Source organism: Diceros bicornis, chromosome 18, assembly GCF_020826845.1.
Source record: "Diceros bicornis minor isolate mBicDic1 chromosome 18, mDicBic1.mat.cur, whole genome shotgun sequence".
Taxonomy (NCBI): Eukaryota; Metazoa; Chordata; class Mammalia; order Perissodactyla; family Rhinocerotidae; genus Diceros; species Diceros bicornis.
Genome location: NC_080757.1, coordinates 1,980,663 through 2,123,399, shown reverse-complemented (window position 1 = coordinate 2,123,399; position 142,737 = coordinate 1,980,663). Strand labels below are relative to the sequence as shown.

The 142,737-nt window shown below is 50.1% G+C and overlaps 2 protein-coding genes across 8 annotated transcripts; one reads left to right on the top strand and one right to left on the bottom strand.

Annotated features, from left to right (window-relative positions):
• The first annotated feature begins 31,286 nt into the window (after nt 1–31,286).
• B9D1 (B9 domain containing 1) lies at nt 31,287–45,155 on the top strand. 4 transcript variants are annotated; one of them, XM_058559578.1, is made up of 7 exons: nt 31,295–31,456; nt 33,059–33,127; nt 34,894–35,005; nt 38,931–39,027; nt 40,225–40,287; nt 44,486–44,553; nt 44,787–45,155. In XM_058559578.1, exons 1-7 carry the CDS (start codon nt 31,394–31,396, stop codon nt 45,011–45,013), a joined length of 699 nt encoding a protein of 232 aa, XP_058415561.1. In that variant the 5' UTR covers nt 31,295–31,393; the 3' UTR covers nt 45,014–45,155. The 4 variants fall into 4 exon arrangements, with proteins under 4 accessions (XP_058415560.1, XP_058415563.1, XP_058415561.1 ...); XM_058559579.1 differs by having other exon boundaries at nt 31,298–31,456; nt 44,871–45,155; XM_058559577.1 differs by lacking the exons at nt 44,486–44,553; nt 44,787–45,155 and adding an exon at nt 43,791–44,408 and having other exon boundaries at nt 31,287–31,456.
• Nucleotides 45,156–50,639: 5,484 nt separating this feature from the next.
• On the bottom strand, nt 50,640–136,169 carry EPN2 (epsin 2). Of its 4 annotated transcripts, XM_058559576.1 has the most exons (10): nt 134,123–134,210; nt 97,225–97,988; nt 95,090–95,260; nt 76,092–76,204; nt 74,493–74,585; nt 73,314–73,488; nt 59,091–59,264; nt 58,404–58,490; nt 56,106–56,321; nt 50,640–53,515 (listed from the first exon to the last, which is right to left on the bottom strand). In XM_058559576.1, the coding sequence occupies exons 2-10, from the start codon at nt 97,817–97,819 to the stop codon at nt 53,217–53,219; spliced, it is 1,923 nt and encodes a 640-aa protein (XP_058415559.1). In that variant the 5' UTR covers nt 97,820–97,988; nt 134,123–134,210; the 3' UTR covers nt 50,640–53,216. The 4 variants fall into 4 exon arrangements, with proteins under 4 accessions (XP_058415559.1, XP_058415557.1, XP_058415556.1 ...); XM_058559574.1 differs by lacking the exons at nt 95,090–95,260; nt 134,123–134,210 and adding an exon at nt 135,674–136,169; XM_058559573.1 differs by lacking the exon at nt 95,090–95,260 and having other exon boundaries at nt 134,123–134,206.
• Between the last annotated feature and the right edge of the window lie 6,568 nt (nt 136,170–142,737).

Here is a 142,737-nt window from a genome sequence, read left to right as displayed (position 1 = left end):
CCGTGCAATGACGAAGCACTCTGTAAAGCACACACAGTCCCCAACCCCGTGCTACCTCCCCCCAGGTATTAGTCTGGCTCCAAGAGACCCAAAGCATAGCTAAAGCTGTTAATGTGCATATAAGATGAGATTTTGTTCCTCTTTTTGTTTTGTTCTATGTCTTGAGAACTTGGCTTTGTGACCTCTTTGCTCATGAGGGGTCTCAGTCCATCAGGGACCTTTGTTGTCTCAATCTTTGTTGTTTGTTGGTGCACTACCGCCTGTGCAGCGAAGGCCTTTGCTTTCTTAGGCTGTTTTTCGGGAGTGAACTTTCTGGAGCTTGTGAGGGCTACTCCTTTTGCACTCTCTTTTGGGGATGCCTTATGTCCATAGTTAAGCCATAAATGCTTGTAGATAATGGGATATTAAAAACTGACGAGGCAGATATCCCCCAGAAACTCCATCTTGGGGACAACTTGAGTGGCTTCTCTGTGCCTTTATGATGTAGTTGGACAGGTAGATCAACCTATAATGTCTTTTCAGTTACAACCCAATTTCTGAGAAATTAAGAGCAATTGTCCTTAAAAAATCCTTGTAAGACTGGAAAAGCAGCTCTAGAGGCAGTTCAGAGTCCACCCAGTTCCTTTATCTCAAAAAGGCTTATTGCCTCACCTCTCTGGGAAGTGTTATCAAGCTCATCACAATTTCTTTTTTTTTTTAATTATATCCATTTATTTATTTTTCATTTATTTATTTATTTTGTGGGGAAGATCAGCCCTGAGCTAACATCCACCAATCCTTCTCGCTTTTTTTTTTTTTTTTTGCTGAGGAAGACTGGCCCTGGGCTAACATCTGTGCCCATCTTCCTCCACTTTATATGGGACGCCACCACAGCATGACCTGACAAGCAGTGCGTCAGTGCGCACCTGGGATCTGAACCCGGGCCGCCAGCAGCAGAGCGCACACACTTAACTGCTACGACACGGGGCCAGCCCTCACCACCAATTTCTAAGACTGAAGAAAGAAAGAAAAAAAAGTAAAAAGGCCAAAAATGGCCACAGGAGCATGCCTGGCCAAAAATCTAGAATCTCGAGTGTCTTCTCCACAAATATTAGTAAAAAGGCTTAAAACAAAAATTTGGATTCGTAGTTGGGGAGCCTGGTACCTGATTCATGGCAGTAATAACTGCGCAGTCTCTGTGTATGTGTCTATATGTGTATTGCCTATGTGTGATATTTTACCTCTGGATGGTATGATCAAAATTAAGAGCTCTAGTCAATTAACTTGAAGTAAGCGCTTACAAAAATTATTTCTAAATGCAGTTAACCCAAGTGTCTTTCAAGTGAACATGATATAAATTAATCTTTGGTAAATTAAAGCTGGTTTAAGTTTGTTGGTTTGATTGACAATTGTTGGAAACAAATGATTTAGATAGATAAAAATGAGAGTTTGGGGGTACAATAATTATGTTTTGTGGTCTGTATACTTGGGAAAAACAGCTTCCAAAATTCCTTTTAGTAGCTTAAAACTTGAGAGTTTTTGATAAAAGTTCATTGAGTGTCTGGGTCATTTTCAAATAAGATAAAATACTGAAACATTATTGCTAAACATATCTAAGTTTATTTACTTTTGGCTTATTACAGAAAACTAAAAGGTGTTTTGGGTCTATTAGTAAATATGTCTTGTGTTTTATTAAAAGATTGTACTATAAAGTAACATGTTTCCAGAAATTATGAAAAGTGTTTGCCAATAATTTGCAAAGCAATCAATTTGCCAAGCCACAGAATGCTGATGTAAAAGAAAGTTTATAACTGCTTACTTAGTTTTTACTTAGAAGTAAAAGTCTATAAGGGTTAAAACAAAATTCTAATATATGTGATTAAAGTTACTAAAAATTAATAAGGAAAACAGCTCTATATACAAAGAAAGTAAGATGTGTATAGTAAAGAAGATGCAAAGAATGGAAATATTTTTTTTGGTTGGTTAAGAAAGATAAATTTTTCCCAAAGTACTAGAACGGAAGAAAGGAAGGCATGGGACAAATTCTGAATGTAAAAAGAAAGTTATAGAACATTTGTGGAAGAGGAATTCTGGAAAAACTTTTATGCATGGCCAAGTTGGCTGAGATTAAAGTAAATCCAATTAAGTAAATGAGTTTTTTTTTTAATAATTTTATTTATTTATTTATTCCCCCAAAGCCCCAGTAGATAGTTGTATGTCATAGCTGCACCTCCTTCTAGTTGCTGCATGTGGGACACGAGAAGCGGTGCTTCGGTGCGCGCCCGGGACCAAACTCAGGCCGCCAGCAGCGGAGCGCGCGCACTTAACCGCTAAGCCACGGGGCCAGCCCAAGTAAATGAGTTTTAATATCAGAAGTAAGCTGATACAAAATTAAAATTTGGTCGTCTTCTCTTAAAAGGATAATTTTCTTGAACTTGATAAAGAGGCTATAACAGGTTTTTCTTTACCTTTGAGTAAGTCTACCTAAAAGACAGAAAAACTGTTAAAATAATTTCCTGTGTTCAAAGGACTGAGGTCTCTCTATTAAGGTTTCTTTTTTGCTTTTTTTTTTTTTTTTGACTATTTTAACTCTCTGTTTGCCCTTAACTGTTTAAATGGATAACTGAGCATTGTTTTGCAGCGAACATTATTTCCTATTTGATCAAGTGTTTTAAAACCTTTTCATATTTTTTTGACAAGCTCTCCAAAATACATATCTTAAATAAAGTCTTTCTTTGGACTTTTTTTCTTTGAGAATTTTCAAAGGGCCCCTGGAACTTCTCAAAGAAATTTGCTCTCTTTCTATAAGGAGGAAGGTACTAAACTTATTAGGCTTATTCGGTATGTTAAATTACGTGGGAAGCATTGTCAAATAACTGATGATAAACCTTCTTAGGTGATATTGTGCGGGTGAATGTTATTGATATGGGTGCTTTGAAATTGTATAACACTACAGAAATTCTGATCTGTCCTGGTTATCAGTCTGGTTCTGGTTATTATTTTAAAGTATTGTATGTCAAAAAATTAACCAAATTTCTTTGTCACTTGCCATTTTGGGGTCTTGTTGTTTACAGACAGTTATTGTTTGATGCTTTTGCAAAATATGTTTCATCTTCAGAAAAATTCATGGAAAGGACTTTGGCACTTACTCTAGAATACAGGTTTCTGATAAACTTTCAGATTATAAAACTGAACTGGGGGTGCCAGCCCGGTGGCGCAAGTGGTTAGGTGCGCGCGCTCCGCTGCGGCGGCCCGGGGTTCGCTGGTTCGGATGCCGGGCGAGCACCGACGCCGACGCACTGCTTGTTAAGCCATGCTGTGGCGGCGTCCCACATAAAGTAGAGGAAGATGGGCATGGATCTTAGCCCAGGGCCACTCTTCCTCAGCAAAAAAAGAGGAGGATTGGCATTGGATGTTAGCTCAAGGCTGGTCCTCCTCACCAAAAAAAAAAAAAAAAAAAAAAAGCTGAACTGAGTAAGAAATAACAGAACTCTGACAGAGAAACTGCGGACTTCATGAAACTGCTAACAAGATTAAGATCAAGAATCAATTACTCTGGACTAAATGAACTGATGGGCATGATTATAATTTTTTTATGGCTTTTGTTTGAAATATTGCTTATTTTTTTTAATGTTTTGTTTTCCCAGGTTTAAGGAAAACTTTTTCTCTTTTCTCCTGAGATAGCTATGACTTATGGCAATTTGGTAAATTATACCTTGGTAAGCAGAATGGAAACATTTATCTTTTCTCCCTACCTGATCCCTCCAGGATTTGGAAACTCTTAGTAAGCGAGTATTGTTTTCATGGCAATAAAGATATTTGCATAAGTTCAATAAGAATCTGTTCTCCTTATAACAGGACACAATTGGAAACATTGGTTATATTACTAAAGCTTTGATGGAATGTGACAAGACAGCTTCTGAGAGACAAAGATTGGACTTTACGGAATAAAGCCACATGGAAGTATTGGCCTGGTACCTTATGTTCAGTGTTCCAAGCAGCATCTACTGGATAAGTAAGGAATGTCACTTATCTGGCAGGTGCAAGGAACCTCGAAATATTTTTGGGGACCTCGAGAAGAGAGAAATTCACCCAAATCTGTAGGTATTGCAGGCAAAGGCTGATGACAAAGTCCTTGGCTTGGCTTTCCTGGCCTCAAGAGGCCTTTAAAGTTCAATCTGAGATTCCTTATCAAGAGTTCCAGCAAAGCAGATTTAAAAGAGCCTATATGATCAATGGCTGTTCTTGCTGTACTTATGTAAATAATTGTGCCGTTTATTTTATTTTGCAAACCAGTTAGTTTTAATTTGGCTATCTTTGATAAAATGAGCGTGATTTTAGAGAGAAAAATATATGTTTCAATAGAAACTATAGTACACATTCATAGATATTAAGTTCTAGTTCTGATAATTGTCTGTGAGGTTTCTGTTTTATATCTGTTAACTGGACTGGATCCTGAATTCTTCTAGTCTCTTGAAATATTTGGCTACAGATCTCCAAACTAATGTTTTCAATTTTTTTTCCATCATTTTCATTTGGAATCACTGAAAACTGAACCTGCCCTTTTTCCTGAAGCCTTACAAACTGAAGCTGGTGGACGTGAAATAAACTTAAGAGAGATTCATGTCTGTTACTGTGTAAGCCACTCAGGAAGGTACCTGAATACCTGAAGACATCTTCAGAGACATTTCAAACTGCAAAAGATGCTTTGACTCTGACATCTAGAAATCTTTTTGACTGGCTGCCCCCTGGACTCAGAAACTGGTTTATAATTTGCTCCCACCATTAACTTTGTTTTTCTTTTTGTCTTATTAATTACCTGGTGTCTTGACATGAGTGCAGCCATGTTTGGCCGCTCCATTGACCTACAGCCACCAGCACAAAAAGAAATATAAAAGCTGCTTTCTGCGTGGTGGGAACTGGCCCTTCTCTCACGGAGGGAGTTGCAGGTTGTAACATTTCAAGGCTCTTGGAGCGTCGTAGCACGGGATGGACTGGCCATCTATGCCGGGCTGGGACGATAACCAAAGAGAACAATGCACGTACACAACTACTGGGCTGGGACGTTAGCCAGGGGGCTCAGTGCACGTACGCCACTGATAACCATTTTGTGCATGGGAACACTAAATGCTTGCTCTGCAAACTCTGTAATTGCTTACTCTGAAAATTACTGATGGTATAAAAACTGCTGGAAACTGAGACCCAGAGAGAGTTCCACCTGTGGAAGGGACACCTTGCCCAGGACGTGTGATCCTTGCCCAGCCGCGTCGATTGACAGAGCTCTCCCGGCAGTGGGGCGTGGATGTTGTGAGTAACTGATCTGATGTGAAGTAATTGATTTGATATGAAGTAATTGATTTGATGTGTTCTCTTTTCGGTCAACCTGGTGTTTCTCTTTCTGGTTGATTTGTGTCATTTTCTCTTCAGCCGATGTGGGTGTTTTCCCTTTCCAGTTGGGCTGATGTTTTTTCCCTTCTAATACTTGACCTATCTAGATCTGTTTGCAGACTGTCACCTTTACTATCCTCTATATAATAAAATATACCTTCAGTCCATTTGTTTGGAGTGGAAAGTGTCTTTTACATCTCTGATCGAATCCCCGAACCTCTCATAACATAATTGGCGCTGTGAGCAGGATTCGATTAAGGAGATGCCTTTCCTATTCAAACGAAAGGTAACTGAAGCCAAGGTGGAAGAAATTCCAGGATGGGAGGACCCTCCCTCTTGCACTCTGGCTGGGGAGTGGACTCACAGGTCAAGATTATGTGAAACTTGGGATGTTCGTCTGCGAGATATGAACCATTGGATGTGACCAAAGCTTTGCAGACAATAAGAAAAAAGAGATAATGTTTCTTTTCTGGCACGGCAAAGTTAATGTTTATTGACTGCTTATCGTCGGGCTATGGAAGATAGGGATAAAATACAAGGGAAAATGTACTCTTAAAAAAAGAAGTTTCAAATTTACAGTCCCGGCTGATGTCACCCAAAATAGAAACTCTTTCCTTGCCGTGAGCCTGGCATTCTAGTTTTATTTGGCTCCTCTTAAGTGACAAATAGTGAGCCTAAATATGTATCCAATAATAATTTGGCGAGCCAGCCGGGAGGCTCTTTGTCGGTGGCTCGGTGGGTCTGGGCCGGGTGGGATGTCCTGGGAAACAGTCCAGCAGCTGCCTAGGTGATTTGCCCTAGGGACTGCTCCCAGTGCTTTCCATCTGACCTGGCACCGCTGACCCTGCGCACATTTTTCTTATGACAGGGAAACAGCCTCTAGAATTATTTGTTTGTTTGCCTATTTGTTTGTTTTTGCTTACACCAACAACTCCCTTCCCCTCCATCTGGAGTCCTGTCTCTTTAAGAGGCAGGGCTATCCCTACTGGAGTGGGAATAATTGTAGGACTTTTACCCGGAATCTGTTAGATGCATCTATCTGTTCTGTTTGGGATCCCATTTAACTGTCTATTCTATATGTTTGTAATTTTGAAGGGGGGAAGTTCCATCTGTCCCCAAGGAGAGCCCTCTGGGCCACCTCTTGGCTAAATGGGCTACATTCAGCTAGGAGCCCATATCCAAGAAGATAGGTTTTTTATTATAACACCACATTGCCACAATATTCCATAGACTCCAGAGAGGAAAAGTGGCCAAAATGGGGCAATTTCAATTTACCAAAACTGATGTATTTGCTTATGCAATTGGAAAAAGCCAGCTAAAAAGTTAAACCACTAGTGGGAAGCCTATTTTAATCTTTTGAGGTTTTTAAACAAAATCAGGAATACTGTATTGCCTCTTTAAGAAAAAATAATTAAGCAATTAAACATGCCAGCAGCCTAAGCTGAATCTGCTGCTCCCCTCCCCTCTCTTGCTGAGCTTCCCCACTTCAACTCCCCCGGAATTCCTGATCTAAAATTAAACAAGTGAAAATAAGTAAACTTTTGAAGTAATTTGAAATTGGGATGGCTATTCTGGAGAATCTGTTTCAGATGAGTTCACCTTAAGGGTCACCCTTAAAAGAGAGGATTCAAAACCTCTCACGATGAAATGCAATCTTTAATTAATACACAGAGTCTTCTAAAAGACAAAGTTATTTCAAAAACAGCTTCCAAAATCTTTTTGGTAACTTGAAGCTTTAGAGTTTTGCTAAATTAAGTTGATAAAAATTTATTGAGTCTCTGGGTCGTTTCCACATAAGATAAAACATTAAAAATTGGTTACTAAGCATAAATTTGTCTGCCTATGGTCTCTTATCTCAAAAAAAAAAAACTGAAAGATGCTTACGTTTAATGATAAACATGTTATGTGCATGTTGAGAAATTTTCTATGAGAAAGTACACATTTCTGGAAAGTCTGTATACAAAAAAAGCAAAAGGTATGTTGTCCATAAAGAAGGTATAAAGAATAGAGATATTTATGTTTGTTTTGTTAAGAAAAATAAATTTGTCCTAAAGTACTAAGAAAAAAAAAGGCGTAGGACAAATTCTAAATGTAAAAAATAAGTGACAGAAGGTTTGTAAAAGTAAAGCCCTGAGGAGTTTTGCACATGATCAAGTTGGCTAAAGTAAGCTGATAAAAAATTAAAATTTGGCTTTCTCTCTTATAAAGGTAATTTTCTTAAACTTTTAGTCTGCTCTTTATATAGAGATTAAAAGGTGTTCTTTTGAGTAAGTTTATGTAAAAGACAAAACACCTATGTTTTGTTAAAATAATTTCCTATGTTCAAAAGGACTGAAGTCTCTCCCTTAAGGTTTTTGTTTTTGTTTTTTGACTGTTTTAACTCTCTGTTTGCCTTTAACTGTTTCTGTTGTCAACTTGATTAAATAAATAACTAGGCATTGTTTCCTATTTGACCAAGTGTTTTAAAATCTTTTGATATTTTTGATAAACTTCTGCCAAAATTAAAGTTTTTTTAACTTAAAAAAGAAATTACAAAAAGACATATGATTAGGATGCCAAAATACAATTGTTACTGTATTTCATGTTGATGCTCACAGTTCTTTAATTTCTACAGAACAGAAATATAACTCTTATGCTGATCAGCTGGTGCGAAGTCATGCAACACACAACCCAGGCTTAGCACAATAGGTCCACAAAAAGAGTGGACACTTGGGAGAACAAACGTCATACAGGTGGGCACAACAAAGGGGAATCCTTGTCACTCACGATAATATTGCCACTGCAGTACAACAATGTCAGTTATGCCAACAGTTAAATAAACGGGGAGTTCCACACCCCTACCAAGGTCATATTATTAGACCATTGCCAAATTCTTGTGGATATACTTATGCCTGCACTGCTGTTGATACATATTCTGGTTATTTATTGGCTATACCAGCTAAAGTGGCCACTCAACAGAGTGCCATAAAATTATTGGATATAATTAAGTTATATTATAAAACACCAAGGCAAATTCAGAGTAACAACGGTTCCCACTTTACAGGTAAGTTGATTCAAACTTATACCAAGGAAAATTATATAGAATGCATTTATCATATACCTTATTACCCCCAAGCTGCAGGCATCATAGAACAAATGAATGGATTGCTTAAACAACAATTGAGGAAACTTGGTCATGGCTCATTAAAGGGGGGGCACAACCATCTAAGTACTGCTCTAAATATGTTAAATAACAGGCCACTAGGCCCTAATGAGACTCCTCTGTCAAGGTTGTTACCAGCAAAGATTACAGAAGTGGCAACCGCCACCCATGAGTTTATGACCTTAACCTATTGGCCCCTGACTCAGTCTGCTAAACCGCCTTTTCGTGCCACGGCCGAAGCGGCTGGATTGGATTTATCTACTGTTCATTCTATTCAATTGCCCCCTAGGAAGCAGTCTATAGTCCCTACTGGGATAGGGGTACAATTTCCCAAAAATACCTTTGGTTTGTTAAAAGGACGCTCTGGACTGGCAGCAAAAGGTATTGATGTACTGGGAGGAGTTATTGATCCAGATTACCAGGGAGAAATAAAATTTATATTATATAATGGTAGTGACACAGTACTAACTGTAGAGTCTGGGGAACGAGTGGGACAATTATTGGTGCTTCCCCTCTCGACTCCAAATGTGTCACAAGGACAACCTCCAAGTGAATTAACTAAAAGAGGAATACAAGGATTTGGATCTACAGATGGATGGAAACCTGGAGCAAAAGTGTGGGTGACACATCCACCCAATGCGGCTCCCCGTGCCGCAGAAGTAGTGGCCCAAGGGCCCACTGCAACACTCATAGTAATGTATCCAGGAAATGAACAATTATATCATGTTCCTAAAAATTCTGTTTCTTTGCGTGAATAGATATTCCTGCTGTGTTTACTATGCTGTGCTGCATTTCCATGTCTGCTGCAAACCTACGCACCAACTAATGCCTCTGTAGGACAACCTTTGACCCTCTACAGTTAGACCAACTGCTCTACACCAGTGGGACCTATAACCTGGACTATGAATGGCCAAGAAATTTGGTCTCAGAAACAACAAGCAACTTCGCAATATAAGATAATTTCTCTATTACCCTGCCTTCTGCTACCCTCTGTGATGGGGGCTGATCTGGACTTCTGCAAGCTAATTTGTTATGCCTAAGTGTTACCTTATCTAATGTTATCTTTGATGCTGTGCATGATTTGCAAGATCAAGTTAATAACATTTCATATTCTAAGGGGTTATTTGATTGGTTACCTTGGGGTTTGGGTCCTTTATTGCGAGATAGTTTTATAATTATTGTAGTCATTGGATTTTGGATTATTGGATGTGCCTTATGTACTTGTGTACGAAGTTCATTGTCTGTGCGTATGGTGTCTTATGGTTAATGGAGACGGCCACGGCCGAATATGTCTTGACATGAGTGCAGCCATGTTTGGCCGCTCCATTGACCTACAGCCACCAGCACAAAAAGAAATATAAAAGCTGCTTTCTGCGTGGTGGGAACTGGCCCTTCTCTCACGGAGGGAGTTGCAGGTTGTAACATTTCAAGGCTCTTGGAGCGTCGTAGCACGGGATGGACTGGCCATCTATGCCGGGCTGGGACGATAACCAAAGAGAACAATGCACGTACACAACTACTGGGCTGGGACGTTAGCCAGGGGGCTCAGTGCACGTACGCCACTGATAACCATTTTGTGCATGGGAACACTAAATGCTTGCTCTGCAAACTCTGTAATTGCTTACTCTGAAAATTACTGATGGTATAAAAACTGCTGGAAACTGAGACCCAGAGAGAGTTCCACCTGTGGAAGGGACACCTTGCCCAGGACGTGTGATCCTTGCCCAGCCGCGTCGATTGACAGAGCTCTCCCGGCAGTGGGGCGTGGATGTTGTGAGTAACTGATCTGATGTGAAGTAATTGATTTGATATGAAGTAATTGATTTGATGTGTTCTCTTTTCGGTCAACCTGGTGTTTCTCTTTCTGGTTGATTTGTGTCATTTTCTCTTCAGCCGATGTGGGTGTTTTCCCTTTCCAGTCGGGCTGATGTTTTTTCCCTTCTAATACTTGACCTATCTAGATCTGTTTGCAGACTGTCACCTTTACTATCCTCTATATAATAAAATATACCTTCAGTCCATTTGTTTGGAGTGGAAAGTGTCTTTTACATCTCTGATCGAATCCCCGAACCTCTCATAACACCTGGTTATTTGCTTCCATAATGTAGGCCTAACTTTGGGAACCCACCTGCATCACCATCTTACTAAGAGACTGGTTCAATAAGATGGAACAACAGGACATCCTTCAAGATTGAGGGGCTAAACAGCAAAGGGGGGGAATTGATACCGGCTCAAGACAAGGTTGACATAAGGGAAGCCATGTTGTAGAAAAGAAACCCTATTGTAACTTCGAATGACCTCTGACAAACTAACCCAGCTGGATATGCACCCTCCAGGAGATCTAACTGCTCTGTAGATTTTATGACCCCTGCTTGTGCATGTACCTCCCAGCTGCAATAAGATGATAACTTTGTTCTTTTGAGATCCTTAGGAATGTGATGATCCCTGAACAGAGAGTCTATGCTGATAGCCATCATCAGTGAAAACTGAAAGATCTGGTGTGGCACTCCTGGTCTGTAACACCAGAAGGTCAACATTCCTAGCCCCCTCCCCTATAACCCAATGGCCTATATAACTGCTGTAAGATTTCATGCCCCCTTAAGATGGTTCTTTTGGACATGAGTCAGCCATCTTCCCTCTTGCTAGCAAGCTGTAATAACAAAGTCCTTTTTCTCCTACCACCTTGCCTTTTGACTGTTGGCATGTATTGTGGCGAGCAGAAGGCCCCACGTTGGGTGGTAACGATGGAGGACAGGTTTGCAGCAGGGAGCTCAAGGTGGGGCTGTGAGGAAGAAGGGTTTGGAGTCCGGACTCCAAAGATGGCTGCTTCCACCAAGTGAGCAGAGAAGGGCCATCGAGCTGGGGAAACAGGGAGGCGAAGGTAATGAGGCCGAGAAGCAGGAACGCGGGCTCTGCGGGGTCTCCTTTGCCAGATAATGACCGCTAGATGGAACGCGATAGTTAGTCTGAGTGCCAGATGGAGGGTTTATCCCTTACGTGGCAAACTAGTGGCCGAAGAGTGGAACTGATACCGAACCTCTTAATCTCAAATTCGTGTGCCGGATGCCCAGCAAGCCAAACACTGAGACATCGGTGCTTGGAGATGAGAAAAGTTTATTCGAATTGGCCAAAACAGGTAGGCGGGGGCCTGAGTTCGCTCAAATCCACCTCCCCTAGAGCAGAAAACGGGTTTTATAGAGCTAAGGGGCTTGACAGGAGGGGCTTCAGGGAAACAAAGGGGTCACTCCAGATAAGCCTCTGGGCAGTCTCACTTCTGGGCTTCAGCAGCTGCTGAGGGCCAGCCATCAGTCTGGTGGTCGGCCATCCGGTGATCACAACCTCTCCAAAGGCATTCTCTTTCTCCTGCAGAACGGGCTCCCAAATCCTCCAGACCCCTGAGTCACCCCTCAAGTTAAACAGGAAAAACAGTAAATTGGTTTAATATCTACAGTACGCCTCAGATACCCGGCTTCAGAACCAGACCAGAAATGAATTTTGGTAAGCCTACACACTTTTTAAAATTTTGTTTATATTCCCCACTGTTGTGATTCTGTTTTTTACTTTTTACTAAAACGTACATACAGAAAGTTCTTCATAAGTGTGTAGCCCAATCAGTCTTCACAAACATAACACACCAGTGTATTGAATTCAGATTAAAAATTTACCAGCCCCACAGAAGCCCTTCTCTTTTCTAGTGGTGACAGTTTCTTTTTGTTGACTCTTTTCAATACCTTTTTTTTTTTGCACTGAATTTTAAGAAGTTTGTTGGAATTCATACATTAAGATAGAGAAGTAGATAGTACTGCATTTTTTAAAACTCAACATAAAGAAAAATATATCAGTCCCAGGATAAATCGATGTCTAGTATTTAGACAAATAAAGATCATATGGGCCTCCTGAGTTAAGGCTGAACTATAAATTTGTTTCAGGTTTTCCTGACAGCTTAGCAAAAGGCCGAATTATCTGTTACATTATTTGCATCAAACATTAATAAAGAAATCATATTCATGTGGACTATGTGGACATTTTCTGTCACTAAGGTCTGAAAATATTTCTTTGATGACCTTTCTTTAGGTGATACTGCAGACAATCTTCCCTATCTCTGAAGTACGTCCAGTGTAAGGCCTGTGGTGTCCCTCAGTATAAGTAGGGGGCATACAAAAGCAGGACACATAAACACAGCTTTTCAGGGGACCGAGTGGACAGCCGTGTGATGGTCTAATCCAGGAATAAAACGTGAAGCATCAGAAGAGACTCATAGACTATGTGTCCTTTAAGTACTTCTCTATAAATGTTTCAGTGAGGCTGGGTGTATAAGTTACAGACTATTCAACAATCTCTGGCAAAAACGCCCTGATTCTCACTTACTTTTCAATCCACTGTGAGCTGCGTTGCCTCTCCCCTCACTAGGCCCTGACTCTGTCCTGGAAAAATTATTGATTTTCTAACTATAGTGAAATCCAATGGACATTCTTCAGTCCTTGCCCTACTGAGGTCTGCTGCATAAGACACACTGACCACTTCTTTTTAAAAAAAAAAGTTTCACTTGGTTCAAAACTCAATATAAAAAGGTTCGAGTGAAAAATCTTAGTCCTACCCCCAGGTGCCTGCTTTTCTTTCTTCCTTTTTTATTGAAGTAACATTGGTTTATAATACATAAACTTCAGGTGTACATCATTATATTTTGGTTTCTGTATAGACTACATCATCTTCACCACCAAAAGTCTAGTTGCCATCCATCACCGTACGCACGTGCCCCTTTACCCCTTTTGCCCTCCCACCCCCGTTCCCCTCTGGTAACCACCAATCTGTTCTCCACATCTATGTGTTTGTTTACCTTCCACATGTAAGTGAGATTGTGACATTTGTCTTTCTCTATCTGACTTATTTCACGTAGCATAATACCTTCAAGGTCCATCCATATTGTTGCAAATGGCAAGATTTCATCTTTTGTATGGCTGAGTAGGATTCCGTTGTATATATACACCACATCTTTCTCCATTCATCCGTTGATGGGCACTTAGGTTGTTTCCAAGACTTGGCTATTGTGAATAACGCTGCAGCGAACACTGTAGTTTCTTACTGGAAGTAAGAAACAAGCAATACAAATTCAGCACAAGCAAATACAAATACACATTTTTATCCACCTCCCCTTTAATATACACAAGGCGGCATATTTCATGCACTTCTGAAGATCATTAAGTATCAATAACCAGAGAGGTCCCTTATTCATTTTTTATAACAGCTTTTTTGAGTTATAATTCACATACTATCAAATTGTTATAGTGTACAATTCAGTGTTTTTTAGTATGTTCACAGAGTTGTGCAACCATCACGACTACCTAATTTTAGAACATTTTCATCACCCCAAAAAGAAACCCGTTAGCAGTCACTCCTCCTATCCCCCAGCCCCCAGAACCGCTAATCTACCTTCTGTCTCTGGACACTCCATAGAAATGGAATCTTGTGCTGTGTGACCTTTTGTGTCTGACTTCCTTCACTCAGCATAACGATTTCAAGGTTCATCTTTGCAGCACGTGTCAGGACTTCATTCCTTTTTTAAGCCCAAATATATTACATTGTTTGGATATACCAAATTTTGTTTATGCGTTCATCAGTTGATGGACATTTGGGTTATTTCCACTTTTTGGCAATTATGAATAATGATGCTGTGAACACTCACGTACAAGTTTCCATGTGGACATGTTTTCATTTCTCTTGGGTATAAACCTAGGAGTGGGATTGCTGGGTCATATGGTAAACTTTTATGTTTAACTTTTTTGTGTGTGTGTGTGAGGAAGATCAGCTCTGAGCTAACATCCATGCCAATCCTCCTCGTTTTTGCTGAGGAAGACTGGCCCTGGGCTAACATCTGTGCCATCTTCCTCCACTTTATATGGGACCCGTGACAGCATGGCTTGACAAGCGGTGCGTCGATCCACACCCAGGATCCGAACCTGCAAACCCCAGGCCGCCAAAGCAGAGCGCGTGCACTTAACTGCTGCGCCACCGGGCCGGCCCCTCTGTTTAACATTTTGAGGAACCGCCTGTTTTCCTCAGTGGCTGCACCATTTTACAATCTGAACAGCAATAGTTGAGGGTTCTAATTTCTCCACGTCATCACCAACACTTATTTCCTTTTTTGTTGTGAATTACAGCCATCCTAGTGAGTGTGAGGTGGTGTGTCGTTGTGGCTCTGATTTGCGTTCCTTGATAACTAATGGTGCGGAGCCTCTCTTCATGAGCTGTTGGCCATCTGTCTTCTTTGGAGAAAGGTCTCTTCAAGTCCTTTGCCCATTTTTAATTATGTCATTTGCCTCTTATCATGGAGTTGTAAGAGCTCTTTATATATTCTGGATATAAATCCCTTATCTGATACAAGATTTACAGTATTTATTCTGGGGCCGGCTGAGTGGCATACTGGTTAACTTCATGTGCTCTGCTGCGGCCGCCCGGGGTTCACTGGTTCGGATCCTGGATGTGGACCTACTCACTGCTCATCAAGCCATGCTGAGGCGGCGTCCCACGTAGAAGAGCTACAACTCTACAACTATGATACACAACTATGTACTGGGGCTTTGGGGAGAAAAAAAAAAAAGAGGAAGATTGGCAACAGATGTTAGCACAGGGCCAATCTCCCTCAAAAAAAAAAAGAAGGAAAAACAATTTGTACAAACAGCAAATAAAGGCCAACAGCAGCTTCATTTAAAAAAAAAAAAACAAAAAACATTTATTCCCATTCTGTGGATTGTCTTTTCACTTTCTTGATGGTATCATTTGAAGCCCAGAAGTTCTTAAAATTTAAAAGTTTTAAAAGTTTTTAGTTGTGATGAATTCCAATTTATCTATGCTGTCTTTTGTCACTTGTGCTTTTGATGTCATATCTAAGAAACCACCTCATTCTTTTTTACAGCTGTGTGGTATCCCATTACAGATGTCATCTATTTAACCAGCACCCTCCGGGTGGATAGTTAGATTAGTTCATGTTTTTTGCTATTGCAAACAATGCTGTAATGAATTATCTTGAACACACCATCTTGCACCCTGCAATTATATCTGCAGGATAAATCCCCAGAAGTGGGAGTGCCAAGTTAAAGAAGATGGCACTTGTAATTTTAACAGTTAATATCACATTTCTGTCCTTAGAGATTGTACCTGTTTAGACTCCCACCAGCTGTGCAGGGGAATGACTCACACAGTGCTTTTTAAAAGCTTGGAGTTATTTGCCTATGTTAAAAATGGGGAGATATCTCATTAAAAAATCCTGATTTCTGGGGGTTGGTTTGTTTGTTTTCAGAAAATCGGAAGATCTGTCAACATCAGACCTGCATTTCCACATAGCAATAATGGACTGTAACTGAGCAATAGCCCCGCCATTGGAAGGCCAGGAGCTCTCCAGTTCACCACAGTCCCCACCACTCCCTAATGCCTCCTCAGCACAGTCTGAGTGTCAGATGCCATTTATCATTGTACTTGTACCCACTGTTTTCTACATATTATTGAAAGCAGGAAAACAAAAGAGGCTGAGAGGACATGTGTCTCAGAAAACGAAGACTACCACATGTATTATTTACAAATATTCAAGTCTCCTGGCTCGTGTCTCCTGCCTGGCCGCTGTGGGCATTTGAGTTTACAATTCCTGGTTTAGGCTACTGGGAGCCTCTGAATATTTTTGAGTAGGAAAATGCCCTTCAGAATTGCCTTCCTGTAAGATATTTCTGGCAAACAGCACGGAAGGTGTCCAGAGGGAGAGAGACTGGAGGCAAGGAGGAGACTATTGTGACAGTCTGGGTGACAGCCCTGATGGGGGTCTGGACTAGGGGGTGGCAGCAAGAACACAGAGCATGGGTCCTTGAAGGAAGTATGTGGAGGGGGTGAGTGCAGGTGTCAGAGTTTCTGGGTAGACAGCGGAGATGGCATCTAGATGGGGACCCCAGAAGAGGAACAGGCTGGGGTGGGTAAGGAGCTCTGTGGTGGGTGTTTAGTCACGTCCTATCGCATGGTGACCCCATCGCTGATCCACCCAGAGGCCCTCCTGAGCTGCAGGACATTAACCCTCATCGTTTGGAAGCGTCAGGGTGCTCCCAGTGTCAGACTCCTTCAGACAACCTCGGGGGCCCCCATTGTGGCAGTGGGGCCCCCCCTTTGTCAATAGTCTCAGCAGAGGTTCAGGGTGGCCTCACTGGGCAGCCTCAGCAGAGGAGGGAGGGTGTTGATTGGCCAGACCTCAGTCACCTGTCCGCCTCCGGACGGAGGAGAGGACTGCAGCGTCAGCCAAACTCCTCAGACCGTGAGCGGCTGAGGGCCATTTTCCCAAAGGAAACCTGGGCTTTAACAAAGGTGGGGTGGATGCTGGGCCCGTAGAAGTAGCAGTCCTACCTGTCCACACCCCTCTGCCGCCAGAGGAGGTGTAGTTAAGGTCTGAGGAACACAGGGGGGTCTCCATCCTGGAGAGCCACTATCCTGATGTTCCTGCCTCCCCCCAGTCCCAGACCTCCTTAGTTTTAAGAAGACACACTTTGGGACAAGAAACAGCCTGCGTTTGAATCCTGCTCTGCCACACCGTGGCCAAGGCATTCTTTATTGTCTGTGCTGTGTGCGGGGTCATAACCGTGAGCACGCAGTCCCGGCCCACCCCTCACAGGGGAGACAGTCCTCACCCAGGCAGCTGCTGTCCCTGTGACAGGGGCCAAGGTGGGTATGCTTAGGCACAGGGGAGCTAGGAGAGGCCCCTCGCTCAGCTGGGGGAGTCAGGGACGGACATCGAACCAGCATGTGCCAGCCAGGCTAAGGGGCCAGGAGAATGGAGGAGGGAAGGGGCCAGAGAGGTAGGCAGAGGCCCGACCATGCAGGACCCCAAGGCATGGAGGGAGCTGGGACTGGACAGCCCTGCCCTCAGTGTCCTCGTCTGTAAAGTGGAGACGTTCAGACCGCCCCGGCTGGGTTTTTGTGTGGACTCGAGAAATGATAACCGGGAAAGCACCTGCACAGGCCTGGCCCCTCAGAGGAGCTGGACCAGCAGTCACTGCTCGGGGGACTCCCCCAGACCCGAGGCGTCTGAGTAGCATCTTGGTGTGTAACCATTTCCACCTTCCTCTTCTCCTTCCAGAGGGTATCGCTGTCACGGTTTACAGCTGAGACGATGGGCTCAGCGGGGAGGGAGAGTGAGGGACTGAGGCCAGAGTGTGGGGGATGGGCTGCCTCTGCCCCCAGGACTCCCTGTACCCAGTCCTGTTCTTCACACACAGACACACTCTCTGACTAACACCAGCGGCCATGAGCAATCCGGTTCAGTCACTCGGTGAGCGGCTGGGGCATCCCGGGGAAAAGCCCGCGTGGCCAGACCACAGCTCACACCCACATCTGCAGAGGCCAACGGAAGCTGCTCCCCGGCCCACTCTCTCGAGGGCAGGCTGTTGTCAGTCTGCAGGGCCCCTTCCCCTTTCTCCCTCCCCACTTTGCTCAGCCAGGCCTCCTGATCCTGCTCCTGGTGCCACCTACGGGACAGGGTGGCCTGTGGACATCACAGACGGAGTGTCCCCTCCTGAGAAGGGGGCCAGTTTAACTGATGAACCTGCAACAGGGGCACTTCAGGCACCGGTGGGACAGGTTGGAGAGGGGAGTTTGGGAACAAGAACTCCCTCCATGAGCCCTTAGAACTCACCGCATAGGGAAGGACTGAGTTGTAATCCCCTCAGCTGGTGACCTTAGGCAAACCTCAGCCTTCTCTGAACCTCAGTCTCCTCTTCTGTGAAAGGAGGATAGTGATTGATTCCCCTGTCGTGCAGGAAGGAGTCTGTCTCCCCAAGACTGGAAATGGGGAGTTGGTCTAAATTCTAACTGGGTCCGAGCCTGATTTGAACATGGATCCTTCTGGTAACCACACAAATGGCAGGGGCTGGGGGTCAGCAGGACTCTGAGCAGTCTGGAGGGAGAGGCCCATGGCTGGAGAGGGGGCAGGGTAAGCTAAACAGCCCATTCTCCCAGCCCTCAACCTGGAATGATCAGTTAAGATTGCATCAGGCTGCAAGTAACAAAAACCCACCAACCAGGATTTAAACATATGAAGGTTTATTTTTCTTTCATCATAAGAAATCCAAAGGACCTTGGTTTAGCTGCCCAATAATGCTTGTCAGGGACTAAGGCTCTATCTTACCAATTTGCCATCATCCTCATGACATTTTGCCCCTCTTAACTCATGGCTGCAAGATGGCTGCTGTACTCCAGCCATCACGATCATACTCCAAACAGGATAAAGGAGGGAGAAGGACGTGGTACTACGTCTCTCCCCTATCATCACAAGAGCAAACACCTTCCTGGTAGCCCCCAGCAGACATGCACTTACATCTCCTTAGAACTGTCACAAGGCCACCTCCCATGGCAAGGGAGGCTCGGATGGGCACGTTGCTGCCCGCCAAGCCAGGGTTTGTTAGGAAGAGGTGGGGAACAGATATTGAGTAGGCAGCTCACAGGTAAAAGGGACAAAACCAGATCTACTGGTCAAGAGGGCAGGTGGGAGGAGCCCAAGATAGCCTCTTCTAGGGGACCCTGAAGGCTGGCAGCCTGGGCAGGGGCTGGATTCTCCACTCAGGGCCCACGGTCTCCCCAGTGCAACCATCCTCCTCATCTGTCCCAGCCCCGGGGGCTCTCGTGCTCTTTCCAAAAGGTGGCGGGCACCGAGGCCTCGCTGGGCCCAGAGCCCAGTGTCTCCAGATGACAAACAGGAGGGTCCAGTGGGGGGAGGTGGGAGGTGCTGGCCCGTAGCTCCTGCCCCGCCTCAGTCTCCACCCAGCACTGCCAGGCCCAACAGGCCACATGTCACACCACGACACACGTGCACGCCGGCGGTCACCCCAGTGTTCACGTGTGCACACTCAGAAACAGGACGTGCTCACACCCACTCAGGGACACAAGATACAGGGACACTGCTCCGCACACACAGACAACACTCCTACGTACACATTTACGTTCGCACACACTGAGATTTGCACAAGCATGCGCAGAGGTTTGCATAGGCGCACACACAGGGGCATCTGCAAGGACACGGGAACAACACACACACAGGGACACGAACTATTGGGACACACACTCCGGGAACACACATGGGGACTTGCACACACGTGCAAACACACACACACACACACACCTTCCTGCCTCCAGTGCTCCTCCTTGGCCTGTTTCTACATCAGCACACAGAGCAGCCAGGACAAGCTGCCTCTGTCCCCCCAGAGCACGAGGGAAATAGAAGACCAATATCTGCCTGACAGTGGCTGACACGCAGACACCAGGGCGGGCGATGCCTCACCCAGAGAGGCACAGGCCTGCCGGGTGCCCAGACGCGGGGGACCGGGAGGGGGCAAAGGGGGCTGCTGCCTGGGGCCCAGCAACCAGGCAGTGCGGCTTGATGCAGGCACATCTGCCCCCAGGGCACAGGACAGGCAGGGGTGGTGGTGGTGGTGGTGGTGTTGGGCTTGGGGGGGGGCAAGCCACGGCATTTGCATGGCAGCACCCCTGCGGGAAGGCCAGGGCTGACAGTGAGGAGTGCGGTTTTGGTGGGGGGAGAGCAGGGAGCCTGCAGGGGACTCGCTGTCCCTGGCTTCCAGAGCCTGGGTGGGTGGCTGAGCTCATGGCCAGATGCCTCCAGCCTGGGGCCATCTGTGGTTTCTCAGCACCTCCTCCTCGCTCCTGCTTGCACTCCTTGGCACAGCCAGGCAGACCATGGACTGGGCTGGGGTGCGGAGAGCGGTCACATCTGTCACGGTGCCCAGAGTTCCACTGTTGGCGCTGCAGTCCCCTGTGGTCCTGAGAGACCCTGGGAGCTGGTAGACACTGAAGCTGCCACCGCCCGTCCCAGAATGTGCTGGAGCCCCGGGTGTGGGATGGAGGGTCGAATCTGCTCTGTCCTCGGAAAGACCCCAGGCCTTCTAGAGAGACTGACATGAGTGAATGTCCTCAGGGAGGTCAGCCTCATAGCTGCACGCCTCCCCTGGTCCCCCTCCTCCACTCTGCTGCCCTTCTCTGGAATGTCGGCCAGGACCCTGTCCTCTCCTCACTCTGCCCCTCCCTGAGCTCAGCACTGACCACTTTCAACCCTGCTCCACCCCAGCCCTCTCCCCTGAGCTCCAGATCCAGCACCCAGTGCCCCTCAGTCATCTCCCCAAGGACACCCACAAGTCCTCCAATTCCCGTGACCAATACCGCGCTCATCAACTCCCCACCCCCGGGCCCCCGTCTCAGCAAACGGCACCTCCGTCCAGGCCGGGCGCCCAGGCCAGCCAGGTGCCCGGGAGTCACCCGTGACCCCTCCCTCGCGCTCTCCCTCCCCTCTGATGGACCACTCCAATCCACACCTCCAGAGCTTCAGCCACTCACCCAACGAGGCTGAGTGCCTACTACGCGCCGGGCACTGTTCCAGGTGCTGGAGATTTGGCAGTGAGCGAAACAGACGCAAATCCCTGCCCTAGAGGAGCTCAGAGTATGGTTGGGAGAGAGTAACAGAATAAATCGACTCAATTACACAGTGACTTAGAAGGTGATAAGCACCACGGAAGTGGGAAGTGCTGATGGCGAGATGGTTATAATGTTCAATAGAACGGTCAGGGATAGTCAGACAGAGGTAGTGACACTGGAGCAAGGATTCGAGGGAGGCGAGGGAATGAGCCCTGCGGAGATGAGAGGGAAAAGCATTCAGGGCAGAGCGAACAGCAGGTGCAAAGGCCCTGAGGCATGAGTGTGCCTGGCATGTGTGAGGAAGCTATAGCTGGAGCAGAGTGACCAGGGGAGACAGGGTAGGAGAAGCACCATTTTTACTGCTGACTGCCTGGTCCCAGCCACTGTCCTGTCTCACCAGCACCATTGCAGTCACCTCCCGCTGTCCTCTTGGCATCCTCTGGCTCCTGTAACCTCTTCCCTGCATAGCAGCCAGAGTGAGCTTTCGAAAAACAGATCAGATCGTGTCTCTGCGATAACTTCCCCATCCCATGGAACAAAGTCTATTACCCAGGCTGCAACGCCCGCTGGTGAAGAACGGGAGGGAGATGGAGGAGGTGGCAGTCGGTGAAGGGACCAGCTTCTCTGAGGCCTGAGGCCAAGTCCGGGGTGTGGCAGCAACTCCAACTTGTCTGGTTTCCCGTGGGAGCATCGCTCTCACCCGTCTGTGACCTGCCCCCTACCCAGTTTCCTCTCAGACCTGCTGGAAAAGGCCAGAGGAAATGGCTGAGGGGTGTATGCAGGTCCAGGGGCGGCTGGGGTGTCGGCTGGGAGGGAATGGTAAGGTCCTGCTCGGAACACCCCAGGAGGAGGGAGGGGCCATGGGGGAGGCTCCCTCCCAGGAACTGGGCGGGCCACCCCTGGGTGGCGAGCCTTCTGGGGGCAGGTGTGGACCCCCACCTTCTCTCGCCTGGCACCTACGGGTAGAGGTGCCATGTAAAATACAGCATGCCCAGTTAAATTTGAATTTCAGATGAACAGCGAATCATTCTTTAGTTATGGAGGTCCCAAATATTGCATGCACCCTGTATTTTCATTTGCTAAATCTGGCAGCCCTGTCTGGATGGCCACACCCACCTCCCCACTGGCCTCCCAGCTTTCCCCCCTGGCTCCCACGGTCTCTTCCCCACATGGTGGCCAGAGAGATTCTGTTAAAACCCAAGTCACTTCACCTAAACCCTCAGCTCAAAACCTTCAGCCACTCTGAGGCTCTCAGTTATCGGGGCCTGGTGACTTCTCTAGACCCATCTCGTACCCCCAGTGGTGGGCTGGTAAAGTGGCTCTCTGAAAAAAATGTATATATAAAAAATAGAAAGCCCTGATGTTAGCATTTGCCGATTTCCATGGTGTAAATACTACCTTTATGGCTGATTTCAAGCTGCCGACATGACATCACTGAAGGCAGAGTTGCACACAGTTGTCTCTTGTGAGTCAGTGAGAGTAAGCTCCAGTCCACTTCTCTGTTCCTCAAGCATTCTCTACCTCAGGGCCTTTGCACTTACTGTGCTCTTTGTCTGGATGTGCTCACCCCCAGATCCTTGCATGACTCACCACTTTGCTTCTTTTGGGACTTTGCTCAGTCTCCTCCTCAGAGAGGCCTTCCTTGTGCACCCATCTGCATAAACCTCGCCCCATCACTCTTCAGCCATTGACACTGCTTTCTTTTCTTTTTTTCTGTGTGTGTGTGAGGGGATCAGCCCTGAGCTAACATCTGCCAATCCTCCTCTTTTTTTTTTTTTTTGCCGAGGAAGACTGGCCCTGAGCTAACATCCGTGCCCATCTTCCTCCACTTTATATGGGACGCCGCCACAGCATGGCTCGATAAGCAGTGCGTCGATGCGTGCCCAGGATCCGAACCGGCGAACCCCGGGCCGCTGCAGCAGAGCGCGTGCACTTAACCACTTGTGCCACCAGGCCGGCCCCTGCTTTATTTTTTCTTCATAGCGCTTATCATTGTCTCGAATTATCCTGAACATCTGTTCACTCGTTTGTCTCCCCCACCAGAAAGTCAACTCCACGAGGGCAGAGGCTGTGTCTGTCTTTTCTTCAACTTTATGCCGAGCCTGGGTGCCTGACACACTGTGGGTGCTCAGTCAGTACCTGTTGAGAGAGTGGTGACTCCAGGCTCAGCAAGAGGGGCTCTCGTGACCCTGATGGTCATTTTTTATGCTCGATTGGAGCAATTCAGGTCACCTGCGCGAGCCCCATCCAAGCGTTCCTCCCTTCCACTCCCACCCGCACCAGGGCCACACCTCCCGCAGCAGCCGGCCACACACAGACACAGGTTCTAGGCCAGCTGCACTCCCACTTTGCTGTGCAACCTTGGTGAGGCCCTCTCCATCTCTGAGCCTTGTGGCTTTGTCCCCTGTGAGGGGGGCAAACTTCCCCTCCTGGGCTCTTGTGGGGACCACATAGCTGAATAGATGGGAAAGCACTTTGCAATCTACAGCCCCTAAAATGTAGCACCAGGAACTCCATCCACCCCACCACTTCTCAGAGGGGAAAAAAATTTGAGGCTATTAGAAAGACACATCCTAGAACTCTCAAAAGTACTTACAATCAGCTACATATGATGTAAAAACATAACTCACCGTTCTGTTTATTCCGCAACAGCATTTTTCAAAAATCACAAATTTTCATCAAGTAGAAAAGAAAACTGAGGAAGTCACTTTGTCGATGCAATCTCCACTTAGGAGATTCTTCTTGACCACTGAGTGGAGATATTCATATGGCTTTACCTTACCTGGGACACTTTTTTTTTTTTTTTTAAATCATCCTTCTGTTGTCTTTTCCCAGCCTTGGTGACTTCAGTCCATTAAAAATGATGTCACTCTAAATTCTCCTAGTTCTCGGAACTCGCTCTTCTCAGGAAACCTCTCCCACTAGCGCCTGGCCTGCCTTCTCCCTTCCCTCCACCACCTGGCTCTCTCCTGGACTGTAATTCCTGAGAGAGCCTGGGAAGGAGTGCTGTCTCAGACGAGGGAACCATCTGTCCAGGACCATGGAGAGCGGCCGGCACGGGCCACCCCTTCCCACAAGCTGGACAGGCCGCGCCTATGCCGCAGCAGGACCCGAAGATAAGGGATCACGTACCAACAGCCACAAATAGGCTTTCTTTGACCTACATAGTGTCATCTAAGAATTCACCCAACACAGCAAAATCAGGAGATCTCAAGGAAACGTGGAGAATCCCCAGCTGTTTTCTAAGGAGCAGAAGCGCAGGCGCCTGGACACACTGCCTACAACCAGGGCTGCTCTCCTGCTGGCGCGTGGCGGGCGGGCCCACCAGCAGGCATCCATGCCGGTTGGTGGGGCACACGTTTTGATCAATGCGGCATCTGATCAGATTGGTTGGTGCCCGTTGGTAACTCATTCACCATTGGTAACTCATGGTGAACATGAGTTATTCAATATTTTAAATACCACCCCATCCTCGACAGCTGCCTGGGGCTGACCACGCCCCATTATCCCCTTGATTACTTCCATGCCGGAACCGTTGTGTTTTCTTAAAGCAGACAAGGACTTCCGGTAGCCACGTCTGTCAACAGAGGAAGAAAACAAAAGCTGGGTGTGGAGACGTGCTCATTAAGGGCAACGGAAGCAAGCGCGGTTCTTCACGGAAGGGAAGAACTGGCTAACTCAGCACTCATTCTAATTGCCTTTTCCCTGCTGTCCTATCCTGTGGAGCCTGGAAAGAAAAATGCTCACGTTGCCCAACTCCCTTGCAGCCAGAAGTGGCCCCATGACTCAGGTCTGGCTAACGGGCTGTGTCTGCAAGCCCCCATCCAACGGGTGGTTGTCTGGAATGTCCTGTCCCACACAGAGTCTTGCTGGGAACCCCTTTGGCTCCTCCCCCCTTCTGCCTACAACATGGCGCTACACTTGGCGCTGAATCAGCCATCTTGTGGTCATGAGGACAAAAGCCACACGCTAAGCACGTGGAGCAGGAGGACAGAAGGAACCTGGGTCACTGTTGGCGTAGCCGAGCTGCCCTACCAGTTCTGGACTGTCTGGATGTTTGAGACAAATGACCCCTATGTATTTAAGGCCTGATGGAGTTTTCTGTTACATGCAGCCTAACTGCTGTGCCATACGCCCAAAGAGCGACCTGGCATGCTTCACTCACCTGCCTGGCTTTGGCTGACGCTGAGGTTGTATCCACTGGATTAAAGATGAACGGCTTTTAAAGACCTACAACGTTTTCCCGAAGTTGGCCCACAATTCAACGTGTCTGTCTACGAGCAAGCTGGACTCCAAACGCATCACCACCTTCACTGTGGAGACTGTTGCTACCATCTACCGAGCGCTGGAGGTAGGGGATTTACGATCCCCATTTTCCTGGAACCTGAGACTGAGATAAGGGAAGCGCTCAGCCCAGGTCAGTCACAGGCCAGTGAGCAGCTGAGTCTGCGGCTGACCCACTTCCCTACAGCTCCCTCTGCTGGTCAGCTCCTGGAAGAAGCTGCTCCCTGCACTTCCCCTTGCACTTTGGGGGTGAAGAGGGCGTGCCCCGCCGTTGAGGCAGATTTGGAGAGGCCGGGGATTTACCCCTCCCTTCAAATGACTTCACAGGAGAATGAGAGAGTGCAGGCAACGCCCTCTTCTTCCTAATGTAGATGCTGAGGCCCAGAATAGGGCAATGACGTGCCCAGGGTGACACTGTAAGTTGGAGATGGGCCAGAGACAGAAACGAGGGCCCTGCACCCTACCTTGGGCTGTGCCTCAGACCCAGGCATGGTTATCTTGCTGTCCTGCTGGAGGCTGGGGCCCTGAGTCTTCTCGCTTCCCTGACTCTAGCCCCTCCCTCTGCTGGAAACCAAGGCTCAGCCCTGGCCCACAGGTCCAGAGCCCCTCAAAGCGTCCCCCAAAGGCCTCCCGTCGCTTGTTCACTCACTCACGCAGTCATCTGATGAGCATTTAGAGAGTAGCTCCAGTGCGCCCGCCCTCCATGGCACTCAGGGGGCTCTGACGTGGTCCGGAGACGGAGTCAGACCACAGCCTCTTCACGGTAGGGCCGTGACTGACGTGCTGAGGGGCCCAGAGAAAGCCCTAGACCAACATGGGGGTCAGAAAAAAGGCAGCCTGGAGGAGGGGACGTTTATCTGGATCTTGAAGTTCAAGAGGAAGCTTTCAGGCAGAAAAGATGGAAGGGATATTCCAGGTGTGAAGGAACAGCCTGTGCAAACACAGCGTGATGTACTGAACGCCACCGCAGCGTACACGTGGAAAGGGCTGGTTTTCAGTCATGTGAATTCCACCTCAATAAAAAATGAATACAGGGCCGGCCCCAAAGGCGTAGCGGTTAAGGCCGGCGCACTCCACTTCGGCGGCCCAGGTTCACAGGTCTGGATCCTGGGCGCAGACCTACACCACTCATCAGCCATGCTGTGGCACCGACCTACATACAGAATAGAGGAAGACTGGCACAGATATTAGCTCAGGGTGAATCTTCCTCAAGCAAAAAAAAAAAAATAGAAAAGAAAGAGGAAGATTGGCAACAGATGTTAGCTCAGAGGGACCCTTCCTCCCCCAAAAAATAATAAATACATCCACACAATTTCTCAGAAGGTGGTGTATGTGCACCCAGTACTGTGAGGTCAGGAGGCAGGGGGAGGCGGGCCAGCTGCAAGAGGGGCCAGGGGGACCTGAGAGGCCCCAAAGGGCCTTGGCTTTGTGTCACTTGTGGAATTCAACCGTGGGCCTGTCTGTGCCCCATTTCACAGAGAATCGACAGGCATTCTCGGCATGGCCCCTCCACTGAAGAGCTGAGAGGCTGAGCCAGGAAGAAAGACCTAGAAGGGCTGCAAGAGGAACCATCTGGAGACTTGGAGTCACAAAGATCCTGGTTCCAACGCACTGTGATCTTGGCAAGTCCCTTCCTCACTTCTCTGAGCCTTGACGCCCCACCTGCAGGAGGGGCTGTAGCACTGCTCCTGTGGGGGTGCCTGAGGGGCCTCAGTGGGGGTCTACCAAGCCTTGGGGGGTAAAGAGGGGGAGGATGGGGGGAGGCTATTGATTTCAGCCAGGAGGGGCCGAGGCCTGCAAGACGCCTGTCGCCTGCCATCCACCCTGGTACAGGCCTGCCTTAGGAGCTTCCTCTTCCCCAGGCCAGTTCCCCTTTGCCTAGTGACGTGGGCCTCATGGGGGTGGTAGGGAGAGCACTGGAGAGGTTAAATTTCCTGGGCTGACAGGGAGGAGGCCAGACTCAGTGGGGACGAGACCCGGGGCCCCTCTACAAATGCTGCTGCTGCTGCTGCTGCCGCTGCTATTTGGTGAGGAGCTGTGGGTAAGGGGTAGGGCGCCTGCGGAGCAGAGGGGAAGGCAGGGAGCTGCTGCAGAGGTGGCTGCCCATCCTTTGAGGGCTGAGTCCATGTCTCTTAAAGCTGGTAACCCAGCCTTGGGTTCAAGGAACAGGAACCTGGGTGCAAGACAGAGCAGGTGACAGGCAGCAGGGTTGTCCAGTCTGCAGGGAGGAGCTCCATGTGGATGGGGACTGACCTTTGAAGATCCAGACTGGAGAACCAGGTTTACGGGGCAGGGCAGCTAAAGCAGGCCCAGCTGCCTTGGTAATGAGTGAGCTCCCTGTCTTGACAGAAAAGCAAGCAGAGCTGGACACCCACCTATAATGAGCTTCTGGGCAGGAAGGGGAGGAAATCTTCCCAAGGCACAGATTATAGGGGGACGAGAAGAGGAGATCAAAGAAGACTTCACAAAGGTGGGCTTTGAAGGCTGAATAGGAGTTCTCTAGTTGGAGAAGGTAGGGCATGATATGCTAGGTAAAGAGAATAGCGTGTGCAAACCTGGACGCATAAAAAAGCATGAGAATTCCAAGAACTACCTTTAATAATAAGAGTAGCTGCAAACGTATTGAGCTTCAGTGTGATCTAAGTATTTGACGTATATTATCACATCTAATCCTCACAACAACCTCCTCGGTGTGACGAGGAAAAGGGGACCTGAGAGGTTCAGGAGCTCTCTCCAGGCCGCACAGGAGTCCACCGCAGATGGTCTGATTTCAAGCGGGAGGGGCAAGCAGTGGGAGCTGGGGCTGCAGGTTAGTAGGGCCTGGATGGAAAGATGGGGGGACAGATGGGAAAGAGATGAAGGGCAGGATTCCAGGCCCAGAGCTGGGCTGTGAGGCCTCATTCTCCCGCGGTGCAGGGCCCAGGCCAGCCGAGGCCTATAGCAGGAAGGGCCCAGCCACGTGGCCTTGGCAGGCAAGCATCTTCCTGGACACCAGGTACCGCTGCGAGGGGGCCCTCATCTCCCCAGAGTGGGTGCTCACAGGCACCAACTGCTTTGGCAGGTAGGTGCAGGGGCCAGGGAGGGTGGTGGAGAGGTGCTCTGGGACAGAGGCCCCCAGACTCACTAGCTCCTGCTCTCCACAGCTGGCCCCTGTCCCTCTTCACTGTGACCCTGGGCCCAAATCGACTGGCACTGGAGGCTTGTGAGAGCACATCCAGCGTGGAGGAGCTGCTCCTGTCCCCAGGAGGGCCCGAGGGCTCTGGGTCTGGTGGCATGGCCCTGGCCCGGCTGAAAAGCCCACCATCGCTCAGCAGTGCTGTGCAGCCTATCTCTCTGGCCACCTGCCCCCAGCCTTCCCCCTGGTGGCAGCTCTGCTGGGCCCAGGGGTTTGAGCCTGATTTTGGTGAGGATGGGAGTAGATGCCTGGGATGGTTGAGGGCGGCAGGGGATGCTGGACTGGGTAAGGCGGACATGACAGCCAGGGTGGAGCTGGGACCCTGCAGATGCAGTCATCTTTGGGGTCCCTGAGCCCCAGAGAACAACTGAGCTCTGGTCAGCTGCCCAGTGGGCACCATGGGCAGGGGAGAGGGTGGGCACTGACATCTTGCTATGCCTAAGTCAGCTTCCAGCCCCACCTGGCCCGGACGGCTGGCACTGGGCACTCTCCCCGCCCCCTCCCTGGCCCACAGTGTATCCCAGATCTCAGCAGGCTTGAAGTCTCCCTGAGAGGACCGGGCGAGTCCACCAGAGGATGGAGCTGTACTAAGAGGGAGGTGGGGATGAGGAGTGTCAGGGAGGACTGGAGGCCCAGGAGGGTATTCTCGGAGGGGCGGGCGGTGGGGAGACTTAGGGCAGGTAAGGAAGCCTTGCAGTATGTTAACAACGAGCAGCACAGGACGGCTGCAAACCCGCAGGATGTTGGTCTTGGCTGAAGGTGTGCCCCCCTCCTCCCCTCCGCACGTGCAGATCCCTACATCCCACCGCGAGAGCTGCACAGTGTCCCGCTGAAACCGCTGGACATCGGGTCCTGCAAAGATGCCTTTCGCCTCCAACCTGACTGTCTTGACCTGAAGCTCAGCCTGCCCAAGGGCTCACAGTGCACCAGGCTCCCCTACAGCCATCCTGAACTGGTGGTGAGGATTCCAGCCCTGCCCTGAGCAGGCTTCGAGATGCACGCTCCCCCACAGTGCCTCCTCATGCCACTAAACCTGGTAGAGCCAGGCCTGGTCACCCTCCCATCCTCCTGGGGTCTCCCATTCCACATCACACAGAGAACTGGCTCGGCCGCACCCCTGCTGGCCACCCCAGAGTTTCCAGTCCCTTGGGTAGACTCTCCCTTTAGGTCCTGTTCGAATGTGGGGCAGTCCTTGACATAGCCAGGTTTTAAACTACCGAGAGCCCCCTGGTTATTTGACAATCGCGAGCATTTTGTTGAAAACTGACTTTTGTGTAATTCTGAGCCTCAAAAGCCACAAGGAGGAAAGAGTTGGGAGAGAGTGGTAGAATTTGTAGGAGAAAGCATTTTAATTGGAAAGAGAGGGTGTGAGGGGTGGAGAAGGGGGTATGACCGCGTCCCCGGGGAGGCAGACAACCCCTGCCTGAGCTCCGTGTGCTGCATTTGGGCTCCCACCCATCCAGCCTGCCCAGCCTCAGCCTCTCCTGTCAAAGGCATGAACCCTGGCTGCCCAGTCCCCTCCCGTCATCAGGTATCTTTGCTCACCTGGGGGGTGGTGTTCAGTGGGTCCAGGCTGGCTGTTACCCTTCCTTCTCTCTCCTGCACAGGTGTCTGATGGGACCCCCCTGGTCTGCCCCCGAAGTAGCCTCTGGCTGCTGCAGGGCGTGATGACCTGGAGTCCCTGTGTGGGGACCCGCCTCCCTGAAGTCTACATGCCTGTGTATCCCTTCATTCCCTGGATCAGAGATAAGGTCTCTAAGGCCACCTTCTACGCCTTGGCTAAGAAGTGCCCTTTGATCTTGCCCAAGACCAAGAAGAGGAGGCAGTGAGGGTCCTTAGCCTGTGGAGTCCTGGGTCTGAATCCTGGCTCAGTTACTCACCTGCTGCTATGACTGTGTCCCAGTCACCTCCCCTCTCTGAATCCGCTTCCTCCTTTGTGTAACGGAAATGTATTCAATCATTCATTCATTCGACAAGCCGTTACCAGTGCTTACCATGCACCAGGCAACCAGGCACAAGATCAACCTGGCCACTGTGCTCATGGAGTCTAGTGGGGGAGGCGAGCAGGAGCCCAGATACGGCAATAAAAAACGTGTAAATACGAACTGCGGCGCGTGCTAAGAGGAACCAGAGCGATGTGTTAACAGAAGCTGTGACCTACTGGGGCAGCCAAGGAGTCACTGTCATCTGAAGTGTCCTGACAGAGCCGTGGGCTCCGGCTCACTCTTCCCCCGACGGCTGGGTGACTGGGAGGCCCCTCCGTGGGCCTCGGTTTCCCCGCTTCACATTGAGGAGCGGTGGCTTGAATTTAAGGGTTCTTGTAGTCCCTCCCAAGTTTGTTTATTAAACTTTTTCGGGGTCGAGGGTCTCAAAAGCCACAAGGCAGCATCCCCTTAACCTGAGGCAGGGAACTGCTCGTCCCCAGACTTCCCAGAACCCCGGCGGCCAGACCCTCATCTGCGCTCCCGGCCCTCACGCTGTAATCCTGACACGCGGGGACCGCCCGCCCGCCCCGCCGCGCCCTCCCGGTGGCGCCACAGCGACACCTCGTGGCTGACGGCTGTCTGCACCACTTGGCCTCCGGCGGGCCTGAGTCAGGGGCGCGCCTTCGCGCTTCCGGGCGGAGCAGGGCCGGGTGCGGGACCTCACACACTCTTGCGGACCTAACCGGACAGGACGGGGGGCTGGGTTCTACACAATGGGTCCACACTCCAGGCCCGGGCCTCGCGTGGACCGGTCCCAGCGCCCCGGAGAAGGGTGGGGCCGCGGAGCCCCGCCCCTCACAAGCCCCGCCCCTCTCCAAGGCTGCCGCTGACTGCGCCTGCGCACCTCTACCCGCACGCACGCGCCTTCGCAAAGGTCCAGCTTCTAAGAAACGTGTCCCGCGCGCCACGCCGTCTGTTTCCAGGGCAGCCCGGCGCCTCTTAGCAACCGCGCGCGCTGCCTGGGTCTCCTCCCGGCGCCCCCAGCTTGCCATGGCGGCCGCGGGTCCTAGCGTCTTCCTGCTCATGGTCAACGGGCAGGTGGAGAGCGCCCAGGTGAGCGCCTGGACCCCGCCGGGGCCCGCCCCCCAGCCTCCCCGGGGGCCCGTCCCGCACCTCCCGGGCTGCTGTGGGGGTCCCGCAGAGACGCGTGATTCCTCCGAGCCTCTCTCCCTCGGTTAGGCGGGGGAGGGGACCAGCATTTGAGGGGCTTGGCGCGGGGGGGCTGGGAATCCTTATTCCCGATGTGCGGCTATGGAACAGACCTCGAGAGGCTGAGCTAGTACCGGGGTCACGCTCAGTTAAGGCTGTGGCCCCTGGCTCGAATCGTGTCCACTTTGTTGAGTCACGGCCAGGAGCCTAACGCGGGTGCAGCTGGAGGAGCCGAGGCTTGGCGGGCACTGAGGGTCTGGTCCTCAGTGATTGAGTCCCGGGCGCAGGGAGTGCTCCGCACTCTGAACCCTCAGACCCTTGAACTTGGGTTAGAATGATTCGGTCAATCCGATCCAACGATGGTGGTGGCCTGGAATGATCCAGGGAGGGTGTGTCTGTCAGACGGAAGGGGACGCTACTCTCCATCCTTCTACACTTTATAAAAACCATTCTCTATGTAAAACATATAAAATATATGGCATATAAAATATATGCCAAACTCCGTGCTCAGCAGTGCTCATTCAGTCCTCACAACAACCCTGTGAAGTAGGTATTACTGGCATCCCCAATTTACAAATGGGAAAAAGCTGGGATTTGAAACCTAGTCTGTCTGACGTCCAAGCTTTGCCAGACTGCCCTTCCAGGCTGTTGGAGATGGTGTTTTATTATTATTATTATTTTATTATATTATTGTGAGAATTAACCGAGATGGTTTAGGTAACGTTCTGCTGGGGCCTGGTGTCTCCTGCCTTCCGGTTCTGTCAAGGATGCTGCCCCATGCTCCCACTCCATCCACCTCTGCTTTGGCCTAGTGTGGGAGACAGAGACCGCCTCCCCCTCTTCCTCTCTCCTGTTAGGGACCCTCAGCTGTGCTGAGTCATGGTCTCAGCTCTCAGCACCCACCCCCCCACCCCCGCTCTAGGCCCCTCCCTCTCTAGGTTTTCAGCTCCAGCCGTGTGTATGCTCTGGGTCCTGTTGGCACCCTGGTTCTCAGACTTTTCACTCAGCGCCATTCCCTTAGACCTGCTCTGTGCCCACCCCTGTGCCAGGCACTGGGGACACTGAAAGGTATCGTACCTGTTCCTTGTTCACAGTCTAATGGGGTGGACACAAATAAACACAGGCAATCAATACTTTGATGGAGGGAAGCACCAGGGGCTGAAGAAGCCGGGAGGTGGCCCTTAAGACAGCCTGGAAGTTAGGATAGGCTCCCTGAAGGGTAAGTTTTGAAGGATGAGCAAGAGTTTACCAGATAGAGGCATGGGAAGGGCATGTCAGACAGAAGGCAGAGCCTGAGCAAAGGCCCAGGGGCAGTAGCAGCCCCGGCCTTTCCCTCGGACTCCCAGATCTTGGACCCAGCCCCTCCATGTCCACATCCCCAGCTGCCTCCTAGACCGCACCCCAGGGGCCCCTGTTCAGAATTCCTATCACCTCCACCTCCCTAGCCACCGTGCTGGCCTCAGCATGAGTCCCCGTAAACAGAACCCATGTGTGCTTGTTTTCCAGTTTCCTGAGTACGATGATCTCTACTGCAAGTACTGTTTTGTGTACGGCCAGGACTGGGCCCCCACGGCGGTAAGCTGGCCTCTTGGGCCTTCCTTACTCACAGCCATCATGACTGTTGGGGTTTCTGAAGGTGTCCATCACACCCCTTCCCTCCCGGTGCGGAACCAATTGCGAGTAGGCAGTTTGGAGGGATGCGAACGTGAGTTTATTGCTAGTGGAGCTGGAGCGGAGAACGCAGCCGCTGTTGGGCTCCCTGACCCGTCCCCCAAGGCCGTGCTCACTCACATACCCTATCCTGGGAGCTTGCACATGGCAGCAGAGAGGAGCGTGTGGGCAGCACAGGCAGGCAGGCCCCAGAGAGCCAGCCTGGACGTGGCTGAGCTGGAGACACTCTGGGCCGGTCCCTTCGTTGTTTGGCCTCTCCTCAGCCCATGGGGAGGACTCTGGAGCTCTCCTTCCAAGACTTCCCAAAGAACAGTCTGTCCTCCCAGGAGAGGGACTCTGATGACAGCCTTGGCCTGCACCACCCTTTACTGTTTGCAGAGCACTTGTTTAATCCTCACAGCAGTTGAGGAAGTGGAGGCTGAGCTTCCTTCACCTTTCTGAGCCTGTTTCCTCGTCTGGGTGCTGGGGATACAGAGTAGACTGTGGGGAATAACGGCCAAGGCAGGGAGACCATCGACGGTTACAGTAGAGAGGCGAGAGACAATGGCAGCGTGGGCAGGCAGCAGTCGGGGAGGTGAGAGGGGGTGAATTTCAGGTCTGTTTTGAAGATGGAACCAAGAGGTTTCCCTGTTGGACAGATGTGGGGTGTGAGAGAGAGGAGGTAAGAATGACGCCAAGCGTTTTAGCCTGAGCACTGGGAAGCCGAGTTGCCGTTCAATGAGAAGACTGTAGATGGAGCAGATGTGGGAGAACTCTGCAGAGCTGAGCCCGGCGTGTGTTAAGTTGGAGGTTCCCTCCAGAGACCCAAGTGGAGGTGCAGGGTCAGCAGTGGAGGTAGGGCAGTGCTGACCTGGAGTCAGGCCAAAGACACACGCTTGGGAACCATCCACATAGCCCACACTGAGAGCCCTGTGACGCTGAGATCCCACGTGCAGGCGGAGGAGGGCCCGGAGGCTGAGCTCGGGCGCAGCAGACCAAGGAGGAAGCGGCAGGAGTGATGGAGCGGGGACCCGAAGACGGGAGGTGTCCCGGAACCCGAGCGGAGGAAGTGTGTCAGGAAGTGAGCGGATGCTGCTGGTGGGCCACCTCAGATGAGGACAGAAGTGACCTAAAGGTGGCGATGCTGAGGTCACTGGTGTTGCTTGACAAAAACACTTCAGTAGAGTGGGGGCCTGCAGTCAGATGGAGTGGGTTCATGGAAGAAAAGCAGAGAAGGAATTGGAGCCAGCGAGTATTGACAGCTCTTCTGAGGAGGTTTGCTGTAAACGGGAGCCAAGACTGAGTCGATGCGGGGAGGAAGGAGAGTCATGAGTCTTGCCCTGTGACAGAGAAGATTACATACACGCGCACTCCGATGGGAGTGCTCTGGGAAAGCTGCTGATGGAGGAGAGAGGAGCCACATGCTGGAGCCGTTTCCTTGGCTCAGGCGGGAGGGGACGAGGTCTTGTGCACGAGTGGAGGGTGGCTCCTGAGGTTGTCAGGCTCTAATGGACCACAACGTTGAAAGACCTAGGAGCTGCTCCATTATCTCTTAGTTCCCTGTGTTTGGAAGTTAGTGTGTTGGCAGAAGAAAGTGAAGAAGATACCCCTCCCGACTCTCGCCCAGGTTAAGGGGAGGGGCGTGGCAGCCTGGAACTTGGACACCAGCTGTCACTGTCGTTGTCTCACAGGGTCTGGAAGAGGGCATCTCACAGATCACGTCCAAGAGCCAAGATGTGCGGCAAGCACTGGTGTGGAACTTCCCCATCGACGTCACCTTTAAAAGCACCAACCCCTATGGCTGTGAGTGCGCAGGGGCCCTGCAGGGACGGGGAGGTGCCCCCAGGACAGTCTCGGCCTCATCCTGCCCACCACTGTCCGCACTCAGATGTTCACTGCCCATCCCCTGGGCCCTTGCACCAGCCGTGTACTGCGCTCTCTCGCCACCTGGCTGTTCCGCCACTGCCTCCTCCCCGCCCTACCCCACCCCAGTTCATCCACACGCTGTGCACGTGAGCTTTTGGAAGTTCACCATGAATCAATAGTGAGGCCCCAGCCTGAGGCCTGCGACAGCTCCGTGCCTGTGAAGGGCAGAGCCCGGTGTCCGGGGCTGCAGCAGTCTGGCCTGGAGAGCTGAGCCTGATGTCTCTCAACTTTCCGTCACATGTTGTGCTCCAGCCAAACCCGAGCCACCTGTTGCTCCTTTGCAAGTCCCTCAAGTCCCCCTTTCTGGGCTGTGGTTCATGCTTTTCTCTCTGGCTGGGATACTCTTCCCACCTCCTACCTCTGCCCTCCTTCCCAAAGGCTCCCTTGCTTGCAGTCTTGACTTTCTACCTTGTCTGGTAGTTGTTCACTCACTTGATAAACGCCTACTGTGTGCAAAGCCTGGGGTTAGCTCCAGGGGGGCTGTGAATACTCTCCCTGTGTGGGCTTGTCCAAGCTTCCTAAACTTTTCTGATGGAAGATTTCTCTCCATTTCTTTTCCCGTATTAGGAAACTGAGACTCAAAAAAAGTGACATCTAGCTTTACATCTAGTAGCTCAGCATGGATTTGATTTTAGGACCGTCTGATTTCACAGTCTGGGCCTTTCTGCTGCACCAGGCGTACCAGGTGCAGAGGGTCTAGGACAGGGGCTGCCTGGCGGGCCTCCTGGGCAGGGACTGCCATCCTATTGTCATCATCCGTGAGTAAGAAACTTCCATAGGCTTCCTGGAATGGGCCACTAGATAACGGACCAACCTCCTCCTGCTGAGGACAGCTAGGAGAGGCAAATAAAATATTAAAAAGTAAAACCAAAAAACAACTACTTGAAGGTATCAGAGAGCTAGCAAAGCAGTAGAGGTTTACCAGGTCAGGATCCAGGAGAAGAACAGAAGTGAAGAGATGTGGCCCTACTCCCATCCCCCAGGAGTGTCTGCTGCTTCCAGCAGAGCCGACTGAGAGGCTGATCAAGACTTCTGACAGCCTCTCTGGGCTGGGGGCACAAGAGTCAGGAAAATCCCAGCAACTTGGGCCAAGACCTCAGAGAGCTGTGCTCTGAGAGGGAGGGAGAAAGGGAAGGAGACCAGCCCCTGACCATTCCAGACCTTGAAGGTGGTTGCAGAACTCCCAGACAAAATATTTGCAAACTGGATCTAGCAGGATACAAAAAGGATAATACATCGTGAGCAAGTAGGGTTTCTTCCAGAAATATAAAACTTGTGTAACGTCTAAAATCCCCTGTGTGATTCACCACATTAAAAAGAAGAAAAGTCGTGGTCATTCCCATAAATGAAGAAAATGTGATAAAATTCAACATCCATTCATGATAAAAACTTAGCAGACTAGGAATAGAAGGAACCTTCCTTAACCTGATAAAGTCTATCTATAAAAAACTTAGAACAAACATCATTTTTTTTAGTGAAATCTTGAAAGATTTCTCTCAAATCAGGAAGCTTGTTACCACAACCCACATTGTACAAATAAAAGAATTAGACTACACAGAAACCAAAATATAGTGATGTACACCTGAAATTTATGTAATGTTATAAATCAATGTTACCTCAATAAAAAAAAGAATTAGAAAGGAAGAACAAAACTTTCATCCACAGATGACCTAATTGTGTATGTATAATTTCCAAAATAACCTACAGATAAATTATTAGAGTTAATAAATTGGCATGAATGCCAGATATAAGATGACTATACAAAAATCAGTTGCTTTCTGGGAGCCAGCCCCATGGCCTAGTGGTTAAGTTTGGCACGCTCTGCTTTAGTGGCCTGGGTTCAGTGCCCAGGGGGGGCCTACACCACTTGTCAGCCATGCTGTGCCAGCGACCCACATACCAAATACAGGAAGATTGGCAACAGGTGTTAGCTCAGGGCTAATCTTCATCAAGCAAAAAAAAAAATCAATTGCTTTTTGTGTTAAAAATATTTATGTGTTCTGTTCTATATAAAAAGCAAATAGAAAATATTTTAAAAATAAATTATTTATAATAATATGAAAATATAACTTGTTCCACCAGATATGAAGCTTTAATTATAAAGCACGATAACTAAGACAGTGTAGTTTTGGCACAAGGATAGACAAACATCCATAGAGGCCCCCAGACAGGCCTAAGGCCCGTGTAGATGGTGGATTCATAGCCACGGAACACTGCCGAGTAGGAGGGGAGAGAGTCTTTGATAAGCAGTGCTGGGACAATTGGACATGCACGGGAAAAAAATGAAACCCAGTTCCTGCTTCATGTCATGCATACACAAAAGTCCATCCCAAATGGCTCTATAAATGTAAATGGGAAAAGCAAAATAGTAAAGCTTCAGGAAGATAGTATGGGAGACTAGAGCTGGGATATCAGGGTAAAGGAAGAGTTTTTAAAAGGACTCCTTACAGAAGAAGATCCATAGATTTGACTATTAAAATTAAGGGCTTCTGGGCTGGCCTGGTGGCGTAGTGGTTAAGTTGGCGTGCTCCGCTGCGGTAGCCCAGGGTTCACAGGTTCAGATCCCAGGCGTGGACCTGTGCACCGCTTATCAAGCCATGCTGTGGCGGCGTCCCATATAAAGTGGAGGAAAATGGGCACGGATGTTAGCCCAGGGCCAGTCAGCAAAAAGGAGGATTGGCATCGGATGTTAGCTCAAGGCTAACCTTCCTCACAAAAAAAAAAAAAAGAAAAAAAGCAGCTGGATACAAAAATATTTGTATACTGTGTGATTCCATTTACGTAAAGTTCAGAACAGTGGTAGGACCAAAGTACTGTGTTTGGGATGCGTTCTTTGGTGGTGAAACCCTAAAGAAAATAAGTGGCTTTGTAAAATTCAGAATAGTGATTATCTGGGAGCCAGCCCATGGCCTAGTGGTTAAGTTCGGCGTGCTCCACTTCCGTGGCCTGGGTTCAGTTCCCGGGCGCAGACCCACACCCCTTGTCAGCAGCCATGCTGTGGTGGCACCCACATACAAAATAGAGGAAGATGCGAATCTTTCCCAGGAAAAAAAAAAAGAAAGGGTAGTGGTTACCTTTGAGGGGTAGTGATGGACAGGACACTTATGCACTGTTTCGAGTGTCTTAGAGATGAGGAGACTGAGGGGCAGAGAGGTGAGGTTATTGCCTAGGCCAGTGCTAGTAGCCACAGGATCAGAGCCTGATAGGCTGCCTCCTGGGCCTCACTGCCTCACCTGTCACCTGGGGCGATGATTTGTCGCCTGCGTCCAGAGGACGAATGTGCTGACAGAGGTGAAAGGACCTATACGCCTCGATGTCAGCAGGGAACAGGTGGAAGTGTTAATATTTTAAAGGAGGATGCATGGAAGCCCTTTGCTTTCTGACCTCTCCCATGGACACCCCAAACCAGCCCCTCTCTGGCCCGGGAGCCCTTGTGGTCTGCATCAGAAGGAAAGCTCCCAAGAGTGGGCCCTTTGCTCAGTGCACAGCTGGGTCCTCGTGCCTTGAACAGGGCCTCCGGAGGCACTTCCTGTGTCTGTCGAAAGACAGAATTGGGCAGCATCTGAGCTCGGTGACTCGGGCATCTGGACTGAGCCAGGGGCCTGGCCAGCAGGTTCCAGTTTCCCCAGCCTCCCCGCCTGCCTCTTGGCAGAAACCCTTGGTGCAGAGGGGTGCCATGTCCGCTCCTGCCCTTCATCAAGCCCACACCCCTAGGGCTTTGAGCACCATCCTCCCTGTTCTCTGCCCTGTACCTTCCCCTGAGTATCGCCACGTGCTGACCCCCTGCCTTGTCCTCCCCAAGGGCCGCAGATCGTGCTCAGCGTGTACGGGCCGGACGTGTTCGGGAACGATGTGGTCCGAGGCTACGGGGCGGTGCACGTGCCTTTCTCCCCCGGCCGGTAGGTCCTCACTCTGACCTGGGCCCTGGGCCTCAGCCCGTCCCTCGCTGGGCCATGCTGGCCTAGGGGCCTGGGCACCTTCAGCAGGGCTTTTCCTGAGACAGCCTTCAGCTCTAGACTAGGAACGTGCTGGGGTCCCCAGGGGCCTGGGCAGCTCGGCTTGGAGGTGGGGCTGCATCCCATGGCTGGGAGGAGACCCACGTGGGTGAGGCTAATGCTGCCACCCAAGCAGCAGGTGGGGAGGCAGGGAGTGTCGGAGGTCCCAGCAGGGAGCACAGGGCATCCTGAGGGGATCTGGGTCTAGCTGCAGCTTGTTCCGGGCACGGAGGGTCTGGAGTTGGGACACTCCCTCCTGCACCTCTTCCCTCCCTCAGTGTGCTGTGCGCCCCACCGATGCCCCTTCTGTACCTGGCTCTGCCGGCCTCAGGACACAGGTGTGTCAGACACGTGTGACCACACCGGTCCTGCCCTCAGAAGCCCCCAGACACAGATGGAAAGACGTGATTCTCTTTAGTTAGGCACAGTGACGAGGTGCGGATGCAGGGTATTCTGGGCACAGAGGAGGGCCAGGGGTAGCTGATCTTAAAAGACGAGGGGTTTGTGTAGAGAAGGCGGAGGGAGGAGGAGGAGCAGCGCGTGTGTTGAGTGCTCTGAGTGTTATTGTGGAAACACAAAGTGCAGGATGCCAGGGGAGGGGGCGTGGACAGGAGGGAGGGACCAGGCAGGTGAGGGGCAGGACCCCCGGCTCTGAGGAAGGGACTGGACTGGGGCAGGTAACCACAGCAGGGGTTGCACCCTGGCCAGTGTCAGGGGCTTCCTGGAGGAAGGGCATCCCAATAGGGCCTGGAAGATGGCAGCACGTTTGGACATCTGGAGAAGGACAGGGCTTTGAGGGTCACGGTGTGAGCCAGGACCCCACGTTTGATTTTTGTAACTCTCAGCATCCTCTTGACTCTTTGAAAGAAACGAGACGCTCCCGGGACGCTGAGCCGTGCGAGGCTGGGTCCGGGCCTGCTGTGCACGGTGCTCTCTCAGCACTCGGCGTCCGGCCTGGGCACAGTGGGCATGGCCAGCCTGGGCTCTGACTTGGCACTGCCTGATCTGGGAGTGCTCCTGCTCGCTGCTTGCCAGAGGCTCAGAAAGTTCCGTCACTTTTCTGTTACTCAGCACTTCTGTCTGTGAAAACATTTGTTTCAGGCACAAAAGGACCATCCCCATGTTTGTCCCAGAATCTACGTCTAAACTGCAGAAGTTTACAAGGTGAGTTTTCTACACATCCCCCCGGCCCCTCCTTCTGACGCAGGTGGTCGGAGTGGAGGGAGGGACATCGCGTTCCACCCCTCGTTTGTGCCAGGTAGCCTCACCAGATCTTCAGGCTGCTCCGTCTTTTGGGGACAAATGGAAACGGGTTCTGTGGGGTTGCTGAGGATCACTGGGCCCCCTTCGGCCACTGTCCCGGCAGCATAAGGCCGTGCAGTTTTACTCTGTGCCCTGTTAAATGTCTGTCAGATGGAGCAGAGAAAAACTCTTGTCAGATGGGAAAGGGCCCATGACATAATGTCACGTTAAAAAGGTGAGATAGGAGGGGCTACAGCAGAGGGAGCCAGACAACCTGAAACAGTAATGACCATCCTAGTAGGTATCTTCTATCAGTCAGTCACTAAACGCCCTCACAGGTGGCAGCCTCTGCAGGGAGGTGACACCTGAGCAGATACTAGAGCAGAGGCGAGGGGCCAACGTGACAGGTCTGGGAGAAGAGTGTTCCAGGCACAGGGAGCAGCATGTGCAAGCCCCTGAGGAGAGCGTGAGCTTAGTGTGTTAGGAGCAGCCAAGAGGTGGGTGTGGCTCGTAGTGGTGAGCAAGGGGGAATGTGGGGGGAGACGGCAGGGAGGCGGGGGTCCGCCGGGACACAGCGCCTGCAGGGTATGCTTGTGGACAAATGACAAGGAAGAGCGGCCCAGAGGCCTCTTGCCCCTTACCACATCCAAGTAGGAGCTGGAGGGCCAGCTGGGCCCTGGCTGACTGACTCAGGCTTGGGGACAGAAGCTCCCGTCAGCTCAGCTCAGCTGCAAGCCACCACTGCTCCCCAGCAGGTCAGCTGGGAATGGGCCCTGGGCCCTCCATTCACAGCCAGGATGAGGGGGAAATGGAGGACCACCTGGGTGCCCAGGCGGCCGCTGGTGAGCTGCTGCCTCCAGGCCTAGCCAGTATCAGGGTGAGACTTGGCCAGAGCCCTGCTGGGTGGAGAGACAGTGTCGGGCCTGAGCCAAGGGAGCCTCGCTGAGCTGTGGGGGCTGGGGAGGGGAGAATTTGGGTGCCCACTGCCCCTAGAAGCTCTAAGAGGCCACCATGCTGGGAAGGGGCTTATTAGCCAGATGCCCTGGACCAGTGTAAGCCGGAGGTGACAACACCCACCCCACAGGGCTGTCGGGGAAGTGGGGGAGGGCGGTAGTGCCCGTCAGTGGGTCCGGGGAAGGTTCCGGGCTTTGAGTGTCCACACAGCCGTCCTGGCCAGGGCGTTCATGCCACTCCATGTCCCACGGCTCTGAGGGGAGAGTCTGGGCCTCCACGTGAGCTCTCGCTGTGGAGAGGGTTCCACTCCTGAGCAAGTTAGGCCTCACAGCTTGTAAAGCAGTCAGGGTTTTTGCTGGTGCTGAGGGATAGCAGCTCGGGGCAGGGGCCATCTCCCGCCCTTTGGAGGGGCTCTCAACTGCCAGGGCGGCCTGTGCTTCAGTTATAGAAGCTGGGGAAAGGTCTGATTAGTGGAGGCAGTTTGATGGACAGAATCTTCCCAGGCAAGCTTTGTGGAGGCCACTGAGCAGCTGGCTCCAGCAGCCCCCTTTGCTCAGGCCAGAGCCCTGGGGTCATCCACAGCCCTCCCTGCCTCCCCGCTCCCTGGCATCCTCCGTGGCTCCCTCCTCTGCTCTCCCACGGCCTCCCGTCCGTCCTTTGTCAGCCTCGCTGGCCTGCCCATTCCCACTCTCAGCCCGCGTTAGTTTCCTGTGGCCGCCGTAACAAATTACCACAAACTTGATGGCTTAAAACAACGGAGATTTATTTTCTCATACTTCTGAGGGCCAAAGTCCAAAACCAGCATCATTGGGCCAAAATCAAGGTGTCCGCAGGCACACCCCCCGAGGCTCTAGGGGAGAGTCTGTTCCTGCCTCTTCCAGCTTCTGGTGGCTGCAGCCTGCCTTGGCTTGTGGCCTCATTGCTCAGGTCCCTGCCTCTGCGGTCACACGGCCTCCCCTGTATCAAATCTCCCTGGGCTCTCACAAGGACACTTGGGATGGCATTTAGGGTCCACCTGGATAATCCAGGATAATCTTCCCATGTTAAGACCCTCACCTTAATCACATCTGCAAAGATCCTTTTCCAATGAGGTCACATCCACAGGTTCCAGGGACGAGGACCTGGTATCTTTGGGGCCATTATTCAGCCTACGACAGCACCTCTGAGCTAGTCTTCACATAGTAACAAAAAAGGTTTTCCGAAAACACCACTTTAGAAACTACTCAGGCTCACGTCTGCATTTAGGATCACCTTCAACTAGCAGGTGACGAGCCCCGAGTTCTCTGGCCCTGCTGACCTCGTGCCCTCTCCCCCACCTGCCTCCCCTGCCTCGGTTCTTCCAGCCCCCTGGGTCCTCCCCTGCCTCGGGCCCTGGCCTGGAACACTGCCCTGAACATCTGCCTCTTCTCCCACCCCAGCCGACCTCAGAGAGAGAAATGCAGTGGCCCTGGCAGCTCCGTGGATTCACACTTGGGACGTGCCAGGCTCGTGGTGGCTGCCACCCGTGCCTCCATCCTCACAGCAACCTGTGAGGTGGGTGCTGTTAGAGCCCCACTCCTCAGATGGAGAAACTGAGGTGCAGAGCGGTGGTGATGCCCACCCAGCCCCGGCTGGAACCCTGGGTTCCCCATTTCCCTCCCTGTCCTCTTCCTTGGGGCTGGGCATCTGTGAGGCCCCCACTGTGTCCGCACATGGCCTGCGGACAGACTGGGCGGTTGTTCCTTCACCCAGCAGCGTGAGCTGGCAGACGGAGGCCCTGCCCTGGGCAGCACCAGTGGCACTGGCGCCCTCCACCATCAGGGTGGGCCGGGCCGAGGGAAGACTCACCCAGCCTCCGCCCAGCTTCCCTGCCCGTCGGGTGGCGAGGGCGGCTGTGCCTGGACCGGTGCCGGGCCCTCCTGTGGGTCAGCCCCTCCACGGAGGGCAGGGCGGAGCCCGTGCTGGGAGCTGCTGTGCACCAGAAGACGGGCATTTCCAGGAGTGTGGGGACCGCGAGAGGCGCAGGGGCCTCGCTCCTTACATACGGGAGGCCACGGGGCCTTCCTGGCACCCCGCGCTGCCCAAGTGGTCACATCGTTGACCTCCCCAGTGCAGGTCCCCAAAGTGCAGGCCCGGGAGGTGGCTCCGGGACAAAGCCCGCGTCTGCCTGGCCCACCCAGCCAGGAATAGTGCACGTGTCTGTTTCCGGCTCGAGTGGGTGTGTCGGAGGCGAGGCTGCTGCTCTGGAAGGAGCTGCCTTGGCTCAGCGCCACGGGGCCTGGAGCCAGGAGGCCGTGGTCCCGTGCAGCTCCACTGCTTCCTAACTGTGGCCTTGGGCGAGTCACTGGACTTCTTTCCCCTCTGTAAGGAGGGGATACGCAGAGCCAGGCTGCTGTGAGGGGAAGGAAGGCAGCGGGGGTCGGGGCACCTCACCAGGGTGAGTGGCGTTAGATGATGGAGTGTGTCACTGCAGACAAGTGCGCCCTCTGCAGGTGTACCCCAGAGTGCAAACCACAGATAGTAAGGTTCATGTCTTATGTGGCTGTGGACAGAGTGCCTTCAGAGTCCCGTGAGGTAGGTACCATTATTATCCCCATCACAGTTGAGAACATTGGGGTTCAGAGATGGGCAGTGACTTGTCCTGGGTCCCACACTATTAAGAGGAAAGTGGAGAGCCCGGATCTGGCCTCTGCCACACCAAGGATGGTTGCTGAACTCTGGGATGGGGCCCTCCTTCCCAGGGAGGGTGGGGGGTCACACTGTCCCCAGGCTCCTCTCCCCTCCCCCACCTCAGCTGCTGTTGCCTTCCTGGGATTTCCACCTGGGTTCGAGCCATGCCCTCACCCCACCCCGCCCCAGATCTCCCTCAGCTTTCAGCCTCAGTGAACCAGACCCATGGATGATGGTGATGGGGAAGCTTGGCATCCAGCTGAGGAGGGGTGGGGCTGCAGAGCACCAGGGGTCTGGTGGAAGCCCACCAGGCCTCCATGGACTCCACCAGCGTGCTTTTCAGATGGGCAGAGGGACGGTGGGTGTGGGAGGCTCTGCCCGGGGCTTGGCCCTGGGGGAGGGGTTGGAGGAGGGCAGCTGGTTTCTGAAGCAAAGAGAGACCCCATGTCTAGTGTCTGAGGGATATCCGGGGTAGGGGGGTGGGTCGTGCTCATCCAGTGTTCTCCTGTCTTCTCAGCTGGTTCATGGGACGGCGGCCTGAGTACACAGACCCCAAGGTGGTGGCTCAGGGTGAAGGCCGGGAAGGTAAAGCTTGATCCCCCCACTCCATGGGTAGGTTGGGGCCTGGGAGGGACTAGGTGGGTCCCCAGGAAACAGACGGGGGATGCCAGGGACCTGCCAGGCACGCAGACGCTGGTCCTGCGGGAGCACCTCCCAGCTGTGGGCCTGGTTGGAGGGCTGTCCGTGTCTGTCTGTCCCCGCTGCAGCCCTTTCACCTCCCAGTGAGGACATAGGCCAAGTGCTGTCCCATTTTACAGGAGAGAACACTGAGGCTGAGAGAGTCCCAAAGCAGCCTGGATCTCTCTGCCCCAGCCTGACTGACACTGCCCTTCTGTCCCCAGTGACACGTGTCCGCTCCCAGGGCTTTGTCACTCTCCTCTTCAACGTGGTGACCAAGGACATGAGGAAGCTGGGCTACGACACTGGGCCTCCAGACACACAGGGCGTCTTGGGGCCCAGCCCGCCCCCGGGCCTCCCCCGGTGAGGGCCCCTCCACTACCCTCTGTGCAGACCAGCAGCTCTCCAATAACGCAGGGCGTCCTTCGGGAGAGTCCGCCACGGATCATCTGCCTGAAGTGCAGCCTGGGGTGGGGGTGTTATACAATAAAGTCTTACCTTTCTACAGAGCCCAGGCCTGGGGCTGCCTCCTCTCCCCTCTAGCACCTCCCCCATGGGAGCAGGCCACCACCAGGATGGCCGACTAGGACATGAGCGTTGGCTCTGCCCTGATTCTGCCACTCAGGGCTGTGTGGCCTTTTCTGCGCTTCAACATGCTCATCCCTAAGACAAGCAGTCATCCACTGTGGGGGCTTTGGGGGTTCAGGAGAACGGCCTGCTCCGTGACTGCCAGCCTCCCCTGGCGAGGAGGAGAGCCTGTCAGCAGGAGCTGGATGGTGAGGCCACCAGCCAGGCCGCTGCCTGCCCCCAACTCCGAAGCCCAGGGGTCAGGGTTGAAGACCTCCCAGCAGGAGGAAGCTGCTGGAATTCCAGCTTCTGCCAAGTCTCACAGCAGGAGAGGAAGGTGAGCCCCGCGGCCCACACCTGTGCTCTGTGAGGCAGCCCTCGCAGCCTGCTGTGGTGGAGTCCCCCTCTCACCTCGCCCTCAGCCCGAGGCTGGGCCTTCTTACCTTCTCCCCACACAGCCTGGGCCCAGCAGAGGCAGTGTGTCCCTCGTCACCCGCAGCTCCAGGTGAGCCCTCTGGGGCTGGGACCAGAGCTTGCTCAGTCTCCTCCCTGGCCTGCACACCACCCTCACAGGATTTCAGGCGGCCACCAAGTGCCTTGCCCCAGGCTCCTAGTCACCCCACCCCCAAGCCTGGAGACCACCAGCCTGGTCACTACACACCGCCCTGACTGTAATTCACACTTGCCGTAAGAGGCCACATGAACTGACCGTGTTCTGCCCTTTATCACACTTACTTCTCAGCACCAGAAGTTTATGCTGCTCGGGACACTCCTAGCCCCTGCCCCCAACTCACTGTGTGCTCTGGAACTCGTGGTCTGTCATCAGCAAAATTCCTGTGATTCCAACCCTCTTTGAATGGAAAATTCCCTCCACCTCTGACCCCTACTGAAGCCTACGCTGCCCGCTGCAGCCCTCCAAGCCGGTATCTTTTTGCTCCCACATGCCATCCACCGTGAGCCTGGAGACGGGGTTTGTGTTCTTGCCCCTTATTAGCATTTCCTCCTTCCCCATCCCAGCTCCCTCGACAGCCAGGCTATCAGACCACACTACTGACAGCCACCAAAGGCCTGATGACCTGTCTTTCCCTCTAGCTAGTCTTGGCAACATCAGTGCCCACATGGAAGATCTCCCCACAACTTGGGCTCTCTCTAGCCTCCTCCCTTGCCCTGTGCCCCTCAGTAGCTGCCCGCTCCCATGGCCAGAGCCTGTTTCTTATTACCAATGACTACATCACCTCCAAAATGTGCATCCAAGCATCCCTCTCCCAGACGGCTCCCTCCCTGTGTGGTCTCCACTCCAACCATCCTTCATTCCATCCAGCTCCTCCAAGCCACCCACAGACCCTCTTTGTGCCAACTGCTAGCCCCTCCTTTCCTTTCCTCCCTGCCCAATTTTGAATTCAGTCGTCATTCACACGCACTTTCCCTTCATACACGCTCAACTCTTGTGCCCTGTCTGTTTCTTTATCTCTCACTTGGCCAACCTCAGCCCTCGTGAAACCTAGCCACCCGCTGAAGGCCGAGGCATGGTCAGAGAGCAGCCAGCCCGAGGACTGCCCACGCTAGGTCCATGGCCAGGTCTCCCTCAGTGCTGCTAAGTAACGCCCCTTATTTCCTTAGGCACCTCCCTCTTGCATTCCCTGAGAAAACTCATTCACACCTTTTTTCCTCTTCAAACCTCCAGTACCCGTTCCCCTCAGCTGAAGTGCTCATGAGGAAACGGAAAGACAGACTCCCTCATGTTCCCTCCACGCCATCTGACACCAACCTACATTTGCTCCAGAAACGCCGTGGTCCTACCTGGTCCTGCCTGAGGCCGCCCCTCACGTGTGGATGAGATCCCATGCCCTCTGGCTTCTCACTGGTGTCGTTCCCGCAGCTCTCCCTCCCTCCCCTGTGTGCTTTCCTCTGCGGGGTTATTCACACCAGCCTCCACATGTGCTCTCTTACCTTACAGAACCACCACACGAAGAAAAACCCTGGGCCCTCCACGTGCTTCTCCACTCCTCTGCCTCATCCTAGCGCAGCGCCTTGAGGGGCTGCATTCTGTTCCTCCCTCCCCTCCACCCATGCCAATTGGCCTTCTTCCCTGTCACTGCCCAGAAACCGCCGTCCTGTCAAGTCCATGGGCAAGTCTCAGGTCACAGGTACCCCGTCTGTCAGCGCCTTTGACGTAGTGGCTCACCCTCTTCTCATTGTTTAATTTCCTAATTTTTAAAATTTTTTTCAACATTTTATTATTTTACTTTATTTATTTTTGTGAGGAAGATCAGCCCTGCCTGAGCTAACACTGATGCCAATCCTCCTCTTTTTGTTGAGGAAGACTGGCCCTGGGCTAACATCTGTGCCCATCTTCCTCCACTTTATATGGGACGCCGCCATGGCCTGGCTTGACAAGCGGCGCGTTGGTGCGCACCCGGGATCCGAACCCCGGGCCGCCAGCAGCGGAGCACACGCACCTAACCGCTGCGCCACGGGGCCGGCCCCAACATTTTACTATTAAAATGTTTAAACAGAAAAGTTGAAATAACTTTACAGTAAACACTCATACAAAGCACCTAGATGATACCATTACCATTTTCCTGTCCTGGTGTTTTTACGTCTACCCAACTCTTCATCTCTCCATCAATCGTCCTACTTTTAGTGCATTTCAAAATAAACTGCAGACATCAGTACACCTGCATATTTCAGCATGCTTACCATTAACTGGAGTCCCATATTTGTTTTTAGGTGGGGTTTTTTCTTTTGAGGGAACATTTACATACAATGAAATGCATAAATCTTAAGTGTACCAGGAGCTGAGTTTGGACAAGTGCATGCCCACCCCCCATCAAGGTACAGAATGTTACCATCCCCTCAGAAAGCTCCCTCATGCCTCTTCCCAGTCAAGGCAAGAGGACGACACTGGAACTTTGGAGGCTGAGGGCGTGTGTTTGCGTCTGGGAGTTGGGGAGCAGGTGGAGATTTGTCACCATCTACGTGAGCAGTCAAGGCCTGCGGCCCCCAAGCTCACCCCTCACTTGCTCCTCATTCTGTCCTCCACTGTGGCACAGCTGTGTTCACCAGCCCATTTCCTTTTCCTCTGGGCTCAAGATTGCATTTCCCGGGCCCCTGTATCCAGGTGGGTCCCTGTGTGTAACTCAGGCTGAAGAAATGTAGGAAATGTGGATTGAGAGGATGTTCACCACTTAGAGCTCTGACTCGTTTAACACCTCCCGTGAGCCATCCTTCTCCTTCTTCCTTTTCCACAGCACCCTGAGGCCACTGTTGAAGATGGCGCATCATGAGGGAGGGGCCTGGGTCACTGAGCTGCCAGGAACATCCCCAGTGGGCATTCTGTGAGAAACTTTTATTGGGTTCAGCCAGAGTCTGGGGTTTATTCCTGCAGAGCCCATTCTATTCTGATATGGCAGTTGGTATCAGGAGTGGGTTTTTTGCTAAGACCAAAACAAAACCCACATGAACGTATGTGGCATTAGCTAAGCAGTTGGGCAGCATGCAGGAAGAAGAGATAAACGGCTGGAGAGCAGGACAGAACTTGAGGTGAGACCCTGTGCTAACTTGGGAGGGGGTCATGCGCCTGCTGCGCCCACGGCTCTGAGGAGGGGGGAGATGGCAGGCGTGTGGTATGTGGTGGCTACTGTTGGCTGTATTTGGAGAGTTATCACAGTAAAGGGATGAGCTCAGGAAAGAAATGGCCAGTTTGCAAGCAGAAATGACTGGAAATAAAGAGAATCCAAAAATTTTTGGCATCGAAAGGTTGGAAAAGGAAACTTTCTAGAACTCAAATGGGAAGAGATAAGATTGAAGAATGCTTTGAGCAATAAAGGCCTAGAAAACTTCTCATTTGGAGAAGTAACTCAGCCTTTGGGTAAATATCTGATTAAGAGGGTGGCCCTCCCCCCAATATCCCAAATGGCCTCACAGCAGTTACCATGAAGTTGAAAGAAGCTTGGGGATAAGGCAACAAGAAATTAAGTAGGCTCATGTCTAGAAAAGAATTGTGTGTGTGCTCCTGTTCTCTCTTGCTGTCTAACAAACCACCACCATTTATTCTCTCTCATGATTCTATAGATGACTGGATGGGACCTGAGGCCTCCCTAGGGGGAGGGGATGTGGTTCCCTGCATAATTATTTGGTGACTAGAGGGCCAGCTGTGACAAACCCATTTCCCGTCCCCCTGGGCGCAAAGGAAGCCTGCACTTCCTCATTCCCCTGCACCTAGATGGAGCCATGGGACCAGTTCTGGTGTTAGGACAAGGGTGGAAGCCACGGACTTCCAGGCCTGGCCCCTAAGAAATCTGGAACACCTCTCACTCTGCTCACTCATTCCCTTCCATGGCAGCCTTCAGGGCTGTGCCTCGAAGGTGGCAGTGTCCCAGATGAAAGCAGCCGCGGTCCCCCACCACTGCTTGGAGAGCTGTGCACCCAGACACGTACTTTGTGAGAAATAACTTGTCTTGTGAAGCGACTGAGATGTGGAGGTTTGTTACCGCAAGGTAACCCAGAGCACCCGGACGAACACCCTTCTCACCTGTCCTGGAGTGGACCCCCGGCTGATCCAGGCTCTGGCAAACCCTCCCTACTGACTCCTGCTCCCCAAGTGGGCACCAGGGGGCCAGATCTTCAGCACAGAAAGATGGGTGTGCAGAGCAGCCCCAGAGCAGAGGTCAGCACTGGGCCCTCCCTCACGAGAGAAGCTGCACGCCTGCCCCTCGCCTCCCTCACCACCTTTCCACCTTCATCTCCCTCCACCCGTCCTTGCCTTTGCTGTACACCCTCTACAATCAGAGCACTCTGCCACCTCTGCCTTCAGAGGAATTTCTGTCCTTCAGCCGCTACACCTCCCCTGATCAGTTTCCGAGAGGGGACAGGCCCTCTGCACCAGTCAGCCGTTGCCACAGTGAAGCTGCACAAGCCACCCAAGAACCAGTGGCTACCACCATCGCCGTCTCCTGGATCTGCAGGGGGGCTGGGCAGCTTCTCAAGGAGCAGCTCTTCTGGTGGCACGGACACGGAAGAGGAAGCAAAGCGCAGCAGGCTCTGGAGACGCAGCCTTGGAGCCGTCACTTACACCTCATTCTAAGTAAGTCTTAGGGCTAAGCCCGAAGTCCATGGGTGGTGACGTGCACCCCTGACAAGGTCACGGCAAGGGGTAAAAGACTAGCCGGTACTCGCACCAGCATGCCCTTGCAGACCAGCTGTCACGGTGTCCCGCACCATGGGCCACGGACGGCAGCCTCCCAGCCTCTCCTTCCTTGACGTTCAGAGACTCACATGGGCACCGAGACCAAGTCAATTGCCTCCTTAACCGCAGGCCAAGCTGGGTTCCAGGGAAGAACCGCCTCCCTAGCCTGCCCACCCCTCTCCTGTGTCGCAGGATTCATAAAGATGGGGATGGGGGAAGGACACAGCCAGAAACCGCATCATGATACAAATGATAAATTATATTTATACAGTAAATAAGTATCAATAGTCAACACAAGTTCAAAACCAGCCACCGGCCCCTGGGACTGGGAAAACAGCTGGGTGACGCTCCTACCACGGTGCCCATCAGGAGGGAGCTTGATGGCATGTGTACAACATGCGTGGCAGTGGCCGGTGGCTTCATGATCAGTGCAGCGGGCAACAGGGACGAGGCGCCTGGGGACGGGCCTGTGCCGGGAGGCGGGGCAGGAGTCTTCTTGGGCCTTGGTGGCCCAGTGGCTGTAATGTTGGGGCCTCAAAGCCACATCAGGAAGGGCTCTTGACTGTTACAAAAGAATCACTGACCCAAGGAGTCGAGTGAGGTCTACTGGTGGGTGAGGTGGTCAGGGCTGCATGGCTGGAGTGACGGCACCTCCCTGGGGCAGCATCCTGCCCGAGTCCTGCCCCGCCTCCACCCTCCCCCAGGCCGGATGAGGCCAGACGCGGCGTGAATGACTTCAGAGCCCCCAGTCCAGCCCCAGGCCTCCGGTTCTGGCAGAGGCGTGGCTGGGCAGGAGCTCTGGACAGGTGGCTCCAGGGGCCCTAGGGCAGCCTCGAGGAGCGGCATAGGTGAGCTCTTTCACACAGGCAACAGGAGAGGGCCTCAGCGGGCAGCTCTGAATCAGCCTGCACGCCTCCCGGCACTTTCCATCTCTCCTGGGCCCAGTGCTGAGGGTCAGATCTCCTCTGGAACCAGAGAGAGGGGTGGAGGGGCCCCATCCCTCCTCGGAGGGACCACCAGGTGGTCGGCTGCCCTTGGAGCTGAGAAGTCCACAGTGGAAAGGGAGACTGCAACGCCTGCCAAGCAAGCTGACCGGACACAGAATTCAGGCGGAATGTCCCTTCCCTGGGGAGAAGCAAGTCTTTTCTGTATTTAATTTGTGACTCAATACTCTTTTGATAGTGGCGGGTGGGGTAAGGAAAGTAGGAGGTTGGAAGAGGGAGCTAATATTAGTGCATATTTGTTAAAAATCTATTCTGTGTGAGAATGATTTTTCTTCTTCCTCTCCAAAATAAGAGATGATTATTTTAAGTCTGCAATGTGTGACTGCAAGGTGGGTGGGTCAAGGCAGCCCTGGGCCCTTACCTCGTCTCAGCCCAGGGACCGTCACCCAGGGAGCCAAGGGCACAGACGCGCCACTGCCCCCCAGACAACTGCTGTCTCCACTCTCCCCATCTCTACCCTGAGCATGCAGTGAGAGGAGACCAGACACAGGTTCAAGACGGCTCCTCCGTCTCGGCTCTCCACTGTAAGCGGAAGTCCTTGTTAATCCGTGCGTGCCTTACAAAAGGGAATTCGCTGATACAAACTGGTGAGTCACATTCATACACTACATTTTTTTAACTTCCTTGATATTGATATCTCAGTAAGAAAAATAGCCTCTCTCTTAGGATCTAGCCCAAAAGGCTGAAAGTCAATCTGTTTGGTAATTCACCAAAAAGGGGAGTTCAAGAAAGGAAAAGGCAAGGAGGCTAGGATTTTTTGCTGCTGTTGTAGTTTCTTTCTTTTTAAATAAACATCATCTTTTATGTGTAATCAAATTCCCATATTTTTCCCTGTAAAGAATTTGCTTTAGTTCCCATACGGCATTTTTTCTGACTCTTCCTCTTTAAATTTTCTTACAGAGTTAAAACCATAAATAAGAGGATTTAAACCACTAACATGACACGTGCCCGTATCTTAATTCAGCCAGACCTGGTAAATTCTATCAAAACTAGACAGTTAAATAAGAACCACGTTATAAAAATATTAGCCAAAAAAAGACTATTAGATAATTCTGCAAACTCAAATATGAAACTGTACTAAACAAAATATGTGCAAACGTGTACAAGCATAGAGCCGTGTGGCAGGGTTATGCTCAGGTTAGTTTAAAGCTTGCTCTAGTGGACTTAATCCAAGTTGTTCCACAGCGGTGCTGTTTACTTTGAACTCACACACGAGTCGAAGAAAAATATGCACAACCACTTCCCTAAACGGTCAGGGTCTGATGGAGGTCAGGGTCTGATGGAGCGGCACTTCATCTGTCACACTGGGACGCCTGGGGTGTCGCTGGGGCTGGGGGACAAAGACGAGGCGGCCATCCCAAGTCCTGGGTGAGGCAGAGACCCAAAGACCCTCAGGCTGAGGCTGGGGGCAAGGGCAACACCGAGGACTCCCGCCTCCTCATCCACAGCCCCAGAGAGCCAGCCATCTCCACAGGAGCCAGGGCCCCGTGCTCGGGAGGCGGCGGGGAGGGTGGCCAGGCTGGGTCAGGGGCGGGCCCGCGTGATGCAGGCTGCGGACTGGGGACAGGTGAGCAGGCACCTGAGACGGCGTGGAGACCTGCGTGCTCTGTCTCATGTCTCAGCAAGCCTGCCACCACTGAGTCCGAGGGTCAGGGCTGTAAAGACAACCCTTGATCAGGAAGCCGGAACTGGAAATCCCTAACACCCACCCCAACTCTCAGACACCATTCCACAAACGACAGTCCCTGCTCGGCGTCCTCGGGCGCAGATGCTCTGGGCACTCGCTCTGCGGCGGGTCCCCAGCCCGGGCACTAGAGAAGGAAAGGGTTGGTTGTGCCGGTGGCCTGAGCAGCCGATGGGGGGATGCCCATGCTGCCCACCATGTTCATCGCTGTGGGGCCCAGTGGCGTCAGGGAGGAACTGCTGACCCCCAGAGCTGGGTGTGAGGCTGTGCAGGTCATGGAGGCCACAGCCATGGGCTCTACTCCCGGGCCAGGCCCGAAGGAAGTGCTGGACCCCAGGACCGGGCTCCCTCGCAGCTGGTTCAGCGTCAGTGGCTGGGGCTGGTTCACTTGGAAGGGGTTGACAGGGGCCGAAGCCGCAGCTGCGCCTGGGGAGAGAGCAGGAAGGAAGTGGCCAGAGTCAGAACATCCGTCCCCAAGTCCACAGGCGGGAAGACCAAGGCCACGGGAGCAGGCACTCAGGGAGCCTGCCCTCAGGGCCTGGCGGCATCCCGACCCCTGCTGTGCCACAGAGCCCACAGCAGCACCAGCCAGCACACGGCAGACACATCTGTGGACTGAACGCATCTCCAGTGGATGAGGAGGCTAAGGCTGTGGGAAGCCAAGTGACTTGTCCAGGGTCACAAAGCCTGAACAAGGCAGTGCCAGGAACATGCCAGGCTCGTGGGGCTCCAGCTGCTCCAGGGCTGGCACCCGAGGATTCCTTCAGCAACAAACGACTGGCCTCGCTCCCTTATTCTGTCTGCCAAGCTCTGTGACCACAGGTGTCTGGGAGAGAGGAGAACAAAGCGGGAGGTGGGAACTAGAGCGTGTGGCTTGAGTGCTGCACTCCCCATGCTGCACCCTGGGACCCTGGCATAACAAAGGCTCTGAGAAGTTCTGCAGTCGTGAAGTGGATGCAGACTCTGTCTTACCCAGTGTTTCCAAAATGGATCAGAAAACCTTTTCCCCACTTGAGCAAAAACATCTATTGATTCTCTGCCAAAAACCTGGGAGCTGCAAGCCCTGAGTCTCCAACGCAGCCCAGCCCCTGCTCACAAAGGCTGCCCAGCAGGGGCACCCCACAAGTCACCAGCAGGAGACTCTGCCCCACAGCGGGGGAGGCGGGTCCCACTGCGGGCACACCGACACTCCTGCATCAACTGCTCCTCGTCACCCTAGGACGTGCGCTCTGCAGATCACCCCTGGTTAGAGATGAGCAAACCGAGCCTACAGAGCAGGACAGGGACTTGCTTGAGGCCCCCCACCCAGGAAGGATCTGAGCCAGAACCCTAGAAATGACAAGTGACAGCCCAGAGCCACCTGTGTAGCCTGGAGAATGGCCTTGGAGGTCCAGCAGGGCTGCCTGAACCTCCTCCATCTTGGCTGCAGCCCCAAGGGACCACAAACTGTTTGCAGACAGCACCGCTGCCCCAAGGCCCTGACATGGCTGCCCCGAAAGCCTGGAGGAGGCTGCCGATGGACACGCCTGCTGATGGAGCTCCCACAGGGCCCGAGGGCTCTCTGGGCAGAGAGGGCAGGAGCCCTCCTGGGGCAGGGACACGGCTCCTGGCTGGCTTATGAACCTGGGTTCTTTTTGTGTGTGTGTGAGGAGATCAGCTCTGTGGTAACATCTGCCTGTCCTCCTCTTTTTGCTGAGGAAGACTGGCCCTGGGCTAACATCCATGCCCATCTTCCTCCACTCTATATGGGACGCCACCACAGCATGGCCTGACAAGCGGTGCGTTGGTGCGCGCCCAGGATCCAAACCGGCGAATCACGGGCCGCTGCAGCGGAGCGCATGCACTTAACTGCTTGCACCACTGGGCCGGCCCCGGAACCTGGGTTCTAATCCAGTTCCACCCAGGCAGTGAGGAGCCATAAAGCCACCCTTCCCTGAGGGCAACCACATCCTCATCCCCCTCAGGATGGCAGGGTTGGGCGGAAGCCAGGCACTCTACACGCCCCACTTCTGCCCTAGGGTGCCCAACCTCAGTCCTTGGGTCCTGCTCTGCACTGTCCTATCAAGGGCAGTGGCCCAGATCTTCAGATCTCCCTTTGTCGAGGGGCGGGTCTGAGGCTGAACACCTTGAATGTGACACATTCTTGTCCTTGCGGAGCCCAAGGCCTTGCTGGGAAATCTGTGGGGAAGGAAGGCGGCTTCCTAGAGGAAGACATCTGTCTGGGCTGGGTGCTGAAGGATGGATCCACGGGAAAAGAGGCCAGGAGGGCACTCCAGGCAGAGGAAACAGAATGTGTATGCGTGAGCAACGTTACGAGGGTTTGAGCACACAGGGAGAGAAGGGGAGTGGGGCCAGGCCACAAGGGCCCTGGACACTAAAGCAAAGGCTAGGGCTTGTCCTGCAGCCCACGGAGAGCCCCTCTGTGGGTGGAGAGCAGGTCTTTAGACACAGCCTGCCAGCGGGAAGATGGTGGTAGGGTGGAGTTCCTGGCCCCAGAAAAGGCAGAATCCAGCACCAGGGGCCAAGTGAGGGTCCTTGGGTCCCTGAAGGATGGCCCAGCTGAAGGGCCCTGTTACACTCCACCCAGAAGGCAGGATGTTGGGCAGCAGACCCTGGCTCTCCCTCACCCCCCAGCACTGCCCTCCTCTAGCTGACCCAGAACCAGTGCTTGCTCGAGGGTGTCCCTGGTTGGGGGCACCAAGTTGGAGGCAGCTTCTGCTCAGTGGTCTCAACTGAAGAGGGGGGCTGTTTTCCACCCCGCCTTAACTGAACAGCAGCTTTCACATCCCACCCCACAAGGCCCTGGAGAGGCAGAAGAGCTAGTGTAGGAGTTCCCAGCTGGCTCCACTGCTTCCCAGCCCCAAGGCCTGGCACACTCCTGAGCATGGTGCCTGCATGTGGGACGCAGCGGGAGGAGCCCCTCAGAGGTAGAGGAGAGATCAGGGCCTGAGGCCTGCCCCAAACCCATTCTCAGGAAGAGCAGACAGCCAGAGGAAGCCCCGGGCAGCGAGCATACCTGGTGCCAGGAAAGGGTTGAGGGACTGGGCTGGTGGGGCTGGCCTGGTCACCAGCGAGTCCAGGTTCACCAGGGCTGCGTTGGGGCCCAGGAAGGACTCGGGTGTTTTCCGGGCACTGCTGGGCTTGCTCGAGGCGATGGTCAGGGGCTGGGACTCAAAGGGGTCAGGGCTTGTAGTTCCATTGTTTTGCGATGGTGGAGAGGTCACTACCTCAGCTACAAAACAAGGACACACACGGGCATGGTGAGTGTGGAGGGCAGGCCCCGAGACTGGTCCAACCCCAGGTGCGTCCAGAGCAGAACACAGACATTCCCCAGACATGCGAGTCCCCGGAGGACACAACAGATGTGCAGATGATGGGGATGTTCATTGCAGTGTCGTTTCCAACAGCCCCAGACTGGAGACAAACAGCCACAGGGCAGGTTCCGCTACCCACTGAATGTATAACCAAACCCCAGAGTGCAGGGACAGAAGAGGACTTCCTGCCGAGGAACGAGAACTGCACCAAAACATCAAGTGAGAAAAGCAGGGGCAAGAGAGTACGACAGCACAGCCCTCCAAACATGTTACGATGTGATTCGGGGTGAGTGGCTGGGCACAGGTAATTCACATTTTTTTATGTTTTCATTTTCTACAATGAACATGAATTTCTTGATAGTTAAAAAGAAAGCAAATTATTTTTTAAAATTCAGCCAGTAGAGGGTATGTGAGACAGGCCATTGGGAATGTGGTTGCTTTGCCAAGATGCAACAGGGCAATGGGTATAGAGGTTCTTAAAAATGGTCATACTCTCCACTCAGTAATCCCATTTCTAGGAATCCAGTCTCAGGAAATAATGCAAAATATGAACAGGGATTTAAGCACAAAGATGTTCACCGTGGCATTATTTACTTCAACAAAACTTGAATTCAACCTAAAATGTCCTCCCAAAAATTAATGACTAAATAAATTATTGCTGAGCCACACAGAGAGACACCACATAGCTATGAAATATTTCCTAAAGAATTTTGAAGGCCACGAGGAAATGCTTTCATCCTGTTATTCCATACAAGTGCGGGCGGGAGAGGGGCAGCATTCGACTCTGACAGTGTGGACTGAACAAAAAAGACTGTATGGAAGAGCTCAGAGAACACACGGGAAGGAAACACAGTGGCCGAGGGCAGGTGGAAGGGTTATGGATGATTTTCATTTTCTTCCATAAACTTTCCCGTGTTTTCTACAATGAGAATTCTTCTGGAATGGGGGTAAACGTTTGACAAGTCCACGGAAGGATGTTCACATGACAAGGCCATGTGCCTTCTCACTGAGGCACGGAGGTGTGGCAAGGACAGTTAGGTTGTACTTTGGCCGAGGAAGGAGACAATGGAATCTTGTTGGTTTTTTAACGCAGCAAAAGACCCCAAGAAGCAGCACATTCTAAGTTGCCTCTGGTCCCCTGAGCTGACAGGGCTGAGGGGGTGGTCAGGGGTACCAGGCTGCTCATACCTTACACCAGGAACAGCCAGGCCTGTGGCTGCAGCCAGGGAGAGAGGGGGAGGAGGAGGGAAGGAGGCGGGGGGGGGGGGGGGGGGGGGCGGGGAATGGGTGAGGCACGGGGAGAAGCAGAGACAGGAAAGAGAAAGGAGAGAAGTTGCTCTTTGTGGCTGGGAGGGGTGGCCCTGAGATGCACACAGGCTGCCTGGCTCTGTCCCCAGCCCCACTTAGGGGTGTGTGAAGAGGGCGTCCCAGGCCTTCTCCCTCTGCACCCCACCCTGATCCCCTCCCAGCCCAGGGGCACACAGGGGAGGAGCTGGGCCTAAAGACTTGACCATGGATCTCCTGGACACGGGCACCAGCCTGGGGGTGATAAAGCAGGGCAGAGACACGGCATCTGTGCCCAGCTCTGGGGCTGTCCGGAAAAGGTGGCACCTTTGGGGAGTGGGAAGTTGGGAGGAGGAAGGTGAATGGAAATGATGGCTCAGACCTGGGGGCGGGTGCCCATGTTGGCTAGGCAGGCCAGGGCAGTGGGCTTCTGCAGGCAGCCAGGGGGCCCCGGGGGAGTAAGGCTGAGACACAGAGGTGAAGCAGCTAGGAAACATGGGGCCCAACACGAGAAGAGGGTGAAAGAAAAACTCAACCACGTGACTTTTCTCTGCTGATGTGTGAATTCCTGCAATTAGACGTTTCTGGCTCCCAAGATCAAAACGCAAAGAAAATGCATAAAGGTGATAGGTTTTGAGAGCTGACTGTTCTTTCTGCCATAACCGGGCTGGTCAAATGCACAGAACATTATGGAAACCACTACCACCTTTACATACCTGTTGTTTTTGAAGTTCGGAGGTTGTCAAATTCAGAAAAGTCATCTTTAATTGTACCATTCAAATTACTGAAGAGATCAAAGGCCCCTAGGTGAACACGAGAGGCCAGTGACTGTGGGCCCATCATGACTTCTCTGTGCTTCCGCTGCCCTGTCTACACCCCGGGGTAGGGCTGGCAACGGGCAGGGGAGGCAGAGCTCTACCTACCTCAGCGGGGAGAACTCTGACAGGGGCCAGAGGGCAGCAAGCACTCAGGGTCACCTGCGGGCTGGGAGGGGACCGGGGGGCGGGCAGGCCAGCGTCTCTGGCCTCCCTGTGCATGGTGTGGGGTGCTTACCTGCCACTGCTCCCACCACCCCCACCCAAAACTGAAGGAGGGGCTCATGGTGGTGGAGACACATCTGAGCTGGGTCTAGAAGCTTGGACAGGGCCTGTAGGAAGCTACTGGAAGGAGTGCCTGGAGGGCAGCCTGCCCAGGGTCCCCTCGGGAAGCTCCCTCTGGAGGGAGGTGCGGGTGCCCACAGGGCCTGAGAGCTCACCCCTCACACTGGGCGCATGGCATCCGGGGATCAGGAAGGAGGGCAGCAGGTGCAGGCAAACCCACAGGCCCCACGCCAAGGAGCCAGGAGAGGGGAAAGCACTGGGGCCCAAAGGGGCTCTCAGACCCTGGGCAGGGTGAGGTCTCACCAGAGGCGGACACAGGCTTGGCAGTCGAGGCTGCAGCCCAGGCGTCAGCTGTTTTCCCAGCACTGGGGGCAGGCTGCTGCGGGGCTGCCCAGGGGTCTGAGCTCTTGGAGATGGAGTGTGTGCTGGCACCGGTGGGCACTCCCCATGGGTCGACAGAGGCAGCTGGCTTGGCACCTGCAAGAAGGCAGCGTGGGGCTCAAAGACGCCCTTAGAAAGTTCTGGGCAGCGGGCTGAGAAGGGAAAAGACACTGGGCCACATGAGCCACACTGGTGTCTGTGCCCCGCATCAGGTGAGGCAGGCACCCTAAGGGAAAGCTGGAGGGAGCTGAAGTCCAGGGCCGACAGCCGTTGAGGGCTTCCATGCTGGGAGGCCAGCTGGGCCAGGCCTGGCCAGGACAGCCCTTGGGAAGAGACCAGAGAGAAGACAGCTGAGAACCTTTCCAATCTCCCCACCACACGTGGTCTTGCAAAAGGCTCCTTGAGCTAAATTGAAGCCCGCCTGCCCACAGAGTCCACAGGCTTCCTCCTCAGACAAGAGCCCTCCCTGGCATTAGCTGCTCGAGCCTCAGGCCCAGGCAGCGTCCTCTCCCCACTTGCTTTGAGTGGTTTCTGCTCTTAAGAGAAGGGTGAATAAAACAGATGAGTACAGCATAAAGAGGAATAATAAAACCAACGCCAACGTACTAACCTTCCACTTAAGCAATAAAACATTTTCAAACAGTGAGTACAAATCAATTTAGTGGGTCACAACTGGCTTTTTTTAAGGATAGAATAGAAAACACCTGAGCAAATCTGATCCTGTTGTGCGACTCTCTCATTTCAGTTACGTGTAGATACACATGTATTTGTGTACATGTGCGTACACATAAAATACACCGTGCGTCTCCTTTCTTCTGGTGGAGCATCACAACCAATGTCTGAAAGCCACTGCTGCCTTTCAGGGACCAGAAAGTGCCTCCTCCAATGGCAGCCGCCACCTTAATCTTCACGAATTCTGTGTTAGCCCTTCTCTTGATTTTCCTTCTCATTTTTCCATGTAAAGTTACCTTTAAACAATATAGTGGTTAGCTGTGCCTATTTTTTGAACTTTATATCAATGGAAACAATGTACACATTCTTTTGTGACTGGCTTTATTCACTCCACATATTGGGGAGATTCATCTGTATTGAGGTGTAGCTGATATGTGCTCATTTTTACTGTGGTACAATAAATAGTCCACTCCACCGGGGGTCACAATGGATTAGTCTGTTGAAGGCACTGGTTTGGTTTGGTTTTGCTTTGCTGCCTGTTCTTGTTCATATCCCTGGTGCACACGTACACACGAGAACTGTGGGTCATAGCTCCTTCCCCTTCACTGTGTGGTGCCAGGGAGGTCTCCACGTGGTCGTGCCAACTTAATGCTCCCACTGGCCGTGGACGCAGGTCCCAGTGCTCCCGGAGGTGCCTCATTAACAAAACGAACGCTTCGTGCCATCTCACTTTTTCACGTGTGCCCATCTGGTGGTTGTGAAGTGTTACCTGCCTGTGTTTTTATTGTGTTTCCTTGGTCCTTAACAAAGCCGTGCATCTTCTCATTTGTTGCGGGTCCCTCGTGACTCCTCTCCCATCAAGTGCCTGCTCCAGTCTGCTTTCCACCTTTCTGCGGGGTTGGTTATCTATTTTTTTTATTGTTTTGAGAGAGTTCTTTTCATGTTCTGAATACTGATTCTTTTACTTGTGTTACAAATAACTTCTCCCAATATGTGGCCTTTCTTTTCACTCTCCTTAAGGTATCTTTTGATAAATAGCGAAGTTCTTAACTTTAATGAGTAGAACCTATCAGTATTTTCCTTTGTAATCTGTGCTTTTCCTGACATTTAGGAAATCCTTCCCCACACTGGGCCCTCGGAGCTATTCTTCTATAGTAATAATGTCTAAAGGATTTACAGTGTGCTTTTCATGTTTCCACAGTGGATCCATTAGTAATTGATTTTGTTATAGGGTATAAAATATAAGGACTCGATCTCATACTCTTTCCCCACGGTGCCTCCTCTATCAGAAGGTAAGTCTTCATGGATTCATCACTGGGCTCTCTGTTCTGTTCCACTGACCCATTTATCTATTTCCATCCCTGCACTTTCTTGACTATCCTCACAGATATTATTATGATAATAAATCTTGATATCTGGTACAGCAAATCCCAACCTTGGTCTTGTTCTTCAGGAGTATCTTAGCTATTCCTGGGCCTTTGTTCTTCCATACGCATTTTAAAATCACCTTGTCAAATTAAAGGAAAAATAACAAAAAACATAAAAATTAAAAGCTTGTTGGGATTTTCATCAAAATTGCACTGAATCTCAGATCAATTTGAGGAAAAGTGTTATCATTTGGTTTCCATACCAAAATCACAGGACATCTCTCCATTTATTTAAGTCTTCTTTAATATCTTTCAGTGAAATTTAATCTTTTTTACTTTATCCTGTATCTCCATAAGGGATTTATACAACTTTTGTAAAATTTATTTAGGAACTGGTATATTTTTACAATTTAATTGTCTACTTATTGTATGCAAAAAACTTTAATTTTGCATACTTATTTTTGTATCCAGCAATCTTGCTAAACTCAATTCTAATAACTGAAACTCATCCTAATTATTTATTCTTATAATAATTCTAATAACTCAATTCTAATAAACTCACCTGTAGAAATTTTTGGATAGTCTACATACATGATCACATCACTTGCAAATGATAACGGCTTAGTTCTTTCTAGTCCTTATACTTTTTCTTCCATTTTCCCTTCTCACTGTGCTGGCTGGGACACCAGTCCCAACATAAAGCAGAAGTGTGGAGAATCTTGCTCTTACAGGATCAACTTTCAACATTTTACCACTTAATGGTACCATTTACCATAATAGGCTTTTCTCCATTTAGAAGTCTTTTATCAGGTTATGGAAGTTCCCCATTATTCCAAGTCTGCTAATTCTTTTGCAAAGAATAGCTGATAAATTTTATCAACCTGTTTCTGCCTCTCTTAAGATGATCACATGATTTTTCTCTTTGGGTCTCTTAATATGTTACATTAATACAAAATGACTGGGTCCTTGCAAACGAGGTGTTTCATGGTGTACTATATCATTTTTATGTTTTTATCATTTTGGTTTTACAATTGTTTCTTTGCTTAGGGTTTTTGCATCTATATTCCTAAGTGGGATTGGCCTGACTTGTTTGTTCTCACACTGTACATCCTTTGTCTGGTACTGGTGTTAAGATTATGCGACCCTCATAAAATGAGTAGGAATACCCCCTATTCTCCTATCCTCTGAAGGAGTTTGTATAAAAGTGGAAATGTTTCTTGGGGCTGGCCCTGTGGCCTAGTGGTTAAGTTCGGCGCACTCTGCTTCGGCGGCCTGGGTTCGGTTCCTAGGCATGGACCTATACCACTCGTTGGCGGCCATCCCATGGCGGTGACCCACATACAAAATAGAGGAAGACAGGCGCAGATGTTAGCTCAGGGCAAATCTTCCTCAGCAAAAAAAAAAGTGGAATTGTTTCTCGAAAGGTGAAAAAACTTTCCAGTAAAGCCTTCTGGGTGAATTTGGAGGGTGAGGGGGATTTTTAAGTAATTACTCAATTTCTTTAATGATTATAGGATGATCCCTATTTATAAGTTTTCTATTGTTCTTCAGTCAGCTTTGCTAAGTTTTATTTTTTAATTTATCCATTTTATCCAAGTTTTCAGGTTTGTAAGCACAGAGTAGATCAGACGGCCTCTTCCTCTGCATCGAATCCTGGCAGCATCCACAGTTATGTCCTCAGTTTCGTTCCTAATACTGTTTGTCTTTCCTTTCGATTTTTTAAAATTAATCTTGCCAGAGATTTGTCTCTTTTATTACTATTTTTATTCAACAACTTCTGTCTTTGTGGATATTATTATTTGTGTTCTGATTCATTAATTCCTGTTCTTACCCATTATTTCGTTCCTTCTCCTTTATTTGGGTGTAATGCTATTCTAACCGCTACTGTTACCTCATGAATCTTGCGTCTTTCTTCTTGACTAACGTAAACATTTAAAGCTATAAATTTCCCTCTTACTGTTGCTTCCATTGTCCCACAAATTCTGATATGAAAATATTTACATTATTATTTGGTTCTAAATATTTCTGATTTTCATTATAATTTCTTCCTTGACTCAAGAATTTTGTTTTTAGGCCAACAGACACATGAAAAGATGTTCAACATCACTAATTATTAGGGAAATGCAAATCAAAACAATAATGAGATATCACCTTCCACCAGTTAGAATGGCTATAATTACCAAGACAGAAAACAACAAATGTTGGGGAGGGTGTGGAGAAAAGGGAACTCCCATACACTGCTGGTGGGAATGCAAAGTGGTGCAGCCACTATGGAAAACAGTATGGAGATTTCTCAAAAAATTAAAAATAGAAATACCATTCGATCCAGCTATCCCACTACTGGGCATTTATCCAAAGAACTTCAAATCAATGATCCAAAGAGATTTATGCACCCCTATGTTCATTGCAGCATTATTCACTACAGCCAAGAAGTGGAAGCAACCCACGTGTCCCTCGACTAATGACTGCATCAAGAAGATGTGGTATATATATACACAATGGAATACTACTCAGCCAATAAGAAAAGACAAAATCATCCCATTTGCAACAACATGGATGGACCTTGAGGGTATGATGTCCAGACAAAGACAAATACTGCATGATTTCACTCATATGGGGAATATAACAAATACATGGATAAAGAGAACAGATTAGTGGTTACCAGAGGGGAAGGGGTTGGGGGGTGGGTGAAAGGGGTAAAGGGACACATATGTACAGTGATGAACAATAATTAGACTACTTGGGGTGACCACGATGAAGTCTACTCAGAAATTGATAAACAATAATGTACACCCAAAACTACACAATGTTATATAAACCATTATGATCTCAATAAAGTTACTGGGAAAAAAAGCAAAAGAAAAAGACCTGTATCTCAGGAAAAAAAAAAAAAAGAAAAAGAAATTCTGTTTTTAAAATGTCAAATATATAGAGTTTTTCTAGTTATCTTTTTGTTACTGACCTTTTATTTATTTATTTATTTTTTGGGAGGAAGATCAGCCCTGAGCTAACATTTGCCAATCCTCCTCTTTTTGCTGAGGAAGACTGGCTCTGGGCTAACATCCATGCCCATCTTCCTCTACTGTATGTGGGACACCGCCGCAGCATGGCCAGAGAAGCAGTGCATCAGTGCGTGCCCAGGATCCGAACCCGGGCCGCCAGCAGCGGAGCATGCGCACTTAACTGCTATGCCACGGGGCCGGCCCCTGTTACTGACTTTTAACTTGAGTGTACTGTAGTTAGAAAATGTGTTCTATGTGACCCCAATTTTCTGAGATTTGTAGAGCCCTGCTAGCTTTTTTGACTAGCACATGATCATTTTTTTGTAAGTATTCTGTATGTCATTGAAAAGAATGTGTATTCTCTAATTGCTGGGAACAACAAATTCACAGGCTTATGAATTGTGCTGCTCAAATTTTCTTAGATTCTTATACTTTTAAAATATTTTCCCACATTTTTTCTCGTTTCTGATGTTCTTCATTCCTTCCTAAGAACTTCTCTTAGTGTTTCTTGTGGAGCAGATGTGTTGGCAACAGATTCTCTTAGTCTTCTGTTCCCTGGAAATGTTATTATTTCACCTTCATTCTTGAAGAATACCTTCATTGAATATAGAATTCTGGAGGGTAACTTTTTTTGTTGTTTCAAAACTTAAAATATCTTTATTTCACCATCATTCTTGGAAGAAAGATGCTTTCTCTAGCCATGGAATCCTGGATTGACCGTTCTCCTTTCAGCACAATGTCCTCTGGCCTCTGTGGTCACTGTTGAGAGTCAGCTGTCAGTGTGATCGCTGTTCCTTTGTAACTGATGTCTGTTCCCTGTGGGTTTACGATGCTCTCTTTCTTTGGTGTCCTGCAGTTTCCTGATGACCTATCTAAGTGGGGATTTCTTTTATTATCCTACTTTAATTCACTAGGCTTCCTGATTCTGAGAAGTAGCACTTTGCCATAATTCTTGAAAATCCTCAGTCATTATTTTTTCAAATATATTAACTTTTCTGGAACTTCAAACAGATGTGTGTTAGATGTCCTCATTCTGCCTCCATGCTTCCCCAGCCACACTGACCTCCCCACTGCTTTCAAAACACACCAAAGGGCACACCACCTGCCACCCATGGGCCTCCAAGTCCCTCCATCTTTTCCCTTCTCTTCATGCCTTCCCTGACCCCTCTGGAATCCTCCACTCGGCTTTCTTTTAAAGCACTTCTCATACGGCACCATAACTACTCATTTGCCTAACAGTCTCCCCTGCACTGTGAACTCCCCGGCGGCGAGGCTATCTCCTTTCCCTGCACCAGGCAGGAGGGCAGCAGGAGGGGTGGTGAGCACCAATCTGAGAGAAGACTGGAGAATGCTCCTGAGCCTCTGAGGACTCACCTCCTGGTCCCCCGTTCCCATGCACGCCCCTCCTTAACAGCCCCAGCGGCAGTGCGCAGTGATGGGCGTGTGAGCAGGAAGCTCCTGGGCCTTCAGAAAGACAAACCTGCTAGGTGTTCCACCATGCGGCCTTCATCCCTTCTAGGCTCTGAAATGCTGACTGGCTTCAGAGTGGGCCTCTCAACCCTGTACCAGCTACTGCCTTGACTGCCTTCTAACTTTTGACAGGGATAGCTGACAGCGAGCAGAGAGCAGCATGGGGAAGAAGAGGAAGAGAGTGGTGCTTTCACTACTTTGCAGGCTTGCTACAGCGACTCCAACAACTAGTTATGAGCTAGAAACAGGCCAGGGTGAACTTCTACCTGCAGGCCTCATTCCCACCATCCCTTTGACATGCATGCCCATCATTTACTCACAGCCTGTCAACTCCTGTGTGGACTTAGGGCTTCTCCACCTGCTGCCCCCAAACCCACAACCCTCCAGAGGCCTCTGGAAATACCTGTCTCCCTCCAAAAGCTCCTCTGATCTTTCACTCCTGGTCTTCCCAGCATCTGACACAGAACAACCTCCCCCCATGACTGAAGCCACTCTCCCAGGCCCACCTCTGCCAGACATGACTAAGGGCACATCAGGACACTGAACCTGGTCCTGGCTAGAGTCACACAGCAGAGACGGGCCCTTGCTCTGCCTCCACCACAGCACCTCCTAGGGCTTCAGTTCTCCATCTTGACTGAAGGGAAGTGATGTGGTGGAAACAGTGCATCAGGGAGAATGCTGCAATGCAAGTCAGAAGAGCTGGGACACGTCTTCAGAACTGCCCATGATGCAATGGAGAGCACACAGGATTTGACCTACAGGAAGACCTGGGACTGGTGCCAGGCTGCTTCTGACATCCTATGGAACCATGGGGAAGTTAACACACTTTCCTCAACTTCCCCTTGCTCACCAGCAACTGTGAGAACTGAACAAGCTCACGTCAGGAGACCCATGCTACAGGGTCCACATCCCGCTAGCCTGTCTGTGCCTGGAGGATGTGGACTAGGGAGTCTCACCCTCCCTGCAGCCCTGACCACACTGGGCACCTGTCCCCTTCCAGGCGGAGTGCTCCTGTCCTGTCCTTCTTGCCATCATCAAGAGATACTCCCTGGTCACTTTCCAGCACCCATCCCCCCTTTTTCCTGAAAGATACCCTGATTTTCTTCGGGACAATTATCCCCTCACCCACTCCCAGTCCCAGTCTGAGTGGGACTGACGCTGCCCCTGGCAACAGGGGAGGGTTTTCACTAGCTAAAGTCAATCTGCAGAGTCCCCTCCAGTCCCACCCTCCCCACTCAAATCCCGGAATGGTACAGGAGCCACAGAGAAATTCTCCCTATCCCCACTGGGAACATGAGGTGGGCACCCAAGGCAGCAGGACCGTGAGCTTCTGAGGCTGGAGGGGAGAGGGGAAGGCCCACTGGGTGGGCAGCACAAAGAGGATGTGGGTCTTAGTGATAATCTCTGAGCCACTGCATCAAGCAGGCCTCAAGGCAGAGCTACCTGTCTCTACCGAAGCTGTTTGCAATGTAGCATCCTGACCAGACTACCTCCCTGACACACTCCGGGGGATGGGGGGGGGGTCTTGCTGGGAAGGCACAGTCTCCACCCTGCAGCCTCCACATAATCTCATCACACAGCCACCCACTCTAAACCCAGCCCGAGTCCTGCTCTTGCTCATATGAGGGTCCGTCTGTCTCCCCAAGTAGAGCACGTGCTCCACAGGAGCAGGGGCTGGGTCTGTTTTGCCCATGCTGCTCTCCCAGAGCACAGAACTGAGCCCGATACACAGAAGGTGCTCAATAACTAATTGGGGACTGAAGGGAAACAATAAAGGGAACCACAGAACCTCAGGGCCGGAAGGCGCTTTGTGGTTTATCTGCTCTAACTCCCTCCAGTGAGGCATCTTTGCACACTGGAGTTCAGTAATCACTTCTTCTAGAAGGTTCTGGATAAATGTCTGCTTCAGGTGCTAGAGACACATACAGATAAGAGGTGCCCCTAATCTCTGACATGCTGCACAGAGTTTTCAAATGTCTTAGATTCAGTGGGACTTCACTCACCATGCACCTCGGGGGGCACCAGATCAGTGGTTCTCAACTGTGGGTATCCTTGGGAATCTCCTGGGGGATGTAAGTAAAAGACTGACACTGTCCTGTCTTCCCCTGCAATACATACAGATTCTGGGGAGGACCTGGGCATTTGGGTTTTTAGAAGCTCCCCAAATGACTGGAACAGACAGCCAGGATGTGTGAGAACCAAGAGTTCCTGGAGCACCTGGGCCCCTGGCCTCCTCAGAAGTGAGGGCCCACCATCTGATGGCCCAGCTCAGACACACTGGCCTGACTGGATGGACACCCGGGGGGACAAGCCCCGCCTCCCACATACAGATGGTCCTTGGAGTCACCTTGCTCTATCTGAGCAACATTTTGTCAACATTCACCAGGCCCAGGTCCCGCCTCTGAGAGAGAAACACGGACACAGCGACTGCACTCAGCATGGGTTCATGGACAAGGGGTGACCATGGGATGGGGTGAGGTGGTCCTAAGGACAGGGTGAGTATGTCTCCCCGAGCATGGACATGTGAGCCATGTTTTCAAGAATAAACAGGAGTTTGCTAGGCAGACAGCAGGACACAATATAAAGTAAGGATCAGGCATTTAAGGGAATCTAAGCTGCCCCACCAAGCAGAGACGAGTTTTGACACTCTCCTCAGCCACCTCACCAGCCCCAGCCTCGGGCATTGCCCTCTTGACCTCACGTAGGGAAGTCCCTCAGGGACCACACACACGGTTGTGTGTGTGCAAAAATAGGATGTACTTCTCTATCTGGAACCCCTCTCAGGCAATGCGGGTCTAAACACACGAGTTTTCCCCAAAACTGATAAACTTATATTGCTAAAGAGCTCTGTCTATCTGAACGCTCTGCCATATGAAGCTGCATACACTGCATGCATCCTAAAGCTTTCTCCACAAGCAGGTGTCATGCTGAGCCCTGCCATCTGGGGCTCTCAGGCAAGGTTTCCACTCAGAGCGCCCCACTGCTACGCAGCCCCACCCTGAAACTGTTCGAGAACCTCTTTTGACACCTCCAGTTACCTCCCAGGGGCCCTGCTCCCCTTTAGGACCTGTGAAACAACAAAACAGCAGCACAGTCAAGAACTTTACAGACCAGCAATCTACATGATACACCATGTGGAAATCAACAAGCCCTGGCCTGGAAGGAACCCCCTGCTCCTGGGCCACCACGCACATGGACCAAGTTGGTCACAGATTGGAGAGCTTTGGCTGTGGAGCGAAAGATGTGCTCAGTTCAAACCCTGGCCACCCCCAAATCAGCCAGATGACCACGAATAAGTTACTTAGCCTCAGTGAGCTTTGTCAGGTTTCTATACTGCAAGTGGCAGTTGGGGACCTATGTGCATACAGCACAGTGCCAACTTTCTGTTCCACTGTGCACCGGGAGTCACAAGAGGTCACATACTGTGGCACCTCACTGTCTTCAAATCTAACCTGGGGACAGACAGTGTTCCCTCCGCCTTCCCACGGGTGCTGACGGCCCACATAAGCTAGCCGTGGGAAAGCAGGCAGCAGGGGGCCAGGCACAGCAGGCCCCCAGTGAACGCCTGCTGACAGGGCGACTGCTGGGGCCCGGCCCTCCATCCTCCTCCACCATGAATGGACAGTGGATTCACTGCAAGGCTCCTCTGTACTCTGGCCTCCATCTCCTTGGCAGGGTCCAGGCCATGCCACACACCCGATAAATAAATGCTTATTGAGAACTCGAGTGAATGAGAGGAAAGGAGGATGGAACCAAGGGCGGAAAGATCAAGCAGCTTCCGGCCTCCTCCTCTGTGGGCCCATTCATAGGGAGCATGCACTCCCTCTGCCTCTCCCTTGCCAGCCTGGTTCATCCCAAGCCTCACGTATGAATATTCATGTGCACAGGGAGGCAGTCACATGGTGGGATCACAGAACTCAGCCATTGCGGGGGGCACCAAGAAACCAGCAGCACCACCTGCTGCCGCCAGGGCGGAAGACAGCCTCTGTCCTGGCCTGAGTAGTGGGTGGGTGGGCAGAGAGTGGGCCCGAGCCAGCCAACGCCTTCTGAATCCCCAGACTGTGAGCCCTCCTCACACCAGGTGGCTGCTTTGTGTGTCTGGACAGAGGAGGAAGTGCCCCACTGACCTGGCAGGCTGCAACTTCCCCTCTTTCAGCCCTTAGCATTTCCTCCCGAGGCCACTTGGCCAAGCTGCCCCCAGTGCTGCTCGGAAAGCATTGTTAATGGCAGGGCTCACTACAAACAGGGACTTTCAAACCCACACTTCTTTCATTGAGAGGATGCAACTAATAGCGCTTGGGAAGAGACTCTCTAATCTTTCTAATTGATGGACGTGTTTCAGGATGGTGGGGTGGCTGTGAAAATGCACATTATCAGATTCTACTAGAAACTAATCCGTCGTGCTCTGGAGCTATGTCTCGGAAGATGGAAGCAAAGGGACTGTTACCACGCTCCAGTGAATTCAGGAGCTGGTGTCCAGCCGTCTCCTGCAGAGCTACTGAAAGCAGAGTGCTAAGAACTGCAAAACCACTACGTGGACAACAACGGGCCACTGGGTTATGGAGGTACAGCCCTGTGCTGTCCCACTGGAGCCAAGTTGTTTAGAGTTTCTAATGATGCCGGAAATGCTCATCGCATAGTACAAACTGAAATATCTCTATATATTTATAAGATTGTATATACAATATGACCTTGACTACGTAAAAACATAAGTGCCCAGAAAAAACAGGAAGCAGATAAGCTAACATTTTAACACTGGTTCTCTCTCAATGCTGGGATTTGTGGTGACTTTTCCAGGACATGCTCACCACAGAGGACTTTTTTTTCCAGGATGGCATGACAATTCCAGGACAAGGTGCTATAAGCACTGAGCCTGCCCCTAACTTGCTGTGTGACCCCAGAGAAACCAACAGCCTCCCTGGGCTTTGGTGGCCTGCTTTTCTCCCCAAGTTACTGGTACAAATGCCCAGTGCATCACAACCAAGGAGAGGGCCCTGGGCTGGGCAAGTGGCAAGAGACGGCAAGCTGGCAGTCCATGGGCCACACGTGGCCACCCACAGGTATATTTTGATTAGCCTCAACCATGTTTTTCATTTTTAGAATTCATTGTCAACATTTAAAAGTTAATAGGTTTCAACAATTTACGTTTCAATCTTCTCTTTAAAAAATTGGATTCATGAGCCGGCCTAGTGGCGCAGCGGTTAAGCGCACGCACTCTGCTGCGGCAACCCGGGTTTCGGATCCCGGGTGCGCACTGACGCACCGCTTGTCAGGCCATGCTGTGGCAGCGTCCCATATAAAGTGGAGGAAGATGGGCACGGATGTTAGCCCAGGGCCAGTCTACCTCAGCAAAAAGAGGAGGATTGGCATCGGATGTTAGCTCAGGGCTGATCTTCCTCACAAAAAAAAGAAACTGAGGATATTCCTCAGGAAAGACTATGAGTGCCTTTCAAAATTGCCTAATGGGTCATTAATAAACAGACGGGTAGTTTTCTAGTGCCCAGAAAAGAAAGCAGTCACACTAGGAGCCGGGCAAGTTTATTATGACTGAATTATGCGGAGTCACCGGTTGATTCTGGGGAGGGGCTTGGGGGCTGGGCGGTGGTGGGAGGGAGACAGGTTTTTCCCTCTCTACCTTTTTTTTTTAACTGTTTGACTTATTAACCGGGGGTAAGTATTACCTGGTTAGGAGAGACAAAATACATACATTCTAAATGAACAGGTTTGCCCTCCTTCCTTTGCCGGTGCATGAGGCGGTGCCCTGGAGCGGAGGGTCATGAGTGAGGCGGGAACCCAGCCTCACGGGGAGCTGGGGCATCTCCTGGTGGGTGGGGCAGGCCCACCTCCAGTGAGTGGGGTTCTCACACACTCGCAGGCGTCATGCACCAGGAAAACTACCCGTCTGTTTATTAATGACCCATCAGGCAATTTTGAAAGGCACTCATAGTCTTTCCTGAGGAATATCCTATCCATAACTTAAGGTGGCCATCACTTTACAAAAAAACTGTTTTTTAGATTTAAAAATAAAGTCAAAGCCACTGTCTGGAAGGGCCTGTTGTCTCCTCGGGCAGCACTGTGTGGGCATTTCCTGCTAACCTGCTTTGCTGTCCCCATGTGTGCTCAGTGAGACTTTACCCCACAGCCTCCCTGGCAGCACAGCATACAGGCCACGGACCATGTGAACCAACCTTCTGGCAGCCCTGGTGCTGGCCTTCAGTGAGGGAGAACTTTGGACCATTTGGCCCAGGGTTTGCCCCAAGGCCCAGAGGGCTCCTGCCAAAGGTTTGTGGGGCTCTGCCTGGGTCCTTGAGGCCAACAGCATCGCCCAAGAACATGTGGGGCCTACACTGACCTCTGGACAAGGCTGCCAGGCCCTGAGGGACCAGGCCACTCCTCCTCCCACCCCTCACCCTCCTCTCCCCTACCCCACTCCTCTGCTATGCGGTTTCCCCACACCTGTACCCACTACACCACTGCATGCCCTCATGACTCTCACAAGCTGAGCCTTCTGCTGAGAACACCCTTGCCTCTTCATGGCCTGTCCACTCTTCCTCCTCCTTGAAGATTCCTCCAAGATGCCTGCCTCATGCTCTCCAGATTCCTGAGCTAAGCCCTGCCCCAGGATGCTCTCAAAGAGCCAACGCTGAGGCCTGGCCCACACAGCACTGCTATTACACTGGTGTTCCTGCCTTGCCTACACCTGCCCAGCACCTTGAGGGCAGGACCACTACCTGTTTGTGTCTGGGTCCCTGCATGGCAGGACAGAGCCTGGCATTTGGTACACTTTGGTAAACATCCAGGGAACTGAGCTGAATACAAAAGATGGTTCCAGTTTGGGGAAACAGAGACCCCAAGAAATAGAGGCAAATTTCCACAAGACATACAACTCAAAGTTCCTAGTCAGAAAGCCGACAGATCAGCCATGGCTGGCAGTGTTCAGAGCACCCGGAGGGGGCCTCCCAGAGCAGCAGGCTGGGTGGGAGGCCATCACGAACCTGCAGGCCAAGCCGTGTGTCCATCAATCAGGACACCCATGTGACCAAAACCTCATCCAGATTAAACTGATTGTGCCACACTCAATATTACAAATCTCCTATCACAAATTCTCTTATATTTGGCATTAAACATTAGGGCTTTAAAATATTCATTTAGCCTAGTAAACTGACTTACTATTGTTTTAAATAACAAGAAGAATTCCAGCAAACGTATCCTCTTTTCATTAGCAGTCCTGTTAAGCACATCATAATTTCCAGCTAATTATAGCAACTTGATTTAGATGTTTCATGCTGTATATTATAGCTTCTTAATCTAGGGTGCTGAGTGCAATTCTGAGGCTGAGAGAGTTGACATGTGTCCCAGAGAAGGGACAAGCCATTTCTGATGCATGTGGGAAGTAGAGAGGAAGTCAGCTTTTCCTCTACCAAAGCAGAAAATCATTCAGAATGGAATGGAAGAGAGTGCTGTACACAGTCCTCAGGAGGAGGGCGGCAGCCTGCTGGATATTACAGTCGGGGACTGCAGAAGCCTAGACCCCACCACCATCGTCCAGGTGAGAGAGAGCAAGAAGCTCTGCCCTGCTGTCCCTCACCCATCCAGCAGGAAGGCACGGGAGACAAATGAGGGGGGTTCTTTACCGTATGATGGCCAGGGGTCCGATGTGCTGGCTGGGGCCACTGGCCCACCCCAGGGGTTGGTCTGGTTAGCTGAAGCTGATGGGCCCCAGGGCTCTGCTTTCTGGGCAGCAGGGCCCGAGCTGGGAAGGGCATCCATTAAATCCAACAGAGTGGTCTGCTGTGGGTGGGAGCCATGCTTTTGAGACAAAGAGAAAGGGACAGGTTTAACTTTGCTACAGTTACAACAAATATCCACACGTTAGCCATAAATATTGCCCGTGCCTCCTTACTAGAGTAGAGGCCTTCTGGGAGACGCCAAGAAGACCTGGAAAATTGAGCCACCCCATTTCCTCCCCATCCCGCTCACTCCCCAAGATCACAATTTTCCAGTACAGCCCAGGCTCCAGCCACATCAGAGCTATTTGCTATGTGCCAAATGCCCCATCCACTTTCAAACAGTCCTCAGGGCTTTCCAGGATAACACTGGCTTTAGTCTGGGCTTTGGCCTCCGTCCAGGATACTGTCCTTCCCGACCCTGCTCCCCCAGCCATCATCCAGGGACCTCTCTCCTGGGGACCCCACCCTCCCGCTCCCATGGCTACCACGGCTGCCATCAGGCACCTTGCAGCACTGTAACATGTGAGGCCACTGGGGGTTGGGGGGTGTCTGTCTCCTGACTGGATGATGAGCTTATCAGGAGCAGAGCCATATCCTGGTCACCTTTAGGTCCCAACCAGGGAGCCTGGCGTAGAGTAAGGATGATGACAGCGATGAAGACCAGCACTAGGGAGGGCTTACCTTGCGCCAGGAAATTGTTCCAATGCGCTTGACACTTCACTTAGGTAACAGTCGCCATAACCACATAAGGTGGCTCTGTTACTCTGCTCATTTTACAGGGGAGGGAACTGAGGCACCAGTTAATGGAGGGAATGTGTACCCAGGCAACTGGGCCCCTTGCCCGTGCCCCTCCTCCCTCAGGGTGCCCTCGGGAGAGGCCAGGAGCAGCAGAGGCAGATGTGTTTTCAATTACGTCCTCACCTCACTCTTGCTCATCATGCGTGAGGATTATTTGTCGAGTGAAGAGAGAAAACAGCACCTCTAACTCACACAGGTCACACACGAGCTGCAGGTTTGGTTTGAGACACTGCAGCAACAGCTACGGGACAGTCTCACGTGCTGACCTTCCCAGTAAGCGCTTACCTCTTTCTTTTTTGGAACTTTAACTGTGTCTCTTCGGCTCTCTTCTAGGGCCATCTGTAATCTGAGGTCATCACCCCGCCTGAGGCGTTCTTCCTGTAGAGGACAACGTAACTTGAAGCTGGTGGTAACTGTAACAACATCACTATACAGAACAAAGCAACGCCAGCCAGGAGCAGGAAATGCAAAACTGTATTATGTATTATTTCAAAGGAGGATTTGAAAACAACTTGTAAAACACAGTTACTTTTCCATTCCGAACGTGTAGCCCAGAGGGCTCCACCCCTCATTTCTGGGTCCCAGCAGGGAGACGGGTGCATAGGCACCACCAAATTCGGGAAAGGGAATACTTATTCCAAAATGTTTTTTCTCAAAATGAAAATGGCTTTATAATTCTTTCTAATTATAGAAGTAAGATGTCTCCTTATAAAATACAAAAATCCGACAACTCAGGAAGGAATTATAAAGAGGATGAAAATCACATATTGTTCCACCTCTCACTGTTCCAGAAAATGACTGTATATTTATTTCTATGATTTCTAACAGAAATGTTTCATTACATTTAATTTATATTTATTTAAGGCAAATAAAATAAATAAAGTTGGGTCGTCCTAGCTTTCATATAATGATTAAATATAAATAAATATATTTTATTTATTGTAAATATGATAAATCATAGAGATGAGTTATTAATTAAAATGGTCTTAAATCGTCTGTCTGTCCCTGTATTTCTGCCCCTTCTTCCTAGGCTGTCGATGACAGAGCCAGGCATGCAAAGGGAGAGATTTAATGGCTGTGTGTTTCCTACTGCAGACAGACGGGCCAAACTGAAGCTGTCCACTGCTGTTGAGCTTCAGGTATTTCCGGTTATAGCGATACGAATCATGCTGGGACAACATCTTTGCACTTTCATGGAACTATCCTTAATATTTGTCTCTGACACCACACTACACCTGACTCCGTCTCTCCCTTTTCAACCACAGGTCTGCGGAGACAGACCTAATAATTGCGATCAAAGGGCTGACGACTTTGAAAGGTCATTTTAACCGTTCCTTTCCCTCCTTCTCCATTTAAAGTAATGCATGCTTACTAAAGAAAACGGGAACTGAAACAAAATTAAAACTACACACACTTATGTCATCTAAGTATAAGTACGCACTCATTTCCTGGAGCGTTTCCTTCTAGCCTGTTTTCCTTCAGTGTTCAGACGCTCCTGCTCCATCTTACCAAACTGCCCTCCAAAGAGGCCAAGGCCGATCTGTGCCCACACGCCCTGTCAGGAGGCTGTGCAGCTCCTTCAAACAGAGCGCCCACAAAGTGGTCCTGTCTGCACAAGTGTTTCTGGGAAGCACTTCTGATTGGTTCGCCCCTTGGCAACAACTTCCCTGAAAACCTTTCCTAAATGTAACTTTGCAGAGGACCCCACCCTGACTGAGGGCAGTAGGTGACAAGCACTTGTGGCAACAAGAAGTCACCTCTCGGGAAGCACATCGGAAATGTCAAGGACAGGGCTGCGTGCGCATCCTCCCTGCGATCCACGCCCCGCCCGCCCCGCCCCCTGCACAGGGCAGTCACCAGTGGCAGACTCTCCCGGGCACCCACCTGCTCTGCTACTTCTCTGCTCATGGCAAGTGCCAGCTGCAGCTGCAGCTCCTCTTCTCCGCTGGTCTGGGGCCGGGCCTGCTCCAGCTCGGAGGACACCCGCGGGGAAGTGGCTGTAGGGGGGAGGCAAAGTCACCATATGCCAAGGACAGGCTCATGTTCAGTAGTTAGATGGTCAAACCAAACCCCACCCCAGACACCCACAGTTCTGGTAACAGCCCAACAATATGAGCATTGTAAAGGAAAGGTTTGCAAATATTTCAAGGTTAAAATCAAGTAACCTCAAATGTGGTTGGTTTCACAACTACATAAGCCACATGGCACAGATCAAGAAAAGAAGCCTTTGGGTGCAAGCCCAGAGGTCAAGGCCTCAGGAGGATTAGAACCTCAGTCTTCACTGCAGAGCTGCACAGCTTCAAAGAGAGGAACTAACTTTTTTAAAGATCAGAAGTGTAGTTCTTGAAAAGCCAGATCAGAGAACATCATTTAAACAAGCGCAGGGCATCTGTGGACCGAGAGCTCCACTTGAGATCCCCCCCATTTGGGAATCTCATTTTACATCTCAGAGTGTTCAAGATCATGGAAAATGAGCCCAAACGTTTCTGTGGTAATCCCGAAAATTTTTGTTTTTTAAGTAAAATTCTATGTTGACTTGAAAAAAACACAAATGCATTTTTTGTTGTAAGTACATAGCTAGTTTAAACACTCGTAAACAGCTCCTGGAAAGACAGTTTTTACTGAAGGGATGAGATGTGAATTCCTAGCTGATGTAATGAACCCCCAGGAAAGGAGTCTTGACACATTAACACTGTCAGTCTGGCTGGGCCTCCCCAAGTGAAATGCTGGGCTGACACAGCCATCAGGATGTTGTGTGCATTAGGGAGTCTAAGTGCCTCCAGAGATCAGACGTAAAGCTTTGGGAGCTTGCGCCTGAGTGTGTGCCCACCTCTGCCGCACACCCCCCCCCACCCAGGAGAAGGTCCATAGCTTCTCTGAAACCACCCCCTTAGATGACTGCAAGCTCTGTCCTCCTTCAGGGCATTTGTGCATGTCACTCCCTCAGTCCACCCAGTACCTCCCCAGCCTCCCCAGTTCTCAGAGCTCAGCTTCCGGCCCGGACCTCCAGGGCTGCCCTCCCCCCAGACTGGGTCAGCACTCCCCCTCTCCCTCATGGCACTCCCCCCCCCCATTCTGCAGTTTGGTAGGTCACACCGGAGTTATACTCCTTGGGGACGGCCCAGGCCTGTCTTCTCACTACATCCATCCCCAAAGTTTGGCAGAGCAGTTAGCAAATACCCATTGGATGGATGCATGAACAGATGGATGGACAGACAGACAGATGGAGAATTCAATTTCATGGCTGATAGGTAGTCATTTGAAAATGCTCTAATTGTGTATTAGTTTACTTCCTTCTTTCATTACATCCATTCTAGCAAACCCAACCATCAGGACTCACCCAAATGCTGCTTCTGCCTAAATCTCTAATCTAAACTTGCTTCTGAGGATCTGCCTCTTTGAGAGAAAGTAAAAGGGTGGGGAACGATTCCTCACAGATGAGGTTTCCAGTTGGCTGGGCTACAGTGAACAATGTAAGAGAAGAGGGCTAGAACAGTTAGGGTGGGGAGGTAGTCCAGAGAAGAACCAGGAGAGGCTGCAGGGGCTGCTCTGGGCAGAGGCTGGGGCAGTGCAGGGCAGGAGACTGTAAATGGCACTGCTTTCTCACACAAAAGAAAACACAAAACAGAGCAGTAGGAGTTCATCTGGAACAGTTCTGTGGCGTGAAGCACAGTGTGTTTGCTGTGATTTAGTGTCAACCAAGAGAACCATCCAAAATAACAAAAAAAAGCCAGCAACCAACTGCCTCACGTCTACTCGAACCTACATGATCAGGTCAAACAGCAAAAAAAAATGCTGCAGTTATAAAAAATATAAATATACTTTTCTAAATAAAATCAAGTTGAATCTCAGCCTAGTGCATCACTCCAATTATATTTTCCAAAGTGTTTCTTTAGGGAAAAAACTAGATGGTACTGCAATGTTCTCAAATCCATCTCAATAATTTGATTTCTTAATAATATACCAAAACAAAAGTACATTTTCTTTTGGTTTTGTTGCCAAACTTCACCGATGCCAATCACAGTGTTTAGGTTTGGCCTTTCTTGTGCTCTAGAAGCAGAGACATCACCATGCAGACTGGTGGAAACGCAGGAAGCCGGACAGTTCTGGGGGATGGTTCTGGGGGATGGTTCTGGGGTACAGTTCTGGAGGACGGCTCTGGGGGAATCTCCTCAACTGAACGCAGCTCTCCCATCCAGATGGTTAACCACTCAGGCCACCCATTCCCAGCCTCCTTCCTGATCAAAAATCTCTGAGGCTTGCTTCACAAAACCCTCAGTTTATAACAAATACAGCACATGTGACATCCTTCATTCACTACCAACTAGAAATCATGAGTGAATAAAGGAGAAAACCTCATACTCCACCCCACACCCCAAAAAGTGCTCTGAAAAATGAGCCCCAACTTGGCAAGAAAAGCTGCTACTTGGCTGCACACTCACAGGGCCTGATTCAGCCAGACCAGGGATGAATGGGACGGGGCCCTGAACAGGGACTTTCTGGAGAAATGAGGCCTCTCTTGTCCTCTGAGCCTGTCAGCACATCTGCAAGGCCAGACGGGCTTCAAATGCAAACGGACATGTTTATGTCTACCATAACCGATGCTGTTGGAATAACGCATAGCCGGCACATACGGAAATAGCTTACCACATCAATGTGGAAATTAAAGACAAGGGGTATTCCCCTAAATGCTGTGGTTTTTATAAACGGATGTACAGCTCTCAGTTCCGCATGTGACAGAACTCATAGCCACCAGCCCTGAGTGTCAGCTGAGATGCACACAGCAGTCTCAGCTGCAAGGGAGGATTCCAGCGGCGATGTTCCTGCCTTACTGACAGCATTTCAGCCCCACAAAGGACCTCTTGTGCCCGTGCACATGACAGTGAACACAGATGTGGTTGTGAGACAGGCCTGAATGGACACTTCTGACCACCTGAGCTTGGCCCTGGCCCTGCTCTGAGGATCTGAAGGTCCACAACTCACAGGAACCCATGGAAAAAGCAAGCCCGAGAGATTGCCCACCATCACGGTAGCTGGCTGCTGTCTTACCAGCCATCCTCTGGAAGGAAGAGCAGGAATTGTTAGCATTAGCTAATCACTGAAGGAGCACCGAGTGCATCACCGTCCTTCTACCGCTACGACATCCTTTTGTGTACAGATCCCACCTGGAAGAGCTCAAAGTCTTCACTTGGCGTGGCCAAGAATTATAAACACGAGTAGGCCTCATTTTTATCTTTTCTGGTCTATTACGCTGGCTGAGAAGGCCTGAGGGCAGAGGTTGAACAGGGAGCCTATAAAAGCCCAACACTTCCCTCAGAATACAGCCTAAGAGGAAGACCAAGAAACATCTCCCAGTGCAGGGAGACAAGGGCCTCCCACATTCACTCCACTCTGCCTGCTCCAGGGACCACCAGGCCGAGCCTGGGTGCCCACACCTTGGGCTGCAGGAAGGACCCTGTTTCCCAAATGTTCTCCTAAAACAAAGGCCAAAAAATTTTCTAACAAAGATGGTTCAGCTGGCCAATCTTGGGTAATTCTGAAAGAAGAAAGCAAAGCAGTCAAGGTAACAGAAAAACAGGAAATCGCTTCTTCTCGTTGGCTATGTTTTACAATTTTCCTAGAAAGCACTTAAGCAGCACCTGCAATCACATACGTTGATTAAAGGGAACAGACACCATGGGAGGCAACTTTACTGGCAAACAGCTACGCATGGTGACCAGCACGACTTCTGGTAAAGCTCTCTGGTATGTGAGCCTCACACAGGGTGAGGGCCTCATCTCCGTGTCCCTAGCTGATGCTGGGCACACAAGGCACATCTGACAACTTGGCGAGAACGCAAGGTCGTCAGGCTTGGTGGCCTGAGAAGACCCCATCTGGTCCAGCACTGCTGCCACCACTTATAAGCCTGTGCCCATGAGCTGAGAAGGATACTAGGGTTCAAATCCCGTCCCCATCATTTACTGGTAGTGAGACCACATGCAAATAGCCTGACCTCTCTGGGCATCTGCTTCCACATCTATGAAATGGAGACAGTGGGGCTGTGGGAGGAGTCAGGAGTATCCAAGACACAGTGGCTCATCTGGATCTCCCTGGTGGATGCACCTTGCCCAGGTCACTGCTCTCTGCTCCGTCCCATAACCACCAGACCACCTGGGGGTCAGAGTTCTGTCCAGCACTCCCACTCTCCACCTCACACAAAAATGGGTAACCTACTGGGGCCCTGGCCTTTCCCAGGCCTTCATGGGAATAGGACTGGGGCTCCAGCCCAGCCGTGGTCCTTCAAGGGAAAGGTTGGGGAGCCGATACTGAGCCCAGGGTGAGCTTCTGCCTTTTGGTGACCAGTTCTCCAGTCCAGCTAAGTTCCTTCCTCATCAATGACCTGCAAAGAAGTACTTACTGGGTCTTCCTCAACATGGTGACATCTTCCTATGGAGTCCGCGATGTCGTTCAGCCACTGAGGACACTCCCATCCAGCACCTGGCCTGAGCTCAGGCTTCTAAATCTGTTCCCCACAGAAGACCCTCCAGGGCCCTCACTTTACTGCCTCAGAGGGAGGAACAGGCAAGACTGCTTTCAGTTGAAGAAGGCAAATTATAAGAAAATAAGCTCAGATTACCACAGGCAACATTAAAAAAGAAAAAAGATATAAATAGATGGTGGAAAAGTCAAAAAGGTACAGGATGAAAAGTGCACCAAAATACCACCACAGCCAGATCACTTTCAGGCCACAAGGGAGGATGTGACCTCACAACAGAGGGACAAACTATGGCCAACCCCTGGCCATGATGTGATGTCACCCCACACCCATGACGGTCCTGGCAGAACCTCTGACTTGATTCCAATCCAGACTCTCAATGTGATTCCCAGTTCACAGGAACACAGGGTGAGGACTGAGCCAAACACCACAAAAGGCAGCGGACACTCTGTAGGACAAGTGGCCCAGTCTCTTAGTGTATTAGGGTCGTGAGAAAAAGGGAATGAGCTGCAGTAAGACTGAAGGGACGGGACAACCAGATCAACACAAGGTCCTGGAGTAGTCTCAGTTTAGACAGATCAGCTACTAGACACTTTCAGGACAACTGGCAAAATCTAAATATGGACTGGGTGTTAGATGATATTGGCATGCTGATTTGGTTAGGTGTGAAAACGGCTTCGTCACTCACTCTTCAGGAAGAGATGCATACCGAAGAATTTTATGGGTGGAACGTGATGATGCCCATAACTTATTTTTAAACACTTCAGCATAAAAGGAAGTGAGAGCCACTCCTCTATCCTGTCCCCATTCCTCTCCCCAGAGGAAACAGCTGTTGACATTTTCTCGTGATTCTACCCAAGAAAACTTTTAACGCATACTCCACGTGTCAACACGCACAGGCGTGCTTCTCTGACGTCTACCCACGGGGAGCCACGTCTATTCCTTGCTGTGTGTGCTGCTTTTTCTTGCCTTGGCCTGACCTAGGCTGAGTGTCTTCAGTCTAGGAGAGGCAGCAAAGCGTGGAGGGCGAGTCCAAATGCCTGGGCTCAGATCTGGGCTCTGCCACTTCTCAACAAGTGACCTTGGCCTAGGCAGGCAATTCTCTGTGCCTCGGTTTTCTCATCTGCAGAATGGAGACAGAGTGCCTGCCCCCTCCCCGGGCTGTTGTGAGGATTAAAAGAGTTAATACGTGGCAAGCACTTAGCCCAGTGCCAGGCACACAACACCTGTACAACACTTACTAGTATCTTACTTACTAGTATCTCAATGAACCCTCAGTCTAGGAGCGGGTACCGTCCCCCAACTCAGACCAGGGCAGAGGCAGAGAGATAAAGGGACTTGCCCAAGGCCACTCAGCCAGTGAGAGATGAAGTCTGGCCCTGAGGGCCTTGCTCTTTATTATCAACCCTTTTCACAGGAGGTAACTAGGGCCCAGAGAAGTTAAATGACTCGCTCACAGTTGGCAGGAGAAGAACTCAAAGCCAAGTCTTAGAGCCAAATCCTACGCTTGCTGCCAGCACCCCAAAGGTGCTCTGAGACGCCCCGGCCTTTACACTCGCGGACACCATGCCCAGCACTCCTCTAGGCCTGAGGAAAGTCCCTGCTCTCCAGGAGCTTATGTTCTAGTAAGGAGAGACAACACACACATTAAGAAAGCAGGGGAAAGGGGAGTGACAGGGCAGAGGAGAGCTTGCTCTATGTGTTCGGAGGTCAGGGAAGGCCCTTCTCACACCAGAGATTGGAGCAGAGCCCTGGAATGGGGTGGGGGCAGCAAGGCGACCAGGCAGAGAGCAGACGGGAGCTTTGCGCATGGGGTGGACGGCTCTGAGATTGCTGTAAGCAGACAGCATCCAAAGGGCCATGATGGAAGACACGGCGATTCCAGGGGCCCTCAGAGGGGCTTTGGGAGGGTCTAAGCAGAGCAGAGACGCAATCTGACGGGTCCAGGGAGCAATGGTGGGAGCTTGGGCCAGAATGGTAGCTTTGAAGGAGGTGAGAAGTGGCCGGATTCTGAATATGTTTAACTGAGATTCTATTAAACCTGGAAATGTTCCTGGACCATCCGGCCTGAGACCACAAGTGAATATCTGTGGCCCTGCCTGGCCTGGCTCACGCTGACCCTCAGCAGCACCTCACCCTTCCACCAGGAGCAGGGTGCAGCCTGATAGTGCTTCAAGGTGTAGAATCAGCACTCAGAGTGCTTTCTTCTGACTAGGTGTTGCAGGCAGAATTGGGCCCCCCAAAAAGATATGTTGAAGTCTTGACTCCCAATACCTCAGAATGTGACCTTATTTGGAAATAGGGTTATTGTGGATGTAATTAGCTAGGCTGAGGTCATACTGAAGCAGGGTGGTGTCCTGGTGTCCTTACAAGAGAAGAGACAGAGGCACACAGACACACACACAAGGGGAGAACACATGTGACAATGCGGCAGAGATTGGAGTGCTGCAGCTGCTAGCCAAGGAACACCAGGATTGCCAGCCACCACCCGAAGCTAGGAAAAAGCAAGGAAGGATTCTCCCCTACAGGTTTCAGAGGGAGCATGGCCTTGCCAACACCTTGATTTTGGACTTTTGGCCTCCAGAAGGGTGACACAATCCATTGCTGTTGTTTTAAACCACCTGGTTTGTGGTACTTTGTTGCAGCAGCCCTAGAAAGCTACCAGGTCAAAGCCTTTCCCAGAGCACATCTCAATGCCTTCCCACCACCTCCCCACACACACCAAAGTGGGCGTCCTCCTCATGCAGGGAAAGGAACCGTGCACCCCTCCCACCCCTGGCTCTAGGGCTCTCGACTGTACTCCCCAAGGCTGCTCACCTGGCCTGGCCCTGCTCATGAGCCCATCCTCCCCCCGGGTACCTGCCTTGCTGGCCACTGCTCAGTTCCTAGAACCCTCAGGCTCCTTCCTGCCTTTGGACTGTGCACTCTCCATCTGTTCCCAAATGGGAAAGAGAAATGTGTCCTCATCCCTAAGTGTCAGCTCCAATGCCACCTTCTCTAGCACATCTTCCCCAACCGTGCCATCAGGATGTTCCACAGGGCAGGGGTTCTCATTGGCTTGATTCATCACAGACCCCCCCCATCCCCCACCCCCCAGGCACCTGCGAGCGGGCCAGGCACTCTGCGAGCACTCAGCCAGCATCAGCTAAGTGGGCCCCTCAAGGCCCTCGTCTGCACCCCTCATGATCAGTACTTACGCATTCTACACTGTTGACCTGTTTGCAGTCAGGCCATCTCCCGACCTGGCCGAAATCTCCATACAGGAAGGGGCCACACTGGCTTTGCTCCAGGCACAGAGCAGGAGTTCAAACACCTGTCAGTTTGTTTTCAAGTTTAGTTTCCAGTGAAAACAATGGTTGTGACTTCCAAGGGCACACCTCACACACTCCGTCACCACCACCCTGAGATATTGGTGCTGCCACCTCAGTTTACAGACACTCAAGCTGAAACCCAGGGAAGAAGGAGGCAGACCTGGGACAACGGCCACATTCCTGCTCCGAGCAGGGCTGGAGACTGAAACGGGGGCAGGCGGGGGGAGCAGAGACAAAAGGCAGTCCTTTTATTTGCATGATTCAAAGCTCATCCTCTGTCTGAAATAAAACAGCAAGTCTGTGCTATTCTCTTTGGGCTACGGGTTAAACCCTCTCCATTACAAGATCACCAGCTTGTAAGGCAGGGAAGGGAGGACTTTCCAAAACATTAAGCAATTCTTTCTCATTGCTGTTTTCCCAGGGGTCCCCATGGTTCCTGATGCTTCGTCCACGGTGAAAGTCACTCTTTGGGTAGAGAGCTGGGTTGAGGGCACCACTGTAGCTGGGAGCCATCCACAGCTCTAGAGGCAAGAGTGTGGGAGGGAGGAGGGGGCTCTGAACACCTGCCCCCAAACTTGTGAGCAGGCACAGGGAAAGGCATGAACCTCAACAAAAACCTAATTTATCTCTTTTTTAATTCAATCATAAACTTAAAGAAGTTAAATGCCTACAGCAGTTTCTTAGAGTAATACTTACAAACAGGAAACTCACTTTTAAAATGAGTGTTCTGATAGTAATTTCCAATTATTAAATTAGTAATGATCTTAAAGATTACAGTACCGATTTTGGGCTGTTTGAGCACTGTCATTCAAGGCTGGGACACTGCAAATGGGCACAACCTGTTTGGAAAGCATTTGCAATGTTTCAAGAGACAGAGTGATGTTCATACACTCTTCCCATTAATCTCACTTCTGGGAATTCTACATAGAGGATATAATCTAAAAAAATCCTTAGAAAAGCAAGCTTTCTGCACAAAGACATTTACCACAACATTGTTTACATTGGTGAAAAACACTCTGATCATAACGATGATAATGAATTATCCATTTATGGAGCATTTCCTTTGTGCAAAGAGGTATGTGCAGTGCATATATTAGCATATGTAATTTACTCAATGACCGAGGAGAAAGTACTATCCTTATCCCCATTTTACAGATTAAAAGACTTAAACTTGCAGAAGTTAGTAACCTACCCAAGGTTTAACCTTTAAAATGAAGTGTAACTGTGCAGCAACATGAAAAATGCACACACAAAGTTAGGTGAAAAGATCAGACTGCCTAATTGTATTATTTCTCATGGGAATCTGGTGGTAAGGAGTCAGCTGAAGGGCAACCTCTGCAGCCACTATATGGGGTCTGCTGCAGCCTGTGCTCACCCTGTCCCACTGTGTGCAGGGTTAGAACAGCTCAAGGGTCACAGAAGCTCTGAACCCCCAGTCCAGCCCCCTCCCAGACACTACACTTGGCACACCGTCGACATGTCTGCCTCTCCTGAACTGGAAGCCCACTGAGGGCAAGGCTTCAGCTGCTGATTGTGAGCCGCTTAATGCTCAGCACTGGCCCTGCCACAGACAGGCTTACTAAATGAGCAAATGAACAAACTAACAATTTGAGAAATGTACTTTGAAAATGTCATAGTTATGAGTGACACTTGTATAATACTATTCTAGTATCTGCATAATGTAAAATATTAGATTTGTTCTGTTTTCATGGAACACTATTCAGACCTGTGATCCAGATCTGTCAGTACAGCTGCCCTTGGGCGATGTGGGTTTTGATCTGGCCTTCAATTCCTCTCCAGATTAAGAACCTGCTTGCTTTGCCCACAGACAGATGGCCACAACAAAACCACACAATGTGGGTCCAAACCCACCCATGCTCACAGTCCAGAAAGCCGAGAGCCTGGCACTGAAGATGGCTAGGCTATTCGGTGTGAACATGAGGAGTGACTGACTGTCCAACAGCAGGCAAGGATAAGTTAGGAACCTGCACCCAGCGGAATGCTGAGTACAGCTGTTAAAATGTCTACAGGACTGGGGCTGGCCCGGTGGCATAGCGGTTAAGTTCTCACACTCTGCTTTAACTGCCTGGGGTTCGCAGGTTTGGATCCTGGGCGCGGACCTACACACTGCTTGTCAAGCCACACTGTGGCGGCGTCCCATGTAAAGTAGAGGAAGATGGTCACAGATATTAGCCCAGGGCCAATCTTCCCTGGCAAAAAGAGGAGGACTGGCAACAGATGTTAGCTCAGGGCTAATCTTCCTCACACACACACACGCACACACGCACACACACACACACACAAATGTTTACAGGATTGTGGAAGAACGGAGAAAATGTTTCTGTTACAGTGTTATGACCAAAAATCAGCGATACAAAGTTGTATTTACAATGTAATTACAACCCTGAAAAAGAAAATGCTTAGAAAAAAAGTCCAGAAGGAAGTAACAACAACATGTGAACAACAGCTGTTTTTGTGTAATAATAGTATAGGTTACTCCTGTCTTCCTCTTTTTGTATTTTCTACACTACCATGAATGGACACACATTACTTTTATAATGAAAAAAATGAAGAGAGTTTCTTATTTCACGTCCACACCAAACTTACGAGTTACAACTCGAGAAGCAGGCCACCAAGTGAACTCATTTGAAGGGTAATGGTTATTCCACAGACAGCTGGACTAAGCTTTCCACTAGCAGTCAGCAGGAGGAGACTAATTCACTTGGCAGCATCAATTTCAAGCTGCTGCAAGTCGGCGTAAGGCCGGCTGACTATGACTTTCTGAAAGGGTACTGCTTCTGGTCATCAGGTGAAGGGAAACGAGAGGAAGAAGCCTTCAGCTGAGCCACACCTGACACCGACTCGACCACTGGAGCAGCAGTGCTCAGCCCCGGGTGCACACTGCAATCACCGGAAGCTTTAACCCACCATGTAGTCTGGGTCCATCCCAGAGGTTCTGACCTGACTGGTCAGACGTGTGGCCCAGGCTTTGGGACATTTAAAAGCTCCTGGGCTGCCAGCTTGAGATCTGGTGGCTTAGGGAAAAGCGAAAAGGCAGCTGGCAAAACGAGGAACAGCAATTTATTACTAAACAAAAACTAGCAACTATGAATCATATTGTTGTTAAACTCAACCTTAAAGCATTAAAAAACTACACAAATATGTAAAATGTTTCTATATTTCTGGAAAAGTCCACAAAATGTATTTTCAAAAGACTAATGCTCATGCCTGGGGCAGAAACCAACAGAGATGAGCACATCACATAAAAGTACCACCAAAAAAAAAGAATTAAGGTTCACCTAGCATTTGTTCACTCAACAAGTGCTTACTGAACACCTCTCCTGGGTCAGGCACTTTGCAGTGAGCATAGACAAGGCTCCTGCTCTTAGAGTGTGTTTTAGTGCAAGAAGACAGAAAATCAAGTAAATGACAATTTCAGATAGTGAAAGACAATAAAACAGAATAACATGATATATAAAGATTATATGTAAATGTATGGTCTATTTTCCCATCTAAAAGGAAATGTATCTTTAGACCCTCCCTCTTACTTTTATTTATATAATTTTTAAATGCCCCCTTGAAGCTGACCATTTGAAACTAGCCACTATCGTACTGAACAGCCATGAATCAGACAGTCACAGCTGTGTTACTGTGTTTTCGAACCTGACTTAAACTCCTCTTTTCCCTTTTTCATACTCCACTTGTTGACAGTTTATAAACATAGTTTGTTTACCTATACCACAAAGATGCTTTAAAGACAAATAGATATAAATATTGTATTCATAACTTCAATTTTCTATGGCACAAGTCAACATCAATCATTAACTAATAATCCCCAATCAGCAGTTTTGATATTGTTTCAATCTTATATTATCAGATAATCAGAGGAGCTCCTTAAGATCTGGGTCCCCATTAAGTAACAGTTTAAATAGGATGTTCCTGTTTTTAAAAACCATAAGTTAGAAAAAAGCATTATATGAGATGGACCATACAATCTTAAAATTGCAATAGGTGTACTGTATATTTATCTATTTTATACAATAATTTAAAAACTACTTTTTTTTATTGGAAAATAGAAGAATGAGAACCAGAGTTCTGGAAAACTCTGGGTTCCAATTCTGGCTTTACCGCTTATGACTGAATGGATTTGGGTGAATGAGCCCATCTTGGTATCCTTATTAACAGCAGCTGCCGAGGCTACCTCCTTGGGCAGGTGTGAGCAGCAGCTGGACTCTTCCCCAGAGAAGGCAGAAGAGGGGCGATCAGTACACCTTCTGGCTGTCTCTGGCAACTGCCAACTTGAGCAGCTCAGCCACCCAGCAGCCTCACTACCGCACATTTGACCCCACTAAAGACCCAAGCCCTCGTGGCGAGAATGAGCATCTTTTATTTAGACAGATGTGTCGATAAAGCTGCCGCCTCCGGGGGTCTGTCGGCATTGCTGACCAGCTTCCTCTGTGACTCTGTTTCCACGTGAAGAGACTAACTCCCTCCAGAGACAACTAACGCCGACAGCCCAGCACCCGCCTCTGCCCCCAGGACTGCCTGCCTGCCAGAGACGCAGGGGTCCCATGACTTAAAGGACACATTTGTTCCAGCAAAACGGGATGTCAAATGAATCCCGCCTCCCACCAAATTCCTAGTCCATTCCCCTCAGAAAACAATCTGCCGAGATGATGCCCAAAGCCAGGTGGAGGCCCTGAGGGTTGGGCACATTCCCCACTGGCCGGCTGTCCCTGGCCTTTCCTGACACCAGGGAATCACTTGGCCGGCAGCACAAACTGCCTCTCACCCCTGCGCGTTCCCCCACCCTGACCCCGGGCTGTGTCACTGTCACTCAGCCTTGCACCTTGCAGCTTTGCTTCCCTCCACCTCCCACTCTCTCAGGAGGCCTCCACGACCCAGGCTCCTTCCAAGTCGACACCCCAAGAGGGCTTCTGAGGAATAGGCTAGCTGGGTTTGATTTTTTTTTAAACAATTAATATATTTTCCCACATCCTCAAGCTTTCAAAAATAGACCCATGTAGTTATAAACCTACAGGACGGCAATAAAATAAAATAAAAACATACAAAGATTGGGAAAAAAATAAACAAATAAAAACATACTTCAGTTAAACATCAAGAAAAAAAAATAGGGCTGGCCCCGTGGCTTAGCGGTTAAGTGCGCGCGCTCCACTGCTGGCGGCCCAGGTTCGGATCCCAGGCGCGCAGTAAGGCACCGCTTCTCCGGCCATGCTGAGGCCGAGTCCCACATACAGCAACTAGAAGGATGTGCAACTATGACACACACGACTATCTCCTGGGGCTTTGGGGAAAAAAAAAGGAGGAGGATTGGCAATAGATGTTAGCTCAGAGCTGGCCTTCCTCACCAAAAAAAAAAAAAAAAAAAAAATAGACCTACTCCCTTGCTCAGATGCTTAATTCTTATTAAACATTAAAACATTCTCTTCTGTGTGTGTACACACGTGTACATGCTCCAGCTTCACTCCTAGAGTCTGGCTGGCAAGGCTGGGGCCACAGCAACTCTGGTTTACCTCTGAGGTTCCCCTGCTGTGGAGAACCAGCTTCCCTGGAGAGGCCTGCTGCCTCTGGGGCCTTCCCAGACACACACGTGAAACAGTGCACACGGAAGCTTTCAGACTCTCCCTAATGGGTTTAAGAATGGCTGATCACCATGGAGGGAGCAAGACAGCCATGCCACCCCTTCACACCCCGAGAGAGAGCCTGAGCTCCCCTGGATTCACACCAGGCCATCAGAGCGTGGGGCTCCAGACTGGTGGGGGCGGTCCCGCTGTGGGGATGAGGTCAGGACAGAGCTCCCACAGCGCTCCCCACAGACCTTTGTGCGGACTGCTCTCAGGCCCTGCTCCTCCTCCTGCACCTGGCCTCCCTCAACCTCACCTGGATCCCGGACTCTTGTCCAGAAACTAAAGAGAAACTGTCCTCTTTGGTATTAGTGGCTGAGAAGTTCAAAGCCATATCTGGATCCATCTCCAGCAGTTAGTGACCCTGGTCTTATCTTATTTTCTTACCCTTATTTCCCTTTTGCCCCAATTTCTTCTGGTATCTATCTAATCCTCCGGTATTGCATGCATTTTGTAAGCCAACTCCAATCCTTTCTAGAGAGAAGCAGGGCAAATAAACTAAATGGTCATAATCTCTAGTATAATCACTTGGTGAATCACCGTCGATGGTGTGTGAACGGGAGCAGCCCTGTATAAGGAGCTCCCAGCCCAAAAGGAAGGCTGGCCTGAAGGAAGCACTGACATTCCCCTGGGAGCAGACCTGAACCACACCACAGGTGGCTGCTCTGCACCAGCCAGAGTGCTGAAGGTATCACTGAGATAGGGTCCATCAGGACAGCCCAAGAGACCTGGTCGCAGGTGGTGGCACCCACCCCATGCAAAGCCCACCACGGCCCACTTCGGTTCTGGAACTTCAGGTTGGTTCTGATTCACCCAAGGGAACTAGAGGGTGATGAGGATTTCTCTTCTCTGTCTTTCTTCCTTCCTTTTCCTAAGAACGAGAATGCTGGCAGTTGACCTCCTACCCAGAAATCCAAGGTACCAAGCAACACAGGATACATTCATGCTGCAGCAAGGCAAGGCAAGTGCGGCTCTGGCTCCATAGACCACTTCAAGGAGTGCAGCAAGGGGAGCTAAGAACGAGAGCTGGGCATTCCTTCCTTCTCTCACCAGCCCTCCCTCCATGGAGACCAACCCAGGGCCCAGAGATGGGGGGAGTGGGAGGTCCAGCCCCTGCCTTCAGCGCTTCCACGTCAGAGGACAGAGGTAATCTTTATGTTCCAGGCCTCCACCTTGACTCACAGGGATGATTCTCCCACCTTTGATGTGGGTTCCCGCCACCCCAAGAACCTCTGCGCCTTCTCCACGCCCTGCTGAACATTGTTACCAAACTGCAGAACGAGGGAGGGTGAACAGAGCCCTGGGTGGGGGTAACAGGAAGGCTGTTCACACCCATTCCATCCAAGCCAGCTGTCCTGTCTGTGGGGTCTCGGGCAAACCCCAACCCCTCAGCCCGAGAGGCCTCCTCTGGGCCCCACAGCTTCGCCTGCACACAGCAGTTCTGAGCACCAACTACGTGCCAGGATCACATAAGGCAGCCAACACAGGCGAGCCAAAGACTCAGCCTTGGGTGGGGAGGGCAGCCGGTGCACCAGGGATTACAAAACCGTGAAGCAAACACAAGCGCCAGATGAGGCCAAAGAGCTGAAGACATCTCCAGCCTAGAATTCTCTCCCAAGTCCTAGACTTCTCAGACCTTCTCCATACCTCCACCTGCATGTCTAGTAGACATTTCGACACGTTCAGAATGTAACCCCACCTCCACTCAAATCTGCTCCACTCACGGTCACCCTCCTGTCAGGCGCGGCAGCTCCGTCTCCCACTTGCTCAACTGGCAGTCCTCAGGGCTGTCCTCAACTCCTCTTTCACCCCCACCCAGCCCTCCAGCGAGTCCTGTCGGCTCTCCTTTAAACTACACTCAGACCCCCGGGCCCAGGCGCCATCATCTCCCACCTGAATAAAGGCAGTGGTCTCCTGACTAGTCTCCCCAGGCCTGCCTTGCCCCATACACGGACAGAGGGTGCTCTTAGGCCTTCTCATCCCTAAATCAGACCAGGTTCCTCCTCAGTTCCAAACCCTCCTCTGCCTCCCCAGCTCCCAGAGTAAAAGTCAAAGGGCTTCCAATGACCCAGAAGACCCTATACCAGTCTACTTAGGATGTGGTCCATGGCAAGATAAGTACAGCAAGACACAGCATTTAGAAACTTTTCTAGCAATCGGACATTGCTACAATATCCAAACACTGATACAAAAGTATCAGCCTGAGAGGGATTAGGAATTGCAAGAACTGCTCCCTGCCAGAGGCAGTTTGAGAAGCCTGCCCTACACCTTCTCCAGGCCCGCCCTCGGACACACTCCCATCCTGACCTCACGTGCCACTTAAACTCACTCAGCTCGGGGCCGGCCCGGTGGCACAAGCGGTTAAGTGCACACGCTCCGCTGCGGCGGCCCGGGGTTTGCCGGTTCGGATCCCGGGCGCTCACCGACGCACCGCTTGGCAAGCCATGCTCTGGCGGCATCCCATATAAAGTGGAGGGAGATGGGCACGGATGTTAGCCCAGGGCCAGTCTTCCTCAGCAAAAAAAAAAAAAAAAAAAACTCACTCAGCTCTAGCCACACTGGCTGCCTTCTTGTTCTGCAAACACCCTGAGCACACTTCCACCTCAAGGCCTTTGCACGGCTGCTCCCACCCTCTGCCTGGAATGCTCTTCTAGACCATCACACAGCTCACTCCTCCTCCTCCTCCTTCAATCCTTGCTCCAGCATCACCTTCTCAATGAGGCTTGTTCTGACACCCTCCTTAACATTGCAGGCCACCCTCCCTGCTCCTCATACTCAGCTGGGTTGTTTTGGTTTTGGTGTGCTGTTTTCCAGAGCACTCATCACATAACATGCTGTATTAATGTCTTAGGTTTATCATCTCTCTTCCCATTAGTAGGGGCAGGGGCTCTGCTTTGTGCTTAGCACAGCACCTGCCACACAATGGGAATTCAACACACACTTGTTGAGTGAACAAGGGAATGCGGGAGCCAGAGTGGAGCTAGGGCAGGCTTCACAGAGAGAACCCAGGAGCAGCGCCCCGAGGCAGACATGAGCAGGCTTGAGCTGGCAGAGGGCAGCCAAGGACCTCCAGGGAAGGGAGTTGTCTGCCATGTCAAAGGCTCTGGGGTGAACCCTGCAGGGTCCGCTGGGATCTAGAGGAGTCTCTGAGGAGGCTTCTGAGACCCAGGATCAGGGTATCATTCATAAAGATGGAGGGTGAATAAGAACGGGGGAGGCTAACAGCAAGGAAACCAATCAGAAAGCTGGCATTGAATTGAGGCCATGGAACTAGAGATGAAGGACAGAATTTGAGAGGTTTCCAAGGTCAGATCTACAGATGTACGTGGGAAGTGAGAGGGAGGGGAAGGATGAAATGGGTATAGTCCCTGAAAGGAAGCTCTCCTCAAACATCATCACGATCACTGTGGGTCAGTAGCCGCCTGGGGCACCTGCTCTCCCGTGAAGGGGCCAGGGCCTCCTCGGGCATCTGCCTCCACTCACCCCCTGCCCTGAGTCTGCACCTGTGCCCACCAGGCCTCCCCTGCCTCCCCTGGGGTCCTAAGAGTGCCCCTCACAAACGTTTTCCCTGAATCACAGCCTGCATTTCACGAGACCATTTCCTGTGGCCAGTGTCAGTCTGACTTCTCCATTGCTGGATTCCAAGACGGTATCTTCAAAGCAAACCCACAGATATGCATATATTAAGCACCTACTTTACACTTAACTCTCTGTTAGGTGCTAAGATAGAAGAGAAAGGAGTCATGGGATGGGTCCTGCCCCCACCACCACCCATCCCCCAGCCCGACAGCTCCCCATGAGGGGGAGGCTGTGAGATGTGGAAAGGAATGCACACACGAAAAGGTTAAAGGACAAAACATGACCATGTAACTCTTGTTTGTCTAAAACTTACCTGGCGCATGAGAAATTGTCAAAATAAACCCAAACTCATTTTTATCCTTAATTTCTACCAGAGCTGAAGGAGACAAGAAATCCACATGAGGCATACATCTTGAGCAACCTGTCAGATGTGTATGTGCAGGGGAGGCACCCAAGTGGAGGGAACTGAACAGGCAAGGTGGACTGAGACTGGCCGGGGGTTGGGGGGGGTGCAGGGTGTCTGGTCCTGGCCACAGTGGGAGGAAGCAGGCAGGACAGGTGAGGCGTGTCAGCCTGATTTTAATATGCAAACATCCCAGGAGAGCCAGCCTGCCACCAGGAGAGCTGGAGGGCCAGATGAACACAGTTAACCACCGAGACTCAAAACATACCTTACCAGTCACTGAACAGGTGGAACCTGGGAAAAACAAAGAGGGAGCTCCTGGAGTTCCGGGGATCACTAGGAACCTGCCGGAATAGCCCCCGAAGATCTGGTGGGAGAAACGGGCGTGTAACTCAAGTGCCTTTGGGTGATCCTTCAAACACGCTTTGACCTTTTGCATTCTCTACAGTGCAAAGCTGGCCCTCCTTACAAAATCCTGTATAAACTGTTAGGGCAGGATGAAAGAAAACCTCCCAGAACTAAACAGAGCGATCACACAAATCCCCAAGTCAGACAAGCTATAATATTAATGAGGCGTGAATGAACAGTAACTGTTTCCAGGGCTGGACAAAGGCTGGCCACCTTATCGGGAAGTAGCACAAAGGCTCTCCGCTGGTGCCCCTTCTAGTAAGAGCAGAAGAGAACAGGCAGCTTTCTGCTCTGTAGCGGGGACCCACTTGGGACTGAAGGTAGATTAGACTGAGAGCATTTTCTCGTAGGCAATAGTGAAAATCTGTTTTCAGTTTAACCTGCAACAGTTGTAGACTGACCAGGATACACTATTAATTAGTCAAAAGAGAAGCCCCATTTTTAGTTACCCATTGAATTAGGTAACTTCAAACACTGTGACCTAGAATTGACAGTACAGCTAACTCTCTGTTTACCATGGTAATGGGGATTTCAGGAAGGACCGCAGTTAATTGAGAAGCAAAAACAATCCCATTTTGTCCTCAGCAAGGCACATATCAAGGATATATCAAGAATGATGGCTTCCAGCAACTATCCACTGAGGCCCTTGGGGCTGCCTGGCATTGTGAGATTTAAACCACACCTTTCTGGCTCAACAAGCCAAGTGGTCTGGTCCTCCACCACGCCTGGGTCTGGCAGACAGTGGAGCCCCCTCCAATTTTTCAGGGCACGGGGAAATAGGGAGAGCACAGACAATCACCCCATGCCTTACCCAAATACCAGATCCCCTATTAAGCCTTCAGCAGAACTTCTAGCAAGTGACGTGTGATGGTGTGAGGGGAGCACGGCTAGGCCATGAGCTCCTAGGGAGAGAGGAAGAAAGGGGCCCTGGGTCCACTGGAGGCTGGACCACAAGGCCCAGAAGGAGACAGGGAGAGAGTTGGCTGTACTGACACGATAAGTACACCCCCAGCAAGCTGCCCAGCATTTCTAGGAAGGAGAAAAGCAAACCGCCGTCCCACCTCGGGCTGCGCGGTCACAAGTGAGGCAGGGCTGGGACCAGTCGCCATTTGGGCGGGAGGCCAGCCCCAGGTGCGGCAGGAAAGAGTGGCGCTGGCTCAGCGGCTGCAGCTCCTCGCTCTGACCCAGCGGGGCCGCTGTGCGGTGCTGGGGGCACAGCGAGGCCTCGGGCGCTGTCAGGCAGGGACACACACACATACACACAGAGAGAGACACGCCATTAGAGGAAGAGGGAGCAGCAGAGGTGCGGGCGAGGCGGACGCCCACTACACTCAGAGCCGGAGATCAGCCGGCCGACCACATTCTGACCCTGAACGTGCAGCTCAAGCTCAAGGTCTGAGGGAACCAGAAACCGCTAGAGCTAGGACCACGGCAGCATCGATTAGCCCAGTGGAAGGCTGGCAGGATCTGTGACTGGAGGCCTGATCCAGACCCCCAGGCTCCTGCACCTCCAACACCTCTCCAGGCACCTGGAAGTTCCCATAAACTATTAATGAAATGGATGCTATTTCAGCTCCTCACTTTGTATCCTCTGGCTTCTTGAGAATAATGACTGCAAAAGACATGTCGAGAGAAGAGCAGCTCCCACGGCCATATAGCGCAGCCAGAGTCACTTCCCAAAGAGGAAGCCAAGGTGGCTTGAGACCAACTCAACTCATAGAGGGCCTTTCTGGGGGAAGGAAAGAGGCTCCTTGAGAGAAAAAAACAACTTCACTTCTTAAAGGGCAATCTTCATTGTTTGGTGAATCCTAGCCCATATGGAGACCGCTAGAGATGCAGGCTACATTCTTTTCAAGTGGTTTCATTAAGGTCACAACCTTTGCTTAAGCAGAGCAGTTCAACTAAGTGAGAAAATGACAATAACTAGAAATGGGATAAGAAAACGCTAACCTCTCCAAGCTTGACAATAATTCAGAATTCCTAGAGGCAGGAAGTCTGATGTTGCTATGCAAATCCCCTATTTGACACACTTCTCAAAATGCTGCTGATGGCAGTACAAAATCATATTGAAACCTGTAAAAGCAGAAAGGTTAGTAAGTGGTCTGGTAACAGAACCACTGACTAAGCAAGGGTCAACAAGGGTTTGTGAAACTACAAACAACTTCCTTTAAAAAAAAAGAAAAAAGTTTTCTGTTATGCTGACATAGTGTTACTGATTCCAAAAAGAAAGGGTATAGGGGACCTGAACTTTTGTTTTTATAGCCAGAAGATACAATTTCTGCATCACCTACCCCACTCCACCCCTGCAGGCTATCAGGGCCACCTATCTCGACACTGAACCGTGAAGGTAGAGGGGGCTGTTCCTGGGACCACTTTCAGTGAACGGCCAGGATGCCAACATGGCTCACCGAGACCAGCTTCCATCACACCCTGAACTCCACGTCTGTTCCCTGCAATCTCTTCTGAACGGTGGGCAAAGACCTAGAGTAATCCGACATGCAAAATGAGAAAACAGAGCAGCCCACCCAGCAGAGACTCAGCTATGCAACCAAATCACCGAGAAGTCTCATCCATACGTTGGAAAAGAGGCCTTTCCCAACCTTCCCTGCCCACACTGACACCTGCAGAGGTTTTTGCCTTCTCCTTCTTCAAGTGAGACAGAGACATACCATCTTACCCTATGTGATGCTGAAGTAGAAAATAATACTGAGCCAGTCAGGAGACCTGCAGCCCAGTCATTAGAAAAACATTTAATATGAGATTAAAGAAACAAGATTACCCAGAAAGAGCACTCGCTTCCTCCTGGCTACTAAATACAGTCAACTCCCCACTATTTGTGTGACAGGCCAATCCCTTGGCTCCAGGCCTTCCCGGAGGAGGAAGCAGGTGAGACCTGCCTCTAGGCCTGTCTTTTCCCCAATGGCCAGCCCTGCCCAGGTGTACAGAATCAGACCACAGAGTAGCAGAGGGTCTTGAGACCCTTGAACCAGACAGCCAAAGGGCCCAAAGCCCCTTTGTAACTGTAACTCGATGCAGACCAAGGACACTGTTTCCTGGCCTGCCAAAAGCTGAGAACAGAGCACAGATGTAAGCTTTCGCTCAGCCTCAGGGCACCCACCCTACCTGTCGCCCAGCGCTGCTGTGTCTGCACCCAGCGCAGTCTGGCAAGGGGCAGGGGAGCACTTCCACTACTCACAGCCATGGTAAGAGGCCGGTGATCCCCCAGCCTTGCCGTACTCCTGCTCTGAGTAGCTGGTGGAGAGGTTGGGCTGGCTGGAGCCGCGGCCAAAGGTGATCTGGTTGCTGCCCATGCCAGTGGCGACCTGGGCCATGCGCTCTTTGGTTTTGAGAGCCTGGGCCCTCTCGGCCTTCAGCCGCTCCTCATCCTTGAGGAGGGCTACCAGCTGCTTTGACTTCTCGCGCACATTGATGCCCTGGTCCTTGCCATCACGGTCGATATACTGGAAGTCCTTCAGGGTCTGGATGGCGAAGATGTTCTCACGGCACTGCTGGGCCACGCGCTCGGAGCCTGTCTTGATGAGGTAGTCCAGCAGTGTCAGCGCCTTGTACACGTGCCGCCAGTTCTTGCCATGGTCATTGAGCCGCTTCCACACCATGCTCATGATCTCTGAGAAGGCCACCACGTTGTAGGTCAGATCCGCAATCTCAGTCATCAGAGAGCTGGACGGGCCCCACGGGTCATTGGAGGTGGCTTCCCGGACTTTTATTTCGGCTTCTGAGTAATTGTTCACAATGTTTTTCATCTGCCGTCTGATAGACGAAGTCGTCATCTTTATTTTCTTTGTTACAAATGTAAAGCCCTTCAAAGAGAAAAACTTTCCTGTCCCGGGCAAGATCGCGCCCTGCAAAGGTTCAGTCTCTGTAACAGATCTGGAGCAAGATTCCTGACAGTCATTTCCTCCATGGGAGCCTCAGGTCCAAGAAGCCGGAAGCCATGACCTAGAGAAAGAAAGAAAAACACTCACTGTGCCACGAGCTCCTCTAAGACAGCAGGAGGCTCAGGCTCAGACATTTCTGTGACCAGCTGGTACTGGGATCTGCCAGGGGGCAGGGAATGAACACACTCCAGCCTTCCTAGGAGGAGAGAGAGTCCATCTTTCTTTCAAAACTAAGATAAGATCAATATTACGAGTTAATAATGAATAAATTTTAAACTCAAGTCTAAGACTTTGGAAGAGAAGAAGTAAACATTATGACTCTTGTTCTATTTTCAAAACACTTCCACTGGAATGGCTCTTCTATGGGTTATATTTTCACTGTGTGCCAAAAGCCAGCTATAGAAGAATCATAAGGTTTGGAAAGGTCAGTCTTGACAGATTTTAAATTACCTTTGGGAGCAAGAAAGCCTCTCACTTCAGGTATATCGTAACCCAAAAATGCCTATCTATACCTTTAAAATTGCTTCACACCGGGCTTTGGTCCACCATGATTCTAACTGCCCAGGGAATCCTCCACGAGCACTGCTTTTCTCCTGACTTGTTATAAAAGTTCCCAACTCTTCTTCCCGAGCATGGCTAAGGCTCTCCACTGGGCTTTCAGAAGTCTCCAGCACCTGGCCCGAGCTATATAATATCCCCTTAGAAATAATCGGGTTCTAGCCCAATCCCCTCCCTTCACAGAGGAGAAAACTGAGGCTCAGGGTTACACGTTAACCGGTGCACTCAGCCCACACCACAAACGCATCTACCCCTCTCTCCAGAGAAGAAACCTTCACTGAGCTCGAGTGAAGCCCACATCTCCGACAGCGGGCTCTACTCCATGAGTTTGGGGACCCCCATTGGTCTTGTTCACCAGTGAGCACCCAGCATCTAGCACTGTGCCTGACACAGATATAAACATTATTGAACACATTTATGAAACAGATTAAAAACAGTGTCCCTGTCCTCAGGAAGGCCATAGTCTGGCAGGGGACGGAGGTGACCACAGAGGATCTGAGGATGCAAAGCCAGAAAACCAACTTAGCTGGCAGGTGGGGATTGCAAGGCAGGCACAGAAAGGATTTTCTGCCGGAAATAACCATCAGTATGGTCTTCAAAGCTGAGGAGACCTGAGGGGGTGGAAGGGAAGTGGTGACATAGGTTATTCCCCATCTATAAAATGAGGAAACAGGCCCAGAAGACTCTAGGGACTGCGAAGACAGAGCAGCACAGCTGGGGTCTGGCCACAAAGCGAGTGGCTCTGCCACCCCACCCCACCACCCCACCCCATATCCCCACCCCATATCCCCACCCCATATCCCCAGCTACTGCCTGCTGGGCTTGTCTGGCCTGTGAAGGAGCTGAGGCAGCCTCGGGCCAGGCTCTCACTTAATGCTCATCAAAGTCTTCAAGTAATGCTTATTCTTCCATGATACAGATGAGGAACCTGAGGCCTGGAGTCATGTGGTCAGCTGACTGAGGTCAACCGGCTAGGACCCTCCTCTCTCCTCCTGCACGGGCCCTTACTCTCCACCAAGTCGCTGTGCTGCTTCTGCTACAGAAATAATGGATGGCTCCCACCTTTCTCACCTAAAGCCTCAGACACGCAACGGGCACATCAAAAAAAAAAAAAAGTAAACAAAAGGTGTCAGGAGGGGGGAAAAGCCACAAGAAATGCAATGATCACTCATCACAGGTACCCATACAAATAAGAAAAAGGCAGCTCATAAAATTTTCATCCTGGTGACAGTCAATCAATACATCTGCTCCGGCCAACGAGGCCTTCTCTCCACCCTCAAATATGCCAAGAATTCTGCCTCCATCTGAAGCCACAGAACGGGCTTCAGCTGAAGGCACGCATATTCTGCCTCTCCACTGATTTGGCCACTTCTCATAAATCCTCCACAGCCTGTCAAAGGACCAGGGATAAACCTCTTGCGGTGACCCAACATTCGATTTAATTAGGTTTTTCATTCATAGCAACATTCACTGCTAGCAGAGATGGGATGGGCCTTGAAAAGGAAAAAAACTTTGATTTTTAATGAGCACCTCTCAGCTTAAAGTGCAAATACCTGCCAAAATCAGTAGTAACATTCGGATGTACATAATGCCCAGGGGCCCTACCACGTGCCAGGGACCGCCGGGCACTTCCGTTTGTCATTCCATTTGATGCATGGCAGGGAGGACTGCCCTGCTTCTTGAAGAAGCAGGTGGAGCTGGGATCCGACCCTGAAGAGACCCTGGGCCACCTTCCTCCCGCTCAGGAAGCGGCTTCAATTAAGCACGAGAGCAAACGGTCCTCATAAAAAGGCCTCAAAAGGTTGAAAATATCACAATTTCCTGAGGGAGAAATGATGTGCTGGGCTCTGCTGCCCCTCCTCTAGTCTGGCCGCCTTGGGGGTGGACCAGAACAGCTGGACTCAGTGTCCTCTGAAGGGAGAGGCAGGGGAAAGGCCGTGAGGCCCAGCCAGGGCACCCACCGAGCCTCCTAGGCCTTTGCTGGCAGAGAAAAGGCAGCAGTGTCTGTGAGCAAGGGTCCAGGTGCCTCCAGGCACAGGCTGGGAAAGGAACGCCAAACAATTTAGAAAGGGGCTGCAAACCAAGGCAGTGGCTTTCTCTAACAGGCTCAACTTGCAAAGACATCTGTTGGCAGTCTCTCTGAAATATTTAGGCTTCGAGAAGAAGTAAAAAGCTAACAAAATAGTTGTTATAGTCAGAAAAAATATGTAAAGTTTATATTAATTTGAATGGCTGCCTGCTATTTTCTTAAAGCTATAACAGACAAGAGCAGATTTTAGGACTGGCAAATGGCAAGAAGGGTGAGATCTGGGGATAAGAAATTCCTGATAGGAGAAAGGACACCAAAGGCACCTCCAAGAAACCATTTCCAAGGCCAACAGAGTTACGCACCTCACCGAAGACTTTGCAGACTGAAATTGCCGCTTCCGGCCATGAGAGAACCTGGCTACATGTGAGTGGGCTGCAGGACCAGAGCAGTGCCAGCCTGGGCACAAGGATGTCCCAGATTGCTCCACCTAAAGATATGGACCTCTGCTGCTCAGTTGCACTTGCCCATGTGGACCTCACACCTCGTTTTTCCCATTTTAACCTCTCCCCTTCAACCTCAGGACTGGGCTGTAAACACTGAAACCTCTCCCCTCCCAGCAAACATCTGCCAGGTGCTCCCTCCTAAAAGCAAGCCCTGAACACACACCATCCTCAAATACACATCCTGTTATTTCTAGAACCTGAGTTTTGTCTTGTTCTCACTCTTTTTTGAATAGTTTGCATGCTCTACCTTTCTAAACTTTCCTTCTCAATTTGCCAGTTTTCTTCCATTTCCAGCTTGCTGAGCCTGAACTAATCTACATGCAAAAGCAACTAAAACAGGATCATTTGTTACCTTCTGGACTCTTCACTCAAGCCTGGGGAACTGTGGTCAGTTCACAAATATCCAATCATTTATTAAGGACCTCCAGGCCAGATATGGGGAAGACAGAGGGTCGGGGAGGGGTGGAGTTTGTCAACACAAGAAGGAAAAATAAATTTTGTTAAAGGTTTAGACCAATATAGCCAAAAAAAAAAAAAACGTAGGAGGACTCATTTTCATAAATTACATGCTGACAACTAAAGGGACAAACGCCATTAGAACATCAGTAACTAGAAATGCCTTTAGAAATCTAGTGCCACCATCAGATAGTACTTAGAACTATTTTACAATAAGTGGTAAATGAAGCACATGAATTTGTATAATTCTCTTACAATTTTAAATATTTTTGAATGGATGCAGCAAAATGACTTCAAGTTGAAATTTACTATTCAAGGCAAACAAATCTTTCTTCACCTACCAAGAAAGCTGGAACAGGAGCCAGAAGACATCCATTTACTTTCCTGAATGAGGTAAGCAGGGGCTCCCAACCACCACAGCCTCCACCATACCTCCCCACTCCAGCCTCAGACTGGAAAACCCTATTTTGAAATTGAATTAATAATTTATTTTATTAAGAATGAGAGTTTCTGATGCACATGAGGTAACCACTGGTAACCACACTGAGTTGATAAAACCAAACCAACAGCAAAGACACTGAACACATCACTGGCCTGGGGAAGCCTCACCGTGGGCAATGCACATTTCTGTCAGGCCTTCCAAAAGGCCCCGGAGAGCTTCGGAGACTCCACGTCAAAAGCCACATTCTATTCAGTATGGAAGGGGACTCTCACTTTTCGACAGTTAGTCCCCAGTACTAGGGAAGGTTCAAGCCAAAGAATATTTCACTTCCATCCTGGACCATCCTGGAAGTGAACTCTGTTGTTTCTGCCTGTGCAATACCCATAACCCCTTGTCTCAGAAAAAGCCTCAGTCCTCTGTGGGGAAGTGGCCAGGAGCAGGCACAGCCCAGCCTAGGCCCAGTTAATCAGAACACCACAGGCTACCAGCGACGGTGGCTAGATCAGGGGTGGGTTGACAATCCAGACTGGGCCACCCAGAGACCTCTCTGGATGGACCCTGAAACCACTGGGAAACCAGCAGGGTTGGTAAACTGCTGGAAGCCACCATAGGGCCAGGGTTTACCTAAGTCTGAAGCCGACACAGAAGCAAGCAAGGAGCCAAGGAGAAGGAGCAAGATAGAATATCATCCGAACCTCTAGGCCCACCTGTGCCTGAAGCCATTTATCCCCTACCCTTCTGCATGAGCCAACACAGTCACTTGTAACCTACAGCAATGTGCGCTTCTGTCATGTGCAACAACAAGCCCTATGCAATGAGTCCCCTGAGAGGAAGAAAGCCGGCAACAGCCAAACAATGAACATACAGAGCCTGGTCCTCCCCAGAGCCTCCAATGGGGCCTCAAGTAGAAGTGCAGGGACACCAACCAGGCTCTCCTCAGTCACACCTGACCCACGGCCCCAGGCTGATCAAGGAGCTGCATCCTTCCCAGGGAGGCTCACTACTCCTCAAACTGCAGGCCCCCCCAGTCAAAGTCTGGGATCATCACTCTTTTTTGAGGGTGGCTTACGATGGTGACAATAATAATAGCTGGATCACCACATTTGCATCGGACAAGCTGGGGAAGAAAACTTCTGGCATATTTGAAAACACAACCAGAATTTGAAAAACAGTAGAGACTGGAAATAGACCGAATAAAACAGCAAACAGAAAAAACTAAACAAACAAACAAAAAATTCCAGGGCTACAGTGATGCCCCTGGAGGCAAGAAGAATTACATAAAAATGTGCTCCAAGGGCTTGCAGAGCTGGGTGGGGACATTCCTTCCAAATCTAGTGTTCCTGATCATGGGAGAAAGGGAAGCTTTCCATGGTTTCCAGCAGCCCAGGCAGGTCCCCGGCCAAAGCCCACGTGTCTCTCCGGCATGGTGCTTCTGTGACACTGAGACTTGGTGGCCAGGTGCCGAGAAGATGCTCACGCTATCCATCGTGGTCTACTCCAAATCCCTCACCAAATCCCTAGGGAGATTTTGGGAGTGGCTTTCAGGGATCAGGGATCAATATCAGGGATCAAGACCAGCTATAAGGGAATAGCAACAATTGTCTCTCCCTCCCCCCACAACCTAACAGTCACAAGTCAACCAATATTCACTGTGACAAACCAGTCAAAATCAATAAATATTACTGGACGAATTGATCTGAAAATCTTCACCCCAGATGGCAGCTGCAACTATCTATGTCTGGTAGCCTCCTTCATTTTTCTCAAGGCAGATGACAGGGAGAGGTGTGGGAAGGGGGGACATATATATACTAGCATCTCCTGGGGAGACTGTTCAAAACTCTAGACACATAGTAAACTGAAGGTAGCACTGAGGGGATGTCACACTCGCACAAGCTCCGGTGGTGATTTCTAGGTGTCCTGAAGTGAGTGCCAGGGTGCCACCGTATGGTTCACATAAACATTAAGTTCGTGGACTACTTTGCAAGCCTTGATTAGCTGGCTCTACTTTCCCAGTACGTAGGATCATGAGTGAGGAAACATCTCCATCTTCCTACTGGAGAAAAGGATAGCACAACCATTACAAGGAGGCTCAGTGAAGGGGCGGCTGAGACTGCAGCTCACGTGACCTAACCACGCTGGCTCTCCAGAAGACAACGGTCCAGTTAGGACGATATGGACAGTGCCACATTCTTTTCCACAGTAATCATTTCAGCCTAAAGAGAAAGGACTATTATGACTCTGCATCAGCCAAGCTAGCAATAACTTAGAGCCCAATAACTACTGCTCATGCAGAGGGGAAAAATGAAAAGGAAAAAAAATAATTCTTTACTTTATTCACACCAGTGAGAAAAACAGTGAGATTCAGCCAAAAAAAGGCATGCCCTCTTCACTCACTGAATGTAAGCATTTATATTCCAATGACTTCTTGTTGGGTAGAGAAATCAAATTTTATATCACTATCCAATAAGTGGCTTAAAAAAAACTTTGTATTCACATACTTAAAGAATTTTGAGGGAAAACAAACATTTTATAATTTTATTTATTTATTTTTTTTCCCCAAAGCCCCAGTAGATAGTTGTATGTCATAGCTGCACATCCTTCTAGTTGCTGTATGTGAGACGTGGCCTCAGCATGGCCGGAGAAGCGGTGCGTCGGTGCACGCCCAGGATCTGAACCCGGGCCGCCAGCAGCGGAGCGCACACACTTAACCACTAAGCCACGGGGCCGGCCCAAAACAAACATTTTAGACTTGACTTCTAGATGAGAAAGCAGGTAAAGTTAAACTGCCCATGCACTCTCCTCTCTCCCTTCTAGGGAAAGAAAGTCAGTGAACCTACCGTCAAGTGGAGGCATGAAGGCCCCGCCCTCATGCTGGACATTGCCACCCTTCATATAAGACAGGAAGTCCTCCCACAAACAGACATCTGGGCAGTTTCTCCCAGGATCCGACAGTCATTGGAACAAGCACACGAGAGCTCAAATTAGATCTCAGACAGCCTCCTATGACTTTAAGTGTTCTTAATGTTTCTAAAAGCAGAAATCAAGTACTGAAAACACACATGACGAATTTGATTTTTCTTTACCAATGTGCCTGACCATTTAGTCTCTGGGAAGAGCGGCCTGCGGGTGCAGATTACACAGGTATTAAAATGCAATCATTTTTAAAGATCATGTGAAGCAAGGACCCAGGTCAGGAAACATGGTTCTGGACATTCCGGCTGCACCCTGGCCATCTGACACTCAGTTAGTCTCACTCCCTGATCCAGGAAGTGGGGGTGTGACAAGCTGCACCTCCCTCACAGGGTCAAGGATCAATCCAACACCCTGGCAACTGGACCAAGGGGATGCAAAAACGTGGAAAGGAAAAAGAGAATTCTTAATACTCCCCCACTTTTCTTCTACTCCTTAAAGCAGTTTTGCAAATGACCAATCACGGACAGCATTCTTCAAGTCATGCCAAAAAGCAAACAGTGTGGTGTGGTAGAGCGCACAGAATCAGGAGCCGGGAAACCAGAGATCTGGGTCCAGCACTGTGACCACTCTACAGCACCAGGCAAGCCAGTGACCAAGCTCCTTGCTTCTGAAATGATGGGGTAGACCAGACGGTCTCCCCAAACCTTCAAGTCCCAAGGCCCCCTTTCTGACAAATAGCTCAATTTCCTACCGTCTCCACGGTGTCATGGGGGAGCCCAAGCTTCCCACCGGCCCCAGCCACAGATCACTGACTGGAGGGCTAGAATTCCAGCCACAAGCCTAGCGGTGGATGTTTCTCTTGGCCTGTGGGGCTCCATGGTGGTAAAAGGGTAGGGCTTCCCTTGGGCCTTTGGAAGTATGAAGAGCAGCCCTCAGAACTCTTCCTTCCTCCAAGGAAGGCAGCTTGTGTGTGACCCCTGGGCCAGAGTCTCCATTTCTAACACGTTGTGACTACTCTGCTACTAGAAATACCCACTAGTGACAGATAGCAATGCCACCCAAACACTGGGAACCAGAGAATGGGGGCATTTGATGGCTTCACACACCTACCCCACCCCACGGGGCAGGCCCAGCTATGGACTACAATTTGATCAATACCATTTTCCAGCTTGAGACATTTGAAAAAAATGCAGAGATGAAAGGGAAAATTTAGAATTCCCATGATTTCAAGCTTAATTTAGACTTGGCTGGTCGCTGTGGTGGCGCTAAGTGCTGGGCTGTTGCCAACTCCTGAGGAGCTGGTGAGAGAGCGGAAGCAAAGCGAGGGTGAGCTGTGGATCCCCTTGGCCAGGACCCCACAGACCTGGTTGCAGGCACAGCAGTGACCTAAGACTTTTCTCAAAAAGAGCTCAAGATGCTTGCCAAGAGGAACTTCACAGGTAAGGAACAGGTATTTCCACACTAAGCACAAAACCAAAGCCATGAGGAAAATGAGTGGTTTGCTCACCTCTGCCCTAAACAAGCAGCTGTGGGAGGTCATGTCTGACTCTCTCCAGGGTGGCTGTGGAGGAACAGGGCAGATTTCTACGGGTAGCTGAGGGAGTTACTTCTACGGACTTCAGGCAGTGATGGCTGATGTCTGCTGGCCAGACCACTCAGAGCCTGGCCCTGGGTTCCCACCCTACCCTGAACAACACAGGGTGGGGGGAGCCAGAGGCCAGAGGATAGGCTCACCTCAGCACCAGTTCAAAGGAAAAGCCAAATTATCCTACATTTGGGCCCCGGGGAAGGACAAGACCTGAAGGTTAACTCTTCATGTGCCACCCCACGTGCTGCACTCTCTTTTCCAGTCTCTCCTTATTACTGAAACAATCTGCTCACTGTTACTTCAGAGAAACCCATGTGCCAAACTGGCCCTTGCCTTATGCTCTACCCACCTGCTGTTTCCTCTGCCTGCAATCCTTCCCCATGACTGTCAGTAGACTGGCTCTTTCTTGTCATTTGAGATCTCAGTTTAAACAGTGCCTCTTCAGAACCACTAGTCACTCTATCAAGTCACCAGTTTTAATTTTCAGCAGAGCCCCTCTCTCTATTGGACATTTTCTTGCTTATGCACCTGTTTATTAATCCTGTGTCCCTCATGCCCTCTATGAAAGCAGGGCCCTGCCTGTCTTCACTGCTGTCTCCTCAGTGCCTAGAACAGAGCCTGGCACACAATGAATGCTCAATAAACATTTGACGAGTGAATGAACACAAAGGCAAAAAACATGAAAATTAAAAAAATTAGCCCTAATCCCATCTACTCAGACCACCAGAGTTAAGAGCTCAGGGGCTATTCTCTCAGTTTCTGTTTCCCTTTTGGTCTTTATCACTTGAGTTAAAAACAGCTCCTGTACTCCACTTACTGACTATCTGCCCAATGATGAACTGTTTGAAGACAGGAACTGTCACACCTGGTGCTTAACAAATGCTCACCACACACATGAACAGCCACGGAAGCCTGGGCCCCACAGGGCAGCACACGTGCCTCGGGGCAGAGACCACTCAATGCACCCCACAGCCTGGGCTCAGAAGCAAAGCCAGCCAGCCTTGGGCAGCAAGCAAGTGCTAAAATGGGTATTCTTATTCCAACCACATGGATCTACATCCTGCCTTTCCAGCTGGGTGACCTGAGGCAAGTTGATGAGCTTTCCTGAGCCTCTATTTCTACACCTGTCAAATGGAGGTAGCAACAGCTGCTGCTCGGGGTTGCTGTGAGGAGGTGCCTAGAGAGGGACCACCAAATAACAGGTGTCCAAATATCCGCTGCTTCTCCCAGCCACACCAAGGTGAGAATGTCCTTAATGATGTTTCTCAGCATGTCCCTGAGGACCTCTCTACGAGAAGTTTCAAGGCAGAAGATGAAAGCCCACAGAAGCACCTCCATGAAAAACATGCTGCGTGGAAATCACCTACCAGTTTGGTAGGTGGTATGACCCACAGGCATCTCTTTCCTGAACATACAGACAACCTGTTAGACACAGCCACCAGTTCCAGCTCTTCTCCTTTGCAGCTGGCACTTCTACAAAAGGTCTCAGATGTGCTAACTCTCATACCAGTAATCATAATAGAATAAACTAAGAATAGCAATAGGAAAAGAAGGGGCTCTCTAACTAGAATCTAGTGCATACTAACTGAACTCTGACTATATGCCAGGCATGTTCTAAGGACTTCACACACATCTACTTATTGAATCTTCCTAAGAAGGCTACGGGGAGTTATTATTGTGATTATTATCCTCATTTTATAGACAAGGAAGTTGAGGTACAGAGAGGTTATAACTGGCTACACTGCCAGCAAGTGGCAGGACCAAGATTTGATCCCAGACCTCTGGCTTCTGGTCCCATTCTCTTAATCCCTATTCTTATTCCAGCTGAATTCAGACAGATCTGGCGCTCAAAGTCATGAGAACAATGAATCCTTGCTGAATCTGCAGGCCTAGAAAGGCCCCTCTTGTCTAGATGTTTAAGAGGCCAGAAGATGGCACAGAAGCAACTGTTTTCCTACCCCAGTTCAGCCGGCCATAGGAGAGCCTTTCCCCAGCCAGCTCACCAAGTCAAGAGAGCAGGAGCAAAGACGCTGGAGCTGGAAGGGCCTCAGAACTCGCCCACGTGCAGACACTGAGGCCCAGGGCGGCTTAGTGCTTACCAGGATCAGACCCTGGCATTCCCAGCTCCTTCCAGTACAGCCAACAAAAGGAAAATGGCTTCAATGCTCTTCAAAGAAAGCTTCACTTCAAAATGTGTAAAGTTCTACAGACTGGCAATACAATAAAATCAGGCAAGGTGGAAGTCTGAAATACCACAGCGAGTCCAAAACTATTTTTAAAAATTTGTTCTTCAGAACTCACATCCTTAAGAAATGATGTCTCTCTGGCTATACCCATGTCTTCTACTAAATCAGTCACATCAACTTTAACAACTTGAGAAGTTTGCATTATTCCTTTGAAATAGCTGTTGTCGTCTGAAATACCACTCAGAAAAAAATGTGTCTCAGCGCTGAAAGGTAAACTTCCTTTTCTGGTACAGAGTAAAATATTCTTCCCCTCCTTCCTCCTCTGCTGGAGGCACTCCCAGTGTCTCATTTACTCTGCCACACTGACTGGATACGTCAGAAGGAAATGTTCCTTCTAACTCGCAATGTCAGGAGTCTACCCTAGATGGAAGTCAGCCCTAACGTCTTCTTGCTGCTCCTCTATTTTCTTAAATTTTTATGTACTGCTGACTACACATAAAAGAGTAAGTGCAAACCATATGTGAGGCACAAACAAAATGAGCCTTGTGACCCCAGGTCCCCTCAAGGCCTAGAGCATGACCACAATGCCCACCCAGGGGATCCTTCCCCTTCCCACCTCCTCCACTCCAAGAAAACAGCCCAGGTTCTGGATTCTTCAGTCCCTTGCTTTTCAAAAAAGAAAATAATTTTACCACATATGTTGTAAAACTAAACAATATATGATCTTCCACAATCTGCTTTTGTCACTCAATACTATGTTTCTGAGATTCATTCATGCTGCTATGTACAGCTGGCCATGGTTCATCCATTTTCACTGCTGTATAATATTTGCCTATGTTCATATTTAACAATTTATCCACTCATTCTCCTGTCAGTAGACATCTGGACTATTTCCAGATTTTTGCTATCATGAATAACACTAGTATGTGCAGGTGTGTCTCCTGGGACAGAAGCACCAAGTTTCTCCAGACTATGTTCCTAGGAATAGAACTGCTCATTCATAGGGTATACAAATGTTCTCTGCACTAAATTTTTATAATTTTTATTTATTTATTTATTTTTTCCCCCAAAGCCCCAGTAGATAGTTGTATGTCATAGTTGCACATCCTTCTAGTTGCTGTATGTGGGACGCGGCCTCAGCATGGCCAGAGAAGCGGTGTGTCGGTGCGCGCCCAGGATCCGAACCCGGGCCGCCAGTAGCGGAGCGCGCACACTTAAGCACTACGCCATGGGGCCGGCCCTGCACTAAATTTTTAAAATATTTTTGCTGACCTGTTTTATAACATCATTTTATCATTACTGCACAAAGACACATTAATGCTTTAGTTGATACTAGATTCTACACGTACTTGTCTCACACAACGTGCAAAGAACAATGCCAACAGGCACAAGGATTTAGGGAAGCTCAACACCGGGCTTCCGATCTGGACTGGGGGGACAACAAAAGCAGCTTCCACACTGGGTGCTGCAGGCAGCTCATGAGGAGATCAGGACAGGGTGTGGGACGTCAAGTGTGTCTGACGCAATGCCGCTGCAGAAGGAGAGGATGAGTGAGTGTAGAGGGGAAGGAGGCGCTCAGGCAGAGAGCACGGGGCGTGGGAGTGCAGGGCTTTAGGGGTGCAGGGACAGGCTGGCCGAGGCTGTACTGTGAGGGCCTCACTCAGCACGCTAAGGAATCCAGACGTGCCAACTCTGGTCATTTACCTGCAAGATTTCTGCCATCTCCTCCAAATAATAATAATAATGGCTAACACAGGGCACTTACTATGTGCCAGGCACTGACTTAGGAATTATCTCCTTTAATTCTTACTATAAGCTGCACTATTGTTTGCTTCATATTTTTCTTTAAATCAATTTACTTTTAAACTCAAATACCCACTTTAAGTAATAACATATATGAAATCAGGTATCATTGCTATGGCATTTTGGGGGGGAGGGGTCTTTTTGTTTGTTTTGTGTTTATTGGGATATAATTCAGCAGAAAATTCACCATTTTCAAGTGTACAAGTCACACTTACGATTTAGTATATTCACAATGTTGTACATTCATCACCACTATGTAATTCCAGAACATTTTCATCACCCCAGAAAGAAACCTTGTATCTGTTAGCAGTCACTATTCACTCCTCCTTTCCCCCAGCCCCTGGCAACTACTAATCTATGTTCTGTCTCTACAGATTCGCCTATTCTGGACATTTCACGTTAAGTGGAATCATACAATACACGGCCTTTTGTGTCTGGTTCCTTTCACTTAGCATATTTTAAAGGTTCGTCCGTATTGCATTATCTATCAGTACTTCATTCCTTTCTATGGCTGAATGATTTGCCATTATATGGACACACCACATTTTATTGATCCACTTATTGGTTGGAAGCAACAATGGTTGTTCCCATTTTTTGGCTATTAAGAACAATGCTGCTATGAACATTTGTACAAGTTTTTGTGTGGACACATGTTTTCAGCCCTGCTGGGTTTATACTGAAGAGTAGAATTGCTGGGTCACATGGTAACTATGTTTAACTTTTTGAGGAGCTATCCAAGTATTGTGGCATTTTTAAGACAAAGAACTATTAAAATGAGTAACATTCAACTGCATACCAATTAACATTATTTTAGGAAATACTGCTAAAAGCAAAGCTACTGAAGTTGGTTTCTGTTTTGTTTGGGAGCAAAGGAGTGACCTGTCAGAATGCTATTTCTGAAATCCTGATCAAGCGACAGCAGGGTGAGAGAACTATGGGAGAAGGGAGGATGGTGAAGACAGGCCCACACCAGAGGCGATGAGAAGAGAGTCGGGCCTGAGTCCAGTGCAGCAGGGGAATGGGAATGGGCAGGAGAGGACATAAACACAGAGCAGGAGAATCAACCCCTGACAACCAAATGTCGGTGGGGGTGGGGCGGGTGGCGGTGGGAGTAGCCAGGAGGACAGAGGCACCTGTAACGGAATGTAAAGGCGAGGAGGGTGTGCAGGTTTCAGAAGGAAAGAGGCAGAATAAGTAGTTTTATTTCAGACAAATGTAGCTGAAGGTGCTGGCAAGACAGGCATGGAGAATGAATATGGCCAAGTGGCAGCTGGTGCCTAGGGTGGGGAGGGGCACTGGGCTGGCATGTTCCTCTAGGAGGAGCAGGTGAGAGGAACCCAGGAGAGCAGAGGAGAATGGGGATGAGGATGCAAGTTAGAAGGAGGCGAGTGGCCAACAGCACATTCTAAGAAGAGCCAGGAGTGGGGCGGAGACACAGGAAACCATCCGGTGCAGGGGAGGGGAAAGCGGAGAGGTTTTAGAGAGTGATGCTAATCAAGAGGGATACAGAAGAGTCCAGAGGATGTGGCAAGAGGCATGCTTTCACGTGCCATGTATAGCAGTGGGCGGCTGAGAGAGCTGTGCCTTCTCCCAATAACGCCAACAAACGGCTCGAATGCCCTTGTTGGGGAGGCCACACGGAACCTCCCAAACCTACTGCACAGTGGTCCACACCTTTATGGCACACCGCCTCCTCCCCAGTCTCAGGACAAAACTGAACCTATCACACCCAACTCCCCCACTTGCCCCCAATTCCCCTTCCCTCCAGGGATCCTCTGCTGAAGGATCTACCACCTGCTGCCTGGCTGGTTGAGCCAGAGGCCTTGGAGCCCGCCTGGGAAGCTTCCGGCTCTCCCTCCACCTCTCCCTCCTTCCTCCCACGACCTCTGGACTGCAGGCTCTCAGGGGACAGAGGCCCTGACTGTCTCCACACTGCCGCCTGCCTCAAAGGGGCTGGCACGGTGCCTGGCACACATCTGCCACAGGAATGAATGACTCCACAGGCACCAAGTACAACCCCCACCTGCTCGTGCGCTCCCCCCGACCCCCCAGTGTCTCTGCTCCTCTCCATACCTTCACCAAACTTCCAAATCAAGGACCCACAAATGCTCTTACGGAATATAAAACACGGCCTATCGATATTGCTGTAGTTTAAAAATAACAACTCGGTAGACTAGAAAGATGGCTGCTCTCCCTACCACTTTTCAGCCGCCTCAATCAATCTCAGTTTCCTCCTCTGGGAAATGGAAACGGCGGCTGCGAGGCCCCACAAGGTAGCAGACCTGAGCTATGTGAACTGGAGAGAAACCTCTCACTTCTACTACAGGTTCCAGGTTTGCCCACATGCTTCTGACTGACCCTCTCCAGGCCCCGCCGGTCCCCTCTCCACTCTCCCCAAAAGTGAAGCAGAACAGGGGCAAGCTGACATTCTGGGTTGGGGGGGCATTTCTGAGTCAATTTCACACTAAATTTAACAAGCAGAAACAAACAGTAGTTTGCATACCACATACTTTCTTTAATTCTTAAAAGATTAGAAGTATGCTGCCAAATGTTAAAACACAAAAGCCAAAAAGAAATTAAAGTTCTTATTTTCCTTTTGGTTTTATCTCTATTAGCCAAATGCTTTTGTTCAAACAATGTTTACATTGCCATTGTCCCGCTTTGTTTAGAAAAATAATAAACAGTTGCGCTTCCAGCACTGATGACTGAGTGTGTACACAGATCTGCCCAGTTTCTCCAGTGCCCAGAAAATGCTCCAGTTTAGAAACTGGCTGTGCCAGAGGCTGAGGAATAACTGTTTACTTGCCTAAGAATATTCAACTGGCTACGTCAATGCCACCAACCTCCTCCTCCTTCAGGCACCCCGGGGATAACCAGGCCGTGAGAACAGGGCAGTCCTTCAGCACAGTTCTGCTTCACAAGGAAAACATGAACCAAAGGCCTTGGGAAGGCTGGGGCCTATCCCCTGAGTGACTGCAGGCTCGGCTGCTGCTCATCAAATTCACCAAGGTGACAGCTGTAATTTACTGAGTGTCTACTATGTGCTACAATTCTGCAAAGTAGGCATTTTACAGGTGAGAAGACAGAGGGTGAATAACACAGAGCAAGTCACGGAGCAGGGGTGATGTCTGTGCTCTGTCTACTGAGCTACAGCACCTCTTGTGAAAATCCAGACAAGCCCAGTCCTCAACGTTGGCCCATTTAACATTACTTCCACAAGGCCGCCCTCCCCCTCTCCAATATCATCACACACTTCCTAAATTGCTTCTTGGAAGATTCGAGGTCTTTCCACCAACCAGCTTTTAAGGTCAACCCATTAGTTCCAGGTAATTTCTACCCTGGAACTCCCACCTTACTAATGAACCCTTTCCAGAGTGACCTTTCAACACAGAATCACTTTCCTGGGTCCCAAGAATGCCCATTTCTCTTCTCTGAAGTTTCTATTCACCAAGTATTTCCAGTTCACCTCCTTCTGGGCCTGTGACAGAACTGCATTCCCCCACCCCCTCTGAAGTCAGTCATGGCACTGGCCAATAAAATGTGATAGAAGTGATGTGTGTCACTTTCTGTTGAACACCTTAAAAGCCACTGTGCAACTCTCCGCATTCCCTTCCCAATGTGCTGGTGGATAGTGGAAGCCTGTGCCAAGATGGAGCCTCCTTGTGTATCCAAGAGAAAGGAAAACATGTCCCCACACAAACTCGCACCAATGTTTGCAGCAGCATCACTTAGCCAAAAAGTGGAAACAGCTTTGTCCATCAACAGATGAATGGGTAAATAAAACGTGGTCTATCTATACAATGGAATATCATTCAGCCTTAAAAAGGAATGAAGTAAGGATACACACTACAACGGGATGACTTTGAAAACATGCTCAGTGAAAGAAGCCAGACACAAAAGGCCACATATTGTATGATTCCATTTACATGAAATTTCCAGAATAGGCAAATCCACAAAGACAGAAAGTACAGTAGACTGATACCTGCCAGAGGCTGTGGGACTGCTTAATGGGTAAGGGTTTTCTTTTTGGGGTGATGAAATGTTCTAAAATAAGGCTATGCTGATTGTCGCACACCTCTAAATATACTAAAAGATATTGAACTGTATATGCAAACGAGTAAATTTTATTGTATAGTACATAAATTATATATCAATAAAGCTGTTAATAACAACCAAAAAGAGATGGCGCCTCCATCAGCCTGGGCCCATGAACGACTACGATGACCACACACACTGGGCAAACAGCATGAGCAAGAAATAAGTCTGTGCTGTGTTGAGCCACTGAAATGTGAGGGGGCTGGTTGTTTTCACAGCAGCAAATAGCCTATCCCCATACAGACTCAAACACATCCACACTATTGTATGATCATGTCAAAAACGTGTCTGTGGTCAATTATCTTAAAATCCTGGACTGAAGCCAAGGTTGTGGTTCTGTCTCAAGGCCACAGCATGAATCTTTAAACACAGGAGATGGAGAGGGAGGTACTTAAAGAATCTGATTAGATCAGAATGATTTCTAGCCTGAAAAAATATTTACAACTCATAACACATTGAACTAACCTTCCAAAAATATAAAGAGCTCATAGAAATTGAGAAATAAGCAACCAATAACCCAAGAGAAAAATGGGAAAACAACTGTCCACAGAAAAATATAAATGACCCTTAAACATAAGACAACATGATCAGCTCACACTTCAGAAAAACGCAAATTAAAACTATATTGAGGGCCGGCCCTGTGGCTTAGCAGTTAAGTGCGCGCGCTCCACTACTGGCGGCCTAGGTTTGGATCCTGGGTGCGCACCGACGCACCGCTTCTCTGGCCATGCTGAGGCCGCATCCCACATACAGCAACTAGAAGGATGTGCAACTATGACATACAACTATCTACTGGGGCGTTGGGGGGAAAAAAAAAGGAGGAGGATTGGCAATAGATGTTAGCTCAGAGCCGGTCTTCCTCAGCAAAAACAGGAGGAGGATTAGCACGGACGTTAGCTCAGGGCTGATCTTCCTCACAAAAAAAAAAAAAAAAAAAAACTATACTGAGGGGCCGGCTCCGTGGCTTGGCGGTTGAGGGCGCGCACTCCGCTACTGGTGGCCCGACTTCACATCCCGGGCGCGCACCGACGCACTGTTTCTCCAGCCATGCTGAGGCCGCATCCCATATACAGCAACTAGAAGGATGTGCAACTATGACATACAACTATCTACTGGGGCTTTGGGGAGCAAAAGGAGGAGGACTGGCAATAGATGTTAGCTCAGAGCTGGTCTTCCTCAGCAAAAAGCGGAGGATTGGCAGGGATGTTAGCTCAGGGCTGATCTTCCTCACCACAAAAAAAAAAAAAATTTATTGAGATACTCTTTACACCTGTCAGATTGGCAAAAATCTCAACATTTGACTATACCTTCTGCTGGCAAGGCTATGGGGAAACAGGCACGCATACTTGCTGGTGGGGGTGCAAAATGAAACAACCCACATGGAGGGCAATTTGGCAAAATTTATCAAAATTACAAATGTGTTTACCCTCTGACCCAGCAACGTCCTTGGAGGATGTGACCCTACAGATCCATCTGCACTATGGGAAACGATGCCTGACGCATAGTAAGTTACCCATCGCAGGCATGTTATGAAACAGCATGTTGGAAACAACTCAAATGCCTTTGTGTAGGGGATGGAACTTAAAACAAAACAAAAGGAACAACTTTTGTTCCTCCAAAAAAAGGAACAACTTCACAATACTACGTAGCAATTCTATCTCTCAGAGAAAGAGAATGACAAAGATTCTCCACATACTGACATGGAAAATCTCTAGGCTACATTGGTAAGTAAAAAATCAAGGTGTAGAATGATGTGTATAGTGTGCTAGCTTTTATTTAACAAAAAGGGAGAAATGGAAATATAAATTTGTTTGCTTTATTTGCATAAAGAAACATGGGAAGCCTATTCAAACTACTAAAAGGGGTTATTTATTAGGGAGAAGGGAGACAGGGCAGATGAGATCAGCAGTGAAGGGCAAGATTTCTTAAAGTCTACTTTCATTTTAGAACTATGTGTCCAGGTATGCAGGGATGGTTCAACATTCGCAAATCAATCAACGTAATACACCACATTAATAAAATGAAGAATAAAAATCACATGATCATCTCAATAGATGCAGAGAAAGCATTTGACAAGATACAGCATGCATTTATGATAAAAACTCTGAATAAAATGGGTATAGAAGGAAAGTACCTCCACATAATAAAGGCCATATATGACAAACCCACAGCTAATATCATCCTCAATGGTGAAAAACTGCAAGCTATCTCTCTAAGAACAGGAACCAGACAAGGATGCCCACTGTCACCACTCCTATTTAACGTAGTACTCGAAGTCCTAGCCAGAGCAATCAGGCAAGAAAAAGAAATAAAAGGGATCCAAATTGGAAAGGAAGAAGTGAAACTCTCACTATTTGCAGATGACATGATTTTATATACAGAAAACCCTACAGAATCCATCAAAAAACTTTTAGAAGTAATAAACGAATATGGTAAAGTTGCAGGATACAAAATCAACATACAAAAATCAGTTGCATTTCTATACACTAACAACGAAGTAGCAGAAAGAGAAATCAAGAATAGAACTATGTGAATGCACTGTCTGTTCAAAAGAGCATTACACTAAAAAAAAAAAAAAAGTCCCAGGGCCGGCCCACTGGCATAGTGGTTAAGTTCATGCACTCCGCTTTGGCAGCCCAGGGTTCACAGGTTCGGGTCCCAGGTGCGGACGTACGCACCGCATATCAAGCCATGCTGTGGCAGGCGTCCCACATATAAAGTGGAGGAAGATGGGCACTGATGTTAGCCCAGGGCCAATCTTCCTCAGCAAAAAGAGGAGGATTGGCAACATATTTTAGCTCAAGGCTGATCTTCCTCACCAAAAAAAAAAAAAAAATCCCATCCTCATTCAAAAAAAAAACCATCAAAGCCTTTGGCCAATAGGTCCCAGACGCCAGTGCCATGAGCAGCACAGGCGCAACATCAGCCCAGCTCTCTCCATGTCCTTCCACCTGTCAATCTGCCAGAGCTCTTCACTGACAGCTGTGAAAGCTGGAGGGCAGGGACCACAGACAGTCCTGCATCCGTCCCTTCTAGGTCCCTCAGGCTTCACACCTGGAAGGCTGTGAATGGCCTGCAGTGGCTTCCCCAGCCGTCCACACTCCCATCGAACCGGCTATCCAGCTGGTTGGTGTCGTCCTTCTCCCAGACAACTCCCAGTTGGAGCTGTCCACTCCCCTGCCTTGCCCATGGATTCATGTACAACCCTCCTCCCCTCCAAGCGCGGCCCTGAGCAGGTCTGTGTCTCTAATCATCAGGTGGCAGGGTCAAGGAAGGGAAGAACGAGAAGCTCTGAGCTCCCAACTGTGCAGCAGGTGTGTCCTCAGCACCTCTACCTGCTGGGCAGCAGCGCGGTGCTGGGGGATGCAGGTCAATCAGGCACAGCCTCTGTCTGTAAAGAGCTCATGTGACAGCCCACGGGGAACAGGGAAACACAAACAGATGATACCCTAGACGGAAGCCTAAAGGGTACAGGCTAGGCATGGAGTGCGTGATGGGACGGCTGATGTGGGTGACTGGCAGGCACAGTGCATTCCAAGCAAAACGACTGGCTCAGTACCCAGCCTGGCGAGTGAGGAGAGGAGAGCAGGGAGAGCTGAGGCCAGAAAAGATGACGGCAGGCCAAGCAGGGATGGGCCCTGAATGCCACTGACAGAGAACGTGGACTCCTCCTCCAGGCACTCAGGGGGAGGGGACTGCGATCTCGGGGACCATCTGTGAGCGCCACCTCATCCATCCCACTCCAGGATCACCTCAGCCTTCCACCTGGCACCCAGCTCTCCTCACCTGTGCCGGTCCAATCAGCCTTGCCTCTGGGAAACCAGGGAACAGGGAAAGTGTAAAGAGGAAAAACAAAAACTGTGAGTGAAAAGGAAAGGCTTTGGCCCTCAAAGGGGTGATACTCACTTGTCTAGAAATTTTCCTCTGAAGTGACTTAATGCTCAAAAGACGCCACATCAATGAGGTGCTGCACTCATATCCAACCAAAAACAACAGCAAAACCGTATTTCCACGCTGCCTACTGAAAGGGGAGAAACCTTAGGCTGAGCAATTCCAAATTATATTTCCATGAGCCTCACAAGGCAGTTTTTTAAAAAATCTCTTATTTTGGGGCTGGCCCAGTGGTACAAGCGGTTAAGTGCACGCGCTCTGCTTTGGCAGCTGGGGTTTGAAGGTTCGGATCCCGGGCGCGCACCAACACACAGCTTGTCAAGCCATGCTGTGGTGGCGTCCCATATAAAGTAGAAGAAGACGGGCACGGACGTTAGCCCAGGGCCACTCTTCCTCAGGAAAAAAAAAAAAAATCTCTCATTTTGATTTAGAAACCAGTGTGTCAAAGAATGAGTTTTTTCTTTTAAAGAAGACAACATTTGTTTCCCCTCTCAAGTTTTAAATCACTTTTTTCTCTTCCAAATGAAAAAAAAATCCTTCATAGTAGTCTTTCAATTTATTTTAAAAGGATTTCTTAAATATCCCCCAGCTGGTAGTGTAATACAGCACACAAATGCAAACCTCCATTTGACAAGTCTGTACTAACATGTCCGCCCCAGCCACGCCCTGCGCTGGACACTGCACTCAGCAGGCCTGCTGCCCTCCCAGGGCACGCAGTCTTGCGGGAAAGCCAACATCTTTTCACTGGAGTTGACTCTGTGACCAGCCAAGTGGGCCGAACACCAGTGGGCAGGGAATCAGGGACCTTTCCCCAGCATGGGAGACCTGCTCACAGGGACTCAAACAACCCCTCTGACTGTGTACAAGCAATGTCAATGCCAAGGGCCCCAGAAGGAAATTACCAGACATTGACATACCATAGGCGACCCTGAGGTGACCTGGTTGACCTACAACCTGGACTAGCTCTCTAGGTTGGATCAGAGTGAGCTGGTGAGCCTCAGGCAAACACACTTCCTGAGGAACTGGCCCATTTTCTCTTCTGGAGACTCCTGAAAGGAGAGGCGATAAACCCATCTCATCATCAACCCAACCCAACCTCTCCAAAGGGAAAAGATACATCCAGAAACAACAAAACCGCTGCCAGCTTGAAAGCTGCTCTTCCCTAAGACCGGAATGTCTTGAGGTCACAGAACCCACGCATTCTGGCATTAGGAAGGACTGGATATCACTGAGTCCTACTCTCATTTCTATCCTAGGTGGGAAAACTGAGGCCCAGAGAGCCTGAAGTGACTTTGCCCTAAGAGCCGTCCACCCCGCTCTGGAAGTCTCTGAAGTGCATGCAGTGCTGTCGGTCTTTGGTTCCACTGTCCAACGCTGAAGTTGTCCTCCCCACCGGGCCGGTCCCACCTCCACACTCCTTACTTCAGCACCAGCACCAAGAGGGTCTCCTCCTCCCTCACCCATATCCAACTGGTTAATAAAGCCTATGAAGCCGGCAAAGCCCCTCCCCTAGCAGAGCTCCCTCCTGGCCTCCCGGAGCCCCTGGGGGCTGCAGACTCCACTCTTCTGCAGCAAGGGAGGAGGGGACAAATCACGGAGGTGGCTGACCTCTTCCCAGCACAGCCATTCAAGGGAAAGCTCTGCGCCATCCATGATGTTCACACAGGCCACAAAGACCCCTGCATACTAAACAAACAGAACAACAACTTAAGAGAAAATAAACCACAATATAACAGCGATTACAGTGACAAGGCTATAGGTCAAGTTCTGGTTTGGTCCTTCCTACTTAGGTGAACTTTACAAATTTTCTTGATGACCATTAAAACAGGCATCCTACACATTCTCCATGAGAGCACAAAAAAGAAAATCAGCCTGGAAATACTATATTGCAGACAGTCTATTTTGGTAGAGCTCACTTTAACACAGTCTTCGGAAACTATTGATAATCAGATGGTGGAGAAGAAAAAAAAGTTAAGATTTTTGTTCAAAGTCAAAAGAACTAAATGAAAACAATCCGGGTTTTTTTAGGGAGAGGGGGAAGAACGAATGAGGAGTTTGGTTTTGTTTGTTTAAAGAAACATTTGTTTCTCTGTCTTCAAGTGTTAAAATCTACCCAACACCTTGCAGTCAGGTTACAGAGTGATTTCTTGTGCTACTTGCCCTTTTCTTCTGCCAATAAAATATATTCTTTTAAACCAAGAAAGAATCTGCTTTCTTTCATAATTTCTTGTTTCTCTTTTAAGAGGAAGAGTGCTTTTTTAAAGTGCAGGAGGGATCAGATTAGTTGCAAAGACCATGTTTTAAATTTTCTCTTTATATGCTGAGTCTTCTCCATAATTACATTCTATAGCAAATGGTATGAGGCATAAATTAGGTCCCAAGTATGGGACTTGGGGTCCTGAATGGCCCAGAAGACCTTGTTACAAGGCCATACACTACTAGGCAGGCCCAAGATCTTCAGAGCAAAATTTCCAGGCACTCCTCCCCACCCCGGTCCAGGAATTGAGGCTTCGACTGTTCTGGCCAAGGACGGGAGCCCCTCAGAGCTTTCCTACTGGTTCCACTGGCAGGAAAACCACTGGAAGCTACATAATCCTCTTTACTTCACTTCTCTGAGCTCAGACCACCGGGCCAGCTGTCCTCCCAGTCTCCATCCTTTTCATCGATTTATCCCTGTCTTGTTGCTAAAAAGATGTAAAACAGCCTACAGCAGTGGTTCTCACCCTTAGCCACATGTTCGAATCTCTGGAGAGCTTTGGAAATGCACTTATGCTCAGGCCCCATCCAGACAAGTAAAACAGAAGGTAGTGGGGACCCAGCATCGGCACCTCAAAAAAGAATCTCCCCAGGTGATTCTGATTAGAGTACAGTTAGACAAGTTGAGAATCACTGGCTTAGAGAAACCCAGAGAACACAGTGAAAACAAGCAAATGAAGAAACTCAGGCAAGAGGAAAATAGAAGGGGGAAGAAAAGGCTGGGCCAGAAAGCAAGGTTAGAACCCAAAGTGCAGGCCACATTAGAGATGGGACAAATGACTAGCTCTAAGCTGAGCTTCCTGGTGACCAAAGCAAAGAGGATTCACACCATCTACAAAATAGAAATAAATCAGATTCACAGAAGACTCTCCTTGTCCTGGGACCTGAGATGAACACCTCCCTCACATCCTCCAAAAGGGGACACACAGCATGATGCAGAGGGGAGTATGCTCCTCAACACTGTGACTAGAACTACCTAAGAAGTTGTAGTCACCTCACACAGCAGCCGTGGAGAAGGGCACCCACCAGTCAGCAACTAGCTACTCGGGGCTGCCCCCTAACTCCTCGGTGGAAATAAACTCATAATGGAAATCAATGCTGCATATAAAACATGCTACCAAATCCACTTCATTTTCCACCCTGATAACAATGTACCTAACCTACCGTCCTGAACTCCTACACGCAGCCATAGAAACACGAGGGCACGGACTCTAGGTATACAAATAAAGGCATTGACTCGGTATCCAGGAAAACAAGCTCTTCTGTCACTGGCTCTGATGAACACCAAATCTGTCCCCGTAACTCAGGAGGGGGCAAAGTCCCAGAGACTGCTGAGCATTCCCTCGATGCCAGTGCTCAGAAAGGCCACTGTCCACCCTCAAACCCAGAGCTGTGGTGTCTCAAGTCTAAGAAGAGCAGGGTTTGTCCTTCAGATGGCAGACTATTAAGCAGCCCACACAGCCACTGAAAACAAAAAATAGCCAGGAGAGGCCTTGGAGCCCCTTATGTACTGGCATTATGTATAATATACTTTTCTATTATGTATATTATACATCAGTAATAAGTTTTTTTTAAATGTGTGTGTTGAAATCAATGGAATCAAGAGTAAATCACCCTCCTGTCATACACGATATTTCCTCACACGTGACATTTTCTTTTTGTTCCACGCACCACATCACATTTCAAATTAAGCACTGACAAGTTAAAGTAGCAACTACTCACAAGTGCCAAAGGTGGAAACAACCCAAGTGTCCAGAAACAGATGAATGGATAAACTAACTGTGGTCTATTCACACAATGGAATATTATTCAGCCATAAAAAGCAATGAAGTAATGACACATGCAACCACATGGATGAACCTGGAAAGCACTGTGCTAAGTGAAAGAAGCCAGACACAGAAGGTCACATAGTGTGTGATTCCATTTACATGAAATGTCCAAGGTAGGCAAATCCATAGGGACAGAAAGTAGACTAGTGGTTGCCAGGGGCTGGGGGGAATGGGAGGACTGGGAGTGACTGCTTAATAAGGGTAAAGGTTTCCTTGTGGGGTGATGAAAAACTCTGGAACTAGACAGTAGTGGTGACTGCACGTCACTGTGAATGTACTTCATACCACTGAATTTTTACCCTTTAAAATGGTTACTGTGGTAAATTTTATACGTATTTTCCAATAAAAAAATTAAAATAGCAAAAATCTCATTGTTTTGCCCTAATAGAAGTACTAATAAAATTCAACACACATCAAGATTTTGTACGAAGATGGTCATTATTCCACAACTGAAAAAAATCAACTTCGACGCCAGAGCATATGAAAATCAGAATTAGGATGGCTGGTGGTCAGTCTTCACTTAAAAACAAGTTTCCAAAGAGTCCATATCTGGTAGCGATACACACCAAAGTACTAATCAGTGAAGTCAAGTCTGAGATTTGCTTTGAAATAATCCAAGGCGGGGAGGGGAGGAAGAGCCTAGATTGAAACTGTTGAAGCTGAGTGATGGGGGTTCATGGAACTATTCTATTTTTATTATGTTAGAAACCCTCTACAATGAAAAGTTTTGCTTTTTTTCAAGCAAGTTTCCAAAGATTTTTAACATGCTGGATAAAACTCTGCATAGATAAAAGAACTAGATGCCCTTAAGCTGTCAAATTCTGGTGGCTCAACCCAGCACCCTCTACCTGAGCCCCACAGTGCAGGGTCACCCAGGGCAGGCCTGTCCACAAGAGGCCACACAAAGAGCTCCTCGGAAAACAACTAGAGCCCCAGTTTAGACTGCCAAGCAGTGGCACACAGAGGCGTCTAGAGTAGTCCCTCACACTGCAAACCAACACGCTATCTGCACCTCTGAAATACCTGCCCAAAATTCTGCCCAGCTATCTGCTGGGTCCAGGCAATGTCTAGAAACAAGGGCGTCTTTCACCAAAACGCCTTCAACAGAGCTCCAGAACCTCCCACCACTGCAGCCAGAGCTCACCTCCGGGCCAGGGTGTGAGGAAGCAGGATGCTGCCAGACCCTGCCTAGATGCAGCAGGAGGTTAATATTGCAATTGCCTGTTCACCTGTTTCTCCTTCTCCCTCTTCTAGAACTAGATTTGCAGGGGTAGACAAGGCAGGTGTCTCTATCTCATTCCCTATTGTATTTCCAGTATCTGGGGAAGTGCATGGCACATAGTAGATGTTCGACTAAATGCTTGTCGTGTGACCCTGACTTTTGATGGATACTGCTTTAAAGGTGCATTATAAAGACCTGCTTTTCACAACTGCCAATGCAAGACATAAAATGGAAGGCACCAGAACATACTAGTGTTGAGTGGCAGAAAAGGAGGGGACAGAAGAAAAGGAGCTATGGTACAAACACCACCACCTAAAATAGCATCAGAGATGCTCTGGAATGTAGAGCCCTGGGTTAAGGAGAGGGGGCCATGGAGAGGAGAGACAACTGTGTGTCAGGCAGAGGAGGGTGTAGGACAAGGGTCTAGGGGCAGGCAGTGGGTTGCAGGGGCAAAGAGGAGGGCACCAAACAGGAAGGCAGGCAAGCTCCACCACCCTGAACACAGGACGCTGCCATGACTGGACTATGTGTAAGGCCCTGGGTCCCCGGAGCAGGGCCCAGGCAATGAAGGGGAAAAAGCAGGCACCATGTGAGGGATGGGGGCTGTGGAGAACTGGCACCAGCAACCCCATCCAGAGATGGCGCCAACACTGGCACTGACCCATTGTTGCCAGGCAACAGTGCAGGCCCCTGCCTGCCAAGTGTTCTGATTTGTCAATAAAGCTGCAAGTCTGGATTGCTATGTAAGATCTCCTGATTTTCATGTTAGTAAAGACAGAATAATGATAGACAGAATAATGGCCTCCCATAGGTCTCCACATCCTAATCCCAGTTACACGGCAAAGGGGAATTATGGTAGCAGATGGGATTAAGGTTTCTAATCAGCTGACCTTAAAATAGGGAGAGGATCCTGGATTATCCAGTAGGCTCAATGTAATCACAAGGGTTCTTAGAGGTGGAAGTGGGAGACAAAAAAACTTAGTGTCAGAGTGATCTGGTGTGAGAAGGAGAGAACTGGCTATTGCTGGCTTCGAAAATAGAAGGGGGCACAAATCAAGGAATGTGGACAGCCTCCAGAAGCTGGAAAATGCAAGGAAACAGATTCTCCCCTAGAGCTTCCATAAGGCATAGCCCTGACTACACCAGGATTTTAGCCCACTGAGACCCATGTGGGACTCCTAACCTATAGAACTGTGTTGTTTTAAGCCATGGCATTTGTGGTAATTTGTTACAGCAGCCATAGGAATCTACCAGAGCAGCCACTTCCAATTTTTAACAAGGGGCACAGCGCAGCCCAAACAAAACGCATATGTGGGCTGGACCCACGGACCACAACGAGGAGAGTTGAGGGCTGGGGCCATCTCCTGGGTACCCAGCCCAGAGGCTGGCACACAGCAGCTCTCTGACACACACCCCAAGTTCACTGCTAGATCCCTTACCTTGGCAATCTGGTCAGAAAAGTCTCCAGGGATTTCTGGAAAACAGAGCTGCTTGACTGTAAGGAGTTCTACTCCCAAGGGACCTGTTAACCACAGCATCAGCACGCCGCCTAGACATTACCCAGGGACCAGAGAAACTGGCTTGGAGTAGAGAACGGAACAGGCAAGAATCCTTTCCAACTCCACCTTCTCAGGCAAAAAGAAAGAAGTGAGGGCCTTTCAGGTCCCTGGGGAAGCATCCAGTCCCTCCCTGCCCGACACCCACAGGACACTCTCCTGCTCACAGTGGTTCCCCAGCACCTACAGTAGTGAGATCACTTTGGTTTTTTTTAAACAGCAGAGGAACACTTCTCAAATGAGCCCCTTTTAGTTCCCCATGTTCAGATCAGAGCTGCTCTGATTAGAGGTAGGGCAGAGGGCCCAGGGCCCTGCTGGCTCACCACCAAAAAGACTGTGTGAGAACCACAGCCCGACTCAAATCGCACTAAGCTCTCTGCCTGTCCTTCTGGGTCTGCCTGTCCTGCCTGGTCGCCTGTCCTGCCTGGTTGGCCTGTGGCTGGGCCTCTGCCACATGTCCAGCCCTTCCTCATCCACGTCCTCCTTGCTGAGCCCGAGCTTGATGCTTCACCCTCAGGCCTTGGCCTAGCGCCATTCCCTCAGTCGGGAGTCCTCTCGTCTCTGTCCCCGGAAGTCCCACTTCTCCTTCAAGATTCTACTTACATATCATTTCCTCTGAAGCTTCTCTGACACCCAGGTTCATTCTCAGTGTCTGACACCACATTCTAAACTTCTCTCTCCTGGGGCTAACATCACTTGTCCCTATGTCGGGAGCCACTCTCTGCAGACCATAAGCTACCTGAGTGCAGGAACTTACACTTTATCATCTATGTATTCCCAGTGTATAGTTCATAATATATATGTGCTCAATAAATATTAAATAAAGACTGAATGAGGAGCCGGCCCAGTGGCGCAAGAAGTGAAGTGCGCGCGCTTCGCTGCGGCGGCCCGGGGTTCACCGGTTCGGATCCTGGGCATGCACCGACGCACTGCTTGTCAAGCCATGCTGTGGTGGCGTCCGACATAAAGTGGAGGAAGATGGGCACGGATGTTAACCCAGGGCCAGTCTTCCTCAGCAAAAAGAGGAGGATTGGCAGATGTTACCACAGAGCTGATCTCCTCACAAAAATAAAAATAAAAATAAAGACTGAATGAATTGGACAGTAAACTAACTTTTTCTGGAAATACCATAAATAACGATATTGTGATATGCAGTAAATGCACCAGGTAAAATCTTATTTCAAATCTTTGACTAAAAAGTGAATCTTACTAAATTAGGAACTCTAAATCACAACTATCTTTAATATGATTACCGTAAAGAAATTTAGTTTTAAATTTTACAAGCAGTGTCTGCTACAGTCAATACAATTAGGGGTGTCGGAAGGAACCTAGCTCGCAGGCTTGAATGAACAGGTAAGAACCCTCTGTGCCTGCTCCATAGACCTGGCTAAAAATCAGGCTGAAGGAGGATTACCAAACAGGTGGGTCACAATCTCTCCTCCTGCCCTCACCTTGTTTACACTCTTTGCTAAACTAGCCCCCTTTCCCACGGCGGCTCAAAAGCAAACTTCAGCAGCCCAGGTGGTCATCTCTGCCTCTCTCTCTCTGGCAAGATTCCACCTTATCTGCCGTCCCCTCCCTCTTTTCTCAAGCCGGTCCACAGTTGCTCTATGGCAGCTCAGGGCCCCAGCACACCATACCTCACTACTGCAAAGGCTTCTTGCTTTCTCCGGCTCCAAGTTTTTCCCACCTTCTAATCCCTGACACTCCTACAGGCTCCCCTGAGCACACAGTTCAGCTTCTCAGCCCACACAAACTATTATAATCATCTAGGGTACTTCTAAAAAAACTACTGGCTCCCCCTCCATGGTCTGGGGTGGGGCCCCATCACAGGAATTTTTAAAAAGCTTTCCAGGCCACGTGATTTGCAGGTGCAGCCAAGGATAAGAACTGCAGGCTCACAGGGTGTCACATCCACACTTCCCAGCTGGCACTGAGGCCCCTGCCTCTCCCCAAACAGAACTGAACTCTGGCCTCCCTTCACTCTGACACGTACCCTTGTGCTATCTCCAGAACTGTGACCTATCCATTCTCATGAAGCCAGCCCAACCAGGCCCTCACCCACAGGAATTATGCCACTTTGCAGGTCCCTGCCAGAAGGTCCCTCCCCAAACACTTGAGCTCCCTACTGCCAACACCACCAAATCCCAAGGCTACTGCCTCATCAGAGCCAGTGGCCATCTGGCCACCTCGGTCCTTACTGCTCTCGGCAGGCATCCACTGGGCAGAGCTGCTTCTGGAGCCTGTGCCACGCACATACCACACACACACCAAACGCATGCAGGACCTGCCCAAGCCCACCCCAAGCTTTGCCTCCTGCTGTTCCCTCAACTTGAAATGGCTTCCGCTCCCAGACACTGTTCCCTGTCCTTCGAGGTCCAACTCAAATCCTACCTTCTTCCTGACTCTTCTAGACTTTTCTTCATTCTTGATCTGACAAAGAATCAAAATCAGAGCTCCACAAACCACCAGCTTCTGTCTCACAAATAATAACTTTGTCTTCTCAATTAGACTAAGTTCTTGGTGTCAAGAAACACGGCATTTTATTTACACCCATTACTTGAACTCTAAAGACACGTGATGCATATTTTCCAGGCTCTGATCTCAAATATTCTGCCCTATTGTCATGAAATTGTCCTTGATTTGATGCCCATGCTTCTACATCAACCGGACTGCCTCTCATAAAGTGGAATAAAATTATTTCTCTGATCACCTGTTTCTCAAGTTTTTGGATCCAAAGTATACTCATTATAGCCAGGACAGCTCTGGGTATCAAACGGGCACTCATGGAGGACTTGAGTTCAAGTAAAAATGTGACTTTTTAGTCTGTTAGCATTCCTTCATTGCTGTGACTTGCTCGTGGGTGGCGCAGAGAAGAGAGCAGACTCTGAACAGCAACTTTCAGCTCCCATGATTTATTCAACAGACGCAAGTCCAACCCCTAGGCCCCCGAGAGCACACAGGGTGGGTGCTGACACACCGCTGTTGACCACCCTGGCTCGGGGGCTGCAGGCAATTCTCAATCTGCAGGAAAATGATCGCACCCTAGCCTCCTCGTACACTGCCAAGATCAGAAAAAGGACCCATCTGCTACAAGTCATGTGTCAATTGCCTGCTGAGGAAGGAGATACTTTATATTTTTATTTATATGTAAGTGTTTAAGACTATCAAGTTCTTCTGCATGAATTTGATCATGTTTTAACAACAGCATTACCAGAGGATTTTTTAGTCCTTAATTCCCATGTGTCATGTTCACAGAACCAATATACAGGGCTTCAGGATTACAGAGTAAAAAGAAATTCCCTCAAAGAGCAATTTGGGCAATTATTTTAACACAGCTTTGCAAACACAAACTCCTACCAGCCCACACAGACGTCCTCCCAGCCCACCCAGCTGGGTCCCCCCAGGTCCCTGTTGCACACATCCAGGCAGCTGTGGGTCTTAGAATTTACTTCTGTAGTCCTGGACAAGGAGGTGAGGTGTTGTCATAGAAACAGCTCATGAGACTCCAAAATCAGACAGGGGTGGGACTGAATTCAGGCCCTGCCAGCCACTGGGTGGGTGCACGTGAACAAGCTTGACGGCTCTGAGCCTCAGCTCGCTCACCTGCGACACGCCTACCTCCCAGGGCTGTTGAGAGGGGAGAGTGGGGCTAGGGGAGCACCTGGGCCAGCTGCAGAGTGACGTAGCAGAAATAATGTGGTTTTGAATCTGACACAGGTGGCAGCAAATACCAGCTGGGGAACTTACCGGCTGTGTGCCCTGGGGCAGGCTGCTGAAGCCCTCTGAGATTTAGTTTTTGCATATGCAAAAAAGAGAAATGGTGACAAGCCTTGCAGGATCATGATGAAAATTAAATTAAATACTGTGCATAAAAGCAGTAGTGCAGAGCCCGGCACACAGCAGACATTCAAAAACCATCAGGGCTCAAACACACACCCACGTGTTTGGTTTTGATGGACATGCTGATAATTACTACTGGAGGAAAATAGTTTTTTTTCCCCAAACTCTAAACACCAAAGAATATTAAATCAATCTGAATTGTTGGAGGGAGGAAGAGTGACTTCCATTAACACCACTGGCCATCCCTAAGGGCCCCGTGGGAGTCCGCTTGGTGCCCAACATCACTCCCCCTTGTCCCTTCCCAGCTGCATTTCTAAAAAGCCTTGACGGTGAGCATCTTGCTTGATGTGTGAGAATGATGAACCAGCTTTTCAAACAGAATCCTACATTTACTGCCTCTTCAAAGGATACGGACATCTTACATTCCCTTCATTGAGGAAAACATCCTGACTAACCCACAGAGTGATAATATCTGTGACCACAGTCCAAATTATAATCATGAAAGAACAAAGTGAAAACATCTCTTTGAAAAACCAAATTCCCTTCCCAAGTGACATGCCATCATCTTCTGAGCAGTATTCAGAGCATTTCAGAGGCAAAAAGCAACTGCTGTTCTTGAGTTTCCCCTGCACAGCCAGCCAGTGCTGACACCTTACACACCTTCCCATTCAATCTTCTGGGCTGGGGTTCCCAAATCCTGAGAGAGGGACGATGACGCCTGCACTCAGAAGTGATTAATTACAGATGCTTTTAAATCCACATCATGCATCAGCCCTAAATGGTCAGCTACCCCTCAGGATGAGCCTGCTTTTCTAGGCTCCATTTATCAGCCAGGTTGCCATGAAGGGAACATGGTGGGGCGGGGTCCCTTCATTTGCAGCCCTCTGTGCACCCAATTCCTAGCACTGCTTGAACAGAAAGAGAATTAAGTTACCCATTCTATCTCTAGAGGGCCTGAAAATGCAACACACTCTGTCTAGACCAGGATCAACAGGAAAGCTTTTCTGTGCCCAGGCACAAAGCAGGCTCCAGTACCTGGGTATGCTGGGAATGAGTCACCAGGAAGAATCCAATGCACATACAGGGAGCATTTTAACAATGTTGCAGATGTGGTTCAAAGGAGGCAGGCTTTTTTTTTTTTTTTTTTTAATCAAACCCTAAATCTAGCATCTATCAGTTAAAGTGCTCCATTAAACTCAACATTCAAACAGCAGTGCTTTCACAGATCCTAAGGTTAGGAAAAAGACAGAAACCTCCTTATTCACAAGTCCCAACCTTCTAAATAAACTTGGTGATTTTCAGGTCACAAGTTTATCCTATAATTTAAATGACGACCCACAGGAGCCGGTGGAGCAGGAGGGACCCAAGTTTGGGAACCACACGGACCTGGGTTTGCCTCCTGTCTGTGCCAGTCCCTCCAAGGTCACTTAACCTCTCTGGGCCTCAGTTGTTCCACTCATGGATGGGTGGTAATCCCTATGCTATACATCCATGTGAAGACAAAATGAAATTATCTTAAAAAAAAGTCTGCAGAAACAGCTTTGCATTTCAAGACACAAACAACGTAAGTGCTTGACTTGAAAACAGGTCTGGTCAAACGAGTCCCTAGATAGATGTCACTGAATACACTCACTGACGCACACGGACACTTATTTCACTGTATCTGATTTTCTAAGTTTCTATTTTTAGACACCCTGAACAAGCTAATTAAGATCACAGAAAATTCCATTGAGGAACTTATGAGAAAGCTTGTCAATTTTCAAAAACTCAACAGATGGTCATAAACAGTCATTTCATAATGCATCCGACAAAAGCAAAATGTGCTCTCTCCCACCCTCAACAATCTTAACTATTATCCCACGGTATTCAGTCCATTGTCAACTTGCAGAAGGGCTATAAGCAAGTCTCTTCCTCCCTGTGAGACTCGGTTCCTCAAATGAAGTAACAGGCATAACAATATTGTGGGATCCAACAGACCTGTTCGAATACCAGCCCCATGACTTACTGGCTATGTGACCTTGAACACATGACTTAAGCCCCTGGGTCTCAGTTTCCTAAGCTGTAGAAGAGGGATAATACCCACGTGACTTACATATAACTGCTGGACCAACAGCAGTGGTCTTTGCAAGAGCAAGACAGAACAGCGGAGCCTGTAGTAAGGGATCAATAAAAGTTTGTTCCCCTGCCCCCACGACTACTTATTTACACCTCAGACCTTTACTGAGTACCTACCACAGGTCAGAGACTGAGCTAGGTGCTGGAGAAGTAAAGAAAGACAGGGCAATCATTGGCTTCAAAGATGTCCAAGTGTCACAAGAGCCCCAGATACACAGACAACATGATAAGTGCTCCACCAGACTGTTTGGGGTGGTGAAGCTTAGAGACCAGAGGGGCCCAGACACTGGTGGAGTTGGCTGGCAAAGGCTTGACAGAAGAGGTCTGTTTAAATCAAACGTGAGTTGAAAGTCCAGCAGACAAACGAGGGAGTAGGACTAGATAAGACTTTCTATCCTCGCCAACCTCAAATTCCCAAAATCCAAGCCCTTGATTTCTCCAAGGCTCAGGGTCACCAGGTACTCATGCCATAAAATGACAACCACCATGGTCATCCACACCCCACCAATATGACAGGAAGATTCTGGGGAACAGTGAGAACAACTGCCAAAAAGCTTTGAAAACTTTAATGCACTTCCCAAGAGTATGACAACGACAACTGCATGCATGAAAATCTCTGAGCACCTTAGTCCACAAAGAACTGCAAGTTGCCACTCCTCCTAATGAAATTAAAAAAAAAAAAAAAAATGCCCATTCTTTAAGTTCAGGAAAAGCCAAGCCATTAAAACAAATCAGAGTCTAAAAAACTTTTCAGGACTCCTATCAGAATCCCAACTATTGGGAAATCCACACCTTATTATGGAAGACAGCTACATAAAGAGGCAACTGTCTTTCTACAGAGGATTTCTACAAAGGATGGGTCATTTTTCAAGACTGCGAATATCATGCTAGGTATCATCGCTCGCAAGTTTTACATTTCTTCACACCTCACATACGTACTTGGCACAACACAGCTTGCTGGCAGAGAGTTCTCCACAGAGCTCCCGATCTGCAAGCTCAGAGTTCAGGGAGGCAAAGGCTGGGCAAACCAGGAGAGATCAGGACACCCCACAGGACAATCCGAACTTGCTCCTGGTCCAGGGGCTTGTGGGATGCAGTCCTGAACCATGCCTTACAGTAATTTGCACTTTACCAAACTTTAATAGCCAGTATCTCATTCAACACTTACAAAAGAATAGCCCAGTGAGACTGGTAAGGATGACTAACCCAATATTAAAACTAAAGAAACAAATAAGCTTTAACAATGTAAGAATTAAAACACAGATAAACAAAAGATGAGAAGATCTTGGTGACTTCTCCAACACAATCACTTGTCCCAAACACAATCACTGGAATAAGTACCATTCAGAAACAAACTGTAGTCTCTTTTGATTTTCAATTAAATACAGATGAAAACTTAATTATCACTGCAAATTCAATCACTGCCATGCAGGATTCAGCACATGATTTTGTCAGCACCTATCATCGGATATCTAGAGCTACAAGATGCACAAGTTTTCTGCCAGAGCTTCATTAATCTTATGTAATTGAGGGAGGAGGGGGAGAGGAGGGCATGGATAATTAAAATGCACCTTTTTCAATTATTTTAACCCCCGTTCCAATCCCTTCTTTCACAGGGCATTTTCTGGAGGCGGAAAAGAACTCACACTTCTCATCTTTTCCTGCCCATTTTCTTTGTGAATGTTAAAAATAAACGAGGAGAGGAGTAATCCTGAACATCTCTCTAAAAAAAATCTAAAACGTGGTGGAGAAAGCCCTAAATACCGAGCTTCTAGTTCTGGCAACTGACACAGTATCACTGCGTGTGACCTTGGGCAAATCACTGCTTCTCTGGGCCTCCGTTTCCCCCACCTTAACCCTGATGATGGTTAAGTTCCATCCTCTCTTCAGGCACACACTTCAGATGCGTCTAGGGCAGCAAAACAGAGAAGGGAGCCCAGACGGAGCCCCAGGACGGAGGAATGGGTTTTCACGGGCCTCTGCTGGGGTTTCGGAGGAGAGCAAGTTGCCCCTCCCCACTCGCCCGCAAAGCCACTGGGCCAACTCCAGGTCGCAAACAAAAACCTGTCGGCACGGACTCCTCTAGGAAGGGCCGGCCTCTCCCAATGCGCTAGGCTCCTGGGGAGCCGCCCCACGGAGAGAGACAAGAAGGGTCTCCTGGAGAGGCCGGCCCCCACGCACCCATTCACCCACCCCGATGAGCCGAGCAGGACCGCCGCGCGGGGTCTCTGCCATCCCACGCGGAACAAAAGGCAGCTGGAGCCTGGCTCTGCCACCCCCGTCCCCGCTGTGCCGTGGGGGTGCGGGTGGGGGTGGGGAGGGAGAACCTAGGGCGGGGAAGGGGGCCCGCTCCAGCCCAAAGGAGAGGGGGCACGGGCCGGGATCCCGTACCGAGGGGACCCCTCCCTCGGCTTCTGGAGGGAACGGGGGCTGGGCTCTGCACGGGGGCGAGAGGCAGACCCGGCGGGGCTCTGGAGGAAAGGGGCGCTGGGCCCGCGGACGGGAGGAAAGTGCTCTGGGGAGGAGGGGCGGGGTTGTTCCAAGACGAAAGGTGGAGGGTGAGGGCCTGGAGGGGACTCCTGGATCTGGCGTGGGAGGAAAGGGAGCCCCAGACTCCGAGGATATAAAAGGAAGAGCTCCACGATAGGGAAACGGGGGGTCCTTGTAGCGGAAAGAAGGACCTAGATGGGGAGGGGGCCATGCTCCTGCCCGTGGAGCGGGACCTGGCTGGAAAGAAGGGGGCCCCGCCTGAGGTGGATGCTACCCAGCTGGGGCAGCAGGGGTGCCTGCTGCGGGCGGCTGGCTGGGGGGCGGGGGCCTGTGCTCTGGGGGCGTCCCCCCTGGGGAGGGGAGGGTCCGCGCCCTGGGGGGCCCCGCTCCGGCCCCCGAGCCCCGCGGGCCCCGGCTCACCTCCGCTCTTCCGGGCCGGCCCGGGTGCGCGGCCGCGGCCGCCACTAGCGCCGGGGAGGCGGGAGCGACCGGAGCCCGCGGAGCCGCCGCCGCGTCTAGCTCGGTTTGACACCCACACACCAGCCAACATGGCGGCCGGGAGGGGGCGCGCCGGCTGCGTGCGCGCGCCCGCCGGCCCCGCCCCCGCCCAGGCCCCGCCCCCGCGGCCCCCCACACACCCGCGACCCCGCGCGGGGCCGCCCGGCCCTCCCTCAGCGGCCCGCGGCGTACGTCCACGTCCCCCGGACGACCCCCGAAGCCCACGCGCGCGTCGGGGCGACGGCCAGCCGCCACACGAGCCCTGCAGAGTCGTTCCCGAGCCGCGCAGTCGGCGACCTCCCGCACGTCCCCCGCCCCGTACTCGAGCCGCCGCTCGCGGCCCCCCGGAGCGCCCGCGCGCCGCCGCGTGCTCGGCCCGCCGCCTCGCGCCTGAGGCCGCGGCGGGGCTCAGGCTTCCCTCGGGAGGGGCTCTGGAAGGCCGGGGCCGGTCACCGCCGGTCTCTGGGGCGGTGCTGGGTCACGAGTGTGTCCGCTGTGCAAGTTCACTGAGGAACACTTCAGGCGTGTGCGCTTTTCCGTATGTGTGTTACACTTCAATAAAACACTCAGAAACTACTCGGAGAGGGGCACAGGCTCGGCTACACTGCCAGAGGGGGCGTCACACCAGACGGGGAGCCCTTGGCCGTCCCCTCGCGGGAGGTTACAGACACCCCCGGGCGGGCTCGGCCCTTCACACGCCTGGCACCGTCGCGCCAGCGACAGGATCCGCCTCTTCCCGCCGGGTCAGCCAGCGCCCACGAGGCGCCCAGTGTGTGCCAAGCCCGGCGCTGGGCACCGAAGGGGACGGGCCAGGCGGGGGAGAGGCCAGCAGACGCCTCACGGCGGGGCCTGGGGTACGGGTCGGGGCTGCTAGGGCGGTGGACAGCACCGTCCCCGCTGCCTGTGTTCCAAGGAGGCCTGGGTGACATCAACGCCATGCCAAGCTCTGGTTTCAGGGAAGCTGTGTCCAGAAGTCCCACTCTGCCCTCACTTCCTAAGGGACCTCGGGCGAGTCCCTGCACTTCTCTGAGCCTTGAATTCTTCCTCCCTATGAAGGAGCCAGACGGACGAAGGCATCCCGTCTGTCCTCACAAGCTGGGATCTAGACTTCCCTTCTCTGGCAAAAATATGAGGGAGGGGAGGGGGGAGAAAATGGGAGGGGAGGGGAGAGAGAGGAGAGGAAGGGGAGGAGGAGAGAAGAGAAAGAAGTGGGGGAGGAGAGAGAGAGTTGGGGGACGCTAACACATTTGCAAACCCACATGGCCATTTTTCCTTTGAAAAGTCCGACACGGGTAGTTCTAGATGTGGAAACCGCTCCCCGCAGTTTGCTGCCCCTCCCACTGCTCAGCGTCCCTCCTCCGCCAGAAGAGCGCGTTAAGCCCTACACGCTGCCTTGCGGCAGGAACCTGAACTCCCCGTTTTGAACTTGGTCCACCTCCAACCCAAAGAAGACCCTCAACCAGTCCAACATACCTTGTAAGCCAAAGCTCGCTTTTTACCGGGCCTTCCTGGCCCTTGTGGGAGAGCAGAACTTGACGTGAAGCCATGGCTCCTGCCCTTCTGATGAATTATGGCAGCACACGGTGGGTGCCCTGTGCAGGCCTGAGCGCTTTACGTAGATGGTCTAAACCAGCGCTGCCCAGTGGAACTTCCCACAGTGACAGAAATGTTCTCTAGCTGTGCCGTCCACTGTAAGCACTTGAAATGTGGCTAGTGCGACCGAGGAGCTGAATATTTAAGACCTTATTCAACTTTAATTAATGAATTTAAATAGCCGCATGTGGCTAGATGCTGCCATACAAAACAGCACTGGCCTCAAACCTCCCCACGGCCCCACAAGCTGCGCATTCTCATTGTCTGCATTTTACAGGCAAGAACTTGAGGTTTGAAGAGATGCAGGGGCTCTGTCACCCGGGACGATTTTTCTACATGCGGAGCCCATTCCCTTCCCCTTCTGCTAGCGCGTCTGCGAGTCTGCGTAGCCACAGAGATAAAGCTGCAAGCTTTGGAAAGAGAACTGGATACAGATAAAGAGGTGATGAGCCAAGTACAGCCCAGGAAGTGAGTCGGAGAGCACGAGGTTGAGCCAGGCTGGGAGTGGGGGAGGGCCTCCTGAGGCCAGAAGACCACCGCCCCTGTGCAAGGTCAGAAGGGACATTCCTGCATTCCTCCAAGTCACTTCTCCTTTCTGCACCTCTTTTGAAGCGTATCACCCTCTTTCCCATTCCCTCTCTCATTCATCCTCGTGATGAGCCCTGGAAGGCAGCAGTCCTACTCCCATTCTATGATAAGCAAACAGGCAGCACGTGGCAGTGCTGGGATTCAAACCCAGGTTCTGCCAAGTCCAGAGCACGCAAGCAGTCTCGCAGAAGAGGGTGCAGGACAAGCCAGGGGCTATGCCCACGCCCCAAGCAGTTGGGCACACTTGTCTGCCCTTCCCAGGATTTGGAGGCAGGTTCCAAGTGCATCACTAGGCAGAGTGATAGGGGCTGGTCAGAGTGGTGTTCCACCAGGAAGCAGAAGGAAATGGCCGTGCAGGCCAGAGTTGTCTCTGGGGTTAGGACAGGAGGCTTCGAGGGGAGAGGCACTTTGGGAGTGATGGTGCACTGAGTGAAAAGAATTGCCTAGGAAAGGTGCAGAAGGAGGTCCTAGGGGTCTTCACCGAAGGTTTGAACTCGAGATTCAAAACCATTTGTCCAGCAGAGAAGAGCCCAGTGCTGGGAATCCAGAAACACCTAATTTCTTGTCCACTGATCTGCTGCTTGACCTTGGCCATGTCACTGCTCCTTCCAGGTCTCGGTTTCCTCATCTGCCAAGTGGGAATAATACTCTCTCCCACTTTACAGGATTGCAATTCTATTCAGAATGAAAGAGCAGAGAAGGAAATGCTCTGGAAACTGTAAAGCCCTACGTGGGTGTTAATAGTGGTTCTTGTTAAGACAGATACGAAGCAGAGGAGACAAGAACACAAGCAGAAACTGAAACACCACATAGAAAATCGTAAGAGGAAAGGCTGTGAGACCTCACAGGAGGAAGTTTCCTTCTAGCTTGTAGGGGGGGAGTGATCAGGGCAGACTTCCTGGAAGTGAAGGTACTGGTGCTAGGAAATATTAATAATAATAATAACAATAACAATAAAGCAGTGAGCACTGTGCAAATGCTTTGCATGGATTATCTCATTTCCTTTTCATGACAACCCTGAGTTTGAGACAATTGTTATCTCCATTTTACAGATGAGGATCAGAGAGATTCAATTATTTGCCCATGATCACAGTGCTAAAAAGTGGCAATGCTGGAAAACCCATGCATGTCTGTTTCCAAAGCTAAACTCTTGAGAGGAATTTGAATAGGCTGAGGGGAGAGATTGCCCCTCTCCTCCAGCTCCAGGGGTGGGTGTATAACCAAAGCTGAGCCAATCAGAGCAGCTCTCCCTGGTCATAGTGATTGGGTCAGGAATGGGAACATGACTCAAGACAGGCTAATGAGACTCAAGCCCAGGATTTTTGCAGAAACCATTAAAAAAGGGAACTTTATCTTCCCATGAGGTTGCTGAGCTAGTGGGATGTAAGCCTAGAACAGCTCCACACCAAGACAGCCAGCCTGAGAATGAAGCCAACACAGGGCGGGGGGTGGGGGGGGTGGGGGGGAGGGGACGGGGAGCAGAGATGAGAGAAAAGATAGATTCCTGCTGATATTACCTGAGCACCTTGAAGCAGCAATACCTGAAGCTTTCACCCTGGACTTTTTAGCACACAAGCCAAAACATCAGTTGGAACTATTTTGACAGAAAACTGAACTCAAACTGGCTTAAATGATAATTAGACTCAATTGGCTCATTTAACTAAAATCTCCAGAGCTAGGGCTTCATGTGCAGTATGATCAAGATTCTGGCTCCATTTCTTTGACATACGCCCCCTAGACATGTCATCATTTTCCTTGGCTGGTGTCTTGACTGGCTGTAAATTGGCTGTAGCAGATCCATGCCCCACATCTGTAGCCACACCACCCAGAAGCAGACAATGTCTTTCTCCCAACTAGCAAAGTAATACCCAAGACTTGCTCTGATTAGCACTTGGATGGCCTGCCCATCCCAGAGCCAACTGTGAGGAATTTGAGGTGAGGGATTAGAGTGATTGTCTCAGGCCAATCAGGGCTCACCCCTGGAGCTGGGGGGCAGGGTTATGAGAGCGGAACAGACGCTGGGGAGGTGTGCAGCAATGCCCACCACTCTAACGAACTCCCTATCCTCCCCCAGCCAGTTGACTGCGGATTTCATCACTCGGTACCCAGCTTCCCGACAATAATGGTCATCAACCCCATTTCCAAACAGTTTTCATTTCATTTTTTGACAGGTCCAGGCTTTCATACTTGTATTTACTAAATCAATCAATACACTGATAATTCTGCTTGGGTTTACATAATGCCTTTCTTCCAAAGCTCTTATCACACCTCATAAACAAGTTTCAATAAGCTTCCTCAGTTTTCCTCCCAAGGGCATTCTGTGTAACTATTAAAACATAGCATCCACTTAAATATAGTTTCTGATCTTATGACACAACATTTCTGTTCCTTATTGACCCTTAATCTTCTGGCTTTTTCCCCTATAGCGGTGAAGAACCCAAACAAGAATCTAGATGGACTAAACACCTTACTTGCATTTTCAGTCAACAGTCACCACCACTGTATGAGAGAGGGACACCTGTTATCACCATTTTACAGGTAAGCAAAGTGAGGGGCGGGGAGGGGCCATAGCTGGTGACCCAGCTGCAGGGCAGGGCTGGGCTTTTCACTCGAGTCCCGGGAGTCAGGGACTTGCGTCTCCCCAGGGCGCTCAGCGGCGGCCCCCTCAGAGCACCCCTTCCTCTTGCGGTATAGCCTAAAGAAGCCAGAGCGCCTTCCCGGCCTCAGAAAGGCACTGTGCTTGCTTCTTCAGAAAATTCACCGACAAGTCGAACACCCTCCACCTTCCTAAAGCTTTCAGCTTGGGTTGAGAGTTGAAACATAACCCCCCAGAGCCGTAACACAAGGAAGTCTGCCCCGAGAGCAGCGTTTGAGCTGGGTCTGTGAGGATGGCTAGTTATGGGGGAAGAGCAAGGGGGGGTGGGGGGCAGGCTGAGCAAAGACCCGGGGCAGGAAACCATGGACCAGTGGTGAGTTTATCTGGACTGCGGGATGCATAGAAGAGAGAAGCAGAGGGTGAGTCAGGAGAGAAGGGCTGGAAGGTGCGGCAGACATGTATCCAAGCTGCTCTGCAGCTGTGGAGAGCAGCCCTCCTCACTGTCAGCCCAGGGGCAGGCATGATCCTGGCTGGCCAATGAGAATGCTCACCTCCCTGGCCATAGTGATTGGTTCAGGGATGGCCATGTGACTCAAGCCCAGCCAATAAGACCTTTCCTAGGGATTTTTAGCTAAAACCATCAGGAAAGTGGCCCTCTCTGCTTCCGAGATTGTGAGTACCCAGGGCTGTGGAAGCCTGGAGCTGCCAAGAGCCGTCTCTGTTACCTCTCAGAGACAATTCTTAATACCTCCAGTTCAGACCAGCCCAGGAACCAGGCGAGCAGAGCTGTTGGGTCAGGCTGGTGTCATCGTAGCTTTCTTGAAGGCCACACCTGCTGTTGCCTCAAGGAAAGCTGTCTTTTGAGAGAAACTCCCAAGTCTTTCTTTCTTTCCTTTTTCTCTTCTTTCTTTCATTTATTCTTGCTTTCTATCTCTCTCTTTCTCTTTGTTTCTCTCTCTTTCTTATTTCTTTTTCATATTTAGTAAATATCTTTAAAAATAATCCTTAAAAAATACATGCACACATCCTACAAATAACTGACCAGTACTCTTCAAAACTGTCAACATCATGAAACACAAGAAAGACTGTCACCGACTAGAGGAGACTAAGAAGACAAGACAACTCAATGCAATGTGGGATCCTGGATGGAATCCTAGTACAGAAAAGAGAGATTGGTGGAAAAACTGGTGAATAATTTCTGCACCTTAGTTAATAGTATTGTAGCGATGTTAATTTCTCAGTGTTGACAAATGGACAATGGTGTGTATGGAAATTAGAGGGAGCTGAGGGAAGGCAATGGGGAACTCTTTGTGCTGTATCTGTAATTTTTCTGTAGATCTAAAATCACTCCAAAGTAAAAGTTTCTGAAAATACGTGCACAGAAAAACGTGCAAACAGTACATCAGGACATACAGTAAAAAAAAGTCTCCCTCCTGCTGTCGCCCCAGACCTGCAGTCCCCCTCCCGGGGGGTAACCACTGTTAACAGTGTAATAGGGATTCTCCGGGGACTTGCAGGCTTATACGTATCTGCCCCCCACCCCCACCTCTACACAAATAGTAACTCTCTCATCATGCTCTTTTCACTTAACAGTGTATCTCTTGGAGATTCTTCCACATCAGCATAAAGAGAACTGCTTCAATCCCAATGGCTTAGTGTATTTAACCAGTCCCCAATGAATGGCGGACATTATCCCCTGGATTCTGTTTCTAGAAACAATGCAACATGCAATGTGTGTCCTTGATCATATATGTCTTTGCACTTCTGTGCAAATTTATCTGCAGTTTCCTTATAGAGGCTCTCGAAGAGCAATTCCAGAGTCTTGTCTATAGGTTACTACGAGGCCAGGTATCCCCAACCTATGCTGGGTCCTTAGACCTAAAGGATTTGAAACTCACCTTGGCAAAACTACTTCCTGTTTAGTCAAGTCCCACCCGCCAGCTGCAGGTGAGACCTCTGGGGACTTGGATGCTATCAGCTGACATCCTAGCCACTTGGTGGGGTCCTCCACTGGACTAACTGCCCAGCATCTGTCCTCCCTTCACAGACCAGCCCTCAGTAATGTCATCCTCAAAAGCATGCCCGTCAATTCTTGCTTCTGAGGTCCTGGGGCTGCCTGAGGTGGTAGCCTTTTTCCAAAGCTTGTCTTTGATTCTCTGAGCTGCTCCATTTCCTTCCACTACATTTAAATTTCCTTCCACTAAATTTCCTTCCACTTCTGGGGGCCGGCCCGGTGGCTTAGCGGTTAAGTGCACGCGCTCCGCTACTGGCCGCCTGGGTTTGGATCCCGGGTGCGCACCAACGCACCACTTGTCCGGCCATGAGGGGCATCCCACATACAGCAACTAGAAGGATGTGCAACTATGACATACAACTATCTACTGGGGATTTGGAGGAAAAAAGGAGGAGGATTGGCCATAGATGTTAGCTCAGAGCCGGTCTTCCTCAGCAAAAAGAGGAGGATGGGCATGGATGTTAGCTCAGGGCTGATCTTCCTCACACACACACACACACACACACACAATTTCCTTCCACTTTTTTCTTTATGTAACCAGAATCCATTTCTTTTGCTCACAACCAAAAACCCTATGTGTAAAACAGTCACCCCTGTCTTAAGTCATACACAAGATCAATAAACAGCTGTTGCCACCAAGCATCCATTCCAGTCATTCATCGGGGAATGTAACAAGACTCTCATAGCTGTGGCCATCCTCCCCCCGTTCTGAGTGCTTCTCCCTTAGTTCTTGATATCCATTCAGCTCTGAATAAATATTTGTTAAAGACATGCTTAAATCTTAGTTTTATTACCCAGTGCCCTCCCAACCATATTTTATGCATAATCACAAACCACTTGCAGCTTGTGTTCCAAAAATGCTGCTGTCTTTGATATGAAGAGGCAGAAATAGAAGACTTGTCACTGTGCTGGGGACCATGCCCCTCCCCTGATCACTCCTGGTCTGCATCAGACTCTTCTGTCAGCATCAGCTGATCATTTTGGACAAAAAGCCCAAATCAAGACTGAGATGACAGTCACCTCTCTGAGAGTGCGGTCCCCTCCAATGCCAAGGGCATGAAATTGGGAGTCAGAAAGCCAAGGTTTAAATCATAGCTCCTCCACTCATTAGCAATTTCTTGTTTTTTTTGTGTGTGTGTGTGTGAGGAAGATCAGCCCTGAGCTAACATCCGTGCTAATCCTCCTCTTTTTGCTGAGGAAGACTGGCCCTGAGCTAACATCTATTGCCAATCCTCCTCCTTTTTTTCCCCCAAAGCCCCAGTAGATAGTTGTATGTCATAGTTGCACATCCTTCTAGTTGCTGTATGTGGGACACGGCCTCAGCATGGCCGGAGAAGCGGTGCATCGGTGCGCGCCCGGGATCCGAACCCGGGCCGCCAGTAGCGGAGCACGTGCACTTAACCGCTAAGCCACGGGGCCGGCCCTCATTAGCAATTTCACCTTTTTGAGGGCCTAAGTTTTGCAACCTGTCATATAGGGTTCACACCCCCAACACTTCACCCTCATGAGACCTCTGCCAGAGTCATGTGAGGGCAATGGGGGGAGGTACTCGGGCTGCCCTGTGGCTCTGCTCCTTGCTCTCCTCTCTGTTTCCAGACTCCCCATTCCCCACCCTCCTCCCCAGAAGGAAAATAGGTTGGCTGGAGTTGAGACCCTGCAGCCTGGAGGATTCCAGGAGAGTCCAGGGCAACTGAGTGGGCTGAGAGGACTGGAAAAGAGTGACGCGATAGTGCTGTGTGCGAAACC

What these genes read in the sequence shown, in the direction of transcription:
- EPN2 (XM_058559576.1), bottom strand. Translation starts at nt 97,819, where the DNA reads ATGACGACTTCGTCTATCAGACGGCAGATGAAAAACATTGTGAACAAT. An exon ending in GCAGAGAAGTAGCAGAGCAG is followed by an intron (nt 74,586 to 76,091) that starts GTGGGTGCCCGG and finishes TGTCCTCTACAG; the next exon opens with GAAGAACGCCTCAGGCGGGG. An exon ending in AAGTTCCAAAAAAGAAAGAG is followed by an intron (nt 73,489 to 74,492) that starts GTAAGCGCTTAC and finishes TTGTCTCAAAAG; the next exon opens with CATGGCTCCCACCCACAGCA.
- B9D1 (XM_058559577.1), top strand. Translation starts at nt 31,394, where the DNA reads ATGGCGGCCGCGGGTCCTAGCGTCTTCCTGCTCATGGTCAACGGGCAG. An exon ending in GGCAGGTGGAGAGCGCCCAG is followed by an intron (nt 31,457 to 33,058) that starts GTGAGCGCCTGG and finishes CTTGTTTTCCAG; the next exon opens with TTTCCTGAGTACGATGATCT. An exon ending in AGGACTGGGCCCCCACGGCG is followed by an intron (nt 33,128 to 34,893) that starts GTAAGCTGGCCT and finishes GTTGTCTCACAG; the next exon opens with GGTCTGGAAGAGGGCATCTC.